This window comes from Xiphophorus hellerii, chromosome 2, assembly GCF_003331165.1.
Source record: "Xiphophorus hellerii strain 12219 chromosome 2, Xiphophorus_hellerii-4.1, whole genome shotgun sequence".
NCBI lineage: Eukaryota > Metazoa > Chordata > Actinopteri > Cyprinodontiformes > Poeciliidae > Xiphophorus > Xiphophorus hellerii.
The window spans coordinates 27,585,148-27,729,326 of NC_045673.1; the positions used below are offsets into that span (position 1 = coordinate 27,585,148).

The following is a 144,179-nucleotide window of genomic DNA, read 5'->3' on the forward strand; positions in this document are numbered from 1 at the left end:
TCTGCTCTGTGAGACGGAAGCTCGGACGTTTGGAAACTGCATCTCCGGGGAGGAGCTTCGTCTTTGAAGGCGGAGCTAGGTCCACTCAGGCGTTTTTCGCAAGGAGATTCAAGGATTTCTTAAACATGCATAAAAGACTCAAAGCAACACTCCAGGAATGTTTTTAACATTAGAACACCATGTAAAGCTCAAAAATCCATTCTACATAGTACTGCCCCTTTAAACAAAATGCATCTCATTTTTCAGGGATCACAGAGCATCTTGAATTCTAACAGCGACACATTATTTATCTGAAGACCAGCTGTGAGGAGATAGATGAGTAAACCCAGAGTGGATGAATTATATCTGGTGAAGCTAACCTTCACCCTGCCGCCAGCAGGCTCGTCTGTCCTTGAAACACGCAGCACTGTGTTCAGATGCCTGCTTTTTGTCTCGTTCATTTCCCAGAAGAAGTTCTGCTTTCAATCAAGTGAAGACTGTTTGCCTTCCTGAACGCAGCACACATACGATTCCTCCTATCTGAGCTCCTTACTTTGCTCTTCTTTATGTGTGCTTAAATGTCAGGTAATACTTCACAGCTATTACCTTATGTTACTCAAAGGCAAATGAGGGACATGTTCTCTAAATCTGGATGAAAATATAATTCTGAGTAGAATCAGAGCTTTTTTAATTTCTTCATGAATCCTCTACCCGTATCCTTTTGTCTCCAGAAGCCATGTGACTGTTCATGAGCCTTTGTGATTAATTGGCTTTCCTGTTTGTCATCTAACAAACAGGACATACAGTATTTTTCACAATAAAGCTTGTTTAAAATAAATAAAATCAGGAGTTGTTAATGGTTGAAATCAAATGGAATCGGTTTAGAGAAACCTTTTTGTCATGGAGGAAGAACAGTAGAGTGAACCTCTGCATTTTAACATTTTCATCCAACAGAAGTTGTATTTCATTTCATACAAATAAAATACACCAACTAATGCTACTAATGCTAGCGACAAGTCAGTTGAGATCAATTCTTTGAAGATGGTGACACGAATTTGTAGCACATCTGCTACATAGAGGCACAATTCAGTCCAGCGCTGTATAATACGCCATTCTTTGTAAATTAATTACCTTCCTAGTTTTTTTTTGTAAAAAAAACAACTCCATAAAAAGTATTTCCGCTCTTACAGTTTTCATATAGTTCGTTTCTGGTCTAAGCATCTTTTCTTAATCATAGAAATCAAAACGTTCTCGATCCAAGCCAGCAGGATGTTCCTCGCTTACTGTCCGGAACAGATGCTGGAAATCCCTCGGAACTTTTCTTCTTCTTCTTGCCTTTGTTCTTGGCATGTTTAAATGATCGTCTGGGGTGTTTACTGAACTGGAGCTAAACAGAAGACAAACAGCTACACCAGGATACCTGCTGTAATACTTTGGTTGGCGATCCGTGTCTTCCACAAGCAGAGGAGCTGGAGTAGCTTGGCTTTAGTGACGGGAGGGCGGAGCGGGAGGATGTTCGAAGGATCGGAGCCTCGTCTGAGTCGATGGAGGATTTTCTGCGGCCGGTCGTGGTGAGGAAGGAGCTGATCCAGAAAGAAAAGCTCTCCATGTTTCTCACCTTTAGATAATTGGATATGGGTCTGGAGGTAAAGAACATGACTGTAGATGAAAAGAGTTTTCTTTTTTCTGTAAAGTCATGCTTGGCGATAGCATGAGAAGCTACGTCATCTGCATCGTAAGGAGTCAGCCCAGATGTTTCGAGGCTCTTCCCGTTGGAAGTTTCTAGACTCGTCCCCCTGTGAGGACACCCTGGGTCAGACCCAGAAAACTCTGGAGGGACGACATTTATTCCTTCTGGGCGGAGGATCTCCCACAGTGAGCTGGAGAGTGACCCAGTGGAGGGTGACGTCTCGGTTTGCTTCTGACCTCATATCACAGTAACTTGATATTCCATAAAAAGAAGAATGTAACAAGAGGGATTTTTATCAAATGTCATTAGCTTATTTTGCTAAAATGACTCAATAAAACTAAATGGTAAAATGGACTGAACTAATATAGCGCTTTTCCAGTCATTTTTGACCACTAATAGTATTTAAGCAAATATAAAAAACAACAACATACAGTAAGTTGTTAACAGTCATCCAGTTTCCTTTAATTTGTGATTTAGATGGTTTAAAGTGAAATAAACTGATATAACAAGTATATATATCTATATATAGATATATATAGATATATATACAGTATATACTATATACAGTATATAAATGATCTCCAGGACATAGTTTTCATAGTTTCAAAGCTGCTGAAGTGAGGTGGCAGAAAGCTAAAATATCTTGTAAAGCTTTGCTATAAACTATTTCCTGAAACAATTTAGAAATTTAAAGCTGCAGTTTGTAACTTCTAAAAATGTGTTGTTGTTTTTTACATATTTCTTAAAACTCAGTCTGTGCTGCCGATATAATATGAAACTGATAACGTGTCTCTTTCCTGTGCAGAAATCCCCCACTTGTTTGGAAACAACCAATGAGAGCCAGGAGGAGGGTCTTGGCGATGTCAATCACTGTCGTGCACCTGCTGCTCTGGTTCCAGGAAAACCGTTCATCGTTGACCATGCTAAGTAGCTTTAGCATTAACAGCAGCCTCCGCTGTGAGAATGGGCTGCAGCACAGCAGAGAGCAAGGGGGAGTTACTGAGCAGTGTGTACACAAGCATGACTGACAGCACTAGGGCCCTCTTCCTGGCTCTGATTGGTTGTCTCTGACTGAGCTGTATATTCCTCTAGTTTTAGCTCAGGGAGAAGGAAGAGGAGCTACATTTTTTTCACAGATTATCTGTCTCACATTATACTGTCACAGTGACAGTGAAAAACACATTTTTTTCATAAAAGTGACATACTGCAGCTTTAAGTTATGGTTTGAACAAACAAAGTAGTTGTATTTCAATATTGGGAGTCTCCTTTTAAATTTCTGAGTAAATGGTCCTGAAACTACTGGAGGACCAGTATTAGTGAGATGCAAAGTGAGCATTAGCTAACAACTGGACTGACATGTGAACTCGTTTTCTTTACTGGACCACAGAAACAGAATGACTTTGTGGACAGTAACCTCTGTGGATTAGTGACTCAGCTCCCGCCATTGTCTGTGACATTGAAACTCTTTGCTCAACTTGAACATTACAGTGTTTTAAAAGCACTAAAATCACAATCTTGCAAATAGGTTGCCATTAATTTTCATGCAATTTAAGCTAAACTTTCCACCATGAGAGTGGGGGGGGGAAAAAAAGAAAGAGCGGTTTCGAATAACACTGACGTGCTTTCCGCGGTTCAATCAAGTCTGGAGAGCTAGTGGCGGTCTGGCCCAGCGGCCGAAGGAACACACGCAGATGATATCCGAGAGCCTGCGGTGAAAGCCTCTCTCGGCCAAACACAACTTGAGATAATTTGGTTAATAAGGAGAAAAGTATGTGATCCAATAAGCACCGGTGATTTTGGTAGCAGCAAGTGAATTATACGGCCCTCTCTGCGATGATTAGCACTGCTGTTAAAGATGTCTAAGAATCCTTAAAATAAGTAGTTGCTATGGCGACTTGGTGACCTCAAGATGGAAGTTCGGCAGCTCTCAAACTACTGGACGTTTGGGGAGGAAAGATGATCTTTATAGGGCTGGCCAGTAAAAAGAATACATGCAAAGAAAAATAAACATGCTAATATGAAAATATCAATGCTAATATTTTTGTAAATCTGACCCATTTACAAAATTTGACCCCAGAAAGCATGAGAAGCACATTCTCATGCTTGCTCATATTTACGGAGGGAGCTGTAGTTCTATAAATTTAGAAACTGTTTTTATTTAAGGTACAGACTTCCATATTTCTCATGTTGACCAGGTCAGCATATAGTTGAATAAAACATAATCTCTCTTTTTGATGTTTTTAAATTGTATTTCATGAATTCTTAAACAAAATGTCTCCTTTATAGCAAAACAAAACAAAAAAAAATTTGAAATTCGTCTCATGTTCACCTACAAACTGTCTCGTTATGCGCCGAGTGTGGAGATCCGGGTTTGTTGCGTTACTGAAAACAGAACGTGGATCTGTGTTTCATCACTCTGATCTCCGTCAGTGGCCTCCTCCTCACGCCCGCTCCATGTACATGTAAGGTTCTGGAGGATCAGCGGCGGCAGAAAGGTGGATGATGTCTGACTCGCAGAGTGAGAGCCTGAGTGTGATGGCGTTCTCCATACATTTGTTTCCATTCAGAAATGTAAGGTTACAAAGTTAGAGTTTTCCATTAAATGCACTTTTATTAGAAGGTGAGATAAGTTAAGCTAAGATACGATAAGCTAAATTAAGATAAGATAAGGTAAGATAAGTGAAGAAAGGCTAAGATAAGACAACACAAGGTAAGCAAAGATAGACTAAGCTAAGATAAGCTAAGTTTAAAGATAAACTAAACTAAAATAAGACAAGCTACGATAAGCTAAACTAAGCTAAGACAAGCTAATCCTTTATTAGTCCCAAAAGTGGGAAATTTAAGATGTGCTAGCAGAACATGAACAGAACAAAAAAGTAAAAGTGAAAAACATTTTTTTTTAAAAACGGTACTGAAGGAAAGAAATCCTCATACAAGCTAAACTAGAAGAATACATATTAAAATATCAATATATATATACAAATGTGTATATTTAACCCTCTGATGCATGAATTATGAATCCCTGAGTCAAGATTTTTTTTAAATGTGTTTTTACTCTTCTTAGGGCATGAAAAAACAAATGTAAACTTTTTTTTTCAAAAATGTTATTTTTCCAGGAAGTTACAGAAATGTCCACTACAGTGGACTACATGCGATTCAGCACTCAACATAGAACAGTATGAACTTAACTGAAGAATAATTTCATCTGAGTTTGATCATAAATCCATGACCTCATATTCCATTGTGGGCTTTGAAAAGCACTTGAACATGCTTTCATACACTCTAACATTCTATAGCCCTTCTGTTAATCCAAACCAAGAGAACAATCTTCATCAAACAACTCCTCTTCTAACTTCTCTCCTAACTCATTTTCCTAACTCCTAGGCTATATGAAAATTGGCAAAGCATCCAGGGCACAGTGCCACATGGCACTGCATGCAGATGTATTTGGTCTTCCTTGTGCATGCAGCATCGTGGCATCTGTTTGCATTTTTGACTTGAGTGAGCTCGGGCCAGTGATTTCCTGCGCTGAACCTGACTTCACTGGGTACTTTGGTCACTGCTCTGCACTTTGCTGGAGGTGGGGCTCCACTGGGTCTTCCTTTTCTTTTTTGCTGACCAGAGCCAGAATTGATCAGTGCACGGGCCACAGAAGCTTTGAAGATAAGGAGATTCATCTTTTCCAACCCAGACATCAGGTAGAGTCGCCAGGCATTTACAACCGTCACATCCAAAAAATGAAAGAACACTCTGATGTACCACCGCTTGTTTCTACGTCTGTGGGGATACATTGCCACACACTGGTCAACGAGATCCACCCCACCCATGTGTTGGTTATAAAGGGCCACCGAGTAGGGTCTTTGGACACTGATCTTGGCTTGTTCTTTCTTCAGCCATCTTTGGGCCGTGTCTTCAGGGGACTGACCTGCACAGGTCGATGCCATGTGGATGACTGAGCTGTCAAGCCAACGTGTGACAGTGATGTTACTGTTTGTGCTGACAACAGAGCAGGCTCCTCTGCCTTCTTTTTTCAGTTGTTTTTCACTCTTAAGTTTCTGACTTGCTCCTTTCAATCTGTTTGTTCTGCATGTACCTGTGCCATAGATGCTAAGGTCTTGCAAGGCCTCAAGGAGTGGAATGCTGCAGAAGAAGTTGTCAAAAAACACCTTGTGGTTTTTGTGCTTTATGTCATCACAAAGGCGCATCACAACATCTCCAGCCATTCCCAAACTACTGCTCTGACCCCTAATTGCTGAGCCCTGGTATATTTCAAATTTGTACATATAACCTGAGGACCCTGCCCTGACCCACACTTTCACACCCCAGGGTTTGGGCTTTTTGGGTATGTATTGCTTGATTGACAGTTGGCCTTTGAAGGGAATGATTTGCTCATCAATTGATTGGAATTCTTCAGGGTTTGCTGCCATCAGGAATGTTTTCTGAAGTGTACTTAGCACTGGTGCTAATTTAAAGAGCCTGTCTGTGTTTGCTGGCTGGTGGGTATAGTTATCCACAAAGTGCAGATGACGCAGAATTTGCTCATATCTGTTTACAGACATAGCATCTGCAATTATTCCAAGACGAAGGCCTTCCTCACTGGACCAGTACATCCGTGTCCTAGGATACCGAATGTACCCCATGACCATGTTGATCCCTAGAAAAATTTGCATTTCTTCCCTTGTCACTGCCAGATTTTCTTTCCCTTTCTGCAGCGCATACATGTTGGTGTTATGCACTATCACATCAATGAGATCTAAGGGAAACAAATACCTAAAGAAATCAATTGGTTCTCTTCCATCAACATTTACTCTACTTTCTCCTAGAAAAGGTGGAAAGTCTCCATCAAAGTTATTGTCTTGGACTTTCCAGACATATTTGCGGGGTTGAGTGCAGGTATGGCCCTTGTGAACATTTCTCTGAGCAGGTACCATGTGGACATTTTCCTCAGCTCCCTCATCTTGCTGACCTCCATCTGCATCCTGTCCTTCATCATCCTGGCCCTCATCATCTTGACTTTCAGCATCCTGACTGTCTGCCTCTCCTTCATCATCCGTATCTCCAATATTTCTAGTGTTCTCTGGCAGCCATTCCTCATCACTGCTGTCACTATACTCATCATCAGAGGAGTCAGAGGGAATTTCCTCGACTATTCTATAGTGTTCCTTATTCTTTGCTGCACTTGTGGTCTAAAAGTATGAGAAAATTATAATTTTAGTAATACAAACTACAAATGATCTGCATAAAAAATTATATTTTTAAAATTAACATAGATATACTCAAAATGAATTTAATTGTAAGCAAAACAGTTATAATGAAAGATAAATCAACTACATGACTCATGTTAAAAATATAGTCAGCAATGCATGATGTCCACTGTGGTGGACACATGGTTAATCGCAATTTCCTACTTACGTGAAATAAAATTTTCCAAACTAAGTTAATAATATTGTTACCTAGATGCTCCTGCATGTCAGCATATTTTTTTACCTCTAGGATTCTCCGAGAATAGAAGGATTGAGAGGATATTCCAGGAGTGGTCATTGACTGTGTCTGTCTGCCGGCCATCTTGGACTCCGATGACATTAACTTGTAGTTACAACAACTTGCCACTGAATTAACCTCAGTGGAGGGGAGCAGTAGAGAGCATTCTAAGGACTGATATGCAATACCACCGTAGAAGCCACTGCATTTAGGAGACAATGACTTCTAAACAGCTGTCCACTGTAGTGACCGCTATGCACCAGAGGGATAAATACATATACTAATGATTGCAATTTAAAATGAGCTCATTTTTAGTGATGATGCAGGTTAAAAAACAAACCAAAAACAACTGGGGTTCCCTTGTTAAAACCAGTAGTTGCATTGAACCATGGTGCCGCAACAGAGCTACTGCATCCACTCATGTATGGCATAATGAAGAATTTAATGAAGATGAATAAAAACATGAGGAATGTAAACTAAACACAGTTCACTGAAATGGATTGGACTTGGAACTGAACATGAAAACAGAACAGAGAATCTGACACACACACAAAAAAACAAAAACAAAGAAAAGCCGGAAACGGCAACAGAAATAAGTGAGTGGAATAAGCAACATGAGAATAAAGAAGACTAATAATTCAATATGGAATAGATGTGAGGAAGCTGAGGTAGGAGTCATAGAAAAATCTGAACCGAGACAAAATATGAACTGGAACCAAAAGGAGAAACAGAACTGACTGTAATCTAAGAAAAAATAAATACACATTTAGAAGAAGCATAACACCTAGAAACTAAAAAGGAGGAAATAACTACTATAGCAACATCTTGTTGACAATAACAGTCAAATAAAACTAGAAATAAGGAAATGAACTATTATAGGAAATTGAATTTAATATGACAAGACTTACTGAAATAAGTACTCATTTCCTTTTATTCAAGAAAATGATTGAATAAAAAAGTAGACAAACGGGAATAATCTTTAGAACAGATTATGAATACAAGTGTTCAGAAGAGGAAACCCCGAATACACGCGACAGGAAGAACTAATGTGATAGAAACTATGAAACATAAATAACCTATAAGAATAACCACAAGCCAAAAACCCAAAGACTGGACAGAAGCAGAAAGATCGTTTCTCAGAACAAGTGTGAAGTTTTGAACGCTGTTGTTGTTTTGACATGGCAAATATTTACTCTGACCAGCGACCAGCTAACTGGTATTTATGCATAACAAAGATGCTAAGAGGTCTAGCACTACAGGAAAGTTAATAACTGCAAATAAACACTCAATAGAGCTCTGTTTGTAAAACATTTAGTCTCTAATAAAATGGCCCACAGTAAAGTCCAACATTTATTAAAATCAATATACCATGCAAAAGAAATGACCACTAACTTGACATTTGTAGTAGCTAAACTGACTCCCAATAAGTCAGTTTGTGTTTATTATCTGATATTGTTTAAACTGGCTATTGTAGTTTTTGTTTTGTCGGGTTGTATATTGTCGAGCTGAAAACAGGAGCTGTACATCAAAAGTTATGGGAATTTTGTATATTCAACAAATGACAGGTTTACTTCCCAAACAGCAGAATGAGAGATAAAGTGTCTGTCTTGCCGACTCGGGTCAGCTGCAAATAAAAGAGCTCCAAACAAACTACATCAAGGAGTTGCGGTACTGTAATCCATCCATCCATCCAGTTTCTTCCGCTTTATCCGGGGTCGGGTCGCGGGGGTAGCAGCTTCAGAAGGGAGGCCCAGACTTCCCTCTCCCCAGCCTCTTGTTCCAGCTCTTACTGGGGAATCCCAAGGCGTTCCCAGGCCAGCCGAGAGACATAGTAACTAAATGTTTTGCTCAGATTCCTTTATTTGGGAAGTAAAAATTTAGTTTGCAAACTAAATATTTAGCTTGTGAATTAAATGATTTAGTTTGGAACTGACATTTACAAATGTATGACTAACATGGTGAAAATATTTTTTTCTTTATCATGGGCTAAATATGCCAAAAATGTTGCTGACTTTACAAATGGTACCCCATACAATTCAATTGTTATTATATGTAAGACTGTTTCTGATTGTTTTCATGCAGGAATAAAGTAATAATACAGATTTTTCATTTTAACTAAAATATAGTTCACTGTAAGATTTAGTGTTTACAGCTTAACCCAATACTTTGGGTCAGCCCTGTTGTGGTTAATGAACCCACAAATGGATCCATATTTGACCCTCTGCTGGGTCAGCAAAGTAACCCAGATTGAGTTAGATTGTGTTTTTTAATTTTTTATAATAATTTTTTAATTTTTAAGAGTGTAAAATGTGTTTTGAGTAGCATCAGTGTGCGTTGTCATTTGCACCACTGCTTGTTGCACAATGTTTGATTGAGCTTTCCACTTCTTTTCCACAACCACAAGAATTTGACGCGCGCATCCGGTTAAAGGGGAATAAATTAAACCGTAAAATGAAGCAAAGCCGCCATAAAAACAGCCACAAAAGAAGCAGAAAAAGAAGAAACACAGTGCTTGCTGATGCAAACATAACAGATTTTAAAAGATTAAAAGAAAAAAAAAAAAGGGCCAAGCAGATGTTTTGTAAGGTTGGAAACACATTAGACATGTTTTTTATTTAAGCCTGGAGGATGCATATAATGCATTTTGGTATGCGTGGCTGAATGCAAACAGAACCCTGTTTGTTTACAAGCCTCCACACGACACCTCCAATCAAAGCACGGCGATGCATTATTAAAAACCCCCAAAGCCTCCTCATGAACAGAACCGACTTCCACTAATAAAGGCGACTTCTCTGCACCTTGCCTTGCGTCATGAGCGGCGCTCCAGCTAAAGGGGGTCACTGATGTTCGTGGCTTGCATAAGCCTCAACCCGGGCTCTCGCATCCTGCACCGGCTCCCACTCACTTCAGTGGGTGTCATCCCTCCAGGGAAAGTTCTGCTTCCTCGAGGAGCATGTCATCCGCACAAACCGTTGGCCGAGGCTCAAAGGAAGCCCTGTTTTTTTTTGGTAATTTTTTTAATTGTAGAGTGTGTCATGCTGAAATAATCAAGGAGGCTGCTGCGGTGTCAGGAAAGGTTGTTTGCAATAAACAGTGTCCCGTTACGCGAGCCGTGTGTGTGCGTGTGTGTGTGTTGTTTCACAGATCCGCTCAAAGACGCTGCAGCTAATGCTTTCTTGGAATGGAGGGAGCTGAGAGGCCTTCAGTGTTTTTATGTTTGTTTACTAAAAAAATAGAAAAAAAGAGAGAGATAGACAGAGAATGGTACCTCAGGACAGAGAGCTGATTTGGGGGCTGAAAACAGAAATATTCTTTCCACTTCAGTTCTTTCACACTTTGCTATAAGAAAACCACAAACCTTTATGAATTTCCATGAGACTTTATGTGGCAGATCAACAGAATTAGCACAAAATTGTGAGATAGAAGAGAAATTATCCATCATGTTCTTTTTTTTTTTTTTTACAAAATAAGCCTTAAAATACTTCACAGAATCAATTATAGTTTGAAGTCTTTTATACAAGCTTTGTACATTTAAAAGGACAGTATTATGTGTTTTCCCAAGCACACAGAGTCACTTTATAGCACAATCAAGTAAGCATATTACCTTCAGTTGTTATAAAAATGCTATATATATAAAACATGACTTCATATTTTAATGCCTTGAATTTGGGCCTCTGTCTCTTTAAGAAACTCCACCGAGGAAATCATCAAAACATGGCTCCTCTATTAACCCGTTAGGACGTTTTTACCAGCGTTTCACTGAGAAGTATCTTGTTTAATGAGCTCTGAGGATGCACAGATCCACCAGGTGTTTGCTAATTGTTGCTGGCTAGTCTGAATGAGCTCAGGCGGAAGCTACGCCTTGAAGGCGGAGCCTCATCCACCCAGGACATGATTCCACACCTCCTATCTTCAGAGACCCCGTCCCCCCGCCAATTAAAGGCCAGAAGGTTGATGTTCTACTTCTTGACGTTTGACAACCACAAACTTTAAGTGATTAAAGATAAATAATGATGTAGCTTTTATTGATAACACTTCATTTGAAGGTGTGTGCATAAGATTGACATGACACCAGGGATCGCGTTAACAGAATATTTTCCATATTTGATCGATACGTTTTTAAATCGACAGAAAGATCTGAAGCTTGTCCGTCATTTTGACAGATTACAATTCACACCCCCGTCTATACTTGGTGCAGTCACGTGGGACACTTTCGACTATAAGCGTATATTGCGGAAGTAACTAAATCAGTCGGTAAAAAACATTCACGAATGAAAATCGAATATGACAGAATATCTTTGACGGCGTCAATCATAATGACGGACAACAAAAAAGTCTAGATCAACCTCTGCAAGACACTGTCATAAACATGACATAAAACCTGTCCTGAAAATGAAGGAGACTTCATCATGAATGTTTATGACGTGTCATTTGGTAAATAATGACACTTTTAATGCAAAGTTGACACTTTTAATGTAACTTTTAGTGCAAGATTCTCCACAGAAGTCAACTACTGAAGCTTTAATAAGCAAAATGAAAAGGACATCAGTTATGTTTCAAAGTAATACAAGCATATCTTGTAATTTTGTACAGATTTGAGGAATCAGCTTAAAAGGCCGCCTACGATTCTTTTGAAACAGCCGCATTTGGATTGAGCATTCAAGCTAGTTGATAGTAAGAAGAAAAAAAGACTCAGTGTTTTCATTCTTCACGTTCCAATTATTCGGGGCATCATTTCCAAAGAACTGTATGTACAGCTAAGAGGAAAGCCTAATTGAGCTTCGTGGACTCCAGTCAAGAAGTTGCAGAGAAATTCTAATTGCACACTCGTTCTCCAGCCGTGGGAACGAATGAGGAATAATTGGCGAGCCAACCGCCTGAGCGACAGGTGAAATTGAATCTTCAGGCTCCGACGGCAAACTCCGACTATAATTTATGATTTTTTTAATATCCAGGCAGAAAATCCTCTCGTGGAGTGCACACGCTTGTTCATCACCAAATTAAAAGAAAGAAAGCGAGAGAGAGAAAGAGAAGTGGAGAACAATCAGAGACGGGATTCACCTCAATTAAAGTCTGCCTGAGACGAGTCTCGGATCGCGTGATCGCCCGACGTTGTTGAATTGTTCTTCGTCTTTTGACGGAGAAGACGTAAGACTGAGAGCGGATCCAAAGTGGCTCACCTCTGTTTGATCGGGTTTGAGTTTAATTAGCTAAGGCTGCAGGCCAGTGGGAGAAAATCTCAGAAAAGCTACACATTGATCAAGAGAAGGTCTGGAAGATAAAGCACCAGGAAGAGTTGGCAAACACGATTTGTCTTCAACAGTAAAAGGTTGATTCTCTGTTGTACTCAAGGCCTGGTGTGATTACAAAAAGAAGAGAGTTATAGAAATCTGCAGGTGGAATAGAAGCTATGCTTCCACTGATCATGTAAGTGTGCGATTTGACGCTTCGAAAATAAATGTGCTTCATGGCAAGGCGAAATTTCAACGACAGGAAGTGGTTGGAGGATGATGATTTGAATTGCATTTCTCATAAGGGAAACGCTGCAAATACGAAATTGTGTTTTTTCGACAACGGCAGAATGTGAACAAAGTCTTTCGCACATTTGCAATGAAACGCGGCAATTGAGAGAAATACAGAGAGGAAAGACTGGTGTGAGGCCTCTAAACCAACGTCTGTCAGCGTGTAGCATGTGGGTGTATTAATAAGATTTACTTCTTCTTTTAGAGACGAGCCAAATAAATCAACAGTCTGCTCGACTGGGAGTGTCTGAGTGCTGGGTCGGCAGAAAGAAGCAGCATATGATTTTCCAGCCCCACAGAGATCTAAGTTTGTGAGTGTGTGTATGTGTGTGGAGATGAGGAGGGGAAAAAAAAAAGAAAAAAAAAAGAGGGCGTCCCTCTTGCGGTCCCACCCCAGCCCTGCCCCTTTCACATAGAGAAGTATCCTGTAGCAGATCAAACCCCCCCAAAAAACTGGAAACTCATTCAGTCTCTTCTGAATGGAGCGTCTTTAACGTGAGAGTGCAGGACTTAACGTTGAGCAACCCCAACAAAAAAAAATTAAACCATGCGAGCCCTGCATCCAGTCCTGGTTGGTGCCTTGGTGACCCTGCTGCTCTGCCTGCCCGGCCCCGCACACGGAGGTAAGCACCACCGCAAATCATCCGCTCGCTCCCGCAGCCGCCTGTCTGGTCAGAGATGATGTACAAGGGGGGACGTCAGATCCCCCGTACCTCAAAGGCATGACAGGCAGGAGAGCTAATGCCTCAAACTTCAACTGAATCAACTTCAACTTTAATGCTGCTTTTTTGTAAAAGATGTACCTCATGAAATTCTCTACATTCTCAATGCCTGCATCATTCATTGTGCTGAAACTTCACGTGTTGCGAGAAAGACGTGTCATTGCTTTGACTCTTGTCCAAGGTCTGAGACAACATCTGTTCTCTTCTAATCCTTTTAAGTTTTCTCTCCTCCTTCTTCTTGCCTGCAGCCGGGTTGTATTTTTCTTGAAAGTGTTTGCACGTCCCCAAAAGCGCAGCTGAAGCCCTCTGAGCTTATAGGTGCCCTGTGTCTGCGGCAATGAATGGCTCTTTCAAAGAGAAGTGTGCGGTGGCAGGCCAGAACCGCTTCTCCTTCACCAGAGAGAAGAGATGAAAGTGAGAGAGGGAAAGCAAGGCTATAAAAGTCTGAGAAAGGCGGTGTGTGTATGCATGTGTGTGAGGGAGGTGGGCTGCTTCATGGAAGAGGCCCATACAATGTTCCCATAGAGATGGTGTGAAGTGCCACAGGTTTACTTTCTCGATGACACAACAACGCCAAAAGGCAGTGGGATTCAAAAGTAGCAAGTCGGTTCACCAACATACAACATCAGCAGGAAAACTGTTCAACCGTCTTTGGCTTGGACAGCTGTTGAGTCCGTTGCTTCCCCCTCCTCGTCTCCAAAGTGTCAGCGTGCTTCCCACTTCAATTCCCCACCAAACGTCTCCAGGAGAGGCTTATTGGCAGCTAATGTGGGGAGGGGGGGAGGAAGAAAAGTGACTTTGATCAGAACACGGGAATACCGCTTTGTTTTGGTGGCACCGAATCAAAGGTCAGATGGGAAGTTGGACTCGGTTTTCTCCGCACTGTGATCAGTTCATCACAGGGATGAAAAAAAAAAAAGAGTAATTTTCCCCTCATGTTTGCTCATTTGCAGATGAGTCCTGCTGAACGAAGTGACGGCGGTGACACCGCTGCTGGAAGAGTTAGCGGCATGTTGACCCAACGTTGGCTTGTCGGAGTGTTGTCGAATTATGTCTGCTGGCAATTGGCGAGGCGCAGTTTAAGTATGGCGCAAACCTTCTGTAAAACCATTGCTAAGGATCTCCCATTCGCCAAAGTGTCGAAACCGGATTTAATTTGCTGGGTTTTCCATTGACAATATACTTGCGAAACTTGACATTTCAAAAATAAATTTGCAAATTCAAAGAAACTCGTTCAAAAAAGCGTTTTGGCACTATGATGAGATGGGTTCTTTTTGCCCATATCAAAACTGGTCTATTTTGGAAAACTGCAATGGAAACACTTTTTTTCGCATCGCACGAGTCACATGATAAACAACTGGATATTGCCACTGGCGAAAACCGCGAAGAAGACAACGACAGGAAGTAGTTGGAAGATAATGGCGTGGCATGTTTTTTAACGACTTATTGTGTGAACAAACTTATTCACGTGTGATTTTAACAGCGTTTTTGTTTTTTAAGGAAACACCGACATTGCGAAATTTTGTAACTCATAAAGGTCTTAAGTGAAATAATCTGCCAATGGAACTGGTACTTTTTCTTTAATATTAAGGATTTTTTTTTTTACTTAAAAACAAGCTCTTATATGTTGCTGAAAAGTTACTTCGAAGTCAGTTTTGTCTAATTTCAAGTCTACTGAGATATTTGCACTAGAAACAAAAATACTTGGTAAGATTTTCTGTTTTTACGGCATCCCTGCCTCCTCAGTGTGACAAATCTCACCCACTGACCCCGGAGAGCTAAATGCTAATGTTGACCAGATGTGCCAAGTTGCTGATTAGATTCTGGGGGCTCCGGTCGCTCCACAAAATGCCGACCACAAGCTGCAGATGAGTGTCAATAAGAATGTTAACACGTTCTTGTTCTTAAGTTGTTTTTTTGTCACCTGCCTTTTTATTAAGAGCTCTTTTTGTACCAGTCTGGTTCTGGAACATCTTGCACAGGAGCAGAAGTTGTTTAGATGAAGCCTCCCTCGTCATAAAAAGTGTTCATCTGTGGAGAAGTTATAGTTTCCCTGTGGTGGAAAATCTGACTGAGTTTCAAAGGCATCCAGGTGCCATAGCTGTGTTGCAATGTAGGTGTCACCAAATTCTTTGCAGAACAGATTTCATAACTTAACCTTTTTTAAAATGCACCTGCATTTTTATAAAATGCAGGTGCATTCTGAAGCAGAACACCTAGGTCATAAGCTAGGTGTTCTGCTTCATCCTCAAATATGAATTGTTTTGTGATTAAGGTATAAAACGCTTGCAAAATAGGTAAATTTAATGAACTTTCTCTTCATTTGTTGTAATGTGTGTCTTATTACGGTCGCTTCAGAGTTTTGAAGTTTTGCTTGCAAGGAAAATGTACTTTAGTATTAGTATTGTGACAAAAATAAACAGATAGAAAAATGTTAAACGTAGCCATGGCTACAATTCAGTGATGGCTACCTCATAACAAAGAGATTTTAGCAAGGCTGTTACCAAAATACTTCAAAAAGGATACACATTTTGTGAAATTTACTAACAGTTTCCTTGGCAACCACAGCAACAAGAAGCTTTACTTGCTAGCAAGCTTGCTTGACATTAGCATCAGCGCTGTCGGTAAAATAGCTAAAGCTGGACACAAGATTACATTCGGTTTTGAAACATACCAGTCTTATGACTGGTTCCAAAATATTAAAAATGTTGATATATTTCTTATAAACAGAACTTGTGTATACATATCAACCTTACTGTTCTCTTCTGGACACCTAATACCAACAGATGTAGTTAATATTTTAGCAAAATTCTACTTAAAACGTTCAGGTAGGATTTATTACCAAAATAAAAGAAGTTAATTTCCCTCGAGTTTAACCATTAATCGACTAATGATCACATTTGCAAACAGAAATGCTCGATGGAAATGGATATAATTTAAACGACCCAAAATGACTTTTTACAATACAGTCTCACTGAGAAGCGCCTGGCTGATTCCACTATTATACCTACAAGAAATGACAATGCTGCTTTAATGGACACCAACTATCCTGCAAACTTTTGAGATGCTGATATGACTCTGCTGTGAAATGTAAAAGTGACATTTTTATTGCTCAGAAGGAGACAGGCTGTGCCGCGTTGCGTTGAGCAGCCATGTGAGAGCACTTTTCCACATCAGGGGATGCTCACTTTATCATAGCCCAATCTAAAATTGGACATGACATGTTCCTGTTTCAACTTTTTCCTTCAAAACATCTCAACAGCCTCTGCGTCTCCTCGGCAACCATTTAGGTTCGTCCTTTCGGTGGAGTAATAGAGAGAGAGAGAGAAAAAAAAAAAGTACTAATAATTGGCCGGCCAGATATTTCTGATCCAAACACGCCTGTTTGGTTGGTATGGTGACAGTTTCTCTTTTTGTCGCTGCGTTGGTAAACAGGAAGTCTGATGGTGTTAGAGGGACATTTTGGAGCTGGATTCCTTGCTGCTGCTCTTTTCTTCACACAGTGAACACATCTTGACTTTTCTCTCGCCCCATTAACAAACCCTCCATTGCGTCTTAAATTTGCTTTATGGAAATCCACTTCGTGCGTTTGGGTTTCTCTTCAGAAACAAACAAACAGATGAACAAAACATGAGTATGAGTGAACCCAAATGGGTGTGAAGATTTTATGTAATCAATGTGTACGGCATGAAAGACGGAGCCTATTGGTCTACTTTTTCACAAATAAATTTTAATAAGTTTCAATAAGTTTTAAAAAGTGAGTTTTACTACTGGGTGCCTTTGTTCGTTCTGAGTTGGAAAGCTTAAAGAAGACATTTACATTGCATATGATTCCCTGGGTACTGAAGTTAGCCTTTGCTTTGTGAGACATAAATATTGGGTGATGGGGGACGTAGAAGATCAATGTTTAGCATCGTTTTTGTTTTTTCCAGTTGAAACAAACATATTTCCTGAACCGTCACCCTCATTTATCGTGACACAATCTGATGTCCACAGAGAAAACGCAGAGTAAACGTTTCCCGAAGAACATTTTTAGCCCCGAGCGGAGACGGATTGCACGGGAACACAAAAAATGCAACCCTTTTCCTGTTAGCACCCGAGAGCTAACAGGTGAAGCTAACAACACCCCTGATTGGTGAAGATGTTATTTCAGAAGAGTTAAAGTTAGTTTTGCTGTCAATCTCCATGTTTCCATCCAACTGTGATTTTGTGAATCAATCAGATGTTGGCGTTACGCATGGCTGTAAAAAGAACAAGATGTAGTGAAAGGTGGATTTTTTTCAGTTTGGTGCCTCTACTAAGGCACAAAAGCACCAGTAGATGAGAGCGTCCCATCGCGTTTTCCCTGTCCGCCATTTTGAAAAAGTTGCCGTGATCCATTTTTACCCGTCATTTTAAAATGAAAATAATCCAGTTCAACTGCAATTTCATTTTCATTTGGTATAATTAACATTAAACAGGTGCAACGGAGAATCCATATGGTGCAATCACGTACAAAGCGCGTACATGTACCTCGCACTTAAATTATAAACACGAACATGAATTATCCATTTGTAATATCAATCAAATATCTCAATGTTTGGATATTGACCTGAAAACACACTCTGCAGCCGCACTGGAGATCGGAATTACAAGCGACAGCTGAAGTTTTGAAATCAGGGAACAGTTCTCATATTCAGAGCATCAGGCATCCGAAGCCTTCATTCAGTTTATAGAAGATACTGGGATTTAAAAAAAATATTATTGGAAAGTTTGCTGCATCAGAACTTATTTGGAAAATGTGTTTCCTTCTCCCTTTTTGCACATTCACTCTTTTTCGCAAAATCCAAAAACCACCTCTGGAGAGAATGTGTGAAATTTAGGACAATTTTTCTGAATTTTGCTGTTTTATCAACTTTTTTTTTTTAATGTGATATGTCAAAAAGCATTTTAAAAATAGCTAGAGTATTTATGAACAAAGTTTGAAGAAGGTCAGGGCGCTACAATAGAGAGCCAGACTGGAAGGTGTGCTGGTCATTTTGCCCTTTGCTGTCTCGCCAACTTTTGATCCAAAATAATGGACAAAGCTGACCAAATTATGACATGCGGCAGCTTAAGAGGGGAAAAGTTGTGCATGTGTATTTATAGTCGATGTGAGGACGTTTCAGAGGGAACATATTTTATTCTTTCCTGAAAATCTTTGCGTAAAGGTGAAGGTCTGCTTTCTCCGTTACATACACCTGGACATCGATGGGAATTTTAACAGTACTTTGCCAAAAGCAACTTAAAATCTCCAAACCAAGTCCAAGAAAATGTTCTTTGTTTATGTGAACGGTCTCCAACAGGTTTAGCTAAGACAGGTGTAGCTCCAGAGGTCAGCACTGAAAAGGTTTGGGACTATCGTAATGAATCCAAAGAGAGGAGCTGGACATTTTCTTTTTCTTTCTACGCAGCATCTGTTCATGAGTGAACGAAGAACATGTTCCCTCTTCAGCTCTGTGAGACTTATAGCAAAGAATGCATCAAACATGAACAAGCAATGATTCAAACTGAGCCAGGGTTTTCTTTTCAAAACGTTTGGTTTCTATATGAACTTTAGCGTTTCCTTAAAGCGCGAGTCATTTTGTCCCGAAGACATGCTGCTCGCTGACAAGCTTGTCCTTTCGGCTTCATGAAAGGCAAGACCCCCAACTAACATCGCTCAAGCGATCAATATTGATATTATTTCTTGGAATGTAACTCCCTCACTGCTAGCCTGACATTTCTGGCTGCCACTTTCAGACACAAAGTTTCAGGGAGTCATGGTTTATTAACTATTTTTGGGCATTCTGGCCCAAGGCAAACATCCTTGAAGCTGTGAAGCTAACGTTGTCTGTGTGAGCAGCCAGCCTCACTCTGCTCTTTCCTTCTTTCTAACTTCATCTCTTCCCTACAGGATGATTCCCCCCCCCCCCCCCCCCCCAGCCTGCAGCCACAGAGTAAGCAGCCCTGTAATTGCAATGCTGGGCCCAGAGTAGATTTACTAAAAAGGTTTGATTCCTGTAGCGGCAACGCTCTCGCTTCTGTGAAGGTGTCCCTGACATGCAACACATGCTAACTCCGCCGGTCATCCAAGTGTGCTGCTTCGGTCAGATATCCATTTTGGGAAATGCGAAAGAGTGCTTGAACGAGAGGGCACATCATGTATTCTATCTTTCATTTCTTTTAATTACAACCACAGCTGCTCCATCCTGTTATATTTGTGAAAACCGAGCTAACCTTGAAACAATTAAACACGAGCCGATACTTTTAGGCAGCTTGTTTAAGCATCTCATTAATAGAAGTTGGACCGAACATAACAAATAAAACGCGAGTGTACCACGTGTGGCTGGTTAGAATCTGTAAATTGAGTTCTGGATCATTTGGAAAAACTTTTTCAGTTTATCCTCCCTGAGTAAATTTGGCTAGCCTTCTAGCGAGGCCAGATTAGTGAATGAGCAGCTGCCGCAGGCAGAACACTCGCAAATTCCCCAGTAAAAAAAAAGCAAAACTCAAGGCCACAGGTCATTTGGGAATGTAAATGATTCTAAACCTTGAATATTTCTGTTTATACTGGCCGTGTTAAGATTTTGTTTACTGTCTTGCATGTACTTCGATCTTTAAGTAGAACAATTAATGGTGCGTTCACACCAGACCTGCTTAGTCCGCTTTAATTTGGCTCTTGTTAGTTTGTCCGGAGAGTCTGGTTTGTTTGGGGACGTATGAACGCTCAAATTGGACTCTGATGTGGATCAAAAAAGCAAATTCCGGTCTGCCAACAAATCGAACCACAGTTCAACCGAACTCTGGAGGTCACTTCAACCAGAGTTTCAGTTGAAGTGACCTTTTAGGTTTGACCTTTCAGATTTTCTGAATGTCCAACTCTCAGAAAAGCATTAAAAGTGCTTTATGTCAACGCTGTTAAAAGCAGAATTTTACAGTTCCCAAACTGTGTTCCAAGGAATCTCTGATCATTGTAGAATAATCGACTCCAAATTTGATAACTAAGTATTATAGATTTTAAATTAGAGAGTCGTCCAGCCTCATTAAGAAACTGTAAAACAGCCCAGACGTCAACTTTAGCATTGTTAGCAGCTAACGGGCAGCTAGCAGTAGCACTCACTGTGCTTTGATATCATTTATATTTTCAGTTTTTGATTTTTTTTTCTAATTACTCAAAATGGCTGCTGCACAATTTCAACATCGTTCAGCCTGACGACAAGTCTTCATTATCCCACTTTGACAACATGAAAGGGAAACTCGAGGCCTATTTCTCTTCCTTATGCCAGTAAATGAAATGTTCAGAGAAGAAGCAGAGCTGTTTCTGTGTACCATGCAGTGCATAATTTTAGTTCCAAACCAAGCATTTGCCAGGCATTTGGCTTGTGAACGTTCGTTTCATTGCGACTGTTTAGTGGGATGACTGCGACCGTCTCTGTCTCTGCCACTCCGAAGTCTTCTGCAGTATTTCGTGTTTCATCAGTCACATGGGAAGAGCCTGAGCGATAATATCTGCGGCGAAAGACGGCCATATCTGCAAACATGAAGTGTGACTCGTGTAGCGCTGGACAGAATCACTCTTTGGTGTCAGGGGGGGGAACAGAAGCTGAAGCCATCTGGTCGTCCTTCACAGATGTGCCAGATGAACCCTCCTTCCAAACAAAGATACATTCTGCTTTCCTATTCCCGCTAAAAGTTCTCGCAGAGTTGAAAAAGCAGAAGAGCTCGACTGATTCTCATTGTGATTCAGCAGCCTTAATAAAAAAAAAAGAAGAAAGAAAAGACACATCCTTCGCCTTGAGGACTCGTTTTCCCTTGGCAGATGATCTTTCCCCGCGCTGCTCCCTTTGAGGTGGCTGGCTGTCAAAGGCAAGCTGCTCGGATTATATTTTGGGGCTCTGATCTGCTGAGAACGCAGCCCACACACAGACCTCATTTAGCCCGCTCGTGTACACAAAAGATTCCCTTACATAAACACGGGCCCGGATTCTGATGCTAGGTGGAAGGTCAAAGGGCATCTCGTGGCGGCGCTCCTTCGTTGTTGGAACCTCTTTTATGTCGGCAGCAAAACAAATGCTTGAGCAGCAGTTCGGTGACAGATGGGCTACACCCAGATTCAAGGTCCATAAGTGGCAATTTGGGATTTCAGATTGTTGTGATTACCTTGTAGCGTGTTATTTTATGCATTCTAGGGGCACGGTGTTACCTACAGCAGCAGCAACAGGAGGTCCAAACCGCACGGAGAAGAAAATACTCAAGTTTTCTCGAGAAGAAGGAAATCAACAGGGCGGGAGAAAGACAGTAGCTGCGTTTCCGTTACAAATGAGCGCAGGTCTGTGTCAATATTCTGCTAATGTGAAAACGGAAAACACAATTTTGCAATTGCGGCGTTTTTGTTGAATCAGAAATGAAATTAAAAACAAATGTGAATAAGTTTGTTCACATGTTAAAAATCAGATGTAAACAGTTACATGAGAATTATTCATATTGCAGCCCTGGAGCTAGAGCTCATCGCTATCATCCATCAGAGGAGACGTCGGCGCCTTTTTTAGGCGTTAGAGTAACAAGTCCCGCCTACATATGCGGCGTTTTGGCGATTTTACAGAAGAGCTATAGATTAGATGCGTTCGAATAATACAAAACTTTTTATGAAGTTATATTTTAATGTCGGAAAAAAAACCCCAAAACAAACCATCCTTCTACCACTACATGTCATCTTCTTTGTCGTTTCTGCCAGTGGTAACATTTGGCTGTTGATCATATGACTAGCGTGATGCGAAAAAAGCGTTTCTACTACAGTTTTGTGAAATTCATCTATTTCGATACGGCCAAAAAAACCATCTAACTGGACACAAAAGCTTTCTGGTTTTTTCAAAATTAGCGTGTTTCCATTAAGCAAATTAATTTTCGCCATTTCAATTTACTCAATTATATGGCCGATGGAAACGCAGGTATCTGTGAATTTGATGAGAAAAAATTAATTGATGTACCAATTTGCCAATTAGTTTATGGGTTTAGAATCGATTTTCTATTAAACCTGTTGACTGGATCCGTATTTAACTCATTTTAATTGGCAGATTACCAGAGTTCACGCAGGAAAGTAAACACTGGTGACACTAAAGGTGTGTTTTTGGAAGATAATTTGTAAAAAAGAAAGAAAGAGAGAAAGAAAATTGTAAAAACATGAATGTGTCCAACTAGTTTTGCTCAATACTTCCAGTCTAAATAAGTAGATCCCAACATTTGGTCCAAGGCCCGTGGGACTCCACTCTTCAAAGTAAGCAAAAATAATGAAAACAAAAACAGTGAAGCAAATTAAACCTGCCTTTCTCATACAAATGCAAGTCTATTCATCTGGCGCATGCAGTGAAAAGGAAACAGGATTCATTTTCCACCTCTACGTGTTTCTGTCGCTTCAGTGGTGAACTTAAACCTTCAAACCCGAGCCACACCGGCCCCACCACCGCATCTGGCCGGCACGGTCCGGTTTGGACTCTCTGCACGTCTGAACGCGGTCCAGAGCTTTGTGACCGCGCAGTCACAACAGATCGACAGCGACGATAAAACTTCTAATCAAGGGGTGACGCTAAACACAGAGCAGAGCCTGGAAAACACACAGTACGATTATGAGCAGAAGAAAAACAACAGCCGTCGCTTCTCCCAAGAAATATGGCGTCTGTGGAGTTTCTGTCAAATTAGAGCAAACCCAGAGGCTCCGGTGCGTTAAATGTCCGGAAGAGTGTTGAATTGGATTTTCTTATTATTTTTCAAGTGGGGGAACAAATAAGAAAACTGGGTATAGATAAAGTTTCACTTTGTGTATGTTGCTTTTATATTACACTCCATTAAGTTTCTGAAAAAATAAAGATCAATTCAAAGTTAGATGAATTAATATAATTCATCCAACTTTAAGTTTTTGTTTCATCTTTGATTCCTTATCTTTCACTTAGTTTTGTCCTGACATTATTTCACTTTTGAAATTTGAAACGGACCTGATTGGGGTTTTAGTTGCCAAAACAAGCATTGAAATTCCTCCTGTTTTTTTTTTTTTTATATCTTGGGTTCGGTTGAGCTCTGTGCTTTAGCATTTGTGAAAACCTATTAAAACCCAACAGTTATCTACTCAAATGTCTATAAATTTATCAAAAAATTTATCATAAAATGAATTCTGGAAAAGTACTGAATGTTAAATTGGAAACTTTGTTGAAAGCCTGCAGAAACACACAATTTAGATCATTTTAACTGGCCGACATAAAGTTATATGTTCTGTTTTCAAAGTAGTGCCAAAGATAGCTAATGTAGCTTTACAGCTAGCTTAAATTTGTCTCTTGCTATAAGCTAATATTCAAGATCTACAGCCTCAAAGTAGAAATTTCAGGGGACTTATTTGAGTCAGAGTTTGACTTGTCCATCCAGTTAATCTTGAAGTTATTTAGATATTTCTTTTGCAAAATAAGTACGCGCAGCAACACACAGGGCGGATTAAACCAACACTGCTGTTCTTAGACTTTATGAATTATATTTTAAGCTACAGGTAGAGGATCAGGCAGCATACCTGCTGTGCTGAGGCGCCCTGACCAAGGGCAGAACTTTTTTTTTTAATCCAAGTCTGCTGTGACCCTGAGCAAACAACAACAAAAAAGAGAAAACATCCGCCCCTGTTTTCACTTCAGCAGCAGCAGCAGCAGCAGCAGCAGCAGAATTGCATGTTTATTCTTGATAAGAGCTTTTGGGGAGTTTAGTGCCCAAAATGAAAACTCCAGAGAAAATTCTCATCATAGCAGGACTGCCAAGCTTTCAATAAGCAGGAATTATGCATGACCAGATGCCTCGATACGAGCGGCCTCCACGGGCTTTTCTTTTCACATTTTCTCTCTTCCCTTTCAGAGAGGACTGTCTGTTTTTATCGTTTTGACTGAAGATGAATGCGTTCTTTTTTTTTTGTGCCTGCCATTGTGTCTTTTTATTCGCTGGATAAAAAGAAAAAAGAAAAAGAAGAACAGAAGAGCTTTTGTGAAATTAATCATTCGGTTTTTCCCAGAGGGATTAACCATTAGGATCTTTCCTACTTGTTTACTGTGAGTGTCATCATTTCAAAGGAGCCATTATTGTTATGGGGCCGTAACCACTTTAATGTGTTACATATCATCGTCATGTTTGATTCATTAGCAGCGCTTGGCCTCCTCAGCTTACAGTGCAATGCAGTGATTTACTTATTTTATTATTTTTTGTCAAATTTTACAAGCACTAGATGTGTACAAAATATCAATACCAAGCCGGTATTGGGTAAAATCTACACTTTTTCAAATTCGTCCTTGAAATTTTGGTTTATTTTGATATTTTACTTCTCAATTTCAAAAATAATTTTCTTTTGGTTTGTTCTCAATTTATGTTTTTTCTTTTGAACAAAATCATGTCAGTATGCTAATACATAGTTTTGTGGACAACTTTAAACTTTGTTAAAATTGTGTCCTAGGTCAGAATAAGAATTCAAAGAAAAAAACAAAAAAAAAAACACGTAGAGGTCAGAAGTTTTATATCTCAAACGTGGATAAAAATGATCGGTATCAGTATCGGCGACACTGGGCCTGTATTTACAAGGTATTGGAACGAAAATATCAAAAATATTCAGTATCGCACACATTTAACAAGAACAAGCATCTGTGTATTTTACTGGGATTTTAAGTGACAGGACAACAATAAGTGTTGCATAATTGTGAAGCAGGGGAGCTCAGACATTCACCATTATTTTTTAAAAAAAGGTGTTACTATAAAAACAGGCATAAAAATTCCCCTTTTTATGGTTCTGAAGGTTTTTTTCTAAAACAGGTTGTTTCTAAAAAAAAAAAAAGTTTAACCACACGGAATCGTTTTCAGAAATGTTTTCATTCACACGGAAAAGCAAGGAAAACGATATTTTCACTCCTCCAGACCTGTGGGTGGCGCTACACAAGTAGCATGCGCGTAAAGTCTCCACACGAGGCTAGCAGGAAACACGACAAGAAAACAAGAATGACGAAAAACAAAGTGCGAATGGAGTCTTTTCTAGAACGTTATGTAGCAACTGAAGCAACACATGTAACATGTAAGACGCCATTGTTGTTGTTATGCATGACGCATTTGGGGTTATAGGTCAGAATTACAATTTTTTTCCCAAAGGCAGCGATTTTACTGTCCTTAATGTTACGCGCGGGCAAAATTTTCACTCCAGAAAGAGTTTTACGTAAAAATGAAATAACTTTTGGGTCCCCTAAAGTGCCGCTTTCATGTGGGCGCATGGAAAAAAGGGCTAAAAACTTTTCTATTTCTGAAATAGGTGTTCCTGTGTGAACGTTTTCCACAAGCCGTTTGGATGTCACAGTGAAAGAAACTAAAAATGAAAGGCTTGGCCTCCACTATGTGAGCTATAAAAAAGAAAAAATATAAGACCATACCAAGTTGGCTTAGTTGGTAATTGCTAAACGCTGTTGATAGTTATTGGGAAGATCTAGGGAGCTTAAATACAATGGCTACAAAAGCAAGACAGCACTAAATATACAGAATGAATGGGGTGGTTTAAATCAAACAGGTTTGTTTGTGTAAGATTGGGAAAGACTTTCTTACTGAAAATGTTTGACTAATCTAGATCTTCAAAAAGAAGAATAGCAGAACATTCAGTCTCTATATGTGAAACTCAAAGCCGTTACCCAGAACAACTTGCAGCTGCTTTGCTGATCATCCATCTTCTTCACCAGAGTTTGAAAACCAAGAGACAGTTTCCTTTTTTAATTTTGGTCTATCACGTAAAATCCCAGCAAAACACATGGCAGTTTGACTCTGTAATGTTAAAAAAATGTGAAAAAGTTGAGAGGGCATTGTGTCTGAAAAGCTTTACAAGGCACTGTGTATGTCCTAATTAGTCATCTTACATTAGTTTTGGTGAGGAAAAGGCATGTGGAGCCTCTGGAAAAGCAGCATGAATTATATCATGGGAACTGCTTCCTGATTGGTCGAAACGGTGTTGGGAACAGCTTGAGGTTTCCCTGTCCAACATCTGGAGCTGGCGTGGTCAGCTTGGAGCCAGCCAAATTTAAAAAGGGCTTTAATCACATGGTCTGCCCCCATCCTGCTCTTTCTTCCCTAATATAGACGTAAAATAAAATTTTAAAAAAGGTGTCGAAAGGACATCAATGTGCTGCAGTCAGCGAAGTTTAAAGAAACCCAGAGTGTTGTTGGAAACGGACTGGGCGGCTATCAGACCTGATTATGTTCTGTCAGCAAATTTCCAGCCTCTGGGTAGGTGGCTCCGTCAGATAAATCAAATTCAACAGGGCAAAGCTGGATGTGTGTGTATCCAGAGAGAGCCATGTGTTGGATTTCATTTGGGGCGAGGCTAGATTCTGTTTCAGGTCCGTCTGGTTCACACTGGCCCTTGGAGACTTGAGTCTGCTATTTTTACAGCGGTGGTAGCTGCACATGACTCATTATTTTAAATAAAGAGAACTCCGTTGTCAGTCCAGGGAGTCCCACCACCCCCTCCGCCCGCCACCACCCCCGAGCTCCAAGGGGAGATGACTCATGAGCACAAGGCCACAGCGGCTAATCATGAGATATCGCACTCAGGACTAATTGTTTGTTTTTCTTGTGATTAACGCTTCGACTCTGTGATACTGTTTGGTTTTGCCTTCAAGATTAAAATACTTGAGCTTCAGCCCAAAGGTAATATGTGTCTATGTTTAGTCTGCTGCAAAGGTATGCAAAATTTCTTCAAATTTTGTCACGTTAACTACATACATTTCTATTCATTCCTCATTACTTGGGTATGCCTCTACCACCTTAAAAATAAAAAAAAAAACACAGGGACTGAAATGTTTGCGCTTCAATTTTTATGTTTGACACCATCTTTCAAATGGATTCGGGTCTGAATTTTAACTGCGGTGGACTAATACAGAAATATTTTGATGTGAACTCTTTCATCACAGCTCTGCGTGTCTGTTTAGGGCCATTGTTCTGCTGGAATGACAAAATCTTCCCCCTTTCTAAAGGCTTTTGAGACCTAAAGATTTTATTTCATAACTGCCCCATGGACTAAGTATGGGGACTGTATGTAGCTCCATAGACTTCTACCACAGCTAGCATACAGGATAAAACATCCAATGTTGGTCTAATCTTACTAAAACAGTGGTGGACACACGTCTGCTAATGCGCTAACAGCAGAGCTCTTTTTTTTGTTTAGCTCTTTAGCACTTTTGCTAACTTTAAAGACATTTAGCACACTTAGCTTTAGCATCAGCAGAGATTATGTTTATGATTAGTGCTTTAGCATAACTGAATTTTTAGCAAGCAGTCCTCACCACTAGTCAACAGGCAGCTTCTTTCATGTTTGCTCTGTTTCCTACATGACTTGTCACAAAGTTTAAGCTAGGTTGCAAAAAGGGATGGGCAAAATGTTCAGTCACTTGTTGTACAAAGGTGGTCGATGCAGAAAAGTGCAACAAAAAGTATTTAGAGTTTTGTTTAGGAGCATATGATTATATGGAACTTAATACAGAAATGTGCCACATTTTTCACATTAGTATTTGAAAAAAACAAAAAATAACATTGCTGGTTTGTCACCATAGACAGAGTTACAAGGTTATGAGTCCCTGGGCTCAGTTAATTTTGATGCCCCATTCACTAAAGAAAATGTGTTTTTCTAATTCTAAATTAAATTCATTAATAGGTAGTCCTATTCATCAGTGAGCTTAAACTGATGTATTGTAGGTTTAATACGGCCAATAGTTCAGAAGAAACATACTGCAACTAAAAAATGTTCAAATACTTGGGTATGTTTAATATTTATAAACATTCCAAAATACTAATGCAACTCGGATATGGGCATTTAAGTCTCACATGAAGTACAATGTTTGCAAAATATACATTCATTAAAATGAAAAAGTCTTTGGGGCATCCCAAAAAATCATGGGCCCTGGGCTACTGCCTTACTCACAAAATCGCAATAAAAACCTTTGAAGTTTGTGTTTGCAATGAGACAAAATGTGTAAGGTATTTCACACCTGTATGCTTCATGAAAGATTGTCATCTAAAGTGGTCAGAGTTCATTCTGACACAGTGTTCAGCTTCCCTGCTAGCACTTGATGGATTTCTGCAAAGGAAGTGCCTAATTTGTTTTTTCCACATGTACAATTTTTGGTGATGTAAATAACTATGATGTGCCCCTTTCACGGCAGCAGCGGCCAGTCTCCTGCTCTGTAATTCCCAAAGCGTGGCGGTGGGAGACGGTGCTCAGGAGGGCCGCTTGCTTTGTGCAGCATGGCGACGTAGAGGCAGATCACCGCCAGCTCCTGTCTTGAAGATCTTCATCATCAGCGCTGCTATGGGATGAAGAAACGTTCCGAATAATTTGAGGCCAGACGGCATCATTACGCAGAACTTCAGACAAAATCAACAATGCAATGGGGTTGAGGGGAGAGGTGGGAGGCGGAGGGTGGCACCAGACCCAGCATCTGGCAGATGACAGACTGAAGTAGCATGCGGATGATAAATATAGCTGTAGCACCAACAAAAGATCATGTTGGCTTCACATGAGGCTGACATAAAAAGGGAAAGGAGGGAAGGCAATCCAGGGAGGGTGCAGTGTGTGTGTGTGTGTGTGTGTGTGTGTGTGAACTCATGGTTATGTTTACTGTAGGCTCGCGTGTGAGGGCGTGTATTCTTTATGCTCTGTGGTTCACACAGAATCCAGTGTTCGGCAGCCGGAGCGAATGTCGTCATCCGGCTCGCTGAGAAGGCTTAAAATAACCAGAGGAAATAATGCGTCCCATGAAGTTTGGATTGACTCACGGTTCGGCCGTCTACAGAGGCATAAAGCGCTGCGCAGCGGGCCTTAAACACACAGCTCCGGTCCGCTGAGTCCCACAGCCAAGCTCCTTGTGGAGCAGGGAGGGGGGAAGGGATTCTTGCACATCACATGCTGAAACTTTCAACGTTTTAGTGAAGAAAGCAAAGAATCAACAGTAAATATCTTCACGTTGAAATCGCAAAATCAGTGTTTGACAAAAATGGCACTGAATCATGATACTGGGGATACAGCGGACCTCTGGTTTTTGCAAGACTACAACAATTGGCTAAGAGCTAAAATCTGTAAATACTTGTCTTGATTACAGACTCATTGCAACGTGATGTCATGCGTGCAAGACTTTCTGAAAGTTGGTCGACAACAATGACTACCGTTGGTTTTAGCTCTCAAGTTGTCAACATAACGCGCTAAATCTTAAAGGTACGCCTGATGTATAAATGAAAAAGTGCTTTGCTACTAATCATCAACACCAGGACAACAAGATAAGGTCCAAGTGTATTACTTTACACTGGTCAGAAAAAAGTATTAATTGAAAAAATAGCAAGGAAGAAGGTAGTATGTCAATCATGCTGGCTTGACTTTGACAACCTTAACATGTAGATGTGCTACAGAATTCGTTGCTTTTCAGAAGAAACAGAAGTGGCTTTGAGTTGCTCTTTTTTCTATTGCTGTGATGCACTGCACTAATTAATAATACCGATATCTCCAAATATCATTTTGTTAACAGAATTGTTTTACTGTGGCAGCGTGGCTATGGTTGACGTGTAAAAGAATCGTCTTTTTGCCCTCCAGGGTTGTGTGCGTATGTACAAAATTTCACTAAATTTTGAAATGCGTCTAACAGTTTGTTTCAATGGTTCAAACACCAAATATTCCTTAACATATAACATATAACATATTTCTACTGTCTATGTTAATCCAGACAGTAGAAATCATCTTAGCGTTACAGAAGAAGCTATGTTTGCAGTCTTTCTTATTGCCTCTCTTGGGGACGATGCCAATCAACGCTAACAAAAATAAATGGGTCTCCAGGACTGGTTAGGTGACGTAGTTGCAAAGAGTCAACAGGCTACTGTACATTTGAACCACTTTGGAAAGAATTGGGTGTCTGCTTGGTTGACATGTACATTTTTATATAGTTCCTCAATAGCAGATCAAGTAGCATTGAGTCTAGGTAGTTTAGCTTCCCAAGCTGATTTTTCTTTCAGATATGCTATATACTCTAAACATGAATCATTTTGAGTCAAAGTCCACAGAAAAATATGCAAATAGGTGAATCTGGTATTACTGAACCAGGAATTGACCCTTTGCGTGTGACATCACACTCTTCAGAAAGCACCGCACCCCTCCATAAGGGATGTCAAAACAACCTATGTGAGTGTACGTAAGATGAGTAAGACAATCAAATATTGTATTATTAAGAAGGCACATATAATCATGAGAAACTATGAAGAAATTGCCCCACCATCATGTAGCCTAGTATGAAAAAAAAAAAAAAACCTGGTTGGTGTCTAGACTTCTTTGTACGCTTTTAAGTCTTTGTCAATGTAAGGGGACATGACCTCTTATGACACATAAATAATGTGGTGAATGCAGGTGAAGTCTACAATTTGATCAAGTCAACAAACAGGACGAAGGAGGTATGGGTCAGTTTGTAAGCCAGCTATTTCCAACTTTTTAAACCCCGCTATGAGCGCCACCGAGGTTTGTTTCTTCCACAGACAAATCATCTTGACTTCAGCAAGTAGAAGCCATGGACATATTGGCAAAAACAACTAGGGAAAACAATTGCAGTCGCTCCGTCCAATACACCAGGAGTCACTTCCGAAGTCCATCATGGTGCCTCAACGTGATTAGGTGACATAGTTGCAAAGCGTCAACAGGCCACTGTGCATTTGAATCACTTTGGAAATAATTGGGTGTCTGCTTGGTTGACATGTATATTTTTATATAGTTCCTCAATAACATGAAACAAAGATGACGTAAGAGTAGAGAGCGTTATTTAAGGAACCGAAAAATGTGAAATGATCTTGCTGTTGTAGTTACACAATAGTAAAAAATAAAAATGCTGTTGCTATAAGACAGAGGTAGGGAGAAACTGTTAAAAAAGGATTTCAGAAAGAGAGTTAGTCTAAATACATGTTAATAGTATAAATGACCCATCAGCTTGATTTTTTTAAATCCCTACAGCCATTCAGACATCCTGAAAGGAAAATGTAAGGTTTCCCCAGAGATTTCTGGTGCAGTGGCCCAACACCTGTCCAATAGCTGGGAGGCTCTCAGTCTTCAGAGAATTATGGCAACATAAAATTCCTAAGGGAGATTAAAAAGGTCTGCAAAGTACACCTAAAGAAAGTCTGCAAGGTATTTTTGATCCATAGAGAAAGGAAGGGCACCATTTTTCGCTCTGCAGACACTAATGATCAATTATGTTGCTGTGATTTTTAAAATGAACAAGCACAATATTAATGATATAAACAGTCAAATAATACTGTGCAAGAGCAACTATTTGCATGCGTAATGCTTTTTGCTCATCACTTCCAACTTCAGCATTTTTTGGTGGTTTTGAACAGAAATATTTTTTGGGTGCAAGACAATGGGAGTTGTTTGACACCTTGACAGACACTTTAAACCTACTTTGACAATAAATATTGCTACAGATAGACTGCTGTAAGGAAATTGAATTTGTACAATCTCATCGGAATATTGTGCACTTATTTTCGGTTTGATGTCTGCCCAAATTTCTCTCACATTTCATGAAAGCGTTGGCTCCTGACAGAGTCAGGATAACAAAAAGTTGTTTTGTTCTTTTTTTAAGCTGAAACATCCCTGGAGCTTGCCACATGCTATCCCCCTCGTCATACATCCCAATTATTGAATCTACTCAAAGGTTAAGGAAAACCAGTAGGCTACATTAAAAATCCAGGATAATACCTAAGAAATGTCTGGAACGTCTCAGAGGAAAGAAACTGGCGAGTTTCTGTATGTCCATCGTAACCTCCTGAGAAAAACAAGTTGGCGAGCTACGGAAATCTGACGGAAGGTTCCAACACATTTTTGGAAAATAACTTTTAAATTGGTTACCTCCACTGTTAAATAAAAATATTACCTAATAAACTGACGTGCAACGTTAAAGGACATGGGTATCAGCTGGTTAACTTAAGGGTATTAAAATGAAGAAGGTAAACATGGCATTACAGGAATGCTGATGACGTGTAACATTTTTTTAAATGAATTTTATTCACCATTTCAGCAGCTGAAACTTCTTCATGATGTATCTAGCCAGTTATGTTACACCATAACAGCCTTTTCTGTCCACGTTCAGTTGTCAGATCTCATTTTTCTTTGCCAATAAAAGGCAAATCATGGTTTGCCACCAAGCACATGTTTGCAGCTCCAGACATTCTCCACATTTCAGAAGAAATTCAGAAGAGCGAGCTCGAAAACAATTATATGCTTGATTTCTCTGCTTTGAAGCAAAGAAATAAAGTAAATAGCAAAATCCTTTGCCCCCCCCCCACTTGTGGATGGAAAGAATGAGAGTTGAGAGAGAAGAATGTGAGTCTTTCAGCTGCTGACAGCAGCAGAGCCCTTATGAAATCAACAAGTGATCAGCCAAAACCGACAAAAAAAATAAAAAATGTGCTAGATGATAGGAGGGATCGCTCTGAACAACCTGTGTTCTGCAGCCAACTATGCAACCTGATGCACCACATTGTCAGTCGGGGCCTCTGAAGGAATTGCGATGAGCCAGAGATGGTCAAGCTGACCACGTGTGACCCCGGAGCGTCCCGTCGCTTTACGGCCAAAAACGCATTCCCGAGGTTCTCCTCAGGATCACTTCCCATTGTCCCGAGCAACCACAGGAGGATGTTTCAAACTTTGTTTGCTCCCGTTCGGATTTGGTGAAACGTAATTGTCACTCTCTCCATCCTTTCTGTGAGGTGGAAGTGTTACTCCATCCCGAGAAGAAATTCAGACTTTTCTTGACAAATATTGACACACGTAATCTGCAAAATAAAAGTCTCTGAAGACTATGAAATCGCAATTTGCTCCACATGAGTATGCCAACAACGACTGGACGGCAGTTTCCTTCAGAAAAATCTGAGATAGAAAACTGCTCTTATCCGAGTCCATTTATGAGGTTAATGATGGTCTGCGGGTGTTTGTTTACCTTTCTTAGAAAACCACTGAGCGCTAGCTTAAAAAATGGAAACGTAGAAAAAGTTTCTAGGGTGTAGCCAGATGCACATTTCTAAAGCAGAGTGGGGAAGAGAGCCGGCATCAAGCTTTTAAAACCAGATCAAGTCCCTGAAGCTCTGAACTTAAAGACCGGAGGCCATTCTGGGTGGCCATTTATTCCTAACATGATGACCAGCTGCTCTGCCCTCATCTGTAGGTGGAAGCTACCATTAGCCAGGCTGACTTATTAGCTCCAAGTCAGTCTCAAATGGGAGCCGCAGGTGAAGAAAGGGAAGACACTTTTAATCAGGTTTAAGCTACAGCAGCAGTCGACTCACACACCACAGTTGGAGATCTGAGGCTGTGCAGTGATGATTAGGGATGCACTCATCCACTTCTTTCACTTTGTGACACTGATGTCGATACAGATATGAGGTTTCTGATACAGAAAAACAATGGTGAGTTGATGTAAATGTTTATTTTTTAAAACTCAGGCAAGTTTATTTGATAGCTCTGCACCAGTACAGCACAATTAAATACACCAGCAGCGTCAGAAGCTTGGCCAAACGTGAAAAAAACTTTCATTTGTTCAGGCAGCGCAATTAGGAGTAGAACAGCCAATGCAAAATAAGTAATAAAGGAAACGAATTGACAAAAACAATAAGTGGACTACCTTGGTCAAATATAAAAAATAAACTGCAACAAGCCTTATTTCAAATGGTTCAGAAAATGTAATTTGTAATTCTAAATGTAATGTAAAATAAACACAAAGGAATGCCGTCACTCATAATACAAAGCATAGACTTAGTGACACAATTCGGATTTTTTTAACGTAAAGCGACCTATATCTGATCTTTTCATGACAGTCTGAACAGAACAGGTCGGATTCTTTTAGAATGCAACCCAGGCCACTTGGGTATCCGACACATATTCGATTCAAATGCGACCTAAAGTCGAGGTCGCATTCATCCAACCTGAACGTCACTGACATCCGACAAATTCTATTCTGCGCCTTGATACGCGCAAGAGGAAAGAAAAACCACAATCATGGCTAAGCTGAGGATTAAGTTGTTAATATGCTGCTCCGGTCAGACAACAACTTCAAATATGTAAGCTATGCTCCAGCGTTAGCCTCCATGTTTACTTCCGCAAACACCGAGCACTACTTCTTCTTTTTATGGCGGTTGGCAGAACACTGAGAATGCTGACGCTATTGCGCCCTCTACTGCTCATGCGGGACACTTTCAGGTCGTTTGCCCGTTCACACTGCAGCTACAGGTCGCATATATTTGGAAGCGTGAACGGCCACGGCAAAAAAAATACGATTTGACCAAAAAAAAAAAAAAAAATCAGAATTGGGTCACTTCAGGCTGCAGTGTGAACGCAGCCTTAGACTGAATAGATCCGCCCTTACGGATCAGTCACATTGTCACCAATACCCGATCTAGAATTTTTTTCAGTATCGTGACCAATACAGATATTAATATCGACTTGGTGCATTTCTAGTAAGAATAATATACTATCAATACTAATAATAACATTGTTATTTAGGATGCACTTTAAATGCAAGCCTCAAAGTGCTATCAGATGATAAGTAAAAACAGGAACTGCACAGCTTATCTCTCCACAAGACGTCTGTTTCAGAGCTGGTTGCTAGGTTTTCAATGTTGACGATGCATATTCCCTTCTCGATGAACCTGACAGCGCATCAATTTGTCAGGAGCTGATGAGTGCCTGGTGGCGACAGAACAGAAAGGGGGTTCACTGTGACGGGTGTCACTACAAAAACACACAACGACATTGCCCTGTCACTGCCTTCTGTAGTGGGAAGCGTTCACCCTAAGTAGCTCTGCAGCTGTTGCTTCTGTATGGCGTGATCTAACGTGAAGCTACATATTTGGAGAAATATTGTCCTGGCAAACTGTTGATGGAAGGTTTTGGGCTAAAGGCTTTGCCAATAAAATCTTGAGAAATTTGTTAATCCTGTTAAAGTCTGCCAGTTTCTCTACACAGTGTTTTTGTTTCCCAGCTGCATTTAGGTGGCAACAAGCCCAGACTTTGCTGTAACTGATATGACACTTGGACGTGGTACTACTTGATAAGCTTTAGTTGCGCTCAGCCAAATAACTGCCGGGAACATCCCTTATAAGAGGCTGCAGGCTGAAACCCATTCTTATTAGAATTCCACAACCAAAACTAGCCAAGAGCTAGCTATGCTGCTACAATCCTGTCCTTTCCAGGTTTCTGAGAGATGAAAGTTTAAGATTAAAGCAGGTAACTGTCTCAGTGTTTTATTGGGAACTACTTGCCTTAATATACAGTGCCTGGCAAAAAAAAAAGATCCATAACCCTCTGACCTTTCAGCATTTTGTTCCACGCAACCACAAACTTTGATGTATTTGATAGCTTTTTAGTGATAGACGAACACAAAGTACTGGATAATTGTACACTGTATGAACAGTTTGTATGCAAGTGTGGCATGCATTTGTACTCATCTCCATCCCCCCCTTAACGCATAAATTGAGTACACCCTGTTCAGAATTCATTTTATTTCTGAATAGAGTTCATCTGAGTGTTACTTCATCTCAGTATCAATCCATATGTTCTGTGAAGACCTAAAAGGTTCATTAGGGTGTTTTCACACCTGATAGTCCGGTAGACTCCCTTAGATTGGGGAACAAAGTTGCAACATTTGTTACATTTTCAGCTGGCGAGGTTCACTTTCACACTGCACCGAGTCAAATGATCCAATCCAATTGAAAACCTGTTCCACCCCCCACCTGTGATGTCACTGCACCAATAACCACTGAAGGAAACGACACGAAAACTTGTGAAGACAATTTCCTTCTTAATAAAATGCATGCAAAAATGGATTTTAGCAGTTCTAGGATGTCTCTTTTGTTGTCGGCCAAGGACTAAGAGCCATTTTTACTACTAGCACTAGACTCACACATTTGTTTTGGTTGTGTTTACCCAGAATGCCCTGCGCAATAGTCCACTTCCTGCTTTCCCCAATCAAACCGGATATTCTAGACAAATGAACTAGAGTTCGATTAAACACACATTTAGAAAACATTAATGGAGAAAACAGCACCACGAAGACCGAGGAACACTCCAGACTACTTCATGGATAAAGCTATGGAGAGGTTTAAAGCAAGGTACACAACAACCAAAGATGTGAAGATGTTATAGAGCACAATTCACTCCATCATCCCAAAATGAGAAAACTATGGCACAAGTACAAACCCATCAAGATGTGGCTGTTTGTGTAAACTGACAGTGCTAAGGGAAGTCCTCTTTATACAGGAGAAAAACTTTGGTGGGATGAAAGCCATAAAAAGTCATGTTTGCTGTTAACCAGAAGTCATAAAGCAAACAGATTTATTTTCCTACATAAAACATTTTCATTTTATTGATATCCTACAAAATAAAAGTTCAAACACATACTTCACTTTCAAGTAAAAGCATAGTGCTCTTCTGGCGTCTTCAAAGGACATGAGACTTAGAGGGTTACCTTCCAGGAGGGCAGCACCCTTAAACATGCCATCAGATTGGTAGAGTTTAGATCAAACCAATTGATGTGTTAGCACGGTCCAGTTAAAGTTCTCATCTAAATCCAGTTGAGATTCTCTGTCTGAACAGAAGACAAATAAGATAAAGAATGTTGAGTTTTTTGTGGTTGAGATGTGACAAAATGCGTAAAGGTTTAAGACGCATGCATATTTTTGCACCGTTCTGGAAATCTGCAATTCCTATTTGTTGCCAGGGAATTCTCAGCTATTACCTGACATCTGCCTCTCTGCGTTCAGGTCAGCATTCCTGAGCCTCTCAGTGAGGGTGGAGACAGCTTAGACATTTACGCAGAGAACCAGGTTGGAGAAATGCAGAACAGCTGCACTGTTTTCATCCATCAGACTTTATTGCCTTTAATCCGCGTCCGTCAGAAAGACTTACAAAACACAGAAATGCTAAGTGCTTGTAAGTTTCTTTGCCTTTATTTTATGCTTCCTAACTGAAACAAACCACCAGCTAAGATAAACATCGACTTTAAGAGTTCAGCCAATAAGATACATTGAAAACAAGGAAAGTCAAAGTTCATGCACCATAACCCAGTGACGTTCCTAGGTTAAGGGTTAGGTTTGGGTTAGAGCTATGACACCCTTGTTTTAGAAATACCACATGCGACTGCGTATGGATTTAGTAAAAGATTTGCTCAACAAAATATGAAAACCCTGACTTAGGCATCCCAGGCTGTTGTAAGTTGATAAAAAACCTTGGCTGGAGTCTTGGTTAAAAGCTGTGTTTCCATTACAAATATGCACAAAACTCTGTGAATAATTCTGCTAAAGTTGGAAAATCACAGCTTGCAATTGAATTGTTTCCTTTAAATAAATACAATTGAAATCGAGTGTGACTAAGTTTTTTGTGACTGACTTTATTCTCATAATACAACACATTTATTTCTTGTATTATTTTGGCTTTGTTCTCATATGGCTATATTCTCATAATACTATGACCCTATTCTCATAACTACATTTTTTGTTTTTATTTTCTTATTGTGGCCCTAATACTCCTTCATAATATAGAAACTGGCATGGTGCTTGTGATGCAAAAAAGTGCTACCATTGCAGTTTTCTGAAGCACACAAATTTCCAAAATGAAAAACACACCTCATACTTCCAAAATTAGCAATTTTCCATAAAGGAAATTTAATTTTTGTAATTCCAATCTCATGGTCAATGGAAACCTAGCTATAGTTTAGGACTCCTTGAACATCTTTACTGGTAGCGATTGAAGAGTTGGTTCTTCTTGTTGTTATGGTTATTGCAAAGTCAATTGGAAGTTATAAATTCCTTCATAAATTCATATTTAGCTTTAGTTCAAATTTTACTTATGGTGGGATGTTTTTTAATGACCTTCCTCTTAAGTGTTTGGACTTTGTATTGATCTTGTACACTACGGATCCCTCATTATCTGTTGGGTTTCGTTCCAAATGTGATTTTCTTGATGTCTGCAGCACCATGTTTAGTGCTACTGTCAAAACATCTCGCTCATTCACAGACATAATGGTTTTACCTTCACCTGAGCAGACCTCTTTTTTGCCTTTTGCCTCTGTCTAATTCATTCATAAACCATTGATGATGGTCTACATCTGAACTTGCTGCCGGCTGCTGAATCGCATCACTCCAAAGTGAGGTCACTTGGAAACAATCTAAGCGGGCCTGAAACGGTCCGTCTGTGCAGAGAAAGAGTGTGTGGGCGTTAGCGTGTGTGTGTGTGTGATGGGTAATATGAACTCCAACAAGCTGTAGTTCTGGATTTATGAATAAGGCTTGAGCAGGTGTCATGTATTACAGGACGAGACATACTCCCCTTCTGTGACTTCTTCTGGCCAACACACAAAAAAATATTGCTTAGAAAGAGAGGAGCTGCTGTGCATTGTTGAGTGAAATGCAGCAAAAATGATGGTCTACCACTAAAACCGTCACGAGATCCTGAGTCATAAGGGCACATGGAACCATTCTGGTGTTTGGCTGTGAAAGACTCGTTGTATGATGTGGAAACTTAGTCAAACATATTCCTTCTCTGTGGGATTTTTCCATCTCACCCCTTTAGAGATGGAGACAGAATGTATACGTACGGAGCGGGGGGGGAAAAACAACTGGCACTTCCTTTGAGATGAGCCGGGAGAAGGCAGACTCTGCTTCACTCTGGTCCATCTCACTTCAGTTTGTGGTTTGCGACCTCATTTACTTACATTGTGCTCAGGTCAGGTTTTTCTAGAAGTGTGCAGAACTTCAGTAGCAGCTGAAACGTCTGATTGTCAACGCTGGAGTCAACTCAGCTGAACATCACTACATCAATTCACCCCAATCTTTTCTGTGATTACTGCATGTTTCCCATAAGCAGCCCTATAGCGGGTTTAAAATCTCACACACAAAATGTCCAATGTTAGAAGTGAACCTAACCTAACATCTGAGTAGGTTACTCAGACCCACTTCATGCGTCGGATTTTGCTCATTTTTGAGTAAAGTCATAAATGAGTCTAATATAGCATCTAGCTAGATATACAGATACATAGGTATTTAGCTAGGTATTTACCTAGACAGCTAGTTAGCTGATATTTAGCTAGCTAAATGCTTACTGGATCAATACATAGCTATCTAGTTATGTATCAAGCTACCTTGCTTGTTAGAGAGGTCCTAGCTAGGCATCTTTATACCTAGGTATGTACACAGGTAGATAGCTAGCTAGCTGCTATTTAGCTAGCTTACTAGATAGCTTTGTGTCTAGTTATCTAGTTAAATACATAGCTAGATAGAAAGTCAGCACAGTTACTAACAAACGGTGTGTTTGTCAGTAACGGTGTGTTACTGACAAACACACTATCTATCTATCTATCCGTTCATACCCACTTGTCTTTGCAAGGTAGTGGGGCCAGGCAAGACAGAGACACACAGGACAACCACAGAAACACACATTCACTTCCCAAAGGACAAATTAGAAAGAGCAATTAGCCAACAGCCATGTCTTTGAACTAAGGTGTCATCCTACTCCTACAAGGAAACTGGAGTATCTGGAGATAACCGACGCATGAACTCAGAAAACATCCAAACCGCATCCAGGAGGACCCCAGGCCAGGATTTATACCATAACCCTCTGGTTTCAAGACCACAATGCTAAGAACAGGACCACCAAGCAGCCTGAGAATTTAGTTTTTCCCCTTTTAAGCAGTCAATTTCACAGCAACACGTGTACAACCGAAGTTGTACACTACTTTGTATGATAGAAATTGTCACAAGAGTAATTGAACACGTACAACTCTTTGGAGATTTCATAATTCCTGGTTGGAATACCAACTACAGGAAGTGCATTTGTTGTATTTCTAACTAGAAATTTCTAAAATCCAACCACACCATTATCTACTCCAGGTAGGATATTATCCTTGCAACTTTTAAACAGTACCTCACTTTCAAAATCCCGAGCTACCATTTAATGATGCCAATAGTCGTGGTGCGTAGAAGTCATGACGCCCAACAGCTTCAATTTTTGGTTTGATTTCTCAGAAACGTAAAGAAAGATTTTCAGACCTCAGGGTGAACTCTCTTTGAAAATAACGCATGATGCAATGAGCCAACGTCTGTTCAGCACAGTCAGTACCAGCAGCAATCCTTTACTCTTCATTTCCAGCAGAAAAAAGATGTTTTATTGCACGTTCCTGACAGTCTTGAATCTATGGAGTGCTGCTAAGTGCTCAGCACATCAACAGCTGGAGGCTGCACATATGTAATTTTGTCATAAACGGCTAGAAAGACTGAAATGGGTTTTCTTTCACGAAGCTGCAGCCACAGGCCCGAGTGCTGACGATTGGAGGTTGCTAGACTCGGCACTAGAAGGCAAGCTCTATTGCCGTTGGGTTTCTTCCTCTTGAACAAACACTTCAGCCAATGTACCCACAAAGCTGATTGTCAATAAAAAGAAAAAGAGAAACAACTTGTGTGCAGCATCTCTGTACAAAATAACTGATATAGCTGTTGAGGTCTTCTGAATCTTCCTTCATGCAAAGAGAGATTCTGTTGAAAGACGTCTTTGACGATACGCCAAGGCCTTCTGGTGAAACCGCGTATCAGAAGCTTCCAGAAGGAGATCTCTGCCTTAAAATACATATTTTGCCGTTAGAAAATCCCCTCCTCCCACCAAGTACACTTCGTACTCCCTCTCTTTTGACTATTTCTTTCCACTTGCCCTTTCCTTTGCTGCGATTAGTTGGTTGGAACAGATTTTTGAGGGTACAAAGGCCCCTTTTACAGATGCCATCTGAAAAATACGTTTCTGTGCCATTTATTTGGTTTGCTTTTTTTGGTGGGGGAAGCAGTTTCCTGGATTTTGGACCGCCTCTCCCTCTCGGCTACAGAGTCACCCTGCAGCTTATAAATGTTTCAAAATAAAAAAAAAAAACAAAAGAGAGCACGAGAGACCTCTTTTTGCTCATTCCCAAAACCACGTCAAAGCCTGCCAGAGTTAAAGAGTGAATGCAGTAAAATACATTCCATGTCATCAAGAACGCTAAACAGTTTCAGTTGTGTTACTCAGTTTAAGAAAAAAGAAAACCCTACATCTGTCTTTGTGTATGTTCAGTTTAGTTTCAGCAGTGGGGTTTTTTTGGAGTTAGTGTTTACTCACCGTGGCCTGAATGAAGCTGTGCAGATGCTTTCAGCTCTTGTTGAGAACAGTGAAAACCTGTGTGAACTCGAGGTCTCCGTGTCCGTAGCCGACCGTGAATGTTAGCATATTCTCCGCACAGCTGGTGTGTGGAGGGGAAATCACTGCAAAGAGAAGACATCTTTCAACACTCAGCCTCAGATTCACGCCAATACATCCATGTCTTGCTAAAACGGATTTCACTAAACCCTTACTAAGACGAAGAAATGTCGGTAGACAACCATAAAGCTCGGACAAGGGTTCAAATTTGCATCCTGGAAGGCTAAAAAGACGACTTCATCAAATTTCAGGTCACCACTTGATTTGGTGTTTGATCTGGCCAGAAGGGTTTGGGTTTGTGTCATTTTTGAATAGGGGTTTTGTTACCATCAGTGATTGTGTTCCACACGAGAAACTTTAATACATAGCCAGTAGCAACTAATTTATTGTCAGTTCAGACACATCAAAAATGTAACATTAAAAGAAATAGAATTTTTAGAAGATATTGATTAAGTAGTATCTTTCTTCAGATGTAGATCAAGCAGAACAGGATGGGTGAGGGGGGTCCGAGCTCTGGCGGATGGGTGGAAACAAGTCTTCACTATTTTCGCTACTGGTGTGGATATTAAAACACACCAGTAGCTCCACTGGTATCAGAATGACACTTTTTCAGCAGATCCACCTCTTTCAGAGACAATCCTACTTAAATGGTAACAAACAAACACACAGAAGTCTCTTACTTCCAGACATACATTCGTAAATCAACGATGCAAATGAAAGTCTATGAGGAGCTGAACTAAGCCAAGTTAAACTGGAACTAAATATCAGTAAATATATGGTATAAGTGCCTCGTGGTTATATTTTAGTCTCAGTTTTATTTGCTGTTGATTTTGTGTGAATGTCCGTGATCACGATATCACGAAAAACGGGAGGTACTACAAAGTCATCCGCGTCTTTGTCACCTCATGTTTGGGTTAGTTCATGTGTTGGTTTGTCATCTACAGGTTTCCCAAAATCCTGTTTGTCTTCTTTCCAGAGCTAAATGAAATCACCATGTTTCCCTTGTTTTGGCTTCCAGTCTACTTCAGAATGCGTTGTTGGTGTTTGTAAGAGTCTTTATAGGCTGGAAACACAGAATCATACTAGCCTTTTAATCGCACAAACACACCTACCAGAGCTTTGAGATCATCAAACCACTTACTTTAACAAGCTTCCTGATCCAGGCTAAAAATAAAAACAAGCTGATCTTCCCAGGACTATGAACAATTCAATACACCTCTCAAAACAAACAAGTTTAGGTAAGTTTTTTTGTTGTTGCAGTGGTAGACTTTCAGGCTACTACTTAAATTAAAGTAATAGGCTTTAGTTATTTATTGGATTTTTTTTGTTTGTTTTAAATTAATAAATTGAAGAAAACATGACAAACCATACTGACCTGTCCATACTGACCAAAGGCAATTCAAAAAGAAAATATACATTTAGAAGAATATGATCTGTAGACAAAAAAATGTTCTAAAAAGAAAAAAAAAAGTTGTTAACTTCAAGTTGCTATGCTAAATATGGGTTCGATGGATGTGTCTATGAAAAAAAAAGACCACACCCTTTAACTGACTTGATGAGGGGAAACAAAATGTCATGTTGCTTTTACAAAAACTGTATTTAACATATCCAAAGAGCAGAGTCACATTGTCTGAGACCGCCGCATGCATTGCCAACTGTGTGAATCAATGCCTTGTTAGCCATTAATTAGGCTGCCATTGCAAAGTACTTGCACATTATTCAATTAACTCAATTGTAAAGGACCTCTGCAGGTGGGCTGCCGAACATTTATAGGCATCTGGCTCTTGATTTCAGCTGTTTCAGTTGAAAGAGAAGCACAAAGCTTCAGCGTATGTCCTGCAGCAGCCTCACTGAAACGGAGGGGCTGCGTCGTCGTTATCAGTGTTGCTGTCACCATTATTGTAATCTCTCGGTGGAGCGTATTTTTGAAGTGTCAGGGTTGTGAGCTAGCGTAGTGAATAAGCTGCTGTCACACCGTCATGCCAGCATATAAAAAAATATAAAAAAATAAAAAAGGAAAAACAGGAGAGAAAAAAACCTGCATGTGACTTTCTGCTTCACTATCTCTGCCATCTTCTGCCCTGGGCCACACTAACTTCAAAGACAAAAAACTTTTTTTTAAAATTAAAAGGATATCGGAGAAATAATCCTGGTGGTGCAACAAAAACAAATAATTATTGTCATCTTACAATCAGTCTCTTCAACCGCCAAAATACAAACTATTTAAATTCAAAATTTAACCACTAAAGTCAACATACAATTGGATTTTTAAAGTATATTCTTTCCAAACACTTTCCAAACACTCCAAGCAAGTCCAAAGAATAGTCCTCTTCCTACCTTGTCTCTTTACCCATTTCCTGGGCGCTGCAAATAAAGACAAAAAAATAAATAAATAAAACTTTAAAAATGGATGATGAATTCACAGTGTATTCATCATCCAGATATTCACAATATCCAGTTCCCTCCTCGGGAAGGTAACTGGATATTGTTTGTCCTAATGTTTTTGCAAAAAAAAAAAAAATGGTGGAAAAATACTATCGGAGCAACTTCTTTTGTTTTTTTTTTACTCTTATTTCTAAGAGTAAAAAATTGGTTATCAGAATTGGTTATGTTACTATTCTATGAATTCTATGAAATCTTTGTCTATTGTTTAGTTTTTTTCTGTATTTAAGAATCAACAGTACTAACATTGAGTAAAATTCCAATACTCTAAGAGTCTAAGTGCACACAAGTGGTAAATTTATATGTATCTAAATTAATCAGAAAGTAGGTTATGTCTTCTCTTCCAATTGATCGTTTACCATCCTGTTTCTATATTGTTTCTTATGACATTGACGATTCACTGCTGTTTAAAGAGGAACCATCAATGCATTTTCCACACATTAAATTAATTTTATAGTACAATTAAGTAATTATGTCACCTTCAGTTGTTATAAAAATCCTGCATGTATCAAGTATGACTTCAAAGAAATTTCACTTTGCAATTTAACGGCATAAAATTGGGCCTCTGTCTCTTTAAGAAGTTCCTGCTCTTTCCGAAACTCCACCTACAATAAAACATCAACATTCATCTATCGGGTGTTTACAAACTTCTGTCAGAGCACTGGATGGAGAAGTAGCTCATGTAATGAGCTCAGCAGATGCCCAGTTCCACCAGATGTTTGCTAATTGATGCTGCTAGTCTGAAGGAGCTGAGTGGAGGAGTGGCCGGGGAGGGCTGCTCTGTAACGTGGAAGCTCGACTTGGAAACTGCAGCTCCGAGGAGGAGATATGTCGTCGAAGGCGACGCTAGGCCCACCCAGGCATTTTGAACAGCTGAATCGTTGCCATGGGAGATTAAAGGATTTCTCCAAAATGCATGAAAGAATCAAAGCAACAATCCAGGGAAGGTTTTGTTGAGAGAATAAGATTCTAATATGATGTAAAGCTCAAAAAGCAACAACATTACCCCTTTAAATGCTGTGGCAGTTAGATGAGTTAAATATATTTGTGACCTGAAGCAGCAGCTCTCCCTGCACCTTCCAAACACAAGTACATAATACTGTGAAAGAAGGATTCGGATAGCTTTTGCTGCTCGTCCAAAACTGTTGCCTTCGGATGCATCGCATAAACCAAACACGATCTCCTTCTGCCTCAAAGTCACTTGAAACTTCACTGAAAACATGCAACATCAAACCCGCCAAGCCTTTTCCTCTTGAGCCTGAGTTGAGATTGGGTGTAAACACTCGGCGGCTTACAAATGAGTTCAAAGGGAGGACCCGGTCCCCGAAATCTAAGCAGAGCGCGCTGCGAACAACAGATGAGATGAAAACGATATCACCCACACGCATGATTGGGGGGGAAAGTGCTAATGAGTCTTTATGAATGTCTGACCCTAATAAGAGCATAATCGCATTGGGAGCTGTGAAATTATGTGTACTCCCATTAGCGGCGCAAAAACTCACTTCTACAGTCGCCCAGATTAGTCCAAGAAGCTCCCAAAAGGACGGTTTGCACGCGCGCCCGCCGTATTTAAATCCTGAAGAATTTTAATTACTCTCAGAGAGCTTTTAACCGGGCTGACTCGTGAGGCTTCAATGGTAAATTACAGTTTTGTAGGAGCTGCGCTCCTTTAATCTGCAAAACTCAAACACGGGGAAGAGCGAGAAGACAACAACATCACAGGCGTTGAGAGTGAACTAAGCACTGTAATCCTGCCTCCAATACACAAGGACAGACGAGGGGGCTGCTTTTTCAAAGAATTTTGTTTCGCCTCAGACCTCGGCTTCAAGTCAACGGAAGGTCTTTCACCGTTAGTCTGTTTCAAACTGTTTCTTACGGTTGTTTACTCTGTTCTGTGTTAAAAAAAAGAGACAGAGAATTCTTGGAAATAACAGGGGAAACATTAGTTTGTGAGACGTTTCAAACAGAACTCGGAGAGCTGTGACATGAAGCGACGCCGCCAGCTTGACGGCTCATCCAGATCCGCGGCAAACTCCAAACGGTAATCCTCGGATTTCGATCAGATCTGCTGGCAGGGAGTTTTGAATTACCCGGCGAGATGCAACATGCGTGTTCTGACCACGTCCCACGCGGCCTTTCAGACGTACCCGATCATTCAAGATTTTGCTCCGTCAGCAAAGCGAGGCGCAGAAACGACATCTGCAGACGGTTTGGAAGAAGAGTCGGAGGCCTCCCGTCTTCCCCTGTCCATGGTTCAGAGGGTTAAACTGTCATGTTTTTATTGCGTTCAAATTCAAGACGGGAAGGTCTGCATTCTCCCAGAAGTACGACATAAATAAGGAGGCCCGTGATTTTGTCTTTCCGTAAAAGTTGAGATGTTTTTCCAGTAACAAGCGCCGTGAACATCTCAAACACAGGTGAGCAGCAGGACAAGCGAGGAAGAACAAGGTTAAGCCTGAAAGCCGCTATAAGCGCAAAGAAGTCTGGCCTTATAAAAGACGAGCTGACATTTCAGCCACACCAAAGTTTGGCTCCATGATTCGGTTTCAGATTTGGATCTTTTATTTTGCACCTGGAAATTAAATCCAACCCTAGTGATTGAAAAAAGACCCAAGAAAGTTCTGGAGGATGATTTGACTTCCAAGTTTCTGCCTCACAGAGCAGCCCTCCTCCACAAACTCCTTCAGACTAGCCAGCAGCAATCAGCAAACTCCTGGTGAAACTGCGCGTCTTCTGAGCTCATTATAGAAGCTACTTCTCAGTGCAACATTGGTAAAAACTTTTAAGGGTTAATGGGGGAGACGTGTTGTGATTTTAAAGAGACAGTGGCCCAATTTCAAGGAATTACATTTCTTAAATGATATGTGGCAATTTTACTTTTAAGAACAGACAGCAACATAGTTGCTAAATTGTGCTATGAAATTGTACTCTGATTGGAAATCACATAATGGTGCCCCTCTAAACTTGGTTATGATTGAAAGTTGGTTGGATGTTTTTCAGTCTAAATTTGCACCCGATAAAGAATCTGTTGAGGTAGTCAATGATTAGGGTGATGGCAAAGTGGCCTTTCAACCTCATAAGCATATCTGAGTCCTTAAGAGACAAGGGACACAACAAGCTTTTTACTCTGTGTGAAGTACGGCGAGGTAGCAACGACCCCGCGTGTGCTTTCACAAGGATTTTTTTGTGTGTGTGGTTTTGGGAACTGATGGTTTGACGGGACACAAGTCAATAAGTGACAGTTATAACGATAAATCAAAATTCTCATGATAGGAATTTTTGCGATAAATGATCCACCCCTTCTGTAAAGTCAGCCATATTTATAGGAAAGAGAAGGTCTTTCCTTCAGGACTAAACATGAAGTATGCAAGCATGCCGTACAAGACTGATGTGCTGGAACATGTAAGACCACATATCTGCAGGTTGTCAGCATGTGCCTTACAAACGATCAGAGAGCATTAGATTAGAGACAGAGGAAGGAGAATGACTGAGAATAAAGCCAACGACATGCCGTCATCTGCAGCAGCACCATCAAATCAAAAGTGCCTCATCTAAGTTGCCATGCGTTTCATTTTTTAAATACACATCCACACAACAATTAAAAATTCATTCAGCTGCCCAAAACCGTGTTTTTCCTTTTTCCTTTTGATACATCTCAACCTGTAATTAAAACTGAATAATAGATGTGTACAAATGTATGAAATTTGGCTGAAGAACAAGCAGAGAAAGCATTAATAACTGTCTCAGGAGCAACATTGGATAGACTGGAATTACAGAGTCAAGATAAACAAGATAAACCTTTCATCCAATCAATATTTAGAATCCCCAGCTCTCTGGATAGATTTTTAAAGCCCCCAGGGGTTTCTGTTTATTTATCTCTTCACAGCATCAAAGTTTACAATGGGAATGTAGCCAAGATCCAGTTCTATTCTGTTCCCAGAAACAGGGTTTTATGAAGTTGAGTATTGATTTTAGTTATAGGCTTTGTTTGAGTCTTCAGTCAAAACAGTGAGCGTCTCGGCGGACTGTCTTTTGCCTCAAGCAGAGAATAAAAAAAAAAACACATTGCTTGCTTTTTTTCTTCTGCCTCTGTTGGTGCTCACAAGGTCCTGTTGATGATCTCTCTTGCTCTCAGCGACTCTCCGTCTCAAACACTCAGACTCGGGTTTTCTTCCGGGCCCCTTTGGATTTGTAAAAGTCTTACAGCTGTGTCGATATCCACCACCCAAACAGCAAAAAGCAAATTCTTGGGATGAGGTGAACAAATGTCTCTATGAATCCAAATACAGCCAGAGAGTTGACAGCTTTGTTTGTAAAACTTTGTGTCGACTATGGACAAAATCTGTTCAAGCCATCTGTGCTTATGTCCTGTACCATGGAATTACCCAGCGGAGAATGGCACTGTACTCAGCCTCTGATTTAGCTCTGGCATAACTAACATCGTTTGCCTTTTTATTGAAGGAAGAAACACTACAAAGGCATTTGTGTAAATAGGGAGATTCAGATAGAGCCATGCTTTCAGCTCAATAGATTGAGGCAAAACAATATAATAAATTTTGTTCAGGAGAAGATTGATCTCAGCAATAGTTTAATTTGTAAAAGTTTCACAAATTACATGATGTACTTTAAAGGGGCAGTATTATCCATTTACCAGGCACATAGTGCCATTTTATAATTGCAATTATGTAACTACGTCACCTGCAGTTGTTATAAAAATTCTGTATGAATCAATTATGACTTAAAAAGAAATTTCACACCGTAATTTAACGTCTTGAAATTGGGCCTTTGTCTCTTTAGAAACTCCTGCTCTTTCTGAAACTCCGCCTTCAGGAAGTCACCACAACATCACTCCTCTGTTGACCCTTTAATGATTTTACCGGTGTTTCACTGAGATGTAGCTCAGTAGTGTTTGTCTATTGCTGCTGGCTAGTCTGAAGGAACTGAGAGGAGTCTTAGAAACTTGGAAAGTGCAGCTCAGAGGAGGAGCTGCAGCTTGAAGGCGGGGCTAGGTCCATCTAGGCACTTTGCAATGCTGAGTGGTCGCCATGGAGATTAAAAGATTCCTCAAACATACATGAAAGAGTCAAGCAATACTCCTTGATACTTACCATATTAAGTCCAGGTATGTTTTGGCTGAAGGAAGTCGATTTTACATAATACTGCTCCTTTAAAGAATCTCTACAGGGCACATAGTAATAAGTTTATGTTTATGTTTACAACACCAAAGTTGCACTCTGAGAGCAATAGTGATGTTTGAGACTACACTTTGATAAGAAATGCCAAGGCCAGGACGCAGAGCGCAAAGAGAGAAAGTAATTTCATGTTTTCAACCAGCAGTCAGAAACTTCTTGACTTTTCAACCTCCACCAGAGGTTGCTTTAGTTTGATTCAGCAAAATACTGGAAAAAGAAATTTTGGCCATTTTCTTAAATTGCAGTACATGGACGTTCACTGCCATTTGGGAGGGAGTTGGGGGAAATATCAGTACTATAACGGCCGGTTGACTTGTAATGTCTTTACATTTTCCTTAAAATATCCAATCATATTCACACTCAAAAATTTATGACTTCACTGAGTCTACGGTTTCATTTCCCTCTTCCCAGTAACATCAAGTCTCTTTTACTGCCTCTTGTTACTAAGACTTAGGAGTAAATAGTTATTTGTGGTTTCTATTCTAGGCAGTTGCATTACGTTTTGGTTGGAACATGGACTTTTTCTCTTTTTCTTATGGCTTTGATTCCACCACAAGTATTTTAGGGGCTGAGCTGTACCACATTTACTTAGCTTTATTAAAAATGACTTTGTATGCATTTCTTAAGAATGTAAAATCTTGGTTTTAATCTCAAAATTGCTGCCCGTTTCCACAGTCACCTGGATAAAGGTCAAATTAAAATACAATGAAATCTTGACAGTGCTTTTCTTTATTTAAAAATCCATGAGACTAGTCTGCTCTATGTACATAGCTAAAGTAGTCTGTCTACCACGTTGCCATTGATATTACAGTGATACACGTACACTTAAGAGTCTACCCTAGACCTGATTACCGACTTCCTCTATTATTATGATGAAACGATAATAATAACCTATTTTAAGGTCATAATTTTGAGAGATACTGTAACATGGTCAAAGGGTCTCAGTAGGTTGCAAGTAACCAAGAAGGGATACAGTTTTAAAAAAGGCTTTTGTTGATCCTTCTACAAAAGTCCTTATTTTACAAGAAATTTGAGCTGAGCATCAAAGTATTGCAAGGACAACTTCACTGCCTTGTCCTAAGACATGGTAAAGAAACACCAGAGGTATTAGATTTGTTTTCATCTTATTGACAACTGCGCAATGACTTGCCAGCAAGTCTTGACATTTCACTAAAAGATCGGGAGTTCCTTCAATCTTTGAAGATATTCTGATAGTTCAGAGGGGACATAAAGAGAGAAAGTCATTTTTTGAAGTTCAAAACTTCACATTGCAAGAAATACCACACAACATTTCTTTAGGAAAACCGCTGAAAAATGTAGTCTATCAACCACACCTGTACCGAGACGCAGGGAGACAATTGGTAGTGTTTATAATGTATTCAGATGAGAGTAGAAGAAACTTTCCAACACCTGTAGACGGAGCACAGTCACAGCAATACGGCAATGCTTCTCAGTTCACCTGATTTGAATAAACGGGTGATTAACAGGTTTGTGCAGCACTTGATGGCATGCAGAGGAGGTCATGCAATCATTTGAATCAGGTGTTCTGGAACAGAGACATGTTTAAAAGGTTCCTGAGGACTGGAATTGAGAAACACTGCCCTACACCAACTTAAAGACATTTACAGCTGGTACTAACATCTGCTGTACACTGGCATAAATGGAGTCATTATAGATCGGGGACACTCTACAGAGACCACCTCCAGAGGGGGCCCAGTATGCTTTCATCTTCATTACTTAACGATTCTGGATATCATGAGCAACCTGCTGTGACCCTCTCGCCTCTAGAACTTGTAAGCATGGAGTCTTTCTTTGGACGTTTTCCAAGCAACCCCCTCCCACCGGGAAGAGGCCCCAGGGACAGAGGCAGAACATGCTGAAGGGACCGCATTTCCCTTCTGGCTTGGCAACACCTTGGGATCACCCAGAATAATCCAGTGAGTGTTGCTAGGGGAGAGAGAGAGGTGGCCGGGTTTCCCACCTGGATCTGTTACCCAGTTGTTTTTCCCCTGGAGCCTAATTTTACATATTGAGACGTCCGTGCCTGAGTGACTGGATAGTGTGAATGTGTTCTGCTTGATTGATCACAACTTCAAAATATCTTTTAGAATTTGCCACCATTTGGCTGAGTCACTTCATATAGGACAATAATCCCAAGATGTTTGCCCTACTTCTCGTAACCATCTCTTTGGGTCTTTCTTCTCTCTTTAAAAGTAACATCAAGTTGTGGTTTCATGATTTATCAAAGCACTATGTATTGTTGTAAGCATAATCTATTTATGTCTACCGTAAAAATCTTTGATCTCTCTCTTAAAGAGGCAGTATCATGTAAAATCTACTTTTTTGAGCTGTACATCATGTTGTAATGTTATTCCCTCAGCAAAAACATAGCTGGAGTTTTACCTTGATTCTTTCATGCAAGTTTGAGAAATTCATGTTGGGATGACTTCCTGAAGGCGGAGTTTCAGAAAGAGAGGGAGTTTTTAAAGAAACAGAGGCTCAATTTCAAAGTGTTAAACTGCAACATTGTTGATTCTATGTTGCATTGTGTTTCTGTGTTTGATATGATGTAAAGCACTTTGAAATGCCTTGCTGCCGAAATGTGCTATACAAATAAAATTTGATTTGATTTAATTTGAAAGACAAATTCCTTTTAAGCCATATTTGATACATATGTAGCATTTTTAGAACAACTGAAGGTAACAGAAACTTAATTGTGCTATAAAATGGCACCGCATGCCTTGAAAATACACAATACCGCCCCTTTAAGTTTTACCTTTCTTGATTTTAATATCTTATTGGTTGACATTTTCAAGAACTGCTGAGAAACAAAAAGATTAAACATTTTCACAACTTCCCTTTGAAGATGTGAACGTGTTTCTTCCTCGCAGCGTTATGAATGAATGCCTCATAGCTTCTGAACCTACCGCGGTCTTCATTCGGGTGTTTAAGACAAAGTTTTTGTTTGTCAACCCAAACAATTGCTCCCCTAGAAATGTTGCCATCCTTGGCCGGCATAAAGGGGACGGCATAAAGACTGCAGTACATGAGACCGTTTCGAACAAACTGACAAGCATTTACTTCATTCATCCATGCCGTTCGGGGATAACAGAAAGCGAGATTACGAGCTGCTTCTCTCGAATTAAATGAAGAAATAACAACGTGATCAATCAGAGGCAATGAGGTGCATTACTCGTAATAGCATTTGTCGGATCCACAGAGAAGTTGTTGGAACATCGGCCCGTTCAAACTCCCCGCTGGTCTTATCGTCTAAATGCAAATTGCAAGAAGTTGGAACCTCCGTCGATCAACTGAAGTTTCCTGCAAACTTGCAAAATGACACGCAGGAGGGAGCAGGCTCTCTGACGTACAGCTGTAAATGTTTCACAACTAGTTTTGTGTTTTGTTGTCTGTGTTTCTATCTAAACCATTTACTCATCAAATGATTCTAAACTTCTTTGTCTTTCCTGTCTTTAAGGCATCTCTGAGGCTTAATGTGCTCGTGGTACCGCGCATCAGTTCTGACTCATCTTTGTCACAAGTTGGGACTTTCACACAGTAAACCATGCCTTACAAGCAAAAACACAGAACTGCTTGTTTTTTTTCCAGTTGCTGGGAATAACATGTGATATTATTTTTGCCCACAGCAACAAATCTTACAGCTTTGAAAGAATTTCCCTTCGTAGATAAGCAGTGCTTTGCAGAAGCAGTAATTATTTCTGAATTGCATCACATTTTTACAAGCAAAAATGTTTATGTATTTTTTTGATTTGGTGTGCACATTAGGTAGAGAGAAGTATTTTACTAATAAAAAGGGTGTTGTGTATTTGTATTCAGACCTGCGTTTCCCGCAATGGAAGCTGCAAATCTTCTGGGATATGTCTCTACTGAATTTACTGATCTAAAAATAAAAAAAATACAATCATCTTTCAGAAATAGCTCAAACTCATTCAGACTGAATGGACCATTAAGTCTGGACTTTAACTGGGCATTTTCAAAGCGCTGCACCGACAATGGGTGATCGGCTGATACTTACATGTGAAGCGGATCTTATCTACCTCAGCAAAGGTCTAAAAATCACCCACTGTTCTCTATTTCTCCTCTGTTAGAAAGGTTTGCCTGACAGACCCGCCCACTAGGTCATGTCTGCACATTTGGAGTTAGCAATAGCCACCCCACTGTGGCAAACTCAGTGACTCTCCTGCTATATTTAGCGACATTTCAGACAAAAAAAATAAATAAATCAGTGTCGGCCAAAATTGGAATTGGCAGGTCTGGCTTTTTAAAGGGGAAGTATTATGTGTTTTCTAGCCACATAGCGCCATTTTATAGCATAACCAAGTAACTATGTTACCTTCAGTTATGGAAATACTGTATATAAACAATATAACTTAAAAGAAATTTTACATGTTTTAACACCTGGAAATTGGGCCTCTATGTCGTTAAAAAGTTCTGTTTCTGAGAGTCCTCTTTCAGAAAGTCAAACATCGCTCCTCTGTTAAGAGTAGTAGCTTGCATAATGAGTTCAGTGGGAGAGTCTCAGAGGAGGAGCTTAGCTCTCGAAGGTGGTGCTGGGTCCACCCAGGCGTTTTGCACAGCTTAACAGCTACTATGGAGATTAAAGGATTTCTCAAATATGCATGAAAGAACAAAGGCAACACTACAGGTCTGTTTTTGATGAGGGAATAGCATTATAACATGACGTAAATCTTAAAAAAGTTGATTTTACATAATACTGTCACATTAAGGATCGTAATCAGTGATCGGCCAGAAAACTGCAATCGGTGCATCCCTACATTACACTGTAGCTCCAGGCTGTAGGGCTATTGTCCAATGGGACAACAACAGAAAGACAGTGGTCTTTCACCTTGGATTGGGCGTGTTTTCCCTGTGAATACAAGTGTTTTTCTGCATGTTGGGGCTTCCTGTGATCAATTGGCACCCCAGCTAGGGTAAGCCCCACCTCAAGCCTCATGAGTGTTGAAGACAGGCACTGGGCTTCCCATCACACAATTAGGATAAGCAGGTGTAAGCAACTGATGGATTTTATTTGGTGGTCTCAGAGTAAATGATTTATTTGAAACAGGCTTGAGGCTATATTTGCTTTTCCTTTCAGTCAGGCCCTACCTTTTATTGGGCTTTCACATGAAAGCCCAATAAACTACAAGTCTGTGGTCTCCTCCCCCAACCCTTTTCCACCACCACCAACCTCCCATATAATAATACCAAAACCTTGACTGCAGTTCCTTGTGCACACAACAAAGCTGCCACAGGGCGTAAGTTACGTCCAATAAACAGCGTCCAGTGTTAGAAGTCGCATGTTGCCACAACGTCCCCCTCGGGGACCACTGCTGTGTGAAGAGCGTTCGCCTTCACTGAACGATTCGGCCCCACTGACGCTCATTATGCCCACCACATGTTTAGACCGTTACCACAGATGCGGTCTCCGTGTTTAAACCCGACCAAATCAACGTCCATCTTTGATGCGTGTTCATTGTGGAAGCATTGCGTAGGAAGGCTGGCATTGAGTGCACAGATGCTACAGATCATGTCTGAGCTGAGAAAAGTTTGTAGATTGATCTGCAACACAGGCTGACAAAAATCAGGAGGGAAAAGCTTGTTTTGTTTGCTCGCAAAAGAAGCCCCCAACTTCCAGAGTCCGGAGCAATCTTCCATGCCAACTTTGAAAGGTTTCTGCTATCCATTGTGACATTCAGTGACATTTAACTAGCCAGTATTGTGGAAAAGCATTATAAAAATTGGCGCATTAACACTGGAGTCCTGTTCGTCATGTTACTTAGTGTTCCCGGGCTTTTCTTGGTACGCGTTGTTTATTTTGGGGGGCAAAAGTGACATTGAGGGATGGGAGAAAGGAAAGGGCGAGGGAAGAGAGGGATGGCTAACTTTTCCAAACGAATGCTAAATGTGCTGGGTGGAGCAGGGCGCGCCTCCTCAACAGTAGTCTGGCGGAAAACCTTCGGATTGGCGGGAAGACGGTGGGCTGAGTCAGCCACTGGGCACACAATGACTGATTGAGAGACGGTTAAGTCATGGCGGTGTTGAGGGGAGAGAAAGCATGTGCGCGGGCATGCTTGTGCAGGGGTGTGCGGGCGTGTGTGTGTGGGTATACGGTCACTAATATGGGCACAGTTGGGCGTGGGTGTCTCTTTTTGCACCCGGTGCTTCTGTATTTGGGGCATGGAATGTTTAGATTAAAGCTGGATGATGGAAGACGTTGGGAGAAAGCATCTGGGGAAAGCATTTACCTGATGAGAGGTGGTGAGGTGGTGGAGTTGATGGGGTTGTTTTTTGAGGAAGGGTGGAGGGGGGGGTTCAGTCTGAGCTGGAAAAAGGTCAGTCTGACTGTGCGTGCCTACAGCTGGTTCTCATTATGGAGGCTAATGTGAGGCTCTGATCTCAAACACACACTGACTTTGCAGACCCGAGTTTGAAGCCGGATATGGGTTTTAAGAGCCCCCTTTGCTGCTGCTTCTGTGTCATGGTTTCCCTCCTCAGAGCCCCGCGAGACCGAGCGCCTTGTTTTATGGAAAGCCCTCGCTATCTGACTTGGTCATGGAAGAGTGTGCAGCTATGAAAGGAGAAGTTTGCTACTGATATTCTATCTGGATGAAGAGAAAAAAAAAGAAAGTCATGTAGCTTGAGAGACATGATGATATATTAACATCTCCTTAAAGAAGTTAAGTTTATCTCTTGGAACCCTATGCAACAGACCAACCCAACGGAAGGTTGATACATAAAGTGGAAGCAAAAGAGCACAAGACGTTTCAAAGACGAAAAGTGTGGCGTGTCGTAAAAGTGTGGTGTAATTTAATAACACAAATACAGTTCCTCTGGAAAGGCCTCAAATGTTTGTTTCAGAACCTTGGTGAACAAACCAAGTTCAAACCAAGGAACACCACAGAAAGGCCTGGGAGAACATTAGGAAAAGGAAAGTTAGAGTCTGTAAAACGATATCAAGCTTTGAACAAATGGAAAAAGTAACACAGCTGCAAAACTACAGACATGGCAAGGAAGAGAATCAGAGAAGAAAGCTATAGTCTCTGGAGAAACTTCAGAAATCCACAACTCAAGTGGGAGAATCTATCATTGGGACAACCGTTACCTATACACTCCACAAATCTAGGGTTTGTGGGGTTTGGTGTCTGATAGCACAGAGGCCTCTGGTTGAGCTTGGAGCATATGTGTAAGACCAAGTCCTACACTGGGACTGATCAAATAAGGAAAGGCATGGATTCCAGAACCCTTCAGAGAAGGGTGAGCCCATAAGCTAAGGAAGACCATGTATGAAATTGTTGTGGACAAAAAAGATCTATAGCAGATGCTGTTATAGACCTGCTGATCTTCAAGATCAGCAGTTCTTCCCTGATTCGACCAAGATTCCTCGTGATTCCTTAGTTATGATACTGGCTGCGGTTTGAAATAAAGTCTTTTGCAGTTTTAAGGCATAATGCATATCAATGGAATTAGGAAAGCTGCTTCTGATAGAAAGCCATTAGCCATTTGTCACAAGCCATGTAGGGGACACAAAAGAAAGACACAGGAAGGCGATCTTGTTCAATGAGACCAAAATTAGCCTCTTTGGCTACCTGCTGTGTGTAATGAAAAACCAACCTCTAACTACCCTTATCATATTATCTCCCTCTGTGAAAAATGGTGGCCGCCGCCGCCGCCTCATGATGTGTTGTTGTTTTTCTACTGCGGGCACCGGGCGGCTTCCAGCTGTTAAACGCTCTTTTACTATAAAAAAAATTAAAACTGTATAATTTCTTCCATCTCATCTTATTGGGTCCATTCATCAAAAAATTCCAGTAAAGTGGAATGAGACTAAATTAAATTCAGTTTGATTCAAAATAAAAGTACTTTATTTATCCCAAAAGAAAACTAAATTTATGGGGCTACAGATGGAAAGTGTTTACAACAATATTGCATGTTCATACACTGTCCCTTTTAAATAAAATCAATTCAATTCAAATGTCACCAACTCCTCCATCATGAAAATCCCTCCTGACTGAAGTCTGGTGCTGGATGACAGTGTCATGGCTTGTTAAAAGCTCAATTTCCAGGCAACAGAGAAGATATTCCTCAATAACGTATCCTGGACGACGCCATAAATTGTTGGCAAGCATTTTGCCATTTCTGGAGTGAATGGAGACAAAGTCTTAATCAACATCTGTATAAAAAAATATAAGCTTATATCTCAAATCTATCAGTAATATAAAAGACCTAAATGTCTTTATATATACAAACAAATGGGGGGGAAAGGTTAGAAGTTAATTTCAGCGATCTGGTAACTATTTGGAAGTCTTACAGCAGCCAAACCAAACCGTAGCTCCGTCTTTAAATCTTGTTCTCTGTTGCCGACATTTAAGTGGCTCGATTTATGACAGTGAATCGCTGCTCAGCAGAAAGTGTTCCCAGCCCGCTAAAAAGCCCAGTGTCATGCTGAAAATTAGCAGCGGGGTGACTAATGCACACGCTTACTGCAGTCACAAGGGCACTTTTAATGAAGTATGAATGGAGCTATTGATATCATGTCAGAAATGACTGTTAATGACGAATGAGGCAGACAGAGTCAGTATGGGCGCAAACATGCTGACATGCAATTTCACTTAGCATAAAAGCCGGGCCCCGTGGAAACTATGAGGCCAAACAATGGTGCTGTCGAGTCTCTTGCTCGTTCGGAGTTTAATTAGCACGGCTCCAGTAGTTTCTCAGACGCTCTACCCAAAGTGCCTTCAAACACTTTTTTTTTTCAAAGTGTGAAGCCATCGCGATTGTGCAACACAACAAAACAGACGGGTCATGTAACAGGGTGCCCAGGAACTTTCTAAGAGTCTAGATGCATTGGAAATAATTACGGCCATCAATGCTATTACACTTAAGGCAGGAAGAGTCAAGAAGCAATCTATAAAGCATTAAGTTTCCTGAGTGGTCGAGTAGAAAATCTCTCACTGAGATGATAAAGCTCATGTATTTGCCGGGGTGTTAAAGTCTTAACTTGTTGCATATGATTGTAGAACATATTCATTTGAATGCAGCTTATGTTTTATGTGATCACTGTCTTTTCTTCTCTAACATGTTAGCATTTTTGGAGGCATTTCAAACCTAAGTTGCTTTAACACTCCAGCAACTTACACATTAAAAGGTCTGCATTGCAAGATGCTATAGTAAAAGACTTACTTTTATTACTCAGAGTAATAAAAGCAATGTTTTTCTTCATCTGGATGCACTGTTGCCATCGTTTCTCTCTTTTCTGCATAATATAGAAATAATATATGTGTGTTGATTTAAAACAAATGATAATAATGCTTTAGTCTGTTTTGTTAAAGATTACCTAAACATCAGGGCTAGCTCAGAGTTCAGTTCTTCCAAATGTGAATATTTTCAGTTTATTTCACACTTGACAGTTTCTCAAGTTGTAAGTTTTTATGGTACAAGGGCATCAAAAGGACGTTCCAAAATTCATCCTTAGGACTCTTCTCTTTAAGATCTGACATTTTTAAATAATTGAAGCACGAGGCGCTAGCTATCTGGGTAGCTAGCTAGTCAGCTAGCTATTGTATCATGCTTTAATTGTTAGATTTGCCATTTAGCTGGCTAGGTAACTATTGCATTATGCTTCAATTATATTCTCTAGCCTGCTAGAGAATACTATATATAATGCTTCAATTATTAGATTTTCTAGTTAACAAGAAGATCTAATAATTGAAGCATAATGTGATATTTAGCTGGTTAGCTAACGAGTTATTAGATTTGCTGGCTAGCAAATCTAATAGCTGAAGCATGATGCGACAGCTATCTGACTAGCTACCGCACCATGCTTCAATTTTTTTTTTTTTTTTTTTTTTCTCCGAAGAGTTTTTGCGGCGCTACTGGCTCGTATTGTTTCCACAGTAGGCAGACAGGAAGGAGGGTGAGGAGAGGGGGGAAGACATGCGGTAAAGGTCGTCGTCGAACCCGCGACGTCCGCGTCGAGGACTAAGGCCTCCAAACATGGGGCGTGCTAACCCCCTGCGCCACCACAGCACACCCCCATGCTTCAATTTTTAATACATCTAGAAAGGCCGATATCACATCATAATTCAATTATTAGAAGTTCAAGTTAGCAACAAAAACTAATAATTGAAGCATAATGGGATAGCTAGCTGGGTAGCTAAAGACTTATTAGATTTATTAGCAAATCTAATAATTGAAGAATGATGCAACCGCTATCCAACTAGCCAGCGCATCATGCTTCAATTATTTTTAATATATCTAACTAGGCAGATATCACATCATGATTCGATTATTAAATTTTCTAGAGAGACTGATATGGTAATGGAATCACTTATTCACTATCTAGTGAGAGCAGACAAAATTTGATGCAGATACTAATATCAGGCTTTTCAAACTTGTCGGAGTTTGGAAAGCCTGAGGATCATGACATAAACTCAGCCCCGACATAAACACATGGCTCAGTTGACTGCTTCCAGAGGAAAACCCAAACCCTTTGGGTTCCACAGTCACACAACGTGCCGTGTTGGCACACAAGACCGTCGTCCGACAGATTGACTTGTGTGATGTGAAACGACAAAGCGACCTGTGATGCGGTGGGTTCTTGCTTGCGTGTTTATTGTGATCTGAACTGTGACCTGAAAGGGGCTTGTGAAGCAGGTGTTTCCATGGTGATGTGCCATCAGTTTTAGTCTCACCCGACCAGAGTGTCATCTTCCAGATGGTTGCTACATCCCCTGTGTGACCTGTGCGGTGGCAAACGAGTTTAGGTAGTTAGCCATCTCTCGGCAGGTTCGCAAATTAGTCATGCTCTTAATTTTTGGATAAAGAATTAAACATCCCTCTGTGAGATGTTTCAGGGATTTCGGAATATGAAATTACACCTTAACTTCACCTATGCTTACTCTTAGGTGGACTACTTCAAAGACAAGCAGTTGCATTTTATTCAGGGACATAAGAGTAAATGGAGATAAATGAAAGTGCATGGTACACTTTTTTATATTTGCATTTGATAAAAAAAGAAGAATGTCGTACAACATCTCCAGAATCGGATGCAGTCAGTTCAAGTTCCTCAGCTACACAAACACTTCATTAAGTTCGAAGGTTGCAGAAAATAGTATCATCACATGATGTTCTAAAATAAATACATCAGAGCACAACACTGTTTGTGAGACTTTAAATCTAATCCTGAAGCAGTCCACATTAAAGAGGTGGTGGTGGTTGGTGGTGGTGGTTGAGCGTGGTGTCAAGTTCATTTATCTGCAATTTAACACAGGTATGATGATGAGCCCTAAAATAACCAGCATTACGCCAAATTAGTTTAATTATCCATTCTAAACTGGATGCAGCAGCAGAACAAAGAACCGTTCTGAACTCTCGTTTGTGTTGACATTGTAAATGTTACAAGCCTAAGTGGCTGTAGTTAACTGCGGGCTAATTTCCTGCTGCTGTTGCTCTCTGGGCCATTAATGCCGCGCAGCACCGCCGAAGCCGACAGAGCCTTTCACGCTGTGCTATCCAAGTTCACTGTGAGCCTTAAAGCTTTCTGTTTTTCCTCCCTTCCTTCTCCCCCACATCATTGTTTCTCGTAGTTTCACTTTGAAAGGACAATTCAGGTGTGAAGACAAGTAAACTTTAAATTTATCGGACTAAGAAGTAAGATGCAGAGGTTGAAAAAAAATTTCTCTGTTGCTTTTTGGATAATTTTTTTTCTCCTCCTTTCCTGTCTGCTCCCTTGACACCGTATCCCACCCCCAGTTCACCGGGAGATTTCAAGCAGAAATTCATTACGAGTGTGTTAAAAAGGCTTTACACCTCAAGTCCATGAGCAGCCTTGCTCAGGTTGCGTGAAAGCAGAAAAAGTCACAGCTCCAGGTACCGACGATCGCTTCTCCGAAAACCAAGATTTTTGGCGTGTGGACGGGTGTAGAAAAAGGTCGTTCGGTCCGAGGAAGAGTACGGGTTGGAACAATATCGCGGGGGTGTTGACTCCTCTGATGTCACGGGAAGATTATGTTAACAGGCCCAACCATCTGGGACCTTGGCGGTTTGACGGCTTCCGTAGCTTGGCTGGGCTGACACAGACATGCTTTGTATTAGTCAGTTGTAAACCGCAGCAGAGCCCTGAGTCGCTACAGTACTTCTGTTCACGACTATGTTTGGGTTGCAGTGTTCCAGTGAGATCACGACTCCAAACTGGTCATTAGCAACAGGAGAGTTTGATGAGCCTCCACACAATGACTCCATTAAACTCTTTATTTAGAACAGATAAATATATTGTTCTGTGCAAGAGTGTTCCCTTTCTTTCTCTAGCAAGCTTTATGTTGCTTGTATGTTATTGGGGTTTCAGCAAACAGAGTGCATAATTGTGACATAAAGGGAAAAGAAGGCGTGGTTTTGATTTTTCTTGCGACAAAAACATCCGAAGAAGACTTAAACTTAGCTTCTTCCTTCACGAAATGTAAACAATAATGGAGTGGCATCCGATTTTACTGGTTTTAGGATTTCTGTTTTTTGTCTTTGGTGAAAGACAACAAGCCATTTCTTCCACTAGTGCTAGACTTGCACGTTTGTCTTGGTAGTATTTACCCAGAATGCCCTGCGCTATAGTCCGGTTCCTGCTTTTGGAGCGGTCTCCGGTCCGCTTGGCATCCATACATGTATTCATTCACCTCCACCAAAAAGGTAGGTTTGAAGAGACTTTTCTTGTTCCATGTTCACACCTCCCCAAATGAACCGGACTTTCTAGCCAAACGAACTGGAGTTTGATTGAAACTGACTAATGAACGCATTAAAGGTTTTAGTAATCAACATCCTGAAGTTCATAGAAGACAACAGAAAGTGAAGTACTAATCGTGCAACTAACAAATCTGGTGAAATAGCAAGAAGAAATTTGTACCTGAAAGAGAGTCATAACCATTTGTAGTTTGTTAGAAGCCATAAAGGGCCTTGGAAAACATGCTGATGAAGGCACTCTGGTCAGATGAGACCAAAATTACAGTTTCTAACCAACATGAAAAGCTCTATGTGTGGCAGAAACCTAGCACAGCGGCGGCAGCATCAAAGTGTAGTTGCCTTTTTTGAGAAGGGACATGGAAGCTGGTCAGAGTTGATTAGTAGATAGATGGTTGAACGCAGCCCTGAGAAAAGCCTCAGAGGCTGTAAAATGTTTGAAAATGTGGCTCATATGTCAGCAAAACACTCAACCAGAGACACAACTGAAGAGTCAGAATGGCCCATTTAAAGTCTAGACAAATTCAATTGAAACTGAACGCATACTCCAAAACACTTGCAGCTGTAATTGCACCTATTGGTGCTTCTGTAAAGTAGTGAATAAAGGAGAGTAGAATTTAGATTCACACTGTTCAGATTAATATTTATAAACAAACATGTATTGATCTGTCAGGTTAAACCCCAATAAAATACCTCAAACTCTGTTGCTGTAAACGCCGGAAGAGATATGAATATCTTTCACAAGGTACAAAACCAAAGATGTTTTATTCACCACCAGTTCCTGGTGGTGAATCTGATCATGTTCTATTACAAAAGCTCGTTGTGAGCTTTCAAACTCGCACTGTTCCTTTGTTCGCTCTTCCCTCAAACTTGAGGCATCGCAAACAAGCGTGAAACTGAAAGGAAATCCGACGTTTGGTAGTAATTTCTTCGCCGGCTGCTGTTCCAGGCAACGTGGGACGGTTCGAAACCAGTTCCTAGATGTTAGGCGAGACAATTTTGTCGGATTTCCTGCCTTGATTGGGAGTTAAGCTTCATCTTCTAACCTCTGATGCCTACGGATTTCCTCTTCTCGATGCCGTCGCAGCCAGGTGACGAACGAAGGAGGGAAACGGCTTCGGATACAAAGATCCAAACATCTCTCTTGTTTGTGTGGCCTCTACACAATAAGATTCTTACAGCCAAAGATAGATTTTTTTTTTTTATGTCCATTTACTTGTCAAGAAGCCAGGCCTTTCTGACGCCACTCTTGCAAAAAACGGCACCGAACTCAAACAACAGTGAGTCTTTTAGATCCTTTTTCCACGCTTTTTTCCCCCGTTTTTTTTTTCCCCCTACTGGTCTATTTTCCGGAGGTAAAAATTACACTCCATTGCCGTTCTCCTTTTCAAAGAGAAAGGTCATATTTTTTCTTTTCTGTACCCCTCCCTTTATGTGTTGTGTAAATGTGAGTTTCACAGAGAGAGGTTGAAAAGTTATTGGAGGAAACCTCCCGCTGTGGCTCCATAAGCCTTTTTTTTTTTGTACCTCTTCTTTCTGGCTTGCAACTGGAGTGTTTTTAAAGAGATGCAGAAGCAGATGGGGACTTAAAAAAAGGAGGGGGGGGGCTAAAAATAAAAAATGTGCAGCTCGCTTTCACGCTGAGGTATGCAAGTCTGAGAAACGGCTCCATAAAGCCCGTAAAAAGTGCGTCCCCTGTGACTTCTGAAAGGTCTGTGGGGGGTAGAGGGAGACTGTAAGGGGAGGCCCCTCATAAAGCAGCACTACTGTCAAGGTATGTAGAGTTGTGGTCCAGCCCTCTGCTGTTTAACAGCGCTGGAGATGGCCGCATATTCTTTTACAGACAGGCTGCTGTGCTCAGAGTCAGGCATGTAAACATGTTGCCTACATGATTAAAAGCAGCTCGGAGGCTGTGGTTTGTAGAAAAGCTGTGTTTATGGTTGTTATATTGTCATAGCACAGCAAAAAAAAACAAAAAAAAAACTGTGGTAGTCAGTAATTATTATGAGAGTTTATAGAGTCTTTCCTGAATGTTTTACAGTGTGTTGTTTCAACCTCATCAAAACCTCAATGGCGTGCCAAATTTTGATTTCGACACGAAAGGTTCGATATATGAGAACCGAAGGAAAAGGAGAGTGAAACAAAAGATTAATTCATTCAGTTGTTGTGAAAAAGGGGGAAAGACTCAGTTTCTGTTGCAAATTATAACAGAAGTTATTTTCCACCCAAGACTCAACTGCTTGTCAAGCTTTTTTATTTGATTCCACCTGTAGTGTTCAAACAAAGGGGGCTGTCAAACTCAAACTCATTCTGGGCCACATCAAGATCATGAATATCCTTAAAGTTGCAGTATGTAACTTTTAATAAGTATCTAAAAAAAACATTTTTTGTAAAACTGTCACCATGTCGTTACAGTATAATATGAGAAAGAAAAGCCGAAAAGAAAAAAAAAAAAAAAATCAACCTCCATCCCGAGCTACTATTTCTGCCTGAAGAAATTTAACACGCCCGATCAAAAGATTAAGATCGTAGCGCTGTCAATCATGCAAGTGTAAATGCTGCTAAATGTGCAAATGACAATCAGTCAACTCATGGTTCCAGGAAAACGGTTTATCTGCCGTCATCGGGGGCTAAGCTAACTAGCCTGAGAATCATTGGCAGGCTAGCTGTAGCGTAGCAAACAGCAAAGGGAAGGACGGTAGCGGCAGGGTGATTGACAGCGCTTGGACCCTCCTCCTGGCTCTGATTGGTCGATTCTAACAGAGCTGTGTATTTGTTCACAGCAGGACCAAAGGAAGAAGACAGAGGAGTTCAAATGTTTTTCAGAGATTATCTGTCACAGTACTTTTAACAAATATGTAAAAAATATTTTTTTAACAAAAGTCATACTGCAGCTATAGAGGGTCTGTTGTGCAAGAATGTATTGGTAAAACCCATTAAATTGTTAAAATATTAATAAATAGCTGTCTCTATAGTACTTCTTGAATTAAACAATATTAAACATCTTTTGATATTGATCTAATTCTGCTTTGATTTCATTGATGAAATATTTAAGCACACCGCTGTTTCTTAAGGTTATTTTTATAACTTTAAATTCTACAATTTAAAGGGTCACATAAGAAAAGCTATGGCGGGCCAGATTTGGCCCCCGGGCCTTGAATTTAACACATGGAGGCTAAAGCATTACAGAACCTCACATTTACAAAGCCTTGCAAAAGTACTTACTGATGTTTTCCACAAACCAACTAATGGCCACAAAATTAAACATTTTAGCCTGAACACGTAGTGTTGCATATGAAAAAGTAGCACTTTTCTTCTCCCACAGCCTTATTGTAAAATATGGTAGTGGCAGCATTATGCTGTGGTGGACAAGGGCTTTAGAGTAGAGTGGAGATTCACCTTCAATTAAGGCTGCAGTAGAAAATTTACAGTCAAAGCTACAATGCAGTGGTTTTTGTCAAAGCGTATAAGAATGGCCTAGTCAAAGTCCAGGCCTAAATTCCTGTGTCAGGACCTAAAGATTGCTTTTCACCAACATTCTCCCCCCACGCTCAGAGTTTAAGCTGTTTCCAAACTAGAATGGGAAACGATTTCAGTTTTTAGATGTACAAAGCTTGAAGAGACACATTTCAATAAGCATGTTGCTAAAATTCCAGTGAAGTATTGATCAACTAAATATTGATTTAGAAGGTTGAATAGAGATGAACTGAAAGTGAAATGGATTCGATTTGAGGGTCGCAAAAGTTCCACTGAGCGTGAAAACGTCCACATTGCCCTGTAAGAAACAGAACTCCGCAGGAACAAAGTTGAGGTGATCGGTGCTTCTCCAGTCGCCATCGTTCCATTTCTTCATCTTCAGTCGACTGATTACCTGGGAGGCCTGTAATGTTCAGGTATTCCATCCTTTTACGGCCTGCATTCACCATTTCCAGAGCCAACAGGAAATCTGACGTTCTTTACCGGCACAACTGCTGCTGACCCACGGCAAGAGACATAATTGCTCAACGCGTTAATCACCACGTTGCCTTACGGTTAATGCCGTAACAACGTGAGCTGCTCTCCAATTCAATCCGTGGCTAACAACACCCTGTCGTTAAATAATTACATGCTCAGCGTTTTGTACCAGGCTGAAGTAGGCACAGCCCAGAGAAAAGGAAAGAAATCCACCAAACGACCTCTATTTATAGTGACGTTAGCGGAGGTTTAACTGAGCTAGACAAGGAGATGTATGGAGGGAAAAAACAAAACATCCAAGAATCCATCTTTTTCTGCAAAATAGTCTTGAGTTAGAAAATATATGTATAAAAAACACTTAAATCTACATATGGTTGCAATATCTATGACTTGACTAACATGTTCATTGCTTACCTAAAATAGTAGCCATCAGCAAAACAAATTATCCAAGAAATCTAGTTCATGTTTCAAATCAGAAAGCAAATCAGTCTCCTCTGTACTAAACTTCTCTGTACTTCTGTTATATGAAAACAGAATGAAAAGGAGAATGAAACAACAGTAATAATGAAATACTAGCCGTCTGCATTGGCCGAAAAACAAGACTCTGCTGTGCAAACAATAAAGGATTGTGAATCAATAAGTTGAACAACTTCAGGGACTTCTCTTTAAGGTGGGTAAAAGTCAACACGCGACACAATCTCTGGCCTTGGCGTGTAAAGTTTTCCGCTCCTTAGGACTCAGGGTGTTCCTTTTCTGATAATGGAGCACTGTCCAAAAATATCCAAACATCATCTCCTACTTTTAAAGGATGGAAAATGTGGCTTTGTGTTTTCCTGCAAAAAAAAACAAACATACCAGGCGGGTTTCCGACGCAAACTTAAGTTTCCTCATAGGAATGCAAAAGATGAAGAGACGGCGAGAGACAAGCAAAGGTGTACGCTTATGTTATGGCAATCCCTATTGTCTTGTTACAACATACAGATTCTCCGTTTGTGCCAATTAAAATTTCCTCACATTCAATTTCTGATTCATTCAACTGATGATTACTTAACTACATGAATAAATGTTTGGGCTAAGATGGTTAGTTTGTCTACAAGTATGGAAAACTTGTTTGTCTACAAGTTTGCCAGGAGAACTTAAGTTCTCCTGGCACACTGTTCTTCCCATTAGCATGAACTATTCAAAACACTTAAAAGAAGTTTTCACAAAATGTGCTACATTTGTTAATGTTTATGCCAACTTAAGACCCATTTTTAGATGTGGCAGAAGGTAACAGAAACAATGCAACAACATTTCAACCTTCAACAGATGAACAAGGAGGATGTTTAAAAGGACCGGAAGATACAGTAACTGACAATAATTTGATGCAAGCGGTTGTCATGCAGGTAATGCATCACAAATTGGTGACAAAGTTTCAAACAGTTGGAGAAAATTATCCATTTTTCCCCGAAGGCAAGAGAAACAAAACGAGCCAGGAAAGAAAAATGCCTGAGATCACGCTCGATCCTTTATTTCCAAATCTCAGGGTACGATCCAACCAAAGCTCGGCTGGGCTTTTGAAAATTGTGAAGCGCGGCGTGAATTTATTTGTTAATGCACTTGCATATAAAAGAACTCCGCTCCCTCATTTTTCAGTTTCAGCCTGGAGGCTATTGTGTAATTAGTGCTCAGCTTTCATTTCGAATAGCTTTGCCTAAGTAGCAACCCTCTGACCTGTTCAAAACACAGCCCACGGCACAGCCAGAACCAGCTAACGAGACGACAGCCACCCAGATTTGACATTTTGAAAATGAACAATGCGGAACTGGGGTAATTTGTCGAGGATGTAAAGCGGGATGTGTTGAATTTTCAGTTCGACCGGATGTAGCGGAGCTTCTCTAAAGAATAGCATTGCTGAATGTGAGGCGGATGCTCCGTTGGTGTGCTTCTTTGCCGACTTTGTTGATGACAGAGAGGCTTTGGAAGGAAATGCAAATGCCTCTTAGTGAAATAAAGGAATGTGCAGGATGATAGCAGCGTGGCTTTCCTTGTTGCCGACATCAAAAGGCTTTTCTTTGCTTATATTTGGTCAAAGACTAAGGACCGGGAGTTTTATTTAAAGAGTGAGAAACAAAGGACAAACTTCCCCTTAATAGTGCAGTAGATAATTGAAAATGTCATTAAAATCTTTCACACGGGAAAAAAAGATCCTAACTTGGCACAAATGTTCCCAAGGGCTTACTAGTTTTAGAATAAAACAAAAGTTAGCCACTGAAAAAGACAAGATGGCCGCCACGGTCTTCAAGGATAATTCAGTTTTGCTCTATATTTGCCAATATTTATCACAGATGAATGCTTTGGTTTCAGATCATACACAATGCAGCCCACAGAAATCATATTTACTTTTAACTTTTTAATTTTTTTTTTTAGATGGCCACTGGGGTTGTCATGTAAAATACATTGTTGCCCTAAACTTTCCAATTAGATGGAGTCTGGTGTAAAATCATAACCTATGAGTTTTGAACCATATAAGTCATATATAATTTCTTTATTTTGTGCTTTCCTTTAATGGTGGACATTTTTTAAAATGGCCACTATGGTTCTGATGAAGAATGGATGTTTACACTAAAATTGGCAGTCGTTATTGCTAGGGCGAAGAAAACAAAAAGTTAGGTTCACTAAACACTAATCTGCTAAAGAATCTAGGCTCTGCTATTGCTAAACAGCTAAAGACATTTGAAAATTAGCAAACGCTAATGCTAATCTCCTTCCCGTTAACAACTGGTTTGAGACTAAGGGCAAAGTCCTCAGTTTCTGATTTTGATACATATTAAAATTGGAGTTGTATAAATAAGATGACCAAAGTCAATGATGTGACGTAAGGTTCATCCAAGTAATAAAAATGACTTTTTAGGCAATAGAAAGGTTCAAAAGTGCCAGCTATCTTTAATAATGATTAATCATACTGAATTTGAAGTAAATAATGAGAAATGTGAAAGGAATACAACCTGAGGGGTGAGAATAGATGTTTGTATGCAGATTTGAAAGATTTTTACAGTAATATGCAGCACTATTAAATGGTGTAAAAATGGCAGAACGGCACTAATGTACAGCACAGACAAACATTTTGGCTTGAGTCTTGGGAAAATGTCATTTTTCCATGAATTGATACGGATGTGGAAGTTATATGATCTTATGTCATCCTGTGATGGATGTTTTTCCAGAGATGGTTGGGTCGGAGGGGTTTCTGTTTTATGGCGTCGAGTCCAGCCTTTTGCCAGGCTTCTGGATGCATCTGTTGAGTCTGAGGGAACATTTTGACCCTCAATATCTCACAGGAATGTTCTAACTTTCATAAATCACTGTCTTGATCTGCTTCACTGTTCCAAAATATTCTAAAGCGCTGGAGTTAAGGATTCAGAAAAGTGTTTCTTATGCATCACAGTGACTTTCTGTCTTGAGCCATCACCTTTGTGAGGGCAAAGCAGGTGGCTCATTTAAAGCCTCCCTTTTACATCTCCTGCTAAGAGAGTGGAAAGCCTTAGCTGAGGAAACTGGGTCTTGGAAGCTGTCCATTTTCATTTTCAGAGCATGTGCGCTGGTAATTAATTGACTTCCTCCCTGGTTTACATTTTGTCAAGTGCTCCAAAGAGCAGAAACCGAGGCAGGTGGCTGAATTAGCATATCCCTTGAAAATGAGGCAAGTCAAGGCTGGGAAATCCTGCGTCACAGCATTCTATATCCCCGGAAAACCTCCACAGGCGTAAAGACTGATGTCTCAGTCAGAGAACGCCTTTGAGGCCAGGGTCGCTCCTGTTCAGCCGCGTGTTGCTGGAGGCTGTGTGATTAAATAGAAATCAGGTCGCGTCAAATGTGAGATCCCCAAAAATGTTGGTCTAATTGGTTTCTCTAATTTTCTAATTTTTTTGTATAGTCAGAGAGCTGCCAGTCAGCAGTTGTCAGGTGACTTCATACAGCATCATATGCAGGGGTCCTTTTCTTTTATGCAGCTGTAGCATGCACCTGAATTTGCCAACAACAAAGCAACTGGTTGTCTTAAGCTGCGTAGTCCGTTCAACTTCAACGGACGAAACATTAAAAAAGTGGTTCCAAGAAAATCAACTGTTGTTCAATACTTGGTTAAAGTAATGTTTTTTCTTTTCCTGTTTTACAGAATCCTACTTTGGGGATAGCCACTGTAGCATAGTAGCCGTCCAAGATGTCTCAACCTTCCAGCTGTCTCTGAAGTTCAAAACGAGTCGCCGAAGTGGTCTTCTGCTTCTGGCTGCTGGAATGGAGGACTACCTGATCCTGGAGTTGCTAAATGGGAAACTACAGGTGAGATTCAACTGAAGCAGAAGGAATATATGTTTTTGGGAAGGGTGTCATGTGGAAAAATAGCACAACCAATTAAAAATTGAGTTTTTTCAAAAGGTTAACAGAATATCTACTGTTTCAACTGCCATGCTATACTGACACATAGGACAAATGATACATGCACACACTCGTGGGAAACGGGTTGGCGTTTTCTAAAAATACTTGTCCGCACAGAAACATTTCCAAAAATGATTTTTATCAGCACAGATATGCAGAGAACGGCCCAAAATGCCATTTTTTTCTCACCCGGACCTGTAGGCGGAAGTATGGGACAAGGCCTCTGCATAAGGTGGCATAAAGTGACCAATAAGGTCAAAAAACAAAAATGGTGGGCGTGCCGTGGTGGCGGAGGGGTTAGCGCGACCCACATTCAGAGGCAACGTGGCCTCGACGCAGCTGTCGTGGGTTCGACTCCCAGACCCGACGACGTTTACCGCATGTCTTCCCCCCTCTCCTTCCCCCTTTCCTGTCAGCCTACTTTGAAAAAGGGACACTAGAGCCCACAAAAAGACCCCTTGCGGGGCAACAAAAAAAAACAAAAAACAAAAATGGTGAGGACCAAGCCACAAGGGAAATCTTTTTTGTGGAGTGATAAAGTCAAGTTTCTTCTTGTGTAACATTGGATTATTAAACTAGTAAATTGCAAGAAGACCATATAATCTGCTATTTTTATTGTTGAGTATGATGTGTTTGGGATTATAGGGTTATAGGTAAGGTGAGAGGTTGGGCCTGTATGTCCATGCTTTCTTTTTTTCAGTCCACATAAAGACACAAACGAGGGATTTTCACTTTGACATCTGTTTTTAAGAAAAAAAAAACTTTTAGGGTACTCCTACTCCGTTTTGTTGTGGATGTGGGGCAAAAACAGTTAAAAATTGCCCCATTTTCAAAAGACAAGTTCCCATGTGGAGGACCCGGATTCTGACCCAGGAAGTCCTATTTATTTATCTCATTCCCCAATCAAATTTCAGTATTTTTTTTAGATAGGAAAGTGACAAAAGCTTTTAGGTTACATGTCGTTCTGCTGGAGAATGAGAAATAATTTCAGAACTTACCCACTTTAAATGTCATGCTTAGCCTATTTAAATTCATTGTAAAACAAAAATAAGCATGAAATTAAAGTAATGTGGAGGCATTAAGGTGCGCAGTTTCTTATAACTGTGGCTGGAAATTAACATTCAAGTTCATCGTATAAAGGACTTTGTGCCTCTTTCCATCATTTAAATTGCCTGTGATTGAGCCTAAATAAAGTCCAGCTGTCCTTGTGAGCTATTTCCTCATGCAGAGACCTTCCACAGCATTAGTGGGATCTCGTTGTCAAAAGTGATCAGTCAGGAAAAGGTTGCAAAAAAAAAACAATTCAACGGCATTAGGTACATGGAACACAGGGAAGACAGAAACAATCAAGTGGAGAAAATATTTCATGAGCGTGACATTATCAAGACTTATACGTCGGTCTGGAAGTGATTAAAAATCGGGGGGATGAAGAGGACATGTCAGAGAGGATGCCAAGAGGCTCACAGAGCAACACTGAAGGAGCATCAGGAATTTATGAGCTGTAATATAGTTAACTATCACCCATATTCTTTATATGTGTGGACTGTGAAGAAGGTTGACAAATCGGAAATCTTTTCTAAAGAATAAAAACCATCTAATTTCAGCTAAGTATTGCAAATGGATATCTGAAGTCACATGAGGAGGTTTGATGAAAACAAGGTTGAACTTTTAAATCTAAAGATGTGTAAATTCAACACTACACATCACAAAAAAAGAAAAGTACCCCAAGTATTTTACACAAAGTCCATATACTTTTTATGCATACTGCACATGCAGACCTCAATTTATGAATTAATAGTTTTTATATTGCAGTTTTATATAACTACTGTAACTACTGTAGTTTGTTATTCAGAAAAAATATAGATCTGAAGTTACGTAGTGACTTTCTTTTGTCCTCTTCCCATAGGCACGAATGAAAGTGGGAGCTGGAGAAGTCATGCTGTCCTCTTCTCAAGATGTGCCGTTGAACAACCTGAGGGACCACCAGGTGTTTCTGACATTGCAAGATGGCAAGCTCACCATGATGATAGTTCATCTGTTTTCAACATACGTCCCTGTGGATCTTGGTGGGGAAAGGCTAAATATCGACCGTGGCATTTGGCTTGGAGGAACCGGTGACCTGGACACTCCCTATCTCAGGAACGCCATCCCTCCTTTCCGTGGCTGCATTACCGACGTTAAATTTGAATCCCATCAGTTTAACATTCTCAACTCGGCATTTAAGCAGTGCCAAGACACCAAGGAATCTTGCAGCAGTGAGTTTGAGCATAGAGACGGGGAGACAATCAGTTTCAGCACTCCAGATTCCTTTGTGTCCTTCTCTACATGGAGTGAATCTGCTAATGCTCCAATGTCACTGGAGTTTCTAATGAAAACCACCATAGAGGATGCTTTACTTGTCTTCCACCATGGCCAAAAGTCAGACTTTATTGCCATCGGTGTTGTAAAAGGCTATCTCAACGGGGTTTTGGATCTAGGAGATGGTTTAAAGTCACTTGAAAATACACAGGTGCAGCTGGATGATGACCAGTGGCACAGGGTCCAGATTCAGGTTAGCCCGGATTCTTTTGTTCTTAAAGTAGACAGCCAATCATCCTCCATTCCTCTCGACTCATCACAAAAACTGGATTTGGTAGGAAACCTGTACTTTGGAGGCATCCAGAAGAAGATGAAGGAAGTATTTAGTGAAAGTGGGTCCTTGAATCGTTTTGAGGACTACATCACATCTGAGTCTTTCATTGGATGCTTTGGGGGAATTAAAGTAAATCAACGGGACAAAGGTCTGCAGGATGCTTTGGTGACCAAAGATGTACATATAAAATGTGAAGGAGATGACTATGACTACTCAACTTATGATGAATTTGATGGACCCACCACTTCCTCACCCATTGTTGATTTCGTAACTCAATTTGCTGAACCTCAATTAAACGACCAAGAATGTTATCCAAACAATTTTGAACCTGAGGTGTTCAGAAATGTAACAAAACTTCTCAACATCACCACTTTGCGAGTACCTGATGGTGAAGAAGCCTATCTTGATATCAACAATCTGAGACCAACATTTGACCTCAGCGCTGCTGGGTTGAGCCAATCGCAAATTATCTTTACACTCACCGGTGATCCCTGGTATGGCCTGGTTGACGTTAATGTCAATAGAAACACTGAAAAATTCTCTCTGCTTGATGTGGTCGACAAGAAAATCAAGTATATGCATGATGGAAATGGAGGAACCAGTGATAAGATCTCCTTATATGTACGTGTTCTAAGTAACAGCTACCTTCCAGGGTGCCTAAAAGGTACCCACAGTTATTCGATTCCGGTGGAAATTATTCCAGGCAGGGCCTCACCAGGATCCACTGTAGAACTTCCTATCACAGAAAAGGGAAGATCTCATTTGAGCCCCAACCTTCTTAAAATAAGTCAATCCGCCTCCAATTGTGACCAGTTAGTAATAACTGTGACCTCGGCTCCCTCTTTTGATTTTGGTTACCTGGTAAATAGTCAGCAACCAGGAAGAAAAATCTCAGAGTTTACATGCAGAGACCTGAAAGATGGAAATATCTATTTTGTACACAAAGCAGGCAGTACCAGTGAAATGACCTTGAAAGTGTCGGAGGGTGGGTCAGTAACTCAGTCAAGCACTTTTATGTTGTTGGCGATACAACCAAATGCAGTCATTGTCGGCACCACTGGCCTTAGCGTAGTCCAAGGGAGCAATGCGTCAATAGGGATTCAGGATCTGGCTGTCAGCCATCATCCTCGTAATGGGGATATTTTATATATCGTCACACAACCTCCTGTGTTAGGAGAATTAAGAGTTAGAGGAAGAGATGGCATGTACACGCAAGTTACAAGTTTTCATCAGTTTCATCTGGATCGAGAGCTAATTAGGTATTTTAGCACAGATACAGATAGCCATGAAGACACTGCGGTGGATAACATTCTGTTTGACATCCATTTGGGAGAGTTTGTTCTCACAAACAACCTCTTCCGAGTTGAGATCCAACCTCCCAAAGTAAAAGTTTCATATCTGGAACCTCTGGAAGCCAAACCTGGAGAGAAGCAGATAATCACAAAGCTTCAGGCTGAAGTGCAAGGCAAAACCCCAAATCCGCAAACAATTAAATACATTCTTGTGAAGTCTCCTGCACATGGTAGCCTCCAGATATCAGACAAAGAGTTGAACAAGGGTGACATGTTCACACAGAAGGACATTTTGGACAATGCTTTAAGTTACATAGTGCGGATGCAAGGCTTTGTGGATACTAATGACCAGTTTCAGTTTAGAGTCTCTGTTGAGGACCAGTATTCTCCATTATACAGCTTCCCAATAAGCATACTTGCTGGAACGGATGACTATGTTTTGACAAATAAGCATCTTGTTGTTTTACAAGGAGGTGAGCTAGCTTTGAACAAAAACCATCTCTGGCTGCAGTTTTCAGTTTCTCAGGACATTTTGTATAGAGTCACACAAGAACCAAAGCATGGACGCCTTATAAGGGATACCCCAGGACTGCCTAGATTTGATGGGGCAGTTAAATATTTTAGTAATGAAGATCTTGTACATGGTCAGCTGATTTACAAGCATGATGGCTCCAGGACTACAAGCGACGAGTTCCACTTCTCAGCCACTCAGCAAGATACAGACAGTCCAAAAGTGGTGACGGGTATCTTCAAAATACAGATTCAATTCAAGAATGAGCACGTCCCAGTGAGGATAGTGGATAAAGTCTTCAACGTGGTCCGCCGGGGTCAGCGCTTGCTCACAACCAACATCATTCAGTTTAAAGACGATGACTCAAATTTCAATGACACTCAAATTGTCTATGCCAGAGAAGGAATTCTTTCGGGCAATATCATGTCAGCGTCCAATCCATCGCAGCCAGTTTTCCGTTTTACACAAGCTGACCTGAGGGACAAGAACATCTTATTCGTCCATCATGGAGCAGATCAAGAACGGTTTCCTCTGCAGGTTTCAGACGGCTTTCATAAAACCACCGCGATGCTTCAGATCCAAGCTGGTGAGCCCTACCTTCAATTGGTGAACAACACAATGATCGTCATTGACCATGGAAGTACCAAGACCCTAAATACCAGCCTATTGAGCGCAGACTCCAACATGGACATCAGAGATGAAAGCGAGATTAAGTTCGAGGTTACTTCCCCACCCAGCGATGGCAGGATTATCGTGAGTGGGATTGAGGCTTCACAATTCACCCAGGAGGACTTGAAAAAGGGAGTCATCTCATATGAGCACAATTATGAAAGCCTTAAGGCCAAGGATTCCTTTGGTTTCACAGTGCGAGCAAAGGAACTTTCTGAAAAAGGCATATTTAAGATAAAGATTTTTAAACAAGGTTACCTTTCAGAGCCAGAGGTGATAACCAATGAGGTCATCATTTCTTATGAGGGGGAGCACACCATAATCAGCCAGGATCATCTCAAGGTAATCTTTACAAACTGGAGAATTACAATTTGTTGAAAAAATACCAACCTTTTACTAATAGTTCTAATATCTAGAACTTTTACTGTACTAGACATTAGAACGGAAGTTTTAGTTTTATTTGCAAAAATCATGTTTTTCAATAAAATTGACATTTTAATTAGGGCTGTCAACATTAACGTGTTAATATAAAACGTTTAACATGTTAACACTGCATAATGCAAATTAATCACATTATTTATTTTGACCTAAAAGTTCCTCTCCTGTTGACGTTTACCTAGTTCAGAGTAGCGCATTACTTGGCGTTGTACTGTGTTCAATAATGCAGAGTCACAATTGCGAGCGAAAAGACGAGCAAGGAGAAAAATTCACTTTAAAATATTGTAATTAGTGGGCGTGCCGCATAGAGAGGTTATAGACCTTGACACGGTTCTCCTAAGTTAGACTCCCAACCTTGGTCTCTCCCCTGTCCTCTCTGCCTCCTTTTATAGTATCAGATTACTATAAAACTAAAGGCCATTAGTACCAAAAATTATTTTTAAAAACTCAAGGACATTTGGATCAAACCAAGGAAGTATGTAGCCTACTTACTGCAGTGATGAATTGTCCTTCCACTGAAGCACTAACAGGTTATAGTTAACATTTCTAAATTACATTAGAAACAAAATTATTTCTTTTAAACCTCTCTGAATATGAAAACCTGGAAGACTGATGTTTGGTTTGATGCAATAAAACTCAAACATTTTTTGAAAACAGAGTGTGATCAATCTGATTTTTTATTGATTGACAGCACTAATTTTAATACAATGTAGCAACGATTACAAGAGACATGTAACTTTCCTTTGGTTTGTTGAAGCTTTCGTTGAATGTGTCAGAGTTCGCGAGACTCCAGAAGAAAACTTTACCATTTCGTAACCCTGCTTCTAATCTACCACATGAAATCTAGGGCTGATGTGACTGTACCGCTGCTGCTTTTAATTTGGTGTATGCACTAAATTGCAGTCTATTACGTGTGGAAAACAGAGCACTGAGTATCCCCACAGGAGCTTCCTGAAGCCTGGTGTTATTTCTAAGATGAGCCTGCATGCACTTCATCCTAAAAGCAATTAATGAAGTTTAAATTGCTGGTCCAGTCATAACACACTCTGAGTGCATCTTTGTATGTTTTGACTTTCGAAATAATGAGAAACCTTTTTCTGAAAGTAAAAACGTGAATTTCCACAACTATGCTCTCAATTTAGTTCTGCAATATCGACCTGTGGATCCCCAAACCACTGAACAATTCATAGAGGAAAGCCTTGACAGATTGGCCCCGTCCAAGATCTGGGATGTGAATTTGACCTGTGGGAGCTTTCGCGTCCTTACTATGACATGAATAGTAGCCTCGTCTTCTGGAATAAAAAAATAAAAATAAAGCATTAGCATGCCTGCTAGACAGGCCAAGGCCTCAGACTCCAGAGAACAGATTAAAATATTTCAGAGAGGGATGGGCTTTAAATCTGCCTGTGTAGAAAAACAGCAGCTTAATTGTTTCCAAATGACACAGAAGTATTTTTAGGAGTTGCTATCAAATTTGTGTCAAAGCATGTTTCAGCTCCTTAATGTACAATATGCCACAGTCATTAAGTGCAAATGAAAACCTGAACTCAACATTGCATGATTAGAATGAACAAGCGCTTGTTCAAAGGAGAAATAGCAGCAATGTGAAGATGTCCCCACAAATTCTGCAACAACAGTTTGATATTAAACCGGTTTCACTTGTTTTCCAAACTGGTTGAGACGATTTTACAGTTTACAGCCTCCTCTCCAAGATATAATGTAGCTTTGCATTATTAATAAGATACTGAATTCTAAATCACATGTGGAAAGCTCACTGGTGTTTCATGCTTGAGGAAGTATTTCACCTGTGTATACTGAGATAAAACATATAATGATAGGTTTTGTATGAGTATATCAAAATGTCAGCCTTACACAGAGCGTGGTCTTTGGATTTAGAAAGCAGCCATTTTTTAAAGGGGCGGTATTATGTAAAATGTATTTTTTTTTTAGCTTTACGTCATGTTATAATGTTAATCCCTCATCAAAAACATGCCTAAAGTTTTGCTTTGATTCTTTTATGTACATTTGAGAAATCCTTTAATCTCCCGTGGCAACCAGTCAGCTGTCAGTTTCTTAAAGCGACAGAGGCCCAAATTTAATTCCTTCTATTACAAAGTCAAATTTCATTTAAGTTATATTAGATAAATACAGCATTTTTATAACTGGACGTAACAGTTACTTGGATGTGCTGTAAAACTATTCTATGTGGCTGGAAAACACATAATCCTACCCCTTTAAGCTTTTATTACAGGTTTTATTGACATTTTATGCACTTGGTTTTCTCTAATATAGAAAATACTGATAATGTCGACCTTTGCCTTTCAGGTGGAGCAGACCGATATCCTTCCTACAGACATGATTTTCACACTGAAAAGATTACCTAATCTGGGTCATGTGGTCATGCTGAAAAACAGTTCAGAGGACGCAGCCTCTCCGGTCCTCGACTACATCCACTCTTTCTCTCAGGAAGACATCAATCTGAGCCGAGTCTTCTACGTGTCTGCATCTTTGCAGGTTAGTGGGTACTTCCTTTCATTCTGCTCTCCAAAGTCAACGTGTTTTCTATCACGTTGAAACAGAAATAAATCTGAACAAACCCCGTCTCCGATGGCCTGTCGCCGATTATCGGAAAATCGTGTCAATGTCTGTCTCTTTCAGGGAAGCGACAGTTTCACGTTGGATGTGAGCAATGGTTTCAGCACGGTGGAGGACCTGACCGTCAAGGTGGACATCATGCCCCGATTTATACCCATTCAGGCGTCCAACTTCTCCATCAAGGAAGGCCTCAGTCGAGTGATTAACGAGGAGATTCTGAACATCTCGAATCATTTCTACAGCTTAGTAAACATCGACTTTTCTGTGGAGGAGCTTCCGCAGCACGGTGAAATCCGCAACCTGGAAGGAGACGAGCTTTCTTACTTTACATGGGATGATGTAAGCATACCTACATATCTGTTTTATGCACTCCTATTGGAAATAATACAAACTGAAACAGCAAGATTTGTCTACTGAAATATGTTCTTAATGGGACATGAAATCCACACCAATTGTTACCAGCGTTTAGTGTGAATTTCAAGTTAACAGTCTGATTAGAAATATGCTGACTTAGAAAAAAATTGAAGGTGTTCAATACTTATTTTCCTCTTCTTATGCCTGCCATAAATAATGCACGGTCACAAAAACGTGACAAGCTGAAACATGTCTCTGCCAATTATTTTCTCTCACTTTCCCTTTGACATTACCTTATAACATAAGTATTGGAAAACAACAAGACACAAGTACCCAGTGTACCACGCATGTGAATTCATGCATTTTACAATTCCGTGCTTGTAAAAGATGTCTTTCCATTAAATTTGCAACAACACAGATGAACTTAAATAAAAAGAAATGCACATAATGTTCGCATTTGAGGGCCGAAAACATCCCACGGTTGTCTCGTTTTGAAAAGCAGAAGAATGAATCTTTTTATCCGGTCCTAGTGACTCTGGGGAGCACAACGTCTTACTCCCAAAAACTGCATCGCGGTTGCTATGCCACACCAAGGCATCACAGTGAAGTTTTCCCTAGCTATTAGCAGTTAGCTCTGCTTTGAGGTTTGTTGTGCTGTAGCAGGCGGAGAAGTGGAGGGAAGAATGCCAGAGCCGCTGCAGCGCATCTATCTGGTCTCCCTCCGTGCGGTTGAGCCGCCCCGGCTTCGGGATACCATGAAAAATGGATGAGTTCTTTCGAGTGGAAAACATCATGCATTGTGAATGGAGAACATAGTTTAGCGGAGGTAGTCAGTCACAAATCTGAAAGTTCCTGCAGCTAGCCTTGGTTCTCTCCCCCTCTCTCTCCTTTTCCTTCACTGAGCCACGGTGGAAAAACTGACGGTGCCTTCGGACCGCTCGGAGCCAAAATAAACCGGCCTGGTGTATTCCTATAATAATGAGTAGGTGCATCCAAACGTTCTCCCATTTGCTCCCGCCAGATTCACTCACATTTTTCCCCAAAGATTCGAACTTGAAAATGAATTTGTCTAGTGAATAGTGGGAATTATCCTGTTAGAGACAAAAACGAGGGTAAAAAAAAAAAAGTTAAATTATAGTGGAAAAATGTATTTATCTTCCTCTGTGGTAGCAAACCCAACAGAAAAACTGCAGTACATGCATTTTCAAATCAGTATGAAATACCTCTCCTCTGGCAGGGAAGAAGGTTTTGATATGACAAAGTCATAAATCAGGACGTCCTGCTGAAGTTATTACAGCTTACAGTAACATAAGTACCAGATGGAAACATGCAGGGAGAGTTACTCAAATAGGTCTTCATGAACTTCAGCCAGAAGAATGTCAAGACACATCTGGGTTAAATGTGTCATCTTAGACCAAATGTGTCATACATCAGTAGACTCAACGTCAAGCAGTAAAGTCATTCACACGTGCAGAGACATACAACTTATTTTGTCAAACCAATACAAGCTCTCTATTGGGTCTTCTAGGTATTTAAAGGAATTGTTCGGGTTTTTTATTTTAGTGTGGATCTGTAAACGGGATAAAAACATATGATAGCATAAATTCAGGAGATGACCTATGACGCAACCTTGTAAAATCAATTTTAAAACAAAAAGTTAGTTTTCTGGCTAAAAGTTGCTGTAGAGAAATTAAGACCAAAGTGGACTGTAGTGTCAAAACAATACCAATTTCAAAAATGTCAGTGGTTTATAGGAATCCTGTTTTATGAGCGTTATGTTTCCACTGGGACGTTGTTAGCACATAGGCTAACTATTATTTACGTTATAAATGTAGCTGGAAGGCAGTGTGCCACCAAATTATCATCCTGGGAGAAACATACCTGTAAACCTCTTCCGACAGGCATAACTGCCTGATAATAAAATGGTGTAAATGACAAAAATAATTCAGCAGTTTAAGTAAAAGCTATGTAACTGACATTTGCATCACCCAGTGACCCTGACCAAAAATGAGTTTTGTTCGAGCGTTTCACACAGGAGGAATATTAAAGTATCGCACTATTTCCAATCTCAAGTTCCTGTGTAGATGGTCACTGGCTTCTGTCTAAATAACCAAGCAATGTAACTGTTAACAACGGTTTAGAGATGAAAAAACCCACATTCTGGGATGCTTTGTACGCAATATAAAAAGCAGAAACTTTTCAGCGTTTACTGAAGAACATATGCTGTGTTAAATCCAAATCTTAAGATTCTTGAGGGCAAGTCTTGTTGAAAAGCTTTTAATGGTTAGCACTTGATCTATAAAGTCTTTTTGCATTGTGATTTAGTAAAAATTAGAGCTAAACGATATGGTTGAAAAACGTATCACGATATAAAAGTCTGATATCGGTCGATAAGTAATTATCAATTCATCTCTCGCTTTAAACATCTAGAGCGCTACCAAACTTGGCATGTTCTTTCCCGTTTTATCTAGTTTTCACTCAGCAGTTCTGCGCAAGTTAGTCAACAGGTTGTTGCTAGGTAACCAAAGAGCGAGTGACTTAGCTGATGCTACCAACCTTGCTTAGCTAGCAGTGAGAGGTTGAGCGGCTAATTTCAGAAAAAGCAGTGTGGTTCTGCATTGGAGTTCTGTTAAATTATTTAACATTCTATCGGACATATTATCTATTGATATTGATCACGTGTATGGACCTTGTTAACCGTTATTAATTTATTAAACAGCCTTAGTAGAAATCTAGACCAGTGTTTCCCAACCCTGGTCCTCAAGGCACACTGTCCTACATGTTTTAGAGGTTTCCCTGCTTTAATGTGCCTGATTCAACTGATTGCAGTTCAACAAACGGCTGTTAATCAGTCATCAATTGAAATCAACTGGACTGAAGCAAGGAAATACCTAAAACATGCAGGGCAGTGAGCCTTGAGGACCAGGGTTGGGAAACACTAATCTAGATTACAACTGACCCACACTAATACGCAGTTCAGTATTTACAAGTTACCTCTTCTCAGATCTTTTTGTGGAACAGAGCAGCAAATTAATCATGAAAAATTTGCCTGTTTGTGGATCTAAAATATTCAGAAAAACAATTTAGCTTAAAAAGCTAAAGTTAAATAGCCTGGGCAAACACTACTTGATATGCTATTGGCTGGCATTTGCAAAGCAGCCAATCCAGGAGCACCATTCTTTTTCCTTGACACTGATTGGTTGTCAGGAAATAAGAAAGATCGTAAACATTAGCTTCTCCGATAGTGCTAAGGCGGTTTCCACTGTGCGTATTAATGCGTATCAGGGTACACTTGGTGCTTGAACTATTAAAACAGTCAGCGATAGGCATTTTTAGACGGAAGAGGGTCTCAAGTATTTGTGAATTCTAGCTATTTGTGCGAATACCACGGTTCCTCTTTGTTTGGTTTCAGATATTGAAAAGTAACACCTAATCTGAGACAGACCAAGACTGAAGTGGGCTTCTACTGCATTAACTAGTTAAACCAATTGAATATCTCAAGAAGAGTATCTACTGCAAGTAGGAAGGGAACACTATAGAAAAACCTCACTTAGTTTGCTGTAGTCTAAAATGAAAACCCTTACCAGATGCTTTGGTTTTGTCAGAACACCGTTAAACAGGCCTCGTCTTTTACATTACCTTTGCTTGGAAATTCATCAATAAAACGTTGGGCAAAATAAACCACGCAGCTTATGATGACTATTAACACATTTAAGTCTTTATCTAAATCTGGCAGGTGTTTAACATCCCCCAAGGTATTTATTTTCCCTGCAAACAGACTCATTGTTCAACTGATTTTTTTTTTTCCACAGTCAGAAATAGCGGTGGAGGTTGTTAGTCCAGATTCCAGTCATATGGGATCCATTTGGCACTTCCTGCCCTGTAAGGATGCAGCCCATTGGTACTTGTTCACACAAAGTCCCAACTGTTCCCAGAGCTATCTGGAAAAAAACATTTTTAAAAATCACCAGAGGATACTGATATGCACTCAGTAATTTGATGCAGACCAGACTGTAAAAAAAAAGACTAAAATAGCAGAATTGTGTAAAGAGTCAGCAGAGTTTGCCCGTTTTCCATATAGGTACAGTTTGACAAAACATAAGCTATAACTTTGTGAGTCTGCTTTTCTTTTACCCCACTAAAACAAATTAATCTCACATTGAAACTGTTTTAGAAATTGGTGAGAATAAATAATTCTGTTTTCCTCCATCTCTTTTAGCTCTTTGCATGATCGTATATACAGTACATACACGCACACACATAACCTTAGCTTTGCGCGCGTGTGCACTAAAGGAAATGACACACTAAGGAACGCCCTCTTTAGGGCATAGCTTAGATAGAGGCCAACAAAGAGAACTACAAACTGTTGTTAGATGCCATTTTGCTCCATTAGCCCATAAGAATAGCATGAACAAATGGACCAGCGTTGTATTTTAGTCTTAAAAAATGGAAGTCATGAATTCAGCTCACTCTTCTTCAACCTCATACATTAAGAACCTAAATGGAGAAAGGATAATTTTCCACAGAATCCGTTGTTTAACTGCGACTGAAACTGTACTTATACTTGAACTCTACCTGTGCGCTTTGGTCAAATTAGATTAATTTTTACAATAACAAACACTCCAGCCGGGTTTGAAATAAAGAATGAACATATTGAAGGAACCTCAAGCTCACTGTTAAGCATAGTAGAGGATGTGTGATGCTGTGTGCGTTTATCTTTCAGAGTGGAAACAACAAATTTGATGCCGTCTCATTGGTAAAATAAGGTCATATGAAGTACTTACAGTATCAACAATTTAAAAAACTTTGAAAAGAACTATCAAGTTTTATAAATATATCTATAGTTTATTTTTGGTAAAAATTTAGGAAAACACATTAACATGGGTCTTAAGGAAGCCCATAGTGCCCTGCAGTTTGACTGCAGTGCTTGCACCAATGACTCATTTTCTTTATACCCATCTGAATATTGGTATAAGATTTGATTACGGTTGTTATTCATTATTTTGTAATTTGTCAATCTGCAGAATAAATGTAACCTTTTTTTATTAAACTAGTTTTTCAGAGATGTTTTATGGAGATATGCCTGTGAACCGACCGTGTAGGCACACACGCTGATGGCAGTGTCATTCTGTTCCTCTTTGATAACGCTTCAGGCTAAAGTCTGAAATTGGACTGCATCTACAGATATTCTAAACTTCCAAATAAAAGCATCAAGTCTTAAAAGTTGAGTGCAGCCAGAGCTACTTAATCAAATATTACACAAAAAGTACTTATATTTATACTTGTGTAAATAAAATAATACTGTTGCATTAGCTCTTTAAAATTGATACACATCAGCCTCAACGCTGTAATGACTCTAGATTTTCGAAGAGTTTCAAACGCTCGCTTCAGATTCAGAATTAAGTGACAGCCGGATACATTTTTGTCTCCTACAGGTAAAATTTGGACAGGTCTTCTACATGCACGACAGCAGCGAGACCATGGAGGACAGTTTTACACTCTCTGCCTCGTCGTACGAGATTGAGCGCCGCAGCCTCCCTGTCACCATCTCAGTCACCATCATACCGGTGAACGATGAGCCGCCAATGGTGACACGCAACACCGGCCTGGAGGTAAGGCTTCTCTCTTTGACAGTGCGTTGGCAACACTTTAGGGTAAATGAGGTGCAGACACGCTGGATGAGTAACTGGTGATAACATAGAGAACACAAAGCCGGTTTTCTCTCGACTTATTATATGGTTTTACCATGGATGTAGAGGTTTCCCCAATGTATTATATTATGATACACACTTGATATCAGCTTGTGCATGCTGGACTGCAAGACTGTTGATAAATCTGTCTGGTTTAATGCATTGCCCAAACCATAAGAAACACAAAAAGGAGCAGAAAATGAATGGCCTCATAAGAATTTATGAGGTTCTGAACTGCAGAAAGGAAGTCGGTTTATAACTACGTGTTAGTGCTTTAAGCTTTAATGTTGATTTAGCGCGTCAAAAGCTTGGGCTTTCCACAACAAGATAATTGGAGCCATTGTGAAAGTGTTAAACTGGAATGAATCTGTGATCTAAGGTCTACTTTTTGAACATTGATTATCTAAGAATAACTTAATTAAACTTAATCTGTTGACATCCATCCCATCATAAATCTCAATTTACACCAAGGTCTTAAGAAAACTTGCCTTCTGTATAATATTACCACTTTTTGTGCTCTTTATAGAGAAATGCTAAGAAGCCAATAGTAGCAAGGTTGCTAGCTCAGCTAGCTAAGCTGCTATTTGTAGCTCTTCAGCTTATTTTCACATAATTACCTCCTTCGGATCTTTGCCAATATATGACAGGTAATGTCTGTCTGAATGTACAGTTGGCATGCTAGCAATCAAACCTCCAGAGCTACAGATACCAGGATAGCTAGCCGAGCTAACAACTCTGATAATATTGGCTTTTTTGCATAACTTTGTAAACAGCACAAAAAGTGGTAATGAACAGTAATCAATTCACACAGAGGTTTTAAGAAAACCTGGTAGTATTACAACTTTTTGTACTCATTATGCTAAAATGCCAACATTAGCTGGGTTATTAGCTCAGCTAGCTAGCTAGCCTGCTATTTGTAACTGGAGTTAAATCCCTTTTATCATGCCAACTGTACATTCAAACAGATATTAAATATTATATAATGGTGAATAGCCTAAAAGCAGAAAGATTAAGATAAACTTAGTTATTTCAAAAAGAAATTCAAGAACTTACAAGAACGAAGGTTCTGTGAATCCAAAATAATATAGTATGACAGGAATACATAGAAACGTGTTGGTGGAGACTCCAGGATGATCTGAAATTGATTATTGAATGCTAGACAGGTGAGTTAATGAGCAGATGGGAGACAGCTTGGAGAGCAGGCAGCTGAGACTCTGAGGGAAGCTGCTGGGACGGGGAACACAGAGAGAATCAGAAGTAAACAATAGAGATAAAAACATAGGAGTACACAGAGATGTATGTACTGAAGATTGTGAACAAAGAGGTAACGAAAAAACAGAAAGTCTTTACTGAGGAACAACTCCAACTCAGAGAGGAATAGAAATACATTGTATAGAAATACAAGTACTAAAGTAAGCTACAAGAAATTCTAAACCAAAGGACTTAAGTGAATATTAAAAACAAGTTGACAAATCCCAAAATAAACCAAAAGTCCTAAAGCTCATGGCAGAATCTCCTCCTCAAAGTTGCAGTGTTATTTTTACAAAAATATGTTGTGACAGTAAGTTATGAGACATATAATCTGTGAAAAGATGGATTTCTTCCCCCTCCTCCATGAGGCACTACTGCTGGCTGAATAAATGCACCACTACCAACCAACCAGAGTCAGGAGGAGACGTCTTGGCAGTGTCAATCAATGCTGCTCAATGTGCTAATGGTGGGGAAACATCTTACTGCTGGAAACATTGGCTCAAAGTTAATGTTATTGCAACTTTTAGCCAAAGACTTTTAGAATTTGGTGTAATGTTGAGCAAAAGTAACACTGAAGTTTACGGTAATCGTTGACCATTCTCAGATTGGTTCCTCTTATCTAATTATTCATCCCGTCCTACATATATAACATACAGTATGTAAGCTTTTTTTTCTTCTTGCAAAACAGGTTCAAACGGGGAAAAGTCTGAAAAAGGAAAACAGTCCAATCTAAGTAAATCTTATATATATCAAACCTCAACTTAACCAAAGTTTAACTTTCTTACTTCTTTGGGAAAAAAAGGCGATGAATCTAGTAGATGTTTATTTTGAAGTTCTTATTGCATTCTGGAAGTTCGTTAGACTTAATTGCATTTTCAAGTATTCTGTACGTTTTGTCATCCATTGCATTTGTTGTTATTGTGGCCAAAAGCTCAGGAAGCCCAATTAATCTTTAATTTGAGTCAGTCGAGTCGTAGAAGTTTCTGAGGTTCAGTCGGGTCAACTCTACCGTTAAAGGACTCGGGCTGTAGGAGGAGGGCGGGTGTGTGTGTATGTGTGTGTGTGTGTGGGGGGAGGTGAAGGCGGCAGTAAGCAGCTCACAAAACTGGAAACTAACTGTGTCATTCAGCCCTCCCTGCTCTCCCTGCGGCTCCCCCGTCTCCCTGGCAACCCGTATTTTTGGAAAACCCAAGATGGTCGACGAGACCGCTGCTTTCTGGCAGAGCGGAGTGCGGCATCCAATCCCTGCGACTCCTCTGCTGCGGCGGCAGAATGTAACATAATAACATATGGAGACGTGTAACCCACACACAGCCGGGGCCGGTCCCAGCTGCCACTGTGCTGATTTAAAGCAGGAAGTGTGTGCATCTGTATATGTGTGTGTGTGTGTGAGCAACCTCTGCAGCAGATGATCAGATGTGATGACTTACATGGTCTCCTCAAGCTCAGTTGGTCTTAATAAAATGTTTTTCCACTTATGAATTTAATATGAATTTTGAATATTTTTATTTTTCACGCTCATAAACATTAGAATACTCCTGATTTGAACCTGAAATCAAAATGAAAATATCACTGCTGTCTTCTTCATAGTCCTGGCAGACACTATCATTTTCTCACTCCTAGAACCCGAGCCCTGCTCCTGAACCAGTCGAGATTTCAGTTGTTACAGCTTCATATCCCCAGAGACTCTAACTGAAAGAAAAGGAAAAAAGCAATACTGTCCTGTTGAGTCACCTGCAAACTAAGTCATTTGTCTGTGGCTGCTACTTCATTAGTGCCTCAATATGAAATCTCAGCCATTGTGTTCAATCAAATTGAATTTGCAATCTATCCTCTTTAGTTGCTAAATGCATTGATTGTTATATAAACCATCAATTTGTGGGGCCATTTTTGGAATACCTGCCCTAGATTGTGTGGGCAGAGAGTGTGGCAATGTAGCCATCTAGTGGAATATGTAGGGAACTGCACTACAGAAACATATGAGGCAGTAAATAAAATAATCTTGAACTAGCACCAACAGTGCTGGACATTATGGCCACTTAGAGATGAGACTAATCATCTCTTGAACATGGCACCTGTCAGTGGGTGGGAAATATTGGACAATTGAAAAAATGGACAAGCTTAAGGGTTTGACTGGGTCAGATAATCCCCAAAACAAAAACCCTTGTGGGGATTGTAGATAGTATCTATCGAATATGGCTAAAGTAAGGATGAGCAGTAAACTGGTGATAACGTCATGCTTTTGGAAGATGGTAGGGTATTGCAGCTTACCTTTGTGGTTTAACCCAAGAAATTACTTATTGTGGGTAACTCCCATAGCCACATACCAATCAAGAGTGCCCATTCTGATATCTAATCATCCCTAAAGGTGATGGCAATGGAAACATGAAAATCAGAAATAGAGAGGTGAAAGTTGGCTTGGCTTGATGAATCTTGGGAATCACATTAATTGCCAACAGCATGTGTGTTTCTTATTCAGAGTAGACTAGAATCAGAAGACCTGAGAGAAGCAATAGCAGATCTTTAATCTATTGTGGTGCCAAGTCAAGCAGTGATTTATAAAGTATATTCTCTGAGCTACGGGGAGTCAATGTAAGGACTTTAGAACTTGGGTGATGTGCTCCGTTCCTGGTTTAAGTGAGAATGCGATCAGCATCGTTCTGGATCAGAATGAATAGATTTTTTTTAGGCAGGCCTGTGAAGACTGTTGCAGTAATCAGTGCGTCTCTAGGTCTTGCTGAGACATCAGTCCTTTAATCCTGGAAATGTTCTTCAGGTGATAGAAGGCCAACTTCGTAACTGTCTTTATGTGACTCTGAAGGTTCAGGTCAGAGTTCATTACTGCACCCAGATTTTGCACCTGATCACTAGTTTCTAGCTGTAATAACTGACTCTCGATCAGAACATGTTGGTATCTAATGTCCTTTATATTGGTTTTAACCTTCAAAAAAACCATCTGGGACTCTTTTTGCTTCATTGCACTAAAGAATCTTAAGTTTGCCATAAAGATTTTTTTTCACTGTCATTCTTCCTGGTGATCTCATATTGGCTTGCCTTGAGCTGCTTAATCTTGCTTCCTGCTGCATCAGTATAGAAAAGCTATGTTTCTTCTACTAGATATGAATTTGCTAGACATTCTCTATAGATGGCCCACCTGGTCAAGGTTCTTGAAATGCATTAGCTTCTTCCTCTTTAAGGCTCATGACTTTCTAGGAAATTGATTATAACACATAATTCTCCACATTAGTATTACATATTCCGCATTGCCTGGAGCTTTTTCCTAAAGCCGTATGAGCAGCAGCAACTACGTAAGCAGACTTGGATGAATGATGAATGATGAATTATGATGAATGTCTGGGTATGGTAACATAAGTATTTTTCTCCTGGTTGGTAAAGCTGAGAGACTTGCCAGGTGGGTGCTATTATCAGTTGAGTCATCTCTGCATACCGCACCATATCTGGAGTTACTTAAGGAGCTATCTCTCTCTCTTTTGAAGATTTCTGTGAGCAGACGGATAAAGTACAGGAGTGCATTGAGCAGCTGTCTCGTCAAGAGATGGTGGGTGTTCTGCTGGAAGGCAAACAGAACTATTTCCACTCTTTCTCACAAAGAGCGAAATTGGCTCAGATTGTTTGGGTTAGTCTCCATTTACCTGCCGTCTTTGTGGCCTAGGAAATAAGAAATAACTACCAGGCTGTGCATTTGTGGACTTAGGAAGAAAACATCAGTCCTTTGCAGATGGACTGCAATATAGAGACCCTCAATGGCGCGGTATTACTGGATTACTGGATCCATCAAGCACTTCAAAGCTTGATGGAAACATGCAAAAGCAATGACACCCGCTTAACTTTTTTCATATTCTGTCAAACATCTTCAGTGTATTTTATTGAGATGTTTTGTAAGAGACTAAGACAAACTAGTGTGTAAATAATTGTGAAGTGGAACATGATGCAAAAGTATTTTTCAAAAATTTTTCGTACAACAATCCGAAGGGGTATAGTGCACATTTATATTCAACCCCTGTAACTCCGATGTTAATTAGTAATTATGTTAATTAGTAAGTACTACAGATATAATATGGTCTTGAGAAGGTCACATAGGTAAATTATGTCAGAGAAAGAGAATGCTGTTGAGAGAACAGCATTACGAAGACCAAGGAACACAGCAGAAAGAAACAAGGGAGAAAGTTTTAGAGAAGAGTTAGCATTGTTAGGCTACAAAACAGCTGTATTGTTCAATTAATGATCAAAACAATGTATAAGTCAACTGCATCCAAAAGTCCACACTCAATGGAAGAGTGGCAAGAGGAAGCTCAGTGTTTAAAAAAGCAGTAAGACATCTGGTTTTCCACCCAGAAACATGCTAAACTGGTCACACGAGAGCAAATCTGGTTGCAATGTGACAAAAATGTAAAAAATTAAAATAAAATAAATAAATCTCTGGTGCATACAGCATAAATTTGTTCTCTGCCTTGGAAGTTATAAGCAAATTAGAATATTCAAAGCTATTAATTTCAACGGTCTGGCCTTTAACGGCACTTAGAAACGGTTTCAAATCAGTCTCACGTGTAGCCATGTGGGTCAGATCCCAGGATGACGTACGTGTTTGAGACATTTCAACTCTTTAAACTCCGTCAGGGGTCCCTAACAAGACAGGCTGACTCACCTCTACCTCGGAGGTTCAGAAATCCATCTCTGTTGGTCCTAATAAATAATATCCCCTCATGTGTTACGGCAGGCTGGGGAGCTAATAACTTTTATTGGCAGCTATATATCAAGAACATTAAGAAAAACTTACAGGTCAGTGCAAAGAGAATGGAAGAACTTTGGCTCAAGAACATCTCTGTGTTTCTATGGTCCAAATGCAAAGATAAAACTACTCCCTTATAAATCTAAATGTTGCTGTTGAACGTAATTCTGACTATTGTGGTAATTCACTGCAACAATGCAGAAAAAGTTAACGAGTACAGCTGCAGCCTTTCTTGGACTGAACAACGGAGCAGTTGATTTCCCTTCCACTCAAAGCGCACTTGTCTTTAAACTCGTGGTCGGTTTTGAAAGTTGTCATTAGAGCGGAACAAAGACACAATCTCACAGTTAAAGAGAGAAAAAAAAGAAAGAAAAAAGCCCAGAGTGTGTGATGATGGATCACGGCTTTGAACTGTTGATGCAAGTGTGTCGTCGTGATGGAGCTTTGATGGAGTGTGAAACTGAACAGGATGTTTTACGCAGTGGACTGTAAGGCAACTAAATTATACACTTCATAACACATTTGTTACATTTGAGTCTGAAATACTGTATCAGAGATGGCATAAAGGGGTTTGGAAAAGAAAACATTTCTGTGGCTTGACAACTGGTCTGGGCTGCAAAGATTAAACTCACAAAGTGAAAGAATGAAGATGTAGCCCAGCAACGCTGTCATACAGAGTCAAGCAGTCCTCGATAAGGCTAAAATACGTAAAATAATCCACCAGTGGACCATGTATTTGATCAAAATTAAGAAATTATTGACTTAAAACAAGTTCCTATACCTTGCTTAAAAGTTACAGAGGTACTTGCACTAAAATACTGACCAAAAGTACTTGGTAAGATTTGTATTTTTTGAAGCTCATAATTATAATATAATGAAACCGAGACGTTTCTTAATGTCTAAATTTATTTTGAAAGTTGATCAGAGCATCTGAAATCTTTCAATTAAAACTCCATGACTTTGTCGCATGGGACACAAATAAAATATTCAAAATCAGAAATACAAGAGAATGTGCCATTAAAGAAAGATGGATATAACAAACACTTACTAATTGCCTAAACTAGGCTTTATATACAGTCAAAGCAAAACTTTGAGCTTAAAACCACTACTGCTGGGACAAAGCAGGCTGGATGAGGACTTAGTTAAATCTTACCAGACTCCATAAAAATAATATTTTTCAGGCTTCTGTACACATCTTTAGTACAGGTGTATTAGTAAATGGAACTGCAAAAAACACATATTGTTGTAAAACTTTTGACATTACAGAAGCATTTTGTTACACAAGAAACTCCTTCAATCTCTTTGTTTTTTGTTTTACTTTGTTTCTTCTAGACCACACTGAAACATCCCACGAGGTGTGGTTGTTTTACTGTTACGACTTTTCTCTTTTAAACGAGAACATATTTTGTTTTCAATGAGATCTAAATCGCAACAAACTATCTTGTTATAATGAGAAACGTTCTCGTTTTAATGAGATGCTGCTCCTGAATTTATCTCCTACCTTTGGCAGTTAAATGCTTCCATAGAAAACAAGCATTCAATATCCCAGAAAGAATTAGTTAGCTTCTTCTCTTAGTGTTCACTGTGATAAAAATGCCAAGTCAGGAAATTTATTAGCATTTGCTCATTCTCAGTGTCAAAATTAAGTAATGTTAGCCATACGAGCTAACAACAATGTAGCAATAAAAGTCAATAACAATCTAATGTATTTTCTTATCTATTCAAACATTGTAACAAGACTTTCAGTAGAACAAGTTACAAAGTTGTCTGTGGGATTGATTTAATGGGGAACAAAATAAACAGTTTTAGCAATATTGTATTTTGAGGTCATTTTGCCAAGACACTTTAAGCAAAACCTTTGAATTCACTGTTACGTTTTGTTATTTTTTTTGGACCCGAAAGTTCTAGAAATTCTAATAGCAAAGCAGATGGAACACATCGTAGACATTTAGCTAGCCAGTTAGCATGCTAATATTAGCCTTCAGCTCAAACAGCAGTAATATAGAGCATCTAGCTCTATATTAGCTCTATATAAACTGTGTGCCAACTCACCGTTTTTACAGTTTCTATGAATGAACTTAAAAGTGAAGTTTGCACTTGGCTGAAATAAACAACGGCTGAAGTGAATTTAAAAACCAGCTATCCCTTGAAGTACTCAGATCCAAAGAATGCTAATGTTGGCATTCTCGCTTCTTTTACTTCATTTACTTTAGTGAAAACCTGGGTACATTACAACTATATTACAAAACCTATCACTGTATATATACTGTATTTTTAAAAGTTGCATTTATATAGCAGGTTATTTAAAAGTCTATTATTTCAGTAACTCAGCTCACTGAGGGAGCAATATTATATAGATTACACGCTGTTTTCAAGTCTTTATTTACATTATGATAATATTTCCTCTTCCAGCTCATAAAAAAAGATATCTGATTGATGGGAAGATTAGAAAACTATACTAAACTCCCCCCCCAAAAAAACAAAAAAAAGGTGGGTTTAATTAAAAGTCTTTTTAATCCCTGCTTAACCCTATAAAGCCCACACCATGAAATAACTGACAGAAAATTCCAATTCTTTGAAACTGGAGCCTTTATTGGTCCCTCTGAACAAACAAACAAAAAAATTTTAAAATATCATTTTCCATATATGAGTTTCATTTTGTATCATATTTGATACATCGGGTCACAATGCTCAAAGATTATTTTTTCTTGAACAAACAAAAACATAATAAAACACAAATAACTCAGATAAATTGTTAATTCTAAACATAAAAAGTGCTACAACAATGCAGCAATAACAAATCCACCAATGGAACTGGCAGGGTGGCAGTCTTGAGAACATAACATTTCAATTATTTTCTAGACATATTGTGGCTCACAACCTTTTTATTTTCCATTATGATAAGCTTGGAAACAGTTTCTGTCCTTGTTCAGACAAAGATGCACTCTGCATTTCTTACAGAACACATGGGCAAAGTGGCCCACACAGTGCTTGCATCTCTGTCGGGTTTCCCATGTTGGGAAATGATTGAGGCCATCCTTTCTCACATCAGGGGGCAACTCAGTGGTTTTCCTCCTCCTAGGAGGGGTTGGCGTTGCTTCCGGAGAGGACAAAGGTCTGCCACACTTTTTGACCTTTCGTGCACTTGTGAGGGCAGTGGCAACAGAGGCCTGAAACCTTCGCAGGGGCAGGTGTTTCTGCCTGGGATGCAGTTTCTCCAGATTTCTTCTGTAGCGGATCCATGCATTGATTACTGCCACTGTGATGGTGTGCCACCAAATGTAGATGTACCATCTTCGGGATCTGAAGCTGAACTTGTACAGTGCAGAAAGCATATCAAGAAGGTCAATGCCTCCCATGAACCTGTTGTAAGTGTCAACAATGGCCGGTCTGGGAACCATTATGTGGGTTTTGGCTTTTCAATCCCAACGCTTCACACTGCCCAGTGGTTCAACACCAACAAAAGAAGAGAGCAGGTTCACAGCTTTGTTGTCATACCATCTCACAACGATGTTGTTTTCTTGGTTTACTCTGAAATCCAGTGACCCTCTTCCGTTTTTCTTCAGTTCTTTCTCATCCATCAGTTGGCAATTCTTCACCCTGTTCATTCGGACTGTGCCTATGTAGTAGATTCCTCTTTGTTTCAAGTGCTCTACCAATGGAACTGACGTAAAGAAATTGTCAGCAAAAACTTTGTGATTCTTTCCTGCTGGAAGGGTTGAGGTCATTTTCAGGACAACATCTCCTGTAGCACCAACATCAGATTTCTCTTGGTCAAGATTTCCTCCCCTTTGGCACACATCAAAGTCATATAGATAGCCACTTTGCCCACCACATCCCCACATCTTGAACCCCCACTTGTGAGGTTTTCCTGGCATGTAGCACTGTAGATGTGATTTTCCTTTGAAAGGCACCATGATTTTGTCAACAGCGTGACATTCTTCAGGTGGTCATCATCGCCGCTATCTGGGTGTTCCTCAATCCTTGCAGGAGTCCATTCCTCATCCTCATCCTCATCCTCCCCTAGCTGCTCAATGTCACTTGAATTCCCATCCATAATCATATTCAGAATTTCTTCAACAGTGTATGTCTTTGCCATCTAAAAAAACACACAGGCACAAAAAACAGAGTGTTTATTTTATCTTTGAATTGGTCAGTTTTCAATGAAAATAAGCAAAAGGTGCAAGTTGCATATCTATTTTTAAGCTATAAAGGTACCAAATTATGAACATGCAAACATGTCATTAGTTTATATGAAAAAAGACTGTACATTGCTTGAAATACATGTAAAATACATGAAGTACAATAAAAGACAATTGACTGATTTTTCGAGTTAACTGACCCACTGTATCAAATTTGATACATCACTTTTCAACACGGTTTTACAAAAAAATTATGATAAAATACTAAGTAATTTTACATTGCATCAACTCAGTAAGTGTTCCTATTGATAGTTCACCCCAAAACAATTTTTTTTTTCTTACCTTAACCTTCTAAAATTGGCAAAGTTTTCCTGCTGAAAACGCATGTGTCCCAGTCCTTTGCCATGGCAGTCTTGTAGTATCAGTGGAAAGGCCTCTGGCGAGAAAGTTACTACCCCCTGTTGGATTATCAGTGCACTACATGTGTCTAATTGTATACATCGGGTTTTTTAGGGAAAAAAATGTCACACTGCTCATTTGGAGGTCTCAAAAACTCATGTATCACATATGATACGTTTGGCGTTATAGGGTTAAAGGCTTTTTATCTTCAACTCTTAATCTGACAAACCGACATCATCAGAGCATGTATTGTAATTTTCTAAATATGACTTTGTATAAATACAGGGTTTGACTTCCTTTTGTTCAACCCAACCCTGTCTCTGTGTAATCTTGTTTCTAAGCGTTAAAAGGTTCAGTACAGCACATCCACTCATTAAAAAGAGATAAATGAACATATTGGACAACTCGTTACAATTGTTTATTGGTGTTGTACAGCTGAGTCTCGGTGAGCAGCACTGATAAAGCGTCTGAGGTATCTTTTCTGCTTTTTTGCCAGAAGGTTCGTACTCCTTTTCCAGAGTCTGAAGGCAAAAGAGGAGACTTCATAGATCGATAGAAAACTCTTATTGCGGGGCAACCTCAGCTCGCTCTCCCAACTGATCCCGCCTATTTAAGAATGCCTTTCGCGGGATCTGGCCCATTTCTTTCAATTAATGCTCCTTTCAGCCAGCCAACCATTAGAAGTCCATTACAGACCCTCCACCCTGGGAGAATCGTTCAGCCTGCAACACTGCGCCGTCTTCTGATAACAGGAGCGTCTGGGCTCTGCAGTGGAAACATAATTAACCTTTTTAATTGTTTCTGTTGAGGCGGCTACGGACTGAGCTGCATTCTTGTTTGTGTATTTAAAGTTGTTGTTGCTTTTTTTCCCTTGTAAATATGCACCAATGAGAGATTCTGGGCTGATTTCCGATGTTCGGTTTGTGTAAAACTTTGCCCCATCAAACATGATTGTAGTGACTGACGATTTATTCATGGAAAAGGCAAAATTGCTAGCCTTCCGACGAGTATTAATTATTTTTATTGGGATCAGAAATCACATTCCTATGGAGCATCGGGGAATTTCTTCTTTTGCGTTACCTAGCAAAAGTACAACGCAGTATTAAGGCTACCCTAAGAAAAATAAAAAATAAAAAAAACGTGTTAAAATCATGAAAATAAAGTTGAAACAATGTCAGAATAAAGTCACAACAATGAGAATAAAGTCATAATATTTTGAGAATAAAGTCAAGAGTAAAGTCGTAATATTACCAGAAGGCCGTCATAATAATATGAGAATATTTCGAGAATAAAGTCGTAATGTCGAGACTTTGCTAGGGGTCCCACCATGTAACATGGACCAGGTTTTTAAATCAGATTTTTACATCAATATTAGTATGACGATCTGATTTGCAGCCTCACGGTCTCCTGTCTGTCACCTTTCTGCCTAGGTACACGGATCTCCTGAGTAATCATCTGCGATGTCTTATTCATCTCTGCGTGACTCCGCTTGTCTTTGACATTTCCCAGGTTCTTCCCGGCGAGCAAGTCGCCATCACTGCCAATGTGCTGAGCACAGAGGACGCCGATACCCCCGCGGAGGAGCTGGTTTACCACGTAGAAATGCCAACCAACGGGCTGATGACATTAAAACAGGAGCCGGGGCAGAGCATTCAGAATTTCTCCCAGGCTCAACTAAACAGAGGGGAGATCATCTTCACCCACGAGGGTTAGGGGCTAGTTTTCTTTATTAAATGAACTTCATGTGCTCCCAGTTCTCTCTTTAATTTGCTTGAATGCATGCTTACCTGCGCCATCACAAAGTCCCTGGGACAGATCGATGCACCTTTTAGCATACACTGAGGCTACACTGTGAACCCTTGATCATCACTTTTCCACACTTTACTGTGATATATAAATGTTTTTGGGGTTGTTTTTGCTCGTCAAGGTTACAGAGCTTTAGCAAACCTTTAATTACATCCTGCTTTTACGACGTAACAAATGTAATGTTTAAAAGAGAGAGGAAAAAAGCCATACTTCTCTCTCCTCCTGCAGGTGAAGAATCCGGTGAGTTCAGCTTCACGGTGACAGATGGAGAGCACACGTCTCCTCTCTATCGATTTGTCATCAAGGCCAGGCCTCACATCATCACCTTGGAAACAGGGGAGGAACTCATGGTGTTCCCAGGTAAGGACAGCAGGAGGCTTCCAGATTTTCAGCGATGAGGTGACGAATGTTTGGTTTTGTGACTGAGCAGGCGGGCATGACGCAGAGCCAAGGATTCAGAACTTTTTGGGTGACGGCTGAATGAAAGGGAAGTAGTTGGAAGAGATGAGGATGAGTAGGAGCGATTTGCTGAATGAATGAATGCTACTTCGGTTAGTGAGCGTGATAATTTGGTGGGGTGGCCAGAGAGGTGCCAGTCAGTGAAGTTGTGGATTTTTGCGGTGCTCCTTTCATCGCAAGTAGCTCCTTTCAAGGTGCTTTGCAAAAATATCCGCATCCCCTGCATTTTTTCACATTTTCTCACATAATATGTTATATATTTTACTGAGAATTGGTGTGTTAGACTACCACGAAGAAGAGTAGAGTGGAGGGGCAAACTTCATATTCTACTTCTCACGGTTTTCTTTAAAAAAAAAAAAGAAAGAAAAAAATAGACACCAGTCCAGAAGAATGTGTCCCAGAACTGTTTAATTTTTTTTAAAAAGTACAAAAAGTTACTGTCTCTTTAAGCATTAAAGGGAAGACTATTTACAATTAGTGACAATAAAAGCTGTGCAACTTTAAAGTTGCACAAACACCAGTATGGATGTAAACATGGAGTTTATTGGGAGCAGTGATTGTTTTCAGGCTTTCATTTGCTATGTGCTACTCCATGTTTTTGCTTTTACTAATGTTGTGCTTCTCGATATTTAATGTTGTGACTAAAATATGATATGATGTGAAAAAGTTCTGAAAAGAGCTATAAGTAAATATTTTTGGAAGCAATGTCCTGCCAGACACTGACATCAGACACCAAACGTGTTGGGAATAAATCTCGTCAAACAGCACCACTTTATGGACACAAGTGGTAATTGCAGCGTGATGCACTTTAATTTGCTCAATATTTTACTAAATGCTCTTTAGGACAGATTCAGGTTTCAAGGAGCTGCTTTTAGCTATTATTAGCATCATTTACTTAGTTAGATGCTACTTTTGAAGTAACTACTCTTAAATAGTTATGGATTTTTTTTAAACAAATTTTAAAGTGCATACTTTATTTTTCATTTGGAAATTCAGAGTTCACACACATAAACTTATTTAATTACTTATATTAAAATTATTTTATTTAATTGTATTTATTTAATTAATTACTTGTTATTTTATGCAGCACGCATCTTATCCGTTGTCACATTTGCTTTAACTGAATTGAATGATATAATCGAAATATTCAATTGAAATATTTTTCAACCATGGATTATCAGGTGAAAGGAGGCTGTGGTGCACAAGAGACTACTTTCCACACAGACGTTTTTTTGTGTGTCTTTTCAGGAACACGACAGGTCATCAAGAATGCTAACCTTAAAGTTGGAACCAGCAAGGACGGGAATGAAGCGAGCTTCCTGCTCGTCCGCGCGCCTCGTTTGGGAAGGCTTATCCTGGCCAATGAGCGGAACCAGTTAGTAGAAACTAACTTGTTCTCACAGTCACAGGTAACTTTGAGTGATGTTTAGATTGTTTCTTAAAAGAGATTAAAGAAGAATTTCCTTTAACCGTCCCGCAGTCCGAAGAGACATACAATGACATGTTAGGGCCATTGTAGATAGAAAAAAAGAGAGTAAATTTATGCCAAGAAATTCTTAGACTGATCTCAGAAATCTTGAAAAAAAACATGGAAATTTCTGAGCTTGAAATGTTAATTTGCCGAGAAAAAAACTAAAAAATGTTCTTTAAATTTTTTTTTTAATTTTCCGAGTTTCAAAAGTTGAACATTTTTGATTCTCAAAGATTTCCAAGTTTTTTTCTGGAAATTTTCTGAGATAAATATCAAAATTCCTGAATTTTTTCCTCAGAGCTCAGAAATTTTGTTGTTTATTCTATAAAACCTCTGAAATTATTCCCAAAATTTCCGAGTTTTTTGGCATTAATTTAGTCCTTTTTTCTACCTTCAATGGCCCTAATATAAACACTCTTTTATAAGGTTTTGTGTGTGGTTTCGGGAACTGACGGGCTGACAGCACACCACTGTGTCCAACTATGACATCTGCTGCAGTCCTCCTAAGACTGCGGGAGGAGTCTTAGGACCAATCCAAACATTAATCTTGAACCTTAACATTTAAACAGTATAAATAGAATATCATCCAAACAAACAGTAAGAACAGGAGTGTGTATTTTATTCAAATGAAAGGCTTTTTTATGCACTAAGCAGCTGTATCTGTAATAGGCCCTCAGCCAAACGATTACAGGGCAGAATTAAACATCAGTAACACAGGTGATCACTATCTGGAGCATTTTTAAAACTACTTAAAGATATATTAGTAATTCAACTGATATATCTAAAAGTTTAACTTAGCATTGACTCAGCACATAGCAGGATTTCGTCAGACGTTTCTGTAGCATACTATCATTACCTACACCGAAGAAGAATTATTACTCCTTCACACATTTTTTTAAGGGTTTAAAGAGAGATTTCATTCAAGATCTGGACTGAAATATTCCTAGCAGGGGAACAGACAAGGTTGCCTTCACTTGACTACTTAATTTTAGCGAGCAGGAAAAGAACAATGTTTGTGTGACAAACTGTTTAATGCAATAGCAGCTAATAAAAATGCAATTTTTATATTCTCAAGAGCACAGTCTGCAGAATTATATATTTCAGTTCAATGTAACCGTGAAAGGCCTTTTCAAAGGTCAGAATGGGGTTTTTTTGTCAGAAAGGTCAGTTTTGTGAGTTTCCCAGTCCTATAAAATATAATCCTACAGTGATGCATAAAATGCAGGTGCAGCAAACTGCTACTTCTAATTCAAATAATGTGTACATTTTTGTTAGCTGAGATGATCAAAAATATTCTCTCCCAAACAAAATTTCTACCCCCTCTTTATTAAAATCCACATAATCCGTCTCCTTTGAAATTAAGCATTTGTAAATAGCTGGTAGCAACAAAACATTGTGTGTCTTTTATAAATTTAAAAGTACAAGTAATCCTGTTTCATCCTGCAATTAATTGATGAATATTTTTGCTTTAATGAAGGTTTGTCTTTTGGATATGTATTAACTCACTGCACCATGATGATTATGAAGTGCCAAAGCTGTCAGTATGTGGATAAAGTAGGTTCCTCATCTTGGCCAGCAGAGGACATGATTTAGCCTGACATTGTGATAATGGCATCAGATTCTCTCCCTTTGCAGATTTGATTTTACATGAGAACTGACTGCCTAATTTTGGTTTTACCTCAGTTGATTGTAGTCGATTAGAAGCGGGTTTGACAACACAAAAGTTCAAATTTCACAACCATATAGGTTGTGAAATTACACAGAAAGCACAGAAAGCTGTGCTGTAATGCTGCAGAAAATACCATAAATACCTCAAAATTAGCAAAAAGAGAGCGGCCGTCACAGGTTCGATTCCCGGCCCAGTGACCTTTGCTGCATGTCTTCGCCCTTCTCTTATTACCCACTTTCCTGTCAATTCACTATCAAATATAGGCAACTAGTGCCAACAAAACCTTTAACAAAAGACTGTTGACTATTAATACATGTAACTCAACACTAGCTATTCTGTTTTTCTCTTGATGCCCAGTTGGAGTCTGGAGCAGTCTACTATGAGCACCAGCTGCCCACCGAGCCTTTCTGGGTGGTGAGAGACTCTATGGAGTTCACTGTATCACCCCAGACTTCTGCAGACGTCCGCCACGCGCTGCCCATCACAGTCTCCTACTATGCTGCTCATAGCAACATTTCTTCTCAGATGTGGAGGAACAAAGGTAAAATAAAAGGTTGTTTTTTTTCAGTAGAAGTAACGTGGACATTTAACCTCTAAAAAAAAAAAAAAAAAACTTGATCTGCGATGGACTGGTGACCTGTCCAGGGTGTACCCTGTTTTTTGCCCGAAATGTCTCACTGGAGATAGGCACCAGCACATCTTCCAATCCCATTAGTGACAAGAGTGTAAGAAAATGAATGGATGGATGAAAAAACTTGATATATTGTGTAGTTTAAGCATGATTGAAATTAGAGTTGATCGATTATGTCTGAAACTAAGATTTATTCTCAAATGCCTTATTTTTTTTTTTAAGTAAGAAAATCTTTTGAGCAATCCTTCTCAAAGACTGCCAAATCTAGCTATAATCTAACTAGTGTCTTTACCTACATGATCTATTATGATGTTTGACGGCTGTAGCTCATTCTTTATTTTAGAAAGATTTCCTTGTTTTAACTGTAACTGAACAGTCCAACGTCATTATGAGGACTGACCAAATCTGCTTTTGCTGCTGCCACTATAACAAGCTCCATCTGTCTCTGCAAACATTCTGACACGAGACTGTAAAGTGCTGCACAGTTAGACATAGGAGACCGTCTGACCCCAATGTTGAGGATTTTTTACATATAATATTTGTATATTTTGAGAATTTTACTTGTGTTTTTCCCCTCAGGGCTTGAAATTGTGCAGGGTCAGAGAAAAGCAATTGACAATTCCATTTTTGATGCCTCCAACCTTCTGGCAAGTCTACCTGAAGAAAAGAAAACGGACGCGGACGTTCTTTTCGAAATAAAGCGCTTCCCTGATCATGGTCGTATCACCCTACGGGGTGAGGATCTACCCCGTGACGATCCGCTCTTCACACAATCAGACGTGTCTCAGGGAAAGTTGGAGTATCTTCACGATGACTCGGGGGCTGCTTTTGACAGCCTTGCTTTCAAGGCCTATCTGAAGTTAGGAAGTGGTGGTAGGGCCCCCCCTGCTGAGTCCGTAATCCTGGATGAGATCTTTCATATTTCAGTCAAACGACGTGGTTCCAACCCCCCTGAATTAGTCACTACAGATATGCTTCTGGAAGTTCTCCAAGGCTCCAAGATCTCACTAACCCAGAAGCATCTCAACACCCAAGATGAAGACAATCCACCAGATGAGGTGCTCTTCAAGGTGACCAAAGCCCCTCGTAATGGCTATCTCCTTAACTCTGTTACGTCAGAACCTCTCTCTAAGTTCACTCAAGAAATGATCAATCGCGTAGAGGTGGCCTTCCAGAGTGACGGCACCCTTAAAGGCGGATTTGTGGAATTCACTATATCAGATGGCGAGCATGAAACAGAGCCGCACACACTCCACATAGGAATCTTAGCTCACACCCTGCTTCTCAAACAAGTCCCAGAGATCAAGGTACGACAGGGAGACGATCAGATTCTTGTGACTGAGGAGATGCTGAGGGCCTCTACAGGTGGTCCTGTTGAGGAGGACATCCTTTATAAAATCACCAATACTCCAAAATATGCAGCTGTCATGGTAGACAGGCAGCCTACATCTGCCTTCACCCAGAAGCAGATCAAAGAAGGAAGAGTCAGTGTCCGTTTTGTCAAGTCCACTTCACCCCGAGACAGTGTTTCATTTACAGCCCGTAGCCGGGCTGCCAATGTCTCCTCTGTCCTCAACATCACTGTGCAGCCTCTGGCTAAAATTGCTCAAAATCCTTTATTACCTCAAGGCTCACTTGTCCAGCTGGACAGAAAGCTTTTGGATGCATCTCCACTAGCCAACAAGACAAGAGCCTCACCCACATTCACAGTCATCCAGCAGCCAAGAGGAGCTCGTATTGTAGAGTTTAAGGATCCTGATGCTGGCCAGCCAATACAGACATTCACCCAGAAGGACCTGGATGAAGGTCGGGTAGCAATGGAAATATTAGATACTGCCTCAAGATCAAAAGCGAAGGGTACTCAGGATGAAGCTCGGTTCCTGCTAAAAGCCCATGGAGTCCCTCCAGCAGAATGTGTCCTTTCATTCCAGACAAGCCCTTACAACACCTCTGCAGTTTATCCTGCCACTCTGCTAAAGAATCCTGATAAAAGATTCAGGCCCCCAGGAGATAGTGTCACCCCATCATCCCCTGACTCTGGTACCCACGGGAAACCACACGTTTCCCGTCGTGGGAATTTTTGGTCCATCTTCATTCCCATTCTAGTTGTCCTCCTACTCTTACTACTGGCAGGCGTCTTGGCCTACTATCTAATCCGTAAAAACAAGACAGGAAAACACAACGTCCAGACAGCGACCTCAAAGCCCAAAAACGGAGAGGTGGCCACAACGGAAACCTTTCGCAAAACGGACCCAGCCAACAACATTCCTATGTCCAATGTGGACTCTAAAGGGGCGGATCCAGAGTTGCTTCAGCACTGTCGGACAACGAACCCGGCCTTGAAAAAGAACCAGTACTGGGTTTGAAACACTTTGATTTTGGACATAGAAGGAGGTGAACTTCATTTATGTTGGTGTTTAAATTTTCCTACAGCAGTTTAAACGAAACACACTTATGACGCATTTTTTCACTGACTTCTCTCAGAACAGCTGTGGACAAATTCTCAGGCATGAAAACACTGAAGACGTATTGGCAAAGAAGGAAGTGATTTCTTACATTCAGAGGGCTAATGCCATGTCTATTTATTTCCATTGTATCATTCCTCACTGTCAAAGGGCACAGACATGACATGAACATGCAAAGTGTTTGCAAAAAAAGTACTTTTGATGTGCTCAACTATTGTATTAAATATCATATAGCCAAACATTAGTCATGCTGATAGGTACGTATTTCATTGTTGTTTTTTTAAACTACGTTTTGGATAATCAGGATATTTGATCAACAAAAAAATATGACTAAGTGAAACATAAGTGAAAAATAAGTGAAGCACTTAATGGCCACTTTTTCCAGGTACATAAAAAGCAAATTAGCATAGCCGTCTCTGTAGTTTACAGACAATGGTCTAAAAACAAGAAACTATTAAGGGAGAAGATGTGTTGGCAAAAAAATGGCAGGTTACAGTTCATAGAAAAGCAACTGTAACTCAAATAACCCACAGCAGCCTGTTGTCAGCGAAGAATCGACTCAACAAAACTGAGCTACAAGAAATCAGAAAAACTTGCTATTTCACCTGAAACATCCACCGGGTCATATTGGGGTTTAACAACATTAAGGCACATTTTCATCTGCCTTATTTTAATGGTTCTGGCAGATGATGGTGAAGGATATTTTCTTGGCACACTTTGAAACTCTTAGTACCAGTTGGTCATCCTTTAAGTGCCCCAACTACCAAAATGTTGGTGCCAACCAATAAATTTCCATCCATTTATATCCACAGTGTACCCATTTTCTGAAGGCTGCTTCCAGAAGGACAGTGCAGCATCTCACAAAGCTACAAACCTTTTCACACAGGTTTGAACATGACATTGAGATCAGTGCACTCTAACCATATCCGCAGTCACAAGCTCTTGATCCAGTAGAACGCCTTAGTGATGTGGTGTAACATTGGCGTCATGGATTATGGATGTGCAGCTGACAAATCAAAATCTCAGGAATGTTTTGAATACCTTAGTGAATATTTACCAAAAAGAATTAAAGCAGTTCTGAAAAATAAAGACACTTAAACCGTAATACTAGCAAGGTGTAGCACATAATGTAGCTTTGGAGTATAAGGTACATTATTTTTGCTTCATTTTTGAAAATCTAACCTCAATTATTCAATTCAAAATACTTTACTGATCCCAAATTAGATAAATTAAATAACAGAGCTACTCCAACATGCTGCCAGCGCAATCCTAGAACATTATGTTCCAAGTCCTATCTCATGTATTCAGCCTAAAGATAATATCACTTTCTGTCTAGAAACCAAAAGATGAATACCACTTTTACAGCTATGTCTACAAACCATTGCATGACATTCAAACCTAAAGTTTAGGGTTTTCCCTTGTTATTTTTTTATGCTAAGCTAAGCTAACAACTAAGCTAGTACCTGACATCTTATGCCAAGCTAATGCTTTTCAAATTGTAACCACAAGACGGATGCTTTGAAGCAGACAGGAGTTAAAAAGAAGCACTTGAAGTCAAATTGCACAAATCTAATCCACTCCAGCTCTCGGTCATGTCGACATCTGTCAGATTGTATTGTTGCTATGTGTTTCCAAAGAGCTTGTAAAACTTTATTGGACTGGAGCAGCAGAACAGAAACATTACTTTGGTCCTGTAATATTTACGCTGAAACACCTATTTAATCTCAAACTGAAAGGTTTCCAGTTTCCACGTCTCCATTAAAGACTTCACAAAAACTGAAATTGACCATAAACATCCTGAGCTTGTTGGGTTTTGTTAACTTTTAATGACAAACCAAAAAGCGATTATTTTTATTAGAAACATTCCTTATTTTAGCCTCGTTGAATATACAAGCTCATTTTATAAATTAAAAAAAAAATTCTTTAGTTCTTTTTGATTGCATGTTAAAGATAAAAAAAAAAAAAGGTTGCTACTGTAAATCACAATTTTCTCCTGCTAAAGTTTTGGTACTTTGACCTGTTGTGCCAAGTTAATCATTCTAATTTAGAACAAACTAGAGCAAAATGAGCTGCTATATATTTTTTCCTGACAGCCTTTACCAGAATTGCCTTTTTCACAAGCCAACTAGTAATTTTGTCGTGTTTTGTTTCTTTACAGTAGCCTTGATTTGTTGTTTTTAATAGTCTTCAGCAGTAATTATAGATGCAGCACAGAGCTTCAAAACATTAAGACAAGTTGCATTTGAGTGATGATGTTCAACATAAAACAAAGCTTCTTCCCTCAGGATATCCCATTTCCACCCTCTGGTTTTTGTGTAAATATTGTGTTTAAAAAAATAAAGTCTTTGGTTTCCTAGTAAATGATAAGATTTTCCATATCGGAGTATACATGTTATGAGAACAATTATATTAAAATTGACTGTTCAACGTTGATATATGTATATGTTTGCGAGTCCATCCTTTTTATGCGTCACTCATATGTTGTTTTTTTTTTTAATTCACCGCAGCATTTCATCACCATGCCTCGCATTTGTTATTTATTAAGTCGGTCACTCCCCATTCATCAGCTCATATTTTCATGTGCTTTGTTATTTTTCATCTTCTGCAGGCGCCTTTAAGTAAAACGTTTCTGGACCAAATGCAACATCAGGACTGCAGTATGTCTCTGATTCTGTTACAGGCGCTAATGGAAATAAAATGTTGACGCAACAAATTGTGTGCTCATTATTTTCTTCGTGGCTTCAGTTCGTCATAAAACTCAACAGCAACACCCTTTCTTTCTTTTAATGTCCTGCTGCTGCAGATCGCAGATAGGAAAATATATATGACAAGTTTGGCTTATTGCTATTGTGGTCACACATGTAAATGCATTCATGGTGAAGTGCATTTTAATATTTCCCACACTGAAAGAGTCCAATAAACCGCCTTGTACAAGTTTGTTTTAGAACCTCGAAACACAGACATTAATCTTTTGAACCAGGAGGGGGCAGTGCAGTGTAAAAAGCTCTTGGGTGGGGGGTAGTGAGGAGACTTGAGCAATGTTTCAATTTGTCATGATTTAAACTTCACTTCCAGCCATCATTCTTTCCACTGAATGGCCTTTGCTTTAAGCATGTCGCCCAACTTTCTTTTTTTTTTTTTTCCTTTTTTCTCTCCCCGTCTGTCTCTGGCCTGGTCTTGCCTTTGGCCCCGCTTTAAGAACTAGTCCTGCAGGTTTCATAAGCTGCTTGGCACAGCTGTGCCTCCACATGTGTCTGCTTAGGTCACCGTCTCTGAGCAGCGCATTGCTTGTGCGCAACAAGTCTCCTTGTGTTTTAATACGCGCCACAACTGCTTTCTGTCAGCAAAACAGTTGCTGAACCCACAACCCGAAAGTAAAGCGAGCGAACAGAAACTGGAGCATTCTTGATGCATGAAGAAAGGCGCCCGCAGCTCCAGTTTTGCTCTCACCAGCAACAGAAATGTGGATTTTCTTGTCAAATAATTACGTAAACAGGTAAGGCTAAAGTCATACTTGGGAAGTAACTCACAATCTGAAAATGAAATATTAAGAAATGAAGCAAACGCAGCACATTTTTCTTCAAGTTTAAAGGGCCAATGTGGAGTTTTTAAAAGCGTGGTTCTGGGAAAATATGAGACAGTAGATTCCTCATTAAAAATATATATCGCCAGGAAAAACTAGCTCCTTTTGAATCCACAACATATGGAAAACAAGAGCGGATGTTTTCTGAATATACTTTTTTGAAATGGTTTTTGTTTTCCAGAAATTAAGTTATTATCCCAAGAAAACTATCATGAATTTAACTTCTCTTGAGAAAACCATCGGGAGAAAGTATATGCGGTAAATGTCTGATCTAGGCCTCTGAAGCAAAACAACTTAAACCATTTTGTAAGATTTTTTTCCGCTTATTTAATTTCTAGGATCTTAAAATGTAGTTTTTTATAAATATTAAAAGGTTAGGAGACAAATGTTGTCAAGTTTTGTCAGGTTTGGTTTACTGTGCAATTCCCCACTTGAAAGGGAGATAGTCTCTACTATGAAACTTAACTGGATTTCACTCAAAGAGCCTTCAATTTAGCTGATCCATCTTTATTTTTGTATGATGGTCACCATAGTTTTTAAAAACCTCAAAAGAAACAGAAACACATCTATTACATTTTGAAATTAACAAGATGAATACATTGTGAAATAATCAAACCGATTACCACCCCTTTAAACCAATTATAATAGCAAAAGTATAATAAATAGCAAATATTTTATAGTAAAATTCAACACCAATAAATAAATTAGCATATTTATCAACATTTTGTTAAATATATTTTTAGTCAAAATTCTATTCAGCATTTATTCATTTTCACTTTCTTCCATAAACAATAAACACCAAGTGTTTTTTTGTTGTTGTTTTTAAGTTACTCGCTTGATTTGATTTGAATATTAAAACTGTTCAGTACAACAATCAATCAGAGTCCATGTGCTGCTCCAATTAGATTCAGGAAGTGAGCAACAGCATTGTGAGGCTTCTCACAGTTCGTAGAAAACTTTTGCACGGTTCTCAATTTACACGTGCTGCCAGCACGGTTTGCTTCTCATGCTGTGGCACTTCTTCAAACAGGAGTGACAGGTCAGTCACACCAAAAGTACCTGCACTCTCTGATTGCTAGGAGATTGAGTCCACCTGGTTCTCATCACTAACCAGCAGCGAAGCCGCAGAAAGGTGCGGCAGAGGGGAGTGGCTACCTAGCAGTTCGCCAGAACAATTGTCAAACGTCTCCGTGTGAAATGATACCGAAGGAAACTGCAGGATTTGAATTCCTGACTAACAGCAGTGAAAAGTGTTTACTTTAGTCTCTAGAGGCTTTGACTTGGAACAAAAGAGATAAGATTTGAATTGGTTATGGGATGAAAGACTATCAGCTTGCCCCAAGAAGACTAAAGACTTGACTCGGTTTTTGAACAAATTTGTGAACTTTTTACACAAACATGTAATTATATGTTTGTGTATAATACATATATACACATGTATTATGTGTGTACATAATAATATGTATTATGAATACATAATATACATAATACATATTATTATGTATTAATAATAATATTTGCTCTCACCAGCAACAGCAATGTGGATTTTCTTGTCAAATAAAATTTTGCTTTTATGTGGTTTGTATTCCAGAACTTCCTGGTGTGTGAGCCCACCTCACACACCAGTATTCCAGAATACAAACCACATAAAAGCAAACAAACAACCCACCACCAGGATTATCACATATCAACTTAACTAGACTATCAAATTTCCCCCCCAAGGGTTGTACTGTTCCTTATTTGGCATCCCAAGCTCAATAGAGATGATCATATATTCTGGCTACAACATCACCACCAATGTTAAAGTCCATTTCTGTCACTTAAATGTTTCTTGATGTTTGTCCAAATGTCATCAAGGCCATCTCTATGACCTTGATGACCAGGTGCAGAATTATGTGTTTCCCAGGCGCATAGAAAATATATAAAACATATTGCACAGTCCAGTAAGCAGTTACCTTCAGTTGTTATAAAATGCTGAATATATATAAACATGACTAAAAGAAACTTGATTTTGTAATTTAACGCCTTAAAACCATTTGGGTCTCTGTCTCTTTAAGAAGCTCTAAAACTCCGCCTTCAGGCTAGGTTCACCCAGGCGTTTTCCACAGCTGAACGGTTGCCACGGGGATCTAACTTGCATGAAAGAATCAAAGCAACACTACAAGTCTGTATTTGATGATTATAACATGATTTAAAAAGTCGATTTTACAAAATACTGCCCCTTTAATGTCGCACTTTAATTGTTTTTAGTTCTACAAAGTAACTGCCAGCAGCGCAGCATGCCAACCTGAAACACAGCAAACAACTTCAACTTCTATTTCAATACAAGTCATGATTTGGCTTCTGAGGGATGGTTTTCTTGTATTTAAAGCTGGAAGCTCCAGAAGTTTGACTTCTGAGAATAAAGAGAATGTTCCATTGGACCAAAATACCAGAGAGGAATTAAGGTTTTTGTTTTTGTGAAGATCAAGTTATCGTCATATCATCCCGTTCCTCCAAGCTGGGGTTTTCAATTCTTCCCTATATCTAAGTATTTATCTTCTCATTGCATTGCATGCTGGGTTTCTCTTCCAGCACACAGACTGCAGATCTGGCACAGCAGTGACTCTCATTCCAGTCGTTGCCTGATCCCTTACATTAACCTCTGTCTGAACCGGCTTTTTTTCTGGGATATTCATCCAACATATTCTTCCAGACTTTTTTCAAGCGTGATACCTTTTTTGTTTTAACGTCCGTGCTCCTTCAACAAAAAATCTGAAAAAGGGAAACGCTGATTTGAGAAAGTAATCTCTTCCTTTGGTTCTGAAAGGACTCCTCCCGCAGACACAGACTGGTTTTAGGACTCGATTTTTCTCTGTAATCACAGAGATCTCTCGACTTCCAATGTGAACTGAGATACACTCTTTATTGCAGGCTTGTTTTCAGCTTAATCAGATAGCCGGGCCTGTGATTGGGAAGAAGCTGTCCTTCCTCCCAGTAGGCCAACAGGAATGAAAACAAGCAACGAAGGAAGCACAATCCATTCTTCGGATAGCATCGGGTCAACCCTGACTGTCAGAGACTTGGTGGGGGCGGAGGGAATGTCTGTGGAGTTGCTTATGAAGCGTCAAGTAGGTTCAAAAGCAACAACTCATGAAAAATTCAAAGTTTTTACTTTATGTCTTCTATCCCAGATACAATTATTCATCCACCAGAAACACCAAACAGCACAACCAAAGATTTAAGCACCTACGCCAGCATTGCTCCAGGAAAAAGGGGTCATTGTTTGTTTATAACCCTCTATATGCAGAGTTGTGTTGACATTAGACTTTCCTCTCTGAGTCAGCTGCTGCAGAAGTGATACGTCTGTTTGCTTTGGACGTCATTAAGCTACATTATTTACATACTCAATGAGCCCACCTCACACACCAAAGGGAACTCAACGAGACGCTCCTCAATCCTCGGTACGCTCCCCTCTCTACCGTAACCAGCACAGAAAGTCAGAGGCCTCGCCTCGCCGCTGACAGTTGTGTCACTTTTATTAGATAAAATAGTGAAGTGAGACTTTTTTCTCCCGTCAGGCTCATGTAATTGTTTGCAACTTCCTGCTTGTCTATACTCGGTCGACACACAATTTGTGTTGAATCTGCTGAGCTTCCGTGCCTCACGGCTTGGGAATTTTGTCCTGTAAATATCGAACGCAACAATTTTGAGGTTGTCAAAGTTACAAGGTTTTTTTTGTCATGCTTCATGTATTTTTCCAACGCTGGAAATAAAAGGAAATCAGCTGAGTCCTAATAACAAAGGAGTAAAATGTGAGCTTCCAGAACAAACACATTAGAGAAAACGGGATGGGGTGATGTAATTGTTGCTTGTGGAACAGCATTAAATTAGTAGGAAATAAAGTAGTCGGACATGCATTGGCTACTTTGAGCTTCCACACATTTTGAAAAATAAAAACAATCCTAAAAGCTCAATAATTTTGACGTGGGACCCTATTATTAAATTATGAGCTGTCGACATCTTACCTTAAAAGTAGGTAATAGTCTTTGTCTTCACTTTGTCGTGTGGATTTTGAGCAAACAACCCATAAGGGTTGAACATGAACAAAGTCTGCATGAAGACTGTAACAACCGTCTACTCTAAAGTCCCTGTCCTGCAGTTTGTGTGAATTCTCTTTTACTGTTCAGTACACATTCCTCTCACAGTGGGACACGTATACCATGTAATTAGATGGAACTCTTTGTAGGACGTTCTAATGACTGGGAAGGGAATATGCTATGCAGCTATTACGCTAATACAGGGGTGTCAAACGTACGGCCCGCGGGCTGGAACTGGCCCGCGGGAACAATTTAGTGAAACGGTACAAAGATACGATTTCAAGTTTACTGAGTGAGTTTGAGAAACGATTTCAGGTATTTAGCGAACTTGAGACAGAATTCTCAGTTTTTCGCTCACCATTCACAGTCAGAGCTTCTGATGTGCCCGTTGATAAGCAACTTGAAATCATTGATTTGCAGTGTGATGTGGAATTGAAGGACAAATTTGCATCAGTTGGCTTGGACACATTTTACAAGTGTCTCCTACCAGGATATCCTAAATTGACAGCACTGGCTGCAAAAATGTTGTCCATGTTTGGGACTACCTGCCTTTGTGAGCAAATTTTTTCACTGATGAATATAAATAAAACAAAGCTGCGCTCAAAGCTCACACATAAGCACTTAAATGAGACTCTGAAATTGGCTGCTGCTCAGGACATGATGCCTGATATTGATGTACTTGTTCAGGCTAAAAGATGTCAAGTTTCAGGGGCAAAAACTGAGTAAAACTAAATCCTATGGAATGTTACTGACAACGTTGCACTATTAAAAAATACAGCTTTGAATATTTGCTGAATTAATTCTGTTAAAGTTAGTGCTAGTCAGTAACAGATTTACAACAAGAGTTTTGTTGAATAAAATATTTCTCATGTATGCAATACATGTTATGTAGGTTTTTCTATATGTCAACAAGAAAGGTGACAAATATACTTAATCAAATGTCTGTTTAAAACAGCTGCCACTTAAGATTTCAAATGTGTGAAGTCAAATAATTTGTTCAAATTGCTTTCCAGATGTAGAAATTTGATTTTAAAACATTTCTTTATTTTTATCTGTTTAATGTATTCTGTCATGCAGGACAATGTGTTAAGTTCCAAAAACTGTGACTAAATGTTTTGCAACATTGTACAATCACTGTGATCAGTTCTTATGCATAATGCTTTGATCTCTTCATACATTTTTGAGAAATACTTTAATCTCCCGTGGCAACCGTTCAGCTTTTCGCTAAATGTTTAGGGGGACCAAGCACCACCTCCGACAGCGAAGTTTGTCCTCGGAGCTGAAGTTTCAAGGTTTCTGGGCTTCTGTCTCACAGAGCCCTCTTCCCCCACGACTCTGCTACTCAGCTCCTTCAGACTAGCCAGCAGCAATTAGCAAACACCTGCTGGAACTGTTCACCTGCTGAGCTCATAATAGGAGCTACTTCTCAGCTCAACAATGTTAAAAACATTGTTAAAGGGTTATAAGAGGAGTGATGCAAGGACTTCCTGAAGGCAGAGTTTCAGAAAGAGCAAAGACAAAATTCTTTAAAGTCATATTTGACATATATAGTATTTTTATAACAACTGAAGGTAACATACTTTATTACAGTATAAAATGGCACTATGTGACTGGAAAAAACATAATACAGTCTCTTTAAGTCCCTGTATTCACCATAAAGCTCTATTTTCAGTCTAACTCCCATGAGTTCTGCCTTGTTTTTATTCACTTTCTGGGCCTGATGGGAACAGATGATTCCATCCATGTTTCCCTCTGTGTGAAATAAACTGTGGTCACCCTGCTTTGTTACTTTCTCAATGGTTGGAACACTATTGTCATGGAAATGTCTGTTTGTGAGAGTCTCCAACACCCTACGGCAGGATTGGGAAAGTCTACAGGAATGACGCGGTGTTGGTTCTACATTGCATCCCACCCTCCTTTCATGTCCCCCACCCCTATTCGAAATCACCATGCTTTAATCCTTTCCATTTTCAGGCTAAAAGAGTGGATCAGGCAGGAAATCAACAGGGTGGACCCCCATCATCCCTCCCAGACAGCAGAAGGTGGGGGTGGCGTCAAGTCTTCAGATCTGCATTGTGTAACTCCTCCGACCAGCTGATAGGGTGGGTCTCTCCCTCTGGGGTTTTGGTGCTTTTAGGAATCAAACTGCGTCAGTTTTGCATGAAAACTGTCCAAAACATGTCAGCATAACAATTGTTCCACGCTGCGATTGTGTAAGAAGCCGGCAGGCCTTGTTTTATGAACTTGGCCTAACTGCTGCACTCGCGACTCCTCTCGATTGCGATCAAGGTCAAATGTTGAGCAAGTTCCCTTTGTTGCTGTTGGATAATGAAGACGTAAAGGCACGGCAGGAGGAGGAGGAAGTGCGGTTGGAGGTGAAAGCTGAGGGAGCGGGGCGAGGCGAGGCGATGCCCCGATCCACACGGACCAGGAGGGAAGGGGGTGGGAGTGGATTGGGGCGGGTTGTGGCACACACAGAGATGTGGTATGCAGGACCTGACTGGGAAGTTATGAGGGGAGAGACCTTCTGGAAATCCACTCAGCGCCGCCGTCTGCCTCTGCTGCCTTTCATTAACAGCTTTGCTTCACAAACCGCCTCATAACAGCGTTGAAACAAGCACTTTGCTTTACATTTTGCCCCTTTATAGTCTGGGAATAGATTTAATAAAAGATTGTCCCAGCATGGCTGAAGGAACTGTTCAATTGTTACTTTAATTGAAGGATTGTGTCTTATTTTATTGACTACTATGGAAATTACAGTTCTATTTTAATAAAGGAAGCATCAACCTAAATATTGCAATTTTAATTGTGGTTGGTGGTCTTCAACAGTATTTTGCTCATTCAAATTCTATTTTTCTACTGTCTAAAAACAACAAAGAAGTACATTTTGTTCTTGTTCTTGCCACTCAAGTAGCAGAAAAATATCTGTTCTTGCAAAGTATATGCAGGTCTTAAGCCAAAACTAAAACCTAATGCCAAGTTCAGGGTGCATTCTGGGTACATACAACCAAAACAAACGCACAAGTCTAGCACTAGTAGGAGAAATGGCTCCACCGCCATAAGCTGATGCTATTCTGCAGGGAAGTTGCGCTCAGTGTCTTCTTTGGAGGTTTTTGTGTCATTTCCTTCATCGGTTCTTGGTGCAGCGCCCCCACAGGCGAGTGCGGGAACAGATTTTTCAAAGGCATTGGGGAGGATGTTCACACTCCACCATAACGACCAAAAATGTATGAAGTGACATGAAATCAAAATTAAAAGGCTGGTTTTAAATCTTATTCCGATAAGAGAAGTGCTTAAGTACACAAACAAATGTGCATTGAAATGTGTTACATTGCGGAGAAGACTCAAAACAATTAAGCTAACAATAGAGATCAACTGAGAATAATAAATTAGTCAAAAAAAAAATCATCGGACAAGCTAAAGGCTATGATATTCATTTCTGAATAGAACTTAAATATTTTCATGCACCAAACTTTCTGTTTCATTTTGACTTGTTCACTTTTTATGCATGAGAATTGGTTTGACTCTTTGACTCCTCCGGAGAGACCTCCTGACTCATGAAACACCAGGAATGTGGCTTGGAGGCTTGTTGACAAAGTGGGTGTATATTTTCATTGCTTGTTTCACTGGTAATAGCTGTTCAGAGTTTTGTCTCAAACCATAAAAAGAGTGCCCAGCTCCAGAGTGAAAGCAGAGACATTGGAGAAACAAAGAAATCCCAAGCAACTACCTGGGAAGGAAATATTTTTGGCAGGAGTCCACTGCCTCTCTACCGGAGCAGAACCCTTCCTTATCCGTTTCCCTTTGCTCGTTATTTCAAGTCCAACGTTTGCAGGGGGTGGCATGCGGGCAGATAACCACCACCAGCTTTGCATTCGCCATTTGTGGGAATCTCTGATGGTGTTTGTCCAAAACCTGTATGACGTATTTTCCTGCTTTTACGTCACATCTAAAGTGCTGCAGGCCAACTTGTCAAACACAAGGCAAACACTTCCTTGTGACTTCTAAACAGATTTTCTACTTCTTGTAAATTAAAGGGAATCTACTCATGCAAAATGTACATTTTGTACATTTTTGTAAGTTAAATATTCATTATTATCTATAAATTCATCCCTGTGAACGCCTTAGCAATGATCTGCAGAGTGCAGGAAGTAGGAGCTTGTAACACACTGTGAGAGTTCAGGTGTGAATGGAGTGATTGGGCTAACTTTATCTTTTATCATCTCACAGTTGCAAATAAAAAAAAAAAAGCTAAATATGTCATGTTTAAGCATCTTTTTGATAAGAGAAGCTTTGTAATGATAGTTTATGGGTTTTATTTACATGCATCTGCTCTACTTATTTGATGTGTTCTATTTTCTCCTAAGCTGACGTAAAAATGAGAAGAAAAAAAATTGGTGTCAATTCTACATTAATCACCTTTAAATAAGCTGCAGTGGAAATAGGAAAATATCTGACGCAAATCTCATGAAAACGTCATTTTCGACCGGTCCGATCAGTTTACTGCACACCAGAGCCCGACAGATTTTTATTTTTTCTCCCACGTGTGTTTAGGAATTACTTTTTTTTTTCTTCTCAGAGAGGGATTTATTTCTGGTGAAGATATCTGAGCTGCAGGATTATCGCTACGGGTTGGGCGATAAAAGTAAGCTTCTCTGGAAACATTAAGCAGCACAAACTGAGATATTGCTGTGAATCACTGACCGCAGATGTGTGTGCTGGTGGAAAAACAAAACCTGAGTCATGCTTTGGCTGTTTAATCTCTGCGCTCTGATGCTCGTCTTTGGTCAAGTGGGAACTTTGAATGAGACAATGAGAAAGAATGCATGCACAGCTGACATAGTTGGCCGTTGCTCAGTTTATTGGAACAATATGTTTTAATAATCTGTGGAATCACAACATCATTCACAGCAACTTAACTTGTTTTTTATTTTAAGATTGTACATCACATTTTTTCCAGAATTGCAGCTCCCTAATGTTAGTTCTGCTTTGTTTTTTTGTTGTTATTGTTGTTGACATTTTTGCAGAGGTATTACTCTTTTGCACAATTATTGTCTCTAGTTTTGAGTACTGACCAGCTCAAAATGTTTTCACTCTCGCCTTTTTACTTTCGGACAGCTGTTATGATCCGTAACCGTGGCAACGAGGTATTGTTTTTTACAACTGGGAGTCGCTAACCAGCATCTCAAAGGCTACCCCAACAATGGCTGCAAAGCTCATCTCTTGCATCCATAAAAATATGAAACGATCTTATTCCCTACTCCACCGTCTCTCTTGCTCAGCTAAACACACGGTCAGAGATTTAAAGAGGAGCAGCAAAAACTAATGAGGTGGATTAGCAGTGCTTGTTGAAAATGATGTCATCCAGGACATGTTACTATGAAATATCATCTCTACTGTCTGGACATTGAGCTTTTACATTCTGCACTTGAGGCAACTGACAGCTTTTTGGTTATGGCACAAACAGCCGCGCTTCGTGGTGGCACTGTTCCTCCTTAGTGGTCACATCCACCCTAGCTTCTAATTTTCAGTGTCAAACATTTCCCCCGGTTCAGATACACAAACAAAGCTACAGTATTTTCGGATTAAAGCGCACCGGGAGGACGTCACGTGATGACAATTCAATTCAATTTTTAAATTAATCGAATTGTACATTGAATTTTTTTTTTTTTTTTTTTTTTTTTTTTTTTTTTTTTGTAACCCCTCCAGGGGGTCTTTTTGTGGGCTCTAGTGTCCCTTTTTATGAAGTAGGCTGACAGGAAAGGGGGAGGGAGAGGGGGGAAGACATGCGGTAAATGTCGCCGGGTCCGGGAGTCGAACCCGCGACCGCCGCGTCGAGGACTTGAGGCCTCCAAATGTGGGTCGCGCTAACCCCTACGCCACCACGGCACGCCCTGTACATTGAATTTTATTGAAATATTTTACTATTCAATAAACCCAAAATAGTAATAAAAACAGTTGTGTGTTGTTTTGAAGTGAAAGAAAAAGGACAAATGACTTCTGGTCCGAGTTGACCCGGTAGTCCTTAATGAAATCTGGTGCAGTCTGGTGCAACTTTGAATAAAGACAACTGTTCTGAGAAGGCCTCAGAGGTTTGTTGGAGGCCATTATAGAAACAAAAACAACACCAGAACTTAGGAACACAGTGGACAGAGCAGGAATGAGAGTGTGGAGATGTTTGTTTTTTTTAAAAGAGAGAGAGAGAAAGTTTGGTTAAAAAAAAACCAACACATAAAGGTTTGGAAATCTCCCAGAACAGTGTTCAATCCATCATCTGAAAAACAGAAACATTCTTAAAACAGCTGCAAAAATCAACCAAGCCATGGCTTTCCACCAAAACCTAACAGGAATGACAAGGAGAGCAATAGTGGGACAACAAGTTAAGAGTCCCATGGTGACTCTGGATGAGCTGCAGAGGTCCACTGCTCAGGTGGGAGAATATGTTGACAGGACAATAAAAGAAGGGAGAATTGCTAAAGGGGCAGTATTGTGTGTTTTTCAGCCATATAGTGGCTGAAAAACACTATGTGGCTGACATTTTATAGCACAATCTAGTATTTATGTTACATTAAGTTGTTATAAAAAATGCTATATATATCAAATATGATTTAAACAAAATTTCACTTTGATATTTAACTCCTTGAAATTGGGCTTCTGCCTCTTTAAGAAACTTCAGCTCTTTTTGAAACTCCGCCTTCAGGAGGTCATCACAACATGGCTCCTTTATTAACCCTATAACAATGTTTTTACCAGAGTTTCACTGCGAAGTAGCTCCTATTATGAGCTCAGCAGATGCACAGTTCCACCAGTTGTTTGCCAATTGCTGCTGGCTAGTCTGAAGGAGCTGAGTGGGGGAAGAGAGACGCTCAGAAACTGCAGCTCTGAGGAGGAGCTTCGTCCTCGGAGGAGGAGCTAGGTCCATCCAGGCTCGGTACATAGAACACCGTATTATTACCCTGAACACACTGTCACCATAGCGGAGATCGAAAATAAGAGCCAGTTATTAATGCAGGAATAAAACCCAAGGACAAAAACGGAAAAAAGGAAGCAGTCAGCTCCAAATGTGTGACTTTAAAAAAAAAAAGCATTTCTTTTGTTTCCCCAAAGCAGGAATGTTGTTTACATGGATCGGACAGCGTCTCAGGAATGCGCTCTGTGTTCTGAGGAAATGGATGTTGTCTCCAGAGGGAACTTCTGCTGCCTGGCTGTGGATCAGGAAACAAAATGAGTAGCACGCTTTTAAAGCCGCCTCAGAAAAAAAGATGTGATGAAATAACGACACATGCGTAATGTAATACAGTTGGAATACAGTTTTTTGTTTTCATTGCCTTTTTAGAGGATGTTGTAATTCCTCCTGAGGACAACTTTGTGGCTTAAAGTTTCGGTTCTGTTACAAAACTAGAACAATATGATCCCGCAATATGATCGTCCAGCAAGAGAACCAAAATGTGAGATTGAATGTTACCAATCATTGATAAAAAGTGTGTTTAGAAGAATAGGACTCAACTTTAATTAGAAGTTTAATTAGTTCTGCAGATCAAACTGAGATTTATCCATATGTCGTTTTTCACCAGTCCGAAACGTGAGCTGGCTGGGCTCATCTTCTGCTGGAGTGGAAACAAACTGTTCCCTGGACTGCAGCAGACCATAATATCATCCTGACTCAGGAGCAAATGGTTGGATACGGAGATGGAAGACTTGTTAAAGCCAAGATGTCATTCTTTAAAAAGAACAGGTTGTTAATTAGCCACACGTGCTGCATTGGCATTACAAATGTGTGCAAAACTTTGTTGATATTTGGCTAATGTCGAAAAACACAATTTTCCAATTGCAATGTTCTCACTAAATACTCACAGTCCCATGTTTTTGATTTTTTTTAAAAAACAAACTTGTTTTAATCAAAAAATATTTTCTTTGAAATTGGCGTGTTTCCATTGAAGCAAATCTATTCCCAAAATGTCAAACTGATCAGGTCAATGGAAATGCAAATGGAAGCCGAAAAAGCCAAACCATAAGGTTTGGTATCTTCTAATGATGTCACTGATATTGCGTTAGTTTCTTCCAGATTTATGCTTGTGCGTGCGTGTGTGTTTCTGTGTGGTGTTTTTTGCTCTCGTTTCTTTATTGAGTATCCAAGTTGCCACTTCTTATTGTTTGGTATGTTTGTGCGATGTCATTTTCACTCTAGTTTCTGCAAAGTACTGAATGCTAAATGTCATGACAACCATATAGGCTTATTATTATTAATTAAGTTATTGATTATTTAGACTTATTACAGCAGATATACACGACTCCAGATGCTAATTCTAACCATTATAAACAATGTAAACAACACACTTCAAAGGAAATTGAGAAAAATTCCAAGAATGTAGAGCATTTATAGTTTATGCCAATAACTGTGTCCCAGTGCTCTAGAATTAAGATTAATAGTTTCCATGTTTACCCATTAAAACTGTCCGAATGTAAAAACGAAAGAGCCAATTCCTTTCATCTGCACTTCATTGAAATTCAATAGGGAATAATTATTCAGACATGCAATGCCTCAACCCAAAAAATTATAAACAAATGTCTACAAAAAGGACAAATCAGAGCCAAGCCAGAGCTAGTCCAACATCTTGCGACTACTTGCAACGAGTCAGGCAGACCTAACAAGAGACTGCACAGGAAGAGCAAATTTACATCATTCATTCAAAGAAAAAAGCAGCTAATGTGAATAAAAGCAAAGTTTGCAAGAATCTGGATAAACTGTGCATATAACAGTAAATGATATAAATACTTCAATCAGTTTGAGTTTATTTGGAGCAGTGATGGTTAAAAAAAACCTAATCTAACAGCTGCTAGGTGGAAAGATCTGTGATGACGCCGGTTTGTGCACCTAGGATGCAGCACATAACTTAGGAAGAAAATACACTTTTTTTTTTCAAATAACCTTAAAAATCTGAATTTGTGTTCAAATCCGGTGAGTTAATACTTCAAAACCACGATCTGCTGCATTGCCCCAAGCAAGTCTTTTGGGGTATGTCTGCACCAGTTCTGCACATTTAAAACTGAAACTTTTTCCCCCATTCTTCATTGCAAATTAGTTCAAACTCATGTCAGACTGGATCCATCCCTCATATACAGTGCCTGAGAAAAACTACAAGAATAAGGTTTTACAATTTCTACCAAAGAAAACGTTTTGGGTTTTTTTGTTCTTTTTTTCCATTTTGTTCCCTATTAACTCCATATAACTTCTAGTTTGTAGTAATGAATTTGGAGAACACCAATATCAATAATGCTGCTTCAGTACATGTATACATAAATATATATATAAAAACTCGGGTTTGGTCTTTCCTTTCATTCAGTAGGGCTTGGTGTCTTGCGTCACTCCAGTCCCGGTTAATTCCTTGCACAAGTCTGAAAATGTGCCAAAGTCAGAATAAGATTTAAAACAGCTCAGTGGTGCGAGTGCCGACAGATTTATAAAGATACAGAAGTGCTCAGATTACAACAACAGCCTCTGCAGTTTCCACGTGATGACACAGCGACCCTGAAGGATTTGTTTATAGGTCTTGTAGTTTGCCTCATTTAAACATAAGCTGCTCTCTTTATTTTCCCAAAGGCTTCAGCAATTTTAGTGCGAGTCACTTGCAAACTAAAAACTCTTAAGTTTTACAGTCTTTTACGTCAGGAACAGGCTGTCGCTACGTAGCAAACTTGAAATGTAAAGCGGTGGAACCTCACAGATAGTCTATGCGACACCTGTAGGCGAGCTTTATTGATTTTAAAGCGCAGCAACGCAACACCACAGAGATTTGGATTGTTTTCATAGTTAATGAAAGCAAGCAGACGAACTTTGCGTAAATCATTCTCGCCACAAACAATTAAAAAAGAAACATAAACTGGTCAGGCAATGTGGAACACCCTCTTTTCTTGCAGCAACAGAGAAGAAACAAAGAAAAAAAATCATGTTGGGATTTCACACTGTCGAAAACAGATATCAACATACTCTGCATACGCAATAACAAATCCCTTCATATTCGGGTGTGAAACCAAAGCAAAGGAACTTGTGAAGATGCTGACAGAAACCAGTAGAAGAGAATTTCATTATCCACACTGAAACAAAACCTGTACTGCTATGACCTGAGAGGCCGTTCAGTGATGAAGAAGCTATTAGTATAAAAGCAGCAGCAAAATAAGGTCACAGTTTGCAGCAACATTCAGAGACAAAGGCCTTAATTTTGGAAACTTTCTGTGGGTGTTTTGCTGCATGAGGGTGTGGTGCACTTCACCAAGTAGATTGTGTCCTGACAAAAGATTATGTGGAAACATCTCAAGACATAAGCCAATTGGTCTTCCAAATAAGTTACTTATAAAGTGACTTAAGGACAACAATCTGTATTTAAAGTGACCATCAGAAAGTTCTAATTTCCAGAAAATATATAAGATGTTTCAGGATTCCCTCCAAAGTCAAACATAGTGATGCAAACAAAGAGCGCTGGAGGCAATATGGCTCGACAAAGGCAAACCACTATCACATTTTCTAGGATTGTCCCAATTTAAACAGTTGTCAGACTGGTATCAGCAGCAAACCCAATCAAATGCGATTTTCAAAATTTAGACTTCAGCCAGGTAACAAGACTGGCAAAAAGGAGGAGATATTAAACTGCTTCGGGCTCTCTTAGTGGCTAGCAAGAAAGCGATTGAAAGGATGTGGTTGAGCCAAACCCATCCACAAATAGTTCCAAGTTATTCTGGATAGCTATAAAATGGAAAAGCTAAGAGACTCTTTAAGAATCCAGAGAGATTCTAGAAAATCTGGAACAAATAAATGAGTCATATAAATTACCCCACCCCTCTCAAATTGCTATCTATAGATCCATTAACCATAAAAATTGCGTAAATTGGAAGAATGAAAATAAATTTGCTTAATGGAAACACGCCAACTTCGAAAAACCTGATTATAAGCTTTTGAGCAAGGATGAGGTGATTTTTCAGCCGTATCGAGATAGATGCATTTTGCCAAACTGCAATGGAGAAACCTTTTGCATGACACAACTCAAGTGATCAATACCCGGATGTCACTACAGCTGAATACCATGAAGACGACAAATAGTGATAGGAGGATGACAGTTTATTGGGGGTTTTTGGACGATGTGCAGCAGGCTCCACTAGAGTTCTCTCAGCATGGCACAGTTTATAAAAAGTTGAGCGTCATTCGAACGTGTTGAATCTGTAGCTCTTCTGTAAAACTGCCGACTACGATTTCCCAAAACGCTGCACACATAGCCATTCCCAAGTATAAGGGGCTTGTTGCGCCAACACCTGCATAAGACGTCAATGTCTTCTGTGATTGGCTGATGAGCGCCAACGCCATGACTGAATTATTAACATATCTAACGGTTTACATCCGTCACATCCATGATTATTGCATGAACAAGCTTATGAATTTCATTTAACAGAAACCTTATAATTGTGAAATTATGTGGGGGTTTTAACAGTAGCAGAATATTGACAAAGATTTGCATCCATTTGTAATGGAAATGCAGTTTATGCTTCCTCTACTCCTCTTCTTTCAATTTCAGATTCTAATCTCTATGTGGTTGTACTGTAGGTGTCTGAGTTCATGTGCAAAGTCCTGACTCAATTTTCCTTCTGTTCTTTGTTACATGCTATGTGAGATATGACTAAAGTTAAATTGCCTTTTTTGATTAAAAAGATCATTAAAAAAGAAGAATAAATACGCTGAACTTTGTGGTTTAGACTTGAAACAATGTGAACATTTCAATGGTAGGAAAAGCTTCACAGCCCTGAGCCCCCAGCTTTTGAGGTTTGGTTTAAAACAAGGAGGTGAGCATTTCACAAGGTCAAAACAAAAGTTGGACCAAACATAAGTTTGCATGGATGCATTTTTCACTTAGACAACTGCAACCTGCCCTCAAAGGAATTATACTGTGACTTGTGTGTGACCGTTTCCATCATAGAATAAAACATGACCTCAACAAATCCACCATCCACTCTCACCTATAATGTTGTACAATATTGGCACAATGAGCTGATGTCACTCCTAGTTCCCCCGGTAAAAACCCAGCCATGTTAAAAGTTAAACGTTTCCGGGGGAAAAAAAACATTAACAACACTTCTCAACGAAGTACTCTATGTGCACACTACTTCTGTGTCCAACTTCAGCTGAGGTTCATTAAATCACTTCCATATCATTGTGTTCAGTCTTCCTCTTATTTACGTTCCTGTTTCATTCTGTGGATTTTGCTGTCCTTGGTTGTCCTCTTTCTGAAAAACTTTTGTTTTGGGTCAGACTTCAGTTTTCTGTCCAGCTGCCTCCTATAAATTCTGCACACGGGTGCTCTCTCTCTCTCCCACACCACATAATGACTTATGACACATAATGTGGAAGCATGTCGGGTTCAGTCCACTGGAATCTGCTTCCTCAGCCAGGCAGAGTGAAATAAAATGTTAAGAAATTATATAGTTTGCTCTTATGAAAACTTATTTTCAGTTATCGCTTTAAGGATTTTATGGGATTGGCGCAAAGACTACCTTGCAGGAGTATCCGTACTCTTTATGCTTTTGTGTCTCATGTTTCAAACAAACTTTATTTCATCAGGATTTCGTGTGATTTCAGTCAAAATCCAAATCTCAATCCAACTCAGAATATGAAGACTTACTAAGACTGAATTAAACCTTATTAAACTTTTATTGTGCAAAGAGGAACTGGTCTAAATTTCAGTCCCTACTTGTGTAAACACAAGGCATACTTCACCATTATGTACTACTTTCTGTTGCTCTATCACATAAAAATCCAAGAAAATACATTTAAGTTTGTGCTAATAACACAACAGAATGGGAAAAGTTTCAGCGCTTACTACATCACCTAACCACGTTGAGGCGCTCTGACAGATGTCAGACATGAGGGACAGGACTATTGAACAGAGCGACAGAAATCGTTTTCGCCGAGTTGTTTTTGCCAGTATAGCCATGGTTTCGACTTGTTCAAATCAAGCTAATTTGTCTGTGAACATAACACACCTGGTTGGGGCTCATATACAGCATTATTTACAAAAGTTGGAAGTAGCTAGCTTATAAGACGAACCGCAATTTGTGATGATTTGATCACCAACTTCACTTGAATTCACGCCACATGGTTTATACCACCGCATAATCTCACACCGGAGTAGACTTAAAAGCGTACAAAAGTGTAGATGCTAACCAGATTTGTTTTTGTTTTCCTTTGGTACATACTAGGCTACATGATGGTGAGTCATTTTCTCCAGGATTACAACTGATTAGGCACACACCTTTTCCATAAGGCAATAATTGATTGCATCGTTCTAGTCTTGCTTACTTATCAAGAGTATGAATGTTAATCTTTTTACCATGTAAAAACTGTTTGCTGCAAATCCCGAATACACCGAATGTTGTCAGTCCTTATAATCGACGGCTGCTATTTATCGCCGTCGTCTTTCCTCATCTAAAGGGTCACGATAAAATGACGAGGGTTGGTTTACATCCTTGTCTGTTTGTGTAGCCGACCGGGCAACACCCTATGGTCAACTTGTTGATTGAATATCAACTGTCTTTTTTGTGACAAGCTTTACAGGAGCGCATCAGTTGTTTAGACGTCCGTCCGTTCTGAAGACTGTGATGTCACGTCAAAAGAAAGGGTCAACACATTTGCAAAGTCCTACTTTTGTAGGTAATACTAGTTTGGATTGATTTATCGCTCATGAGAGAGATACTTTTTTTTTTTTTAACTAGAGTGAACCAACATTGACGCAAACATTAATTAGAAGGGGTGGTCACCAGTGGATATGTGACCTTTACCCTCAAAAGCATCTTAGACTGAACTAGCTGATGTATGTCTTGTGTAAAGTTTCCATTACACACAATCAATTAGATGGACCACGCAGACCTGCCTCTGCTTACATCACTTTGACCCGGAGTATTTTCAATCGTTCCATGCCGAACGGAAAACATATCTCGTATGTGTTACAGAACAGCTCTTTTAACCTGGAACCCCTAGCAGGCATAATAGAGCCCTCACCCTGTGAGAGACGTTTTTTTAAGGAAACCAAAGTGACTAACTAGTTCCACTGAATTCTGGGTCAGCTTTCCCTCGGTTTTATTGAGTGACTGGGAGAAAAGAGGAATGCTGAGGGTGGACAAGGAAACAAGTGTGGAAAAAAAAGAAACCACAAAAACAATCTGGCTGCCACAAAGATGGTAAACAGTATGAGGGCATTGTGGTAAAGTAAGAAATTATAAAAAACGTATGAGGTAGTAGAAGGTTTTGGTTTTCCAAAATTGTGTAGTCTGCATTTGTATTCCAAACTGCTGGAGTCAATAATTTGTAGAAAGCAACTTTTGCTACAGTTACAAATGAAAATCTTTTAGACAATGAATCTACCAGTTTTGTACAGCCAGAGATCAGAATGCTGGCCATACATCTCCGCAAATTAGCTAAAGCTCAGTCAAAGGATGAAAAGAGTCCGTGGACATTAGTTCTCAAGTCTTGGCGTAGATTCTCAGTTGGACTTCGGTTTGGACTTTGACTGAGCCATTGTATCACTTGAAAATGTTGTCATCTAAGCAACTGCTATGTTCCATTATGTGTTTTCCAGTGAGATTTCCTCCACAAATATCACTATGCCTGGGTTCTCAAGGTTTAACTTTGGTTTTATTGAACTAGAACACCTACTGAAAGTCTTAATTGTGGTTTTATTACCCAACTCTGCTTCAGACTTTTTCATAGTTTTATCCCCAACATGTCTGGTGTGCCCCTCAGTCTTCATGATGCCAATTGTTCTTTAATACTCTCTGAAAAGTTTTTAAGGAGTTGGCAGAACAATTGTATTTATGCTGAGATTAGATTATGCAGAGGTGGATTCTGACATATCAACAGACACACCAATACTTTGGATTTCTTTCACATAAAATACCTACAATATACAACAAGGCCTGTGGTTGTAGCGTGGCACAATGTGGAAAAGTTTAAAGTGATATGAATACTTTTGCATGACTTTGTTTGAACCTTGTAACCTCCCAACTACTGCCAACAGAGACACGCACAACTTTGGCCTAGACCAAACCATACATTAGCCGGCTACAGTGAGACTTAATAGTGGAGAAAGAGCTTTAGTGACCTTAACAATCCTATTAGTGTGATTGTTCTGACTACAACTTAAAGTAAGCCTGTTACTCCCAGCCAAGTTCAGAAGTGAAGAAGGTGAAACGTCTTCAAGACACAAGAGGAGAAGTCCAACTGGCTTCTACCCCTATTTTTAGAACCATCATGTCCTGGGAGCATTGGTTTTTTTAAGTGTTACTTTAAATACCCTCTAAACCCCTATCAAAAATTGTGAAATTTGGTTAGCTCCTCCAGCAGTTAAATTAATTTCTAAAAGAAAAGAAAGAAGCAGCAGCAGCAGCTCACAAACAAAGTTATCTTAGGAATTTCTGCAAACAGTCAAACGAGGACAAAACATCCTGTGAAATATTCTAAACGTGTAGCGCTGGACATCCCTTCCAGTCTAGATAAGATGGATCCACAGAAACATTTCAGCGTGAGCTTTTGGCCTTGTGACATTGGCGATAAGCGGGAGAGGAGATTACCACACTCAACAGTGGTGCGGATTCAACCATCTGCTGCCTTCGTTTCCTTCAGACATTAAAGATGGAAGCCCTCTGACCCAACGGTCAAGACAACATCAGCAGTGTCAGCCTGGAGGGTCAGATAGTCCGGTTGAACCAAAGTAGCAGCCGTATGAAACAGATCATATACTATATACACATCATATGCCGTACACCAGGGAGGATCACTTAGGAATGTGAGGCAAATCTGAGTTGGGTGGTGCATGTTTGCAGTCAGACAGTGATGGGGCAGACAGTTGTGGCACTCTTGGGGCCCGACAACATGTTTCTGGAGGAACGCAGACTGATTTTTCATTAAGGCAGACTGAGGTTTGCTCCTGGAGGGAAAAGCAGAGGAGCGCTTCTCTGCATACAGACTCTGAATTCTAACACTATGTCCTTTTTTTTCTTTTATAGACATCTGCTGCCACTTTAAGGCATGATGCTTTTACCATGCGTCTCTTAAGGCTGCAAGACAGACTACTCTGACATCTAGGCTTTTGCTTTAAGATTCAAAGTTGCTAGGGACACTTGGATGTTATGGAAATAAAGAAGGAAAGGACTCGAGAGATTTTTTGAACACTAGTGAATGTGAGGCAAGAAAATTAGCACTCCAAGATTTTTCTGAGCACACCAATCCCGTAGTGAAACATGGTGGCAGCACCAAGCTGAGGGAATGTTTTCCTTTGGTGGAGGTGGTGAAGCCTCTCTTAGTTCAGAGCAGTGCGTTACACGGTCTTGTACTTCGGTCAGCAATGCAGAGTCACAAACGCGAGTGAAAACATTAGTGAGGAGAGTCAACGTAATGAACTCAAGAGGCAAAATTAGCTCAACAAAAACACCGCAATGTACGTTTGGATAAAACGCCTACGTATTGCCACAATGGATTATCGTTCCACTGAAGCATTCAGCAGTTTATGGTTAACGTTTCTAAATTACGTTTGAAACAAATGGCTTCTTTCAAACCTTCCTGAATATCAAAAAGTTGGAAAAAGTTGGTGTGAGACAGTAAAAGAATTTATGTAACCATTTTTTTTGAAGACATAAATTTTCATATTTCAAGTTTACAAAGATGAACATAGTGATTAAACGTGTGTGTGAATGAATATATATATATATATATATATACAGTACAGACCAAAAGTTTGGACACACAGTTGTGTCCAAACTTTTGGTCTGTACTGTATATATATACAGTATATATATATATGACTCTCTGGGGGGGCCAAATGGGGTGGACAGTATTTTAGTATTTATAAAGAGGGAGCTATGGCCCCTTCTCCCCCCTCCTGGGGGCACCACTGCCTCTAGGCCACACTTTTCAGATTCTTAGTTGGAGAATTTTCTGAAAACTGTGGGGGGGGTTCGCTTCACATTTGTCCACTATGTTATGGTGGCTTGTCACATAAAAGCCTAATAAAAGTTGTGGTTGATTCATTAAAGTTTTTAGAAAGCATTTGTCAACTATGACTAGATTTGAAAGGAGCTGGATATTTCCCTATGAAGTTCGAATAAACTCTGCTTCCAGACTTCTTCAACTTTCTTTTTTTTCTTCGGAATGCAGCGCAATGGATCCGTTTCAGCCACCTTGGGAAAGAAGTTGTCTACTGGTCCCGGGAATCAGCTGCGTCTGATGGAAAAAGCGTCTGAGAGGGCGAATGCGACCGGTTTCTACATACCTCACCCCCACCCACCCTTCTTCCTCTCACGAATCCGGGAGCTGCGGAGATGTGCACGGTTAGCTGGCATCACTTCAGGGGTTTCTGGAACTTTCTCCAAGCTGTAATTTCCCTACCATTAAACCCCTTTTTAGCTTTTCCCCAAACACTCTCGGAGCGTCGGAGGAGTGTGTAAAGAATAAACTTAATTGGTCTGAAAACGCTTTCTAACTCAGCTATCAACACTCTTAATTCCCGTGGTGTTTTATGCGTCAGATTTAGATTTCGTTCGTTCGTCCGCGAGCCCCGGAGTTTCAGGGGGAACTTGTTGACAGGTCCCTGTATCCCATAAAAGGTGACATCACCGTCAGTTGCATCCCATTACCAGAAACATTACTTTCCCTCCCAGGCCTCAAGTTCAGACAGAAACATCTGGACTTCCTTACCTTCTCCGTAACGTCGAGTCACCTTTGTTGTTGACTTCGTTGACTGACAGCAGATTTTTTTTTCTTAAGCAGCTCAACGAGAAGCTGATAGCTTGAAAACAGAATGACGAGCTCGCCGTCATCAGCGTTGTCCACCTCGTTCTTTTAACCTTCTCTGTTTGCCCTCGGAGCATCTGGAACACATTAAAGCCGGGGGGGGAAAATTAGTCTTCACCTGAACGTACTGTACTAGATCTGCAAGCTGCAGCTTGGCATTTCTGTAAAGTGCCTCCAAGAATCGGCTCGGCAGGAGAGCTTGACTCATTCAAGGAAATTTTTAATAAAACGTTCCTGGACTGAAGGATTTCGGTCTATACCAGTGGTTGAAAAAATAAAATTAAAACAGTGAAAGTTTAAGCCACGTATAGCCTGATATATGTGCTTAGCTAGAATTTTACCCTTTTTCCAAGTATTCAAGATGCAAAAAGTGAAAAGTGTGTCTTTATTCTAAAGTTGTTTGCTTCAAAGACTATTCTGAAGTATATTTTGAGTGTATAATTTATCCTGCAAGTGATCTTTTCAACACGCATTACTGCTCTTAGTAGTTTTTCCACATTTCCGTCCATTACAACCACAATCTTGTGTATTTTATTGAGATTTTATGATAGGCCAACATTAACTATAAATAATGACAAGAATTCAATAGTTTTCTTTCTAATAACCTTTGGCTGTATAACTAAAACTTAGTTTAGGTTGTGTGCGTACCAGCTTTGTACATCTAGAGACTGTTTTTCTCCAAACTGCACACAGCTGGACTTTGTTTAGTAAATTAGGTGACTTCTGAAGGCAGTCGAACACATTATTTCACTGTCAAGCAGGAAAATGAAGCGGGATGGGATAAAAATGCACTTTTTGGTTTATCATGCAGACAACCTAACAGAATACATTGAATTTGTGGTATGGAAAGTGACAAAACAAGCACAACAAGTCACTGTTTTAGGAGGTAAACATAGAGCTCACGTGAATAAAGTTCTCTCTGGGATATTGATGGTTGTTGTGATCTAATATTCTATTGATTTGTCTACGCCTAGAGCCACAGTGTCTTGTAAATCAATGTGTGTCAAAACAAACAGAGAAAAAAAAAAGAGATCGGCCTCTCCGGGCCAAACCTAACACACCTCTTCCCCACCAGCCCTCTGGTAGGACAGTCACATACTTCTTCAAGCTTTGTGTTTTGTTACCACATCTGCGTCTCAGCATGTTAACTCCCACAAACACAAAAGCTCTGGTCCGCAGAACAGCGTCCCGTTGTCACAAATCTGATTTACAGTGTAGAAACAAGAGCAAACGGCAACAAAAAGGCCCACTAGATTTAACATGTGGAGTTGCTTCTTCAATCCCTTTAGAAAGCGGTTCTGGTTGGTCAGTTTAAATCCCAATAAAATACGCTGAAGTTTGTGGCTGTGGTGTGACAAGGTGTAAAGAAATTTGTCAACTGGACAAGTCATGCAAGAACTAAATTAACACCAGAGGTGGCTAAAATAGCCAAAGATTGGACTCAAGTAAGAATAGCTATACTTCAATATATTTTTACTTAAGTAAAAATAGCTATTTCAGAAATTACTAAAGCAAGGATAAAGTATTCGGTAAAACGACTAAAGTATACAGAGTTACTTATCAATACATGAATCATTTAATATTTAAAAATTACACCATCAGACGGACCAAAATGTAAATTTGTGTGGATATTTTAGTATTTTAAGGATAATTATATTTTAATCTATGGGGGCATTAAAAGAAATTCAATGCCCCCATAGATTTCTTTTCCAGGCATAGTGGTAATAGTGGGTGGTGTTTTATGGCAGAATCAAGTAACTATTGTTACTAAAAGTGGTCAAATATGGCGTAAACAAAATTTTACTTTGTAATTTAACACCTTGAAATTGGGCCTCTGTCTCTTTAAGAAGCTCCTGCTCTTTCTGAAACGCCAGGAAATTGGCTCCTCTATTAAGCCTTTATCAACATGTCCACCAGCGTTTTACTGAGACGTAGCTCGGATAATGAGCTCAGCTGATGTGCAGTTCTACCAGGTGTTTGCTAAATGCTTCTGACTAGTCTGAAGGAGCTGAGTGGAGGAGTCGGAAGTGAGGCCTGCTCTGTGAGGCAGAAGCTTGGAAGGTACAGCTCTAAGGAGGAGCTGTGCCTCAGAAAGAGGAGGAGCTTTGCCTCGAAGGCGGAGCTAGGTCCATCCAGGCATTTTGCACAGCTGAATGGTTGCCATGGGAGATTAAAGGATTTCGCAAACATGCACAAAAGAATCAAGACACTACTCCAGGTATGTTTTTGACGAGAATAACATTGTAACATAATGTAAAGCTCAAACGAGTCAGTTTATGTAAAACTGCCCTTCTAATTTAAATCTTATGAAACTTTTAATAAAAACTGCAGGTGTGTGTCTGGTGAACGTTTGGCTAAAACAAGTTTGTTTGAAGTCACTCACAGTGAGTAGAGGAGACATACATCTTACTCAAGTAACAGTAGGAGTACTTCATAATAAAATTACTTAAGTAAAAAGTAGCATGGTAAAAATACTCCTGAAAGTACTTTTTTTTTCCCAAAAAGAAGTTCAAGTAAATGTAACTGAGTAAATGTAACTAGTTACTACCCAACTCTGGCTGACATTTCTGATTATATTAAAACTTAAAAGTCAAACTGAAAACCACCATCCATTACTTCAAAACCGCCTAAGAGACATGCGGCTCCCGCAGCAATAAGTCAGCCTTCAGATGGATTCTGGCTTTTTAATTTGCACATATTCATACATGGTGTTTGGTGTCTGTGATAGCTTCTTTGTGGAATGTTTTGGGTTTTTTTCCCTCGCAATGCCCTCTTCACATTTTCCTCAGAGAGGAGCAGATACAATTACAAAACCAGAGAGCAAAATTGAACTGCACCACGAAAGCCAGTGGTCTGGTGGAAAATCTCTTTGCTCACATGGACGAACTACAGCGACATCAACCACTTTGTTCCTCGTCTCTTTTTAACAAGAAAAACAAATGTCTTTAAAATAAAATGAAATTTAAAAAAAAGACAGCATATAGTTACCATTTTTGAAGGCACTAGCACATGAATTTCCCTTTTTAAATGTTCTTGAGAAATTAATTTGTCATTTTTTGACACATGAGCACGCCACTGAGAGAGCAAACCCCGTTTAATCTTAATGAAGACTCATTAGTCTCATTAAGACTAATTAAGTCTTCATTAAACACCGCCGTAGGACGCTAAGTTAAGTACTTCAGCTTAACTTAGCGTTTTCAGAGGAATGTAACAAACATTTTTGGACTAAACAAGGCTTTATCCATCGCTAGTGAGTTTACCTGGGAAGTCCGGTTTCGCTTGAGGAGGTGGGAACGAGCAGCCGAACTCTTCTCCAAGTATTCTCAACTCTTCTTCTTCTTCTTCTTCTTCTTTAGATTTTAACGGCAGCTTGCATCCATTTACGTTGCACTACTGCCCTCTATTGCCTCCTACCACCTACACCTCAAATTCTCTTAAAAATCCCAACAGCCGAACTCTGATGCTAACCTAGCTTTTGACTTAGCTGAAACAGAACTCTGATCTGCCGCGGTTGGAACGTGAGTTTCAAAACCAGGAAGCGGACTACAGCGCAGGGCATTCTGGGTAAATACACCCAAAACAAACACGCTACGTTGCATTAGCGGGAACAATAATACGGCGGCGTATTAGGGCCATTGTAGATAGAAAACAAAGAAATTTCCTTAAAAAACTCCCAACATAATTCTAGATTAATCTAAAAAAGAGAAAAAAAAGAACATTTCTGAGTTTGGAAAGTCAAAGATTTGCGAGAAAAAACAGAATTTTGGAGAATCACATAAATGTTCTAGAAAAAAAACGCATTGAAATCCCTAGACATTTTCTAGATTTTTTTACTATTAAATGTCAGTTTTTATTTAGCAGAAATTGACAACTTTTTTCTAGGTTCTATGACCCTTGTACACAGTCGTACAAAGACAAAAGAGACCTCTAAAACCTGAAGCTAGCCATTCTTTTTTTTCCTTTTTTTTTTTACATTTTGTGAAGAAGGAAGTTGCTCTCAAAACATATGAGGGTTTGGGTCGTGCTGTGTGAAAGTGAAGCTGAAAATATAACCAATTTTACAATTTTGGTCCCCAATCACCTCAGTAGCTCAACCTCTTGTCTTATTTGACCAAAACTATATTCCATGTTTCTCCACATTTAAAGTTCAGTTAACCTTGAAGGTGTGAATGTTGGAGCCGATGGTCAATGCGCTCTGTAAGTCCATACTGATGCTAACTGGCTAACTGACCGTGGACAGCGATACTGGTCTTCTAGCCTGTTCCAGTTTAGAATTGGCTGAACCACTGGTGGTTTTCAAACATCCTAGCACATTTTCTTTCACCTAAAGTTTGACTCAGACAGTTGAAGGTTGAACATAACTAGGGAGTTCTAGCAACAAAACCTCTGGAATGGCCTCAGACCTCAATCTCTTTTAAAATTTATAGACTATGCATAAATGTTTGGTCGGTACCAGGAAACCAAGCAATTAAAATGTACTTTGCCATCTGTGCCAAGAACAGAGGTCGAAATACCCAACCATAATTAAACGAGGAGGCAGCGTATTGCTATATTTAAGCTTTTGCTTCAACTGCACCACTAAAAACCAAAGGTTAATAATATCACTTGGTGATGATTTTATTACAGTTATGACAAACACCCTCCATCTAAAGCAGACTAGTTATGCGGTTGGAAGTTGGAAATTGAACTCATTTGGAGCAGACACTGCATGTAAATATGCTATAACTCTTTAAACTTGAAACCAACCATCCCTACAACAGTTTGGGTTGAAAGATGTCTCATCTAAAATTCAATAAGGACACAGAAGACAGGAGATTCCTCTTGTCATATAATAATAATGTTCGGCAAAAGATAAGTTTAGCCATTTTAAGATCAGTTTAAGTGTGTTGTATTCTTACTGGGATCATCAAATTGGAACGTCTTTAATTTGAATCGGCCTATGTGGCTGTATTATACTGGTTTGATATGATTATATACGCTTCTAAAAGTATTGGGTCACCCATCAGATCACTTTCATGGCCACGGGTGTATAAAATCCAGTACAACTTGAGTCTAGACCAGTGTCCTCTACATTTACGATTCATGTGCTCTGGCAATCTAATAGGCGAATTTGGGCCAGCAGCTCCCAGGTGGAAAGCACTTACCTGATGGCATTGTGTCAACCACAAAGATTGCTGCGGGGGGCGGTGCGACGTTGTCTTTCAGGAGTTAGTTCCACCCGTTAGTTCCAGTGAAAGGAACTCGCATTGCTTCGGCGTACCAAGACATTTTGGATCATTTCATATCCCCAACTTTGGCTCCGTTCCTGTTCCAACATGAAGGCCAATCATGAATTGGAGACACAAGACTGGTGTGGAAGAACTTGACTGGCATGCTCAGAGAAATGACTAAATGATGTCCAACATCATTGTCTGACCTCAGAAATGCTCCCAAGTAAGACTGTTGAAACATTCATAAAAAACACATTCCTACATAAACGGTGTGGGAAGTTTTCCCAGCACTGAGCTGCTAAGCCCAATGAATCAAGAGAAAACAAAAATGATTACGTTTCCACTTTCATCTTAGTTGTTTTGGATTTCACACAATTAACTGCAAACATGAACTAGTTCATTTTAATGTGTTAAATAAGCCATGAAACACTTATGTCGTAGCTTGAACAGTGGAACCACGCTTGCATGGCACTAAATATTACAGCTGAATAAATATTTCAGTAAATGAGCCTCTTGAAGAAGTTCAAATAATTCTTTGTAATAGAGCAAAAGCTCTGCAGGTCTTTCAGATGTGCAAAATCATGATATCATGGAATCTTAAGATAAAAACACAAACTATAGTAATATCTCTTTATTGTACAGACATGAGAGCGCTACCATTCCTTTCATCCAGCACATAAGACAGTGTGTGTCCCTTTCGCTCGCTACACCGTTTCCATGACATCATTTCAAATTGCTGCTACATATAAAGTTATACATTTGTTTTTCTCCGCTATGTAGCAGGGAGTTAAGCACAGCTTTTGACTCATCTTAAGACTTCAGCCACACAACGTAAAACAAACCCACGACTATGACCATGAAAAAGACATGTGCAAACTTGTCCCGACACACTAAGCTCATACCAACAATTCCCCCCTGCGGTACACAAGAAGAAAATGGTAAACTTACAAAATATAAAAAAAAAAAAAAAAAAAGCAAAGTTTCCCCAAAGGCACAAACTGAAAGATCACTACTTAAAATCGACTGTAGTAGTCTCAACGCGCGCCGAGACGTTTGTGATTTTGCAACAGCTGACATGAAAAGTTAAAGCAGCCAAGACCTGAGCAGGATGTGCTCTCAGCAAAGTTAATGTATCATTCCTCATTACTGAGCAGAAAAAAAATCAAAAAATCTAGATCATTTAACTGCCGATGTAAAAAAAAACATGCTGTTCATCGTTTTGGTTTAAAATAATTTTAAGATACAACCTGAAGAAGTCACCATGATTGTTTTAAAGGGATCCACGACTAGCTTGGAGCATTTTAGCTAAAAAAAATATGTTGTGATTTTTTAATTACCCTAAAAGTTGTTGTTTGTAACACATAAAAACTCATAATTACTTCAAAAAATGTTACATCTTTATTATATTTTCTATATACGGAGGTCGCCATTTTTAACATGCGGTATACCTGGCAGAGGAGCAAAAGCCAACGCAAAATCAGACACTATCAGCAAACGCTATCATTTTCGACCAAATCTCGCCTCTTCCTCTGTTTGCTCCTCCTCATCTTCATTTCCTCTCGTCATTTCTCCATTGTATTCTATTTAATCGCGCTTCAGTTCAAGGTGAAACAGAACCCAACGTTATTTATAGCACAAAAATTACTGTTCAGAGCTAGCGGTGTAAGAACAAGCACACGTCATCTACCCAGAATTCATTGCGGTGTAAACAATATGGCGACGTTCTTGTGGCAATATTTTATTTAAATTTGTAAGAACTAAGCAGATGTAAAAAACTATACTCTACAACTTTTTACTGTATTGTTTTTCCTTGTGAAATAAAAGTCTATTGATACAACTATTCATGGATCCCTTTAAGAGAAGAAGAAGAAAAAAGCACAGGACTCGCTTTATGGCTTTATTTATGTGTATCCCCACTTTGAATGTGTACGATGTCTAACCTGTACTTTTAATTTTCATTGTCATAAACAACTTAAATTCTATAAAATATACTGACTTTGCCTATTTGAAGTGTACTTTAGATATAAAAGATACAGTAGGTCTTTTTAAAAACGTTTCTTTGAATCCATCAGAGTGAATTAATGACTGGCTTTGTGCATCGCTTCAGTAACTACCGGGTCTTCTTTTCCGTCTATACCAAGCACCCTGACATATTAAAAAAAAAAAAAAAAAAAAAAAGAGTCAAAATTCATTCTTTGCTTCTTGAAGTTTTGGCATGTGGAGTGAGTCTGGAGCGTTCAAAGGGCGTCGTACATGCGCAGGGTGCGCTCCAGTTGCTGGCCAACACGCTGGTAAAAGGCTATCTGCTCCCTGAGGTAGGCTTGCATCATGTCTTTGAAGTCCACCTCTCGCTGCTGATGGAAGTGGCTCATTTCTGCTTGGAGGGCGAAGCCCACAGTCCGGCAGCGTTTCCTGATCCCGTCCGCTTCGTCCTGGTCCATCTTCCCCTCGTCGCTCATCCGCTGGCTCTCCTTCACCTTGGCGAAGGCGCCTTCGAGACACGGGAAACACAACATTACATTTTCACGTTAGCAAGTGGAGCTTTTTCAAGTCAGTTCAGTAGAATTAAGATGATTTTACTTCACAACATTTTTTATGAGCATATTCTTCTAAGAATGTTTTTTAAATGTCCATTTAAACAATTGTGAACTGTGGCTTCAGCTACACAGGCTAACAAAACGCAGCAAAGCATTTGCATTTGATCATCCTGGTGTTGACATGTAAACAGGTTGAACAACGTAGGGTTGAGGAAGTCCCCTGACGATGTCCAACCCGTCAAGTTGCCAAGCTCTTCAGCTCGTCTTAGAAACTTGTCTTGCTTCCAAGACAAGTTTGGAAGCAAGACAAGTCGTCCCTAAAGTCGCCCCTAAAGTATACCAGTGTAGTATATCAGTTCTGGAGTCCAGACCCTCTGGACCACATGTGTCAAACTCAAGGCCCGGGGTCCAAATCTGGACTGCCTTAGCTTTTAATTTGGTCCTCTAGACTCCAAATTATGTCAATAAGTCCCTCCAGTTTTTCACAAATCTGCAAAATTCAAGAAAAATTCAAATTTTTTTCTGATTTTACTGCAAATCTTTCTCAAAATTGGCCATAAAAAAAGGCAGATTTTCTCAAAAATTGGTCAGTTGGCCAATTTTTTTGGACTGCCGCCTCAGCCTTACATGATGTTAATAAAAAGTCACATTTAATATCACACATTAGCACAAATAAAATTCCTCACAAACATTTCTAAATTAGCACCACAAAATGTGTGATTTTGATTGCAAAAAACCCCCCCACAAAAACAATCGCGATATCCTTTCTGGGCTGATCGTTTTCATTTTGAGAAACACTTATTGAACCCTGAAACAAACAGCTTCTTATTGATATTTTATTCGGCCCAAGATGAAAATGAGTTTGACGCCCCTGCTCTAGATGAAGCAAAGCGTAGAACAATGGGCTGGCTTTTACCAGGCTGACTTTGTGCTGCAGCTGAAAATTTATGAATCAATAAAAACCGCCTACGTGAGGCAACATGGCTCAGTGGTAGAGCAAGTGCTGTAGCTGTACGGATGTAGACAAACACTGTAACCCTCCACACTTCTGTAGGTAAAACAGCAAGCACGCCGTCTCGTCCCGTTTTACTGCATTCCAAACATCTTGTTTCAGTGGAATGAGGACAAGTTCAAACCACATCCACCCGCACTGCCATGAAGTCACTTTCCTTGAGCAGAACACGGCAGCCCAGTGGCACGTCGCCATGACGCTTTACAGATTAGCGAGTCTGTCCTAGTTGCGCATAATCTGATTTGGAAACACACTTTCGAATTTAAATCAATCGGCCTCTACGGAGGTAGAAGAGGCGGTCTGGTCTGGATAAACTCGGGAGCCGGGGGGAGGCAGGGGGGGCGTCTCAAAACGATCCAGTCGCTCTCACATCCGTAAGCCGAATCTGTGAAGTCATGCAACGCTACATTTTGTGTGGAATGCCTGGCACAAGTGTGGGAAAGCATGAACAGCACTCGCAGCCCGTTCCAGTAGAGGAGGAGATATGTGTGTGTGTGTGTGTGTGTGTGTGTGGACTGCAGTCTGTGGCGCTGACCTACATTTGTGTGTTCTGCCTTTCACATGAGACGAGAATGAGTTTTAGCAGAGAGCACGTCTGGGGAACATAAAGGAAAAGCACTCCTGACTGGAAAGAAAACAAAAAAGAGAGAATGATGCGAGAATGATGACCTGATGTGGTCTCCCCCTGAAGCTAAATGTCGTCTGAGGAAGATAGTTTCTGCTTGATGGTAAAACGTCGGCGTCCTTTCAGCAAAACCTGAGTTAAAATCTCAAAATCTTTGACTTCAAAAGGCAAAACAAACTTCTTTTTTTTCTAGAAAAGGTTATCAGCTTCTTATTGTCCAATTAACAACTGCTCCACAATCAAGGGGAGTAAAAAGTAGGTTGATTTGTTTATCTTGTCCAACCAGACAAGCTGCTGCACAGATCAACGTGTGAAAGATTTATGGATTTGCCAAGATATTAGCAATCCACCAGTGGAAGACGAGATGGAGAGCACAAGGGGATTTGGCAGGTTTTATCAGTACACACTGATCAAATTTGCATAGTTTTACAGCATTATTTAATACAACAAGGTAATCCAAAGTGCTTTGTGCAAAATAAAACAAACCGTGACCAATCTCAGTTCAATTTTTACCTTCAGGAATAGGAAAAAAATTAAGAAATTACAAGTGGGATTCTTTCATCCAAAGCAATATTTTTAGTCCTGATTTAAAGGAGCCAAAAGGTTTTCAGGGAGTTTGCTCCAGAGCTGATGAGAATAGAAAGCAAATTCTGGCTAATCTGGCTTCGATCTGGACCTAGCAACCAGATCGAGTTGCTAGGTCGATCTGGTTGCTAGATCGACCTAGCAACCAGGGTCTAGGTTGCTAGGTCGATCTAGCAACCAGGGTCTGAAGACCCTTTCAGATGTTAGACCTGAAAGGGTCTAACATCTGGAGTCTTCAAATCCAGACCTTGTGGGCCGGAGTCCAGCAACCTTTCGACTTGTTCCTGGTCCAGCACTTCTGAATCAGATGACTGAATTACCTCCTAAGTATGCGGCGAAATTCTCCAGAGTCCTGCTATTTAGATCCTTATTTGACTCAAATGTGTTGAAGCAGAGACACATCTAAAAGTTAACCACTAACCATGCTATGGAGAACATGTAGTAAGAAAATACACAAATCTATTCCGAATTAATTAGCTAAGAAGTCTTGACAAACAAACTAGCTAAACAATGTTAGCTAGCAAATTAGCAAACAATTCTTAATTAATTAGCTAACAAATAAAATTAACTAGCAAATCTATTCTTAAGTAATTAGCCACCAAGTCTTAGCTAACAAACTAGCTAAACAATGTTAGCTAGCAAATTAGCCAACAATTCTTAATTAATTAGCTAACAAATAAAATTAACTAACAAATCTGTTTCTAATTAATTAAGGATGAATGTTTTCTAGGAACATCTTCCTCACTGTCCTGTTGACGACACATTTTAGGTGTAGTTCATTTAGCAGATCTGCTCTTGTCTTATGTCTATGGTCTGTTTGGCCGACAGTGATTGAAGAGAAATGTTTTATTTTTTTTCATTTTAAGAATTTTTTTGACACTAGTGGCCTTTATTTGATAGTAATCTGACAGGAAAAAGGGAGAGAAAAGCGGCAAAGGAACCGAGGGCGACTGCGTTAAGGTTTGTAGCCTCTGCACAGCTCTAAACGCTGCGCCACCCGACGCCCCGGACCAGAATAGTTTGTAGGTGACATTTGGTGACTGCAGGACTGGATATGATTAATTGTAACCCACATGGATTGCAGACATAAGCATTTAAAGAAGAAAACTTGTGTGATCTATTATCCAAGTTACGGAAAACAAAGTCAATCGATCCGATTGTCAGCATGACTCGCGTCCTGGCTCTGGGCGAATTGGGCCGAGTAGCTGATTCTATAGTCTGTGTGTCCCTTTCCAGATCATCAACAAGCACTAACCCTTCACGTTCTGAGATCATTTCAAAGCAAATCTGTGCAGTAGGGGAAAAATAGTGTGTAATACTGCTGCTAATGATCAATGATTGAACGTTTTGAGATTTCATCAAGGGTCTTGCTATTGAAGCCAGCAGTAAAAACGTCTGTTGCGTACCTGACAATACTAATCAAGCCTCCATATTTTTTGGAGCTTTATCTTACAGCTAATGATGCGACCTGAGCAGAACCAAGCTGAAAAATCTTGGATAACTAAGAAAGACGTTCCAGTGTGTTAGAGGAGCTGAGGGGAGGAAAATAGTTGGGATTATGTAGGATCACAGTCCTATGGCTGACCGACTTCTGAGATTCCCACAGTCCTCTCTGGGCCAGAGGTCACAGTAGAGCAGCTACAGGAAGCGCTCTGTAAGTCCATGTGTCTTTTTATCCTTTTGTCCCAAAACCAAAATCTGGCAGTGAAACGTCCCTTTAAATTCCTCTTATTTGTTTACAATCCAGACTGAGATTGCGGTCCACTTGTACGTAAGCGTTGGTGCCGACAACGTTCTTTTCCCCACCGATTCCCCCAGTGGCTGATTTCCAATTGAGTCATTATTTTTCTCCTCAGACAGCAGATTCCTTACAAATCCACTTTCAGGTCAATTGTGTCTATTTTAGCTCTGTTTTATTTGGTTTCCTGTCCCAGTTTATAAAAATCACTCTTTCCTGATGTGTGTATTTTAAATCTTAACAGCCAAAAAACAAAACAAAAAAAAAAGAACAAACAGCTCCTCTCTAGCCAAGAGTGAGCTGCATATACAGCGCCTTGCGAAAGTATTTATATGCCTTAAACCTTTTCACGCTTTGTCACATGACGACGTTGGTGTGTTTTGTGAAGCTTTTACGTGGTAGACCAACACGAATCAGTGCATAAAGTAGTAGCCTTTAGGTTTTCTTTAAAAAAAAAAAATCAAATGTGGTTTGTGGACTAAATAGAGAAATTAAAGTTGGCGAACGCAGGAAAACAAAGCTACAGCTCCGGTGGATCGCCATGCTGCTACCATTTTCAAATTACATTTTGAAATTGCGCAACACTTTTAGTTCCCAGAAGCCGAGGGGGGGGGAAATACCCGAAGAATGACGACATGGTATGTTCTCTCTTGAGATTATATTTAGTGATGTTTGAACCAGTTGACTGAAACAGACTTTTAATACGGAATATTTTCTACAGCGTTAATATATAAGTTACAAAAAAGAAAAACAACAATAAAAGCGTAGACCATTTGAGGGGCAGAGGTCGGGGGGTAAAAGCCATTTGGATTTTGCGCAGCCAGAGTGACTCATGAGCGTATATAAAATAAACCAATCTGGGAATAGGCCTCGTACACTTCAAACATCGAAAGGCCTAACGTGCCTGAGTAAGATTAGTGACTGTTATTCTCATTGGACACACAAGTAAACATTTGAAAGGGAGTATAAATGAGGCTTGCTGCCACAAAAAACACTCCCGGCCAGTAAAAGTAAAGAGCTCTGAGTGCGTCCGTGTATGTGAGAGCGAAGGCTGACGTCCGTGTCGAGCACTGCTGGGAACTGATAACATGTTGTTCTTTGCTGTTTTGCAAGTAAGGCAAATAAAGCGAGACAAAACAGAAAGGCACATATTTATTTCAGAATGAAATGGTCTGCTTTTAGAGATCGTGGGGTTTTCTTCTGATCGCACGCTAATCTGCAGGCTTTGGATGCGTTTCCCCGCCCCCGATTCAAAACAATGGATTCCCTCAGCAGCTTGCAGAAGCCTGTTATTTACCCATCAAACTGAGCCAGGTGTTGTGGTCATTCTGGGAAACATCTAAAACGTGCGTGGTAGTCAGCGGTGGCTGATCTGTACGCCACCACTGACTGGGGAGTTAACGTCATGACACATAACTTATTAATAATAACAATAATCACAGACAATAGTTAATTCAGTATTATTAACATATGGTTCTGAAATACACATAGGATTGTTCATAATGGGATTTAGAAATCATAACTCTATTTCCTGATACTAAAGTTTATCATAAACGTTTAGGTCTTGGAGCGTTCGCCTGGCCATCACGCAACTCGTGTGTTATTGTTCAGAAGTGATTAACAATGTGTTATGTGCTAAAAAAAAAAAAAAAAAAAAATCAAAATTTTGTTGCATTTTGAATATGATAACGAATTTCCCTTCCATTTCACTTTTTGTTCAAAGTAGCATGAAATTGTGGGAAAAAAATACACAGCTAATAATCCCCTGCTATTAGCTATGTATAAGGGGAAAATATTTGAAATGCATATTTGTTCTATAAAGAAAGAGGAAATGTTATCATGCATGTCTAAATAAGAGCTAATTATGAGCAAACATGACCAGAAACTTCCCTGTTGACAAGGTAACTATTGGAACAGACTTCAAGCTAGCTTAAGCTAACTCTGGTATTTCGAATGATCTGGGCATCTAGGCATTGGATGTATTCCTTAAAGAATTTAAACACAGTTTTTAATAATGGTTTATGAGTGAAATAACTTGAAGACATGAAGATTTTTTTTTTACTGCAGTTGAGAAATGATATTCATAAAAAATGTAGCAACTTCTTTGGACCTAAAAAGGAACGGTCAAGAGTTAGCACACAGCTTCAGCTTTTACAGCTGGAAGCTAATGATTAGGCCCGAAATCAGAACTGAACCTTCAGAGTCAGATAAAAACCATTACAAAATCAGCCTTCTATCACCTGAAAAACAATTCCAGGATTAAAAGACTAATGTCCCAGCAAGGTCTTGAAAACCGTGCTGCAGATCAACAGATAAAAGTCCTGATAGTGTTCGCTTGTCCAAAGGAAGGATGAAACTAATGGAGGAGATGCAGATACCTCCCATACATGCGGGAGATTCCACAGGCAGCTAAGAAACATCCTGGTGAGCATCTTAATGTCAGGCTGGGAAAGCAAGTCTTCCAGATTTTCTGAAATTCAGCTACATTCAAATGGAGGTCCTGGCGACCATGGGGTGATCTTAATCTGGAGTAAAAGGCGCCAAAGAAAAGCCTCAAGCATTAACTGAATATAGAGCAACACATCAGCAGATTCCCAGCCATAAGACTGGGAGCAGTATCAAGCTGCAGTTTAATATTTTCTAAAAGGGTGTTTGTTTAAAAAGCTAGTTAGCTTTGTTTTGCATCCTCCAGCATGGTGCAGCTTTTCGCTCAGAAGAATGTGTTTTCCTCTTGACTGTTAGTCTGAGGTTTATGCCAGCCACACTCCAAACATTCCCAGCTTTCACACGAACTCCGATAAGTTGCTTCAAAGGCTTTCAAAGTTTGCAACAATACTACGTGTCCGTCTAAGTCCCGTGGCACACAAAGAACTGTCAGGCCACAGCTTTGTGTAATGGTACAGTGTATATCTTTAATTAGCAGTTAGAGTTCCACTTGGTAACCCAGGAGGCTAAATTTAGCAGACCACTTTATTGGGTACACTGGTTCAATTGGCAGTAAAAAGAAAAATGGCAAGTCAGGTACAGCAACTCCACGCATTTATTGAAGACAACCTTCTGAAGCTCAAACCGAGCACCAGAATGGGAAGGAGATTTGGTTTAGCTAACTTTGGACGTGGTAAGGTGGTTAGTGCCCAATGGACTGGTTAAGTCATTTCAGCCACTGTGGAACCTATGAGATTTTTACAAGCTGCAACATCAGTCTCAGAAAACACAACGCATCGTCAAACCTTGAAGCGGATAGGCCACAGCAGACGAAAACTGCTGTGGCCTATCCGCCACAGCAGGTTTGACCAGGGGCCAATTGGGAAACGTAGACTGCAGTTCACACAGGCTTA

The 144,179-nt window shown here is 39.9% G+C and overlaps 2 protein-coding genes across 2 annotated transcripts in view; one reads left to right on the plus strand and one right to left on the minus strand.

The window, feature by feature from the left end:
- The first annotated feature begins 13,096 nt into the window (after positions 1-13,096).
- Positions 13,097-106,358, plus strand: cspg4 (chondroitin sulfate proteoglycan 4). The gene is made up of 11 exons (XM_032545213.1): positions 13,097-13,295; positions 70,162-70,325; positions 72,328-75,867; positions 78,289-78,477; positions 78,622-78,897; positions 84,348-84,524; positions 96,654-96,852; positions 97,179-97,310; positions 98,658-98,818; positions 100,907-101,090; positions 101,760-106,358. The coding sequence occupies exons 1-11, from the start codon at positions 13,220-13,222 to the stop codon at positions 103,544-103,546; spliced, it is 6,885 nt and encodes a 2,294-aa protein (XP_032401104.1). The 5' UTR covers positions 13,097-13,219; the 3' UTR covers positions 103,547-106,358.
- A 28,602-nt stretch (positions 106,359-134,960) lies between these two features.
- Positions 134,961-144,179, minus strand: part of snx33 (sorting nexin 33) — a 25,498-nt gene continuing 16,279 nt past the window's right edge. The window contains exon 2 of the mRNA XM_032545260.1: positions 134,961-136,835. Within this exon, the coding sequence (XP_032401151.1) occupies positions 136,582-136,835 (254 nt within the window). The 3' untranslated portion in view covers positions 134,961-136,581. The remainder of the gene's footprint in view (positions 136,836-144,179) is intronic.

What these genes read in the sequence shown, in the direction of transcription:
- cspg4 (XM_032545213.1), top strand. Translation starts at nt 13,220, where the DNA reads ATGCGAGCCCTGCATCCAGTCCTGGTTGGTGCCTTGGTGACCCTGCTG. An exon ending in ACGTGTCTGCATCTTTGCAG is followed by an intron (nt 78,478 to 78,621) that starts GTTAGTGGGTAC and finishes TGTCTCTTTCAG; the next exon opens with GGAAGCGACAGTTTCACGTT. An exon ending in CTTACTTTACATGGGATGAT is followed by an intron (nt 78,898 to 84,347) that starts GTAAGCATACCT and finishes TGTCTCCTACAG; the next exon opens with GTAAAATTTGGACAGGTCTT.